Source organism: Thamnophis elegans, chromosome 3 (assembly GCF_009769535.1).
Source record: "Thamnophis elegans isolate rThaEle1 chromosome 3, rThaEle1.pri, whole genome shotgun sequence".
Taxonomy (NCBI): domain Eukaryota; kingdom Metazoa; phylum Chordata; class Lepidosauria; order Squamata; family Colubridae; genus Thamnophis; species Thamnophis elegans.
The window spans coordinates 17,698,476-17,820,371 of NC_045543.1; the positions used below are offsets into that span (position 1 = coordinate 17,698,476).

Here is a 121,896-nt window from a genome sequence, read left to right on the forward strand (position 1 = left end):
ATTTGAAGTTAAAATGTTAACTCCAAGATATTTGACTTTTTTAACTACCTCACATCCTAGCATCACTCCTAATTCTTCCTTTTGTTTAATATTCATATTTATAGCTAATATTTTGGTTTTTCCTAAGTTTATTTTAAAACCCGACACTTGACCATATTGATTAAGCGTATTCATTAAAACCATACTGGATTCCTGCGGTTGTTCCAATAATATGACCAAATCATCCGCAAAAGCGCGGACTCTATATTCTTGCTGCCTAATCTTGATCCCTTTTAAACCATCCAAGCCCCGTATTTTATTCAACAGTACTTCCAAAGTTATAATAAACAATAATGGGGACAAAGGACAGCCCTGTCTTGTACCTTTTCCAATTTGAAAAGAGTCTGTTAAATTTCCATTGACTATAATTTGTGCTGTTTGCTGTTGGTATATTGCTTTAATTGACTGTAAAAAATTATCTCCTATCTGCATTTTTTGCAGTATCTTCAGCAGAAATTGCCAGTTAACTCGATCAAAGGCCTTCTCAGCATCCAAAAATATAAACGCAGCAGGGATCTGGTTGTTCTTTCCCAAATATTCTAATGCATTAATAATTAATCTAACATTACTTTTCATCTGTCTCCCTTGTATAAAACCTGTTTGGTCCATATGTATCAATTGTTGAATGACCAACATTAACCTATTTGCTAATATTTTAGTAAAAATTTTATAATCTACATTCAGTAATGAAATAGGTCTATAATTTTTGGGTTGAGTAGTATCTTGATCTTCTTTGGGTATCAAAGATATAAACGCTGTCTTCCAAGATGGAGGGACTTTACCTTCCGTTTGAATCATATTAAATAATTCTCTAAGAGGTTCTACCATTTCTAACTATAAGTTTTTATAGTAAACCGCTGTCAAGCCATCTGTACCTGGTGCTTTCCCTGACTTTAATTGCTTAATTACCTGCAGGATTTCCCCCGAGGTTATTGGTTGATTCAATTTTTGCCTGTGTTCTTCTCTAACTGAAGGTATTTTCTCTTTGTCTAAATATTTGTCTATGTCTAAACCATTAATTTTATCCCCTTTATACAGTTCTGTAAAAAATTCCCAGAAAGCCTTTTGAATCTCTTCCTGTTGAAACACCTCCTTCCCTCTGTAAATCAGTTTAGATATATTTCGAGTTTTCCTTTTTTTTCCTAATCTGATAAGCTAACCATCTGCCAGGTTTGTTTGCATTACAAAAAGTATTGTGTTTTGCATATAATAAATTAGTAGCTACCTGGTCAGAGATCAACATGTCAAATTGAGATTTTAATATGTTAATAGCTTCCTTAACCTTTGTATCGTCTGGGTTCATTGTTAACTCCAGCTCTTTTCTCTTAATTTCCTCTTCCAGTTCTGTTCGTTTTAACCCTTGCTTATTTCTATGTGTTTTATTTATATTCATCAAAACTCCTCTCATATACGCTTTGCTTGCGTCCCATACAAATTCCATAGATGTACCCTTATTCATATTCAAAACAAAATATTCAGATAGTAATTTTTTACAATCATTAATATACTTTTCATATCTAAATAAGTTTTCATTCAATCTCCAAGACCTTCTTGCCTGCACTACCCTTCCCAACTCCATCCAAACTGGGTTATGGTCCAAAAGGACCCTAGCTGCAATCTTTGTTTTCTTGACCCTAGAAAGCAAATCATTAGTGGTTAGGATAAAATCAATCCTTGAAGGGGATTGATGCCTGTCCGAGAAGAAAGTGAAGTCATATTCCTCTGCATTTCTTTCTCGCCAAATATCTCTCAATTCAAAATCATCCATAATGTCAAAGAAAGATTTGGGTAACTTTGCTCGCATCTTGGTATTTAGGCGGGAAATCTTCTTATCTCTCTTAGTATCTATCACTCCATTCCAGTCACCCAATAGTATACAGGAACTATAGTCCCACTGTACTAATTTAGCATGAAGATTTCTATAGAATCTATCTTGCTGTTGATTGGGAGCATAAATTCCCAAAAGTAATGTCTTTTTCCCTTCTAAGATTAAGTCTAAAGCAATATATCTTCCGAAGGGATCTGCTTCTATTAATTCAGCTTTCATATCTTTTCTTAAGTATACAACTATACCATTCTTCTTTTCCATAGCAGAAGCTGCAAAATGTTGACCAAGTTTTGAGTTGATCAAATATTTTTGATCAGTTGACTTGATATGAGTTTCTTGCAAACAAATTACATCGTTCTTAAACTGTTTGAGATAATGAAATATTTTCTTCCTCTTCTGTGGAGAATTCAGTCCGTTGACATTCCATGTTAAAATCTTAGTTGTCATCTTTGGTTGGTTGAAGCATTTTTAGAGCTTCCTGCACGGCCTGTTTAACCTTAGGTCTAGCTCCTCCCACTGCTTCCAGATTTGTTATTGTAGTTCCTTGATCGATGGCCGATGATTGTTGATGCTGTTGCTCTTTAGCTTGTTTCTCCATACGTCTAGTAGTCATGCGGCTAGGTCTTAGTTCCATAGCACCTTGCACTTCTAGAGAAGAGAGATGCTCCATCTTGTCTGGTGGTTGTGTAGTTTGCTGTCTATCCTGTCCTTCTTGTGGTCTTTCTCTGGGTCCAGATGGTGCAGGGTGTCCGGCCTTCAATATATTATAATAAAAATCTCGGGCTTTCCATACAGAGTTGAGGCGGTACCTTTGCTTATCAAATGTAAATATGATGCCAAATGGCGCATCCCATCTATACTGTATCTGACGATTTCTGAGTTCTTCGACCAAAAAAGCGTAGTCTCTCCTGGCTCTTAACATTTGAGGTGGTATCTCTTTCAAAACAGCCAGGTCTTGACCGCCAATTTGAAGCTTAGTGTTATAAGACGCTTGCAGTACCATATTTCTAAGCTCTCTTGTAGTAAAATATATAACGATGTCTCGAGGAAGCTGCTTCTGCTTTGCCAGCCAGGAGTTAACGCGGTAAGCTTTGTCAATTTGCCAGTCTTGGTTGGTCCCCGGTCTTCCCATCAGGCGATCAAAAGCTTCCGATAGGATCTGTTTCAGGTTATCCTGTTTCTCCTCACGCAGCCCCCTTACTCTTAATGCGAACTCCATTTGTCGGTACTGTATCATAATAATTTCTTTTTCAGCATTTTCCACTTTTTGTTCCACCACCTCTGTTTTCAATGTCAAGTTAGCATTGGCATCATTAAGAACCTCTAGAGTATCTTCCATTCCAGAAATATGTTCTGTTAATACAGTTACAAGACTCAGCATGTCGTCTCTCTGATATATAAAGAAGATACAGAAGATATATTTATATATAAGATATATTTAGATATATTATAAGATATATTTCTTGTTTTGAAATTAAATATATGGTTTTTATAGTGGGGAAATGATCTACGGCTTTTGGTTTAAGGTTGAAACCCTCATTCTGGTTGCATAACTATATCAATAATGACTTAACAAGGTGTAATGCACATCTATTATAAAACCCTGAATTTCAGGAGGCATAGATGACAGCTATGCTCTATGCTGATGGTGTTATGCTTGCTTCCACCACCAGAGGCGAACTACAGCAGCAAGTTCAAACATGGAATGATTGCTTCAACCATTTTGGACTCTGTCTCAACATCAAGAAAACTAAGTACTTAGAGACTGTCACCACCCCTGGAATGCTTCAAATCAATGGAGAAAACCTAAAGAAGGTGGACATTTTTCGGTATCTAGGATCGCACCTCCAAGGCAATGGTGACATCAATGGTGAGGTGTGAGCAAGAGTGAATGTAGCCTGGATGCATTGGTGAGAACTCACTGGTGTGTTATGTGATAGACGAATGCCAACCTGTTGTGGCCCGGCAGGAGCCGTTGGAGCTGCCGCCAGACTCCGACAGTGAGGGGTCTTATGAGTCGGCCTTGGAGGAGGTGGAGGACCCTGGACAGGGTGTCGACTCCGAGCAGGGCGGGGAGAGACTGGTTGGCCATCAGGTGGCGGCAGAGCATTGGATCAAAGGGAATGTTCAGGAAAACATTTGGGAGTTGTTTCAGGATGCATGCAGATGAAGGGCTACTCGACAGAAGGAACAACTGCGTAATTGTAGGAGAAGATTGTGCTTAGCTGATGCTGATTAAGATCCTCTCCTGAGTATAAAAGAGACTGTTTGTGCCACGCCCTGGTTGCAGGAGTCAACATTCTCGTTCACGAATTAAGAGAAACCAACTTGGAGAAGTAGGTTTGCTGGAAGAAGCCTGTTTGCAGTGCTGTGTTTGTTTATAAGACTTTTTGCTAGAGTGATTATCTATTTGTTTATTTTGGGTTTGCAGCCAACGAGAGCTTGGACTAATTAAAACATTCTTTTGTATGTCTGTTTTGGCTTTCGTTCCTGAACGGAGAAGTGGGGGTCAGAACACCAACCCATCTTAAATCTAAGATTTACATGACAACCATCTGACCTGTATGGCACTAAATGCTGGACAGCAACAACAGGGACTGAAAACTATCTCCATGCAATGGAAATGCGAATGCTCCATTGGATATCAGGCATCTCCTTCTTAACCATATGACAAATGACACCATTTGACAACATTTTCATGTGGCACCAATTATAGAGAAGTTGAGAGAAGGCTAACACAGCTGGTATGGACATGTCCTGAGAGCAGCACCTTCCACCGTGGTCAAGACTGCCTACCAGCTAGAAGTCAATGGCCGGCAACCTCACAGGCGTCCAAAACAGAGAAGGCAACAACCCTCAACAAAGATATGCAAGCTGCAGGCCTGCACCCTGGAGACACAGCTGATTGTGCAAAGTGGCACTCAATGATCCAAAAAGTGGAGCCTGCACATGCGGGAATATGCTAGGAAGAAGAAGATAGATAACAACAATCCTCTGACCTCTAAATAAATCCAAAAATGTTTCAAGGCAGTCCAAGCCTTTCAGTCACATGGAAGAACATCTCTATCCACAGTATGAATTATATTTTATATTGTTCAGCTCCCAAGTGGTTTCCTCTCTGAAATATTTGGCATCTACGACTCTCTCTTTAATTTGCTGAAGCATTGCCCAAGTTGCTCTTGTACTCAGCTTCCTGTGCTGATATCCTGCCCATTATAAGCAGGCAAAAAAAAAAACCCTCTTGAATTCAGCTTCTCTTGAATATGCCTGTACTTGGGCCCAACTGTTCAGGTGGCACTATGCCCACTAGGGTAGAATGCCAGCTTTAACATAGTCCCAGTGCCAACAAATGCAAGCAACTAGCCTATAGGAGGGGAACAGCCTACACAGCTATGTAAATGAGAGAGCTCAGGCCAGAAGTTCCTCCTGTTTGCAAACAGAGCTAGTTTGGGGCGGGAAGATTCTTTTTTACATGGGAATTCATCTGTAGGTACTTACAAACATGCAATCTATGCCGTTTTCTTTGTCCCAACTGCCTCTCTTCTTCTGAATTTGGCAGACTGAGTCAAGACTGTTTTAGGATGAAATTTAAGTCCAGCTGTAGCAAAGATCTTCATTTCCCCAAGAAAACCGCCTGGGTGGATGACAGTACCTTCTTTTCTTCGTTTCCATCTCCATATTTTCCCAAATTGCTATTTCTAGAACTTCTCAAAACCTTTTGCAGTTCTCAAGAATCAGCAAGAGCTTTGCTTACTCCACGTTCTTGGTAAAAGGATTCTACTTAGAATTCTGCCAGCTCTTAGAAGTACACATCTGGGAGGTGTTGGTTCAGGAAAAACGGAGTAAGTCTTCATTAGATCTTCAGAAGGAGGATGTCAGGCCTACAGTCATGTCAGGTAGGTGGAAAGAAAGTGATGGACCCAAGAACAGAAATTTTATCCCAAGGAGGAATTGAATTTCAACTGTTCAAGGTTGTAGTCCGGGCCAAATTTTTCAGGCAGTACTTCCAATTGTGTCAACACACCATCCACTATATTTAGGATATAGTCAAAAATATATGCCAAATTGCAGATTTCATGGCTTTATTTACCCCCGTCATTGTGCATCTGGGTTCACTTATCTTTGTAAGCCAGCATTTAGCTGAAGGATGAATAAAGGGCTGTTCTGCACTGCCTCCTTAAGCCACTTGACTACCACTCCCATGTGTAAACCAGCTAGAAATGAAGTTGACATAAAAATCCCTTTCTGTATTTCAGTCCCCTCTTCCACTTTGCCCATGGCAATGGTTTGATGTTAAGCGTTTGCCATGGTCCTTAATTTGCAGGTTCTTCTGCGTCTTTGCTCTTTTCACTGCTGCCAAGATAGCAAACAGTGACTTTTTTTTAGGGGAAGAGGTCTTTATATATGAGTCCCTCTCCATTCACTCCCCTTTGTACTTAATATCCTCCATCTGGTATATCGAGAGATGGCCAGCTAGGTAGGCGAGGCTCAGTGGTCTTGTGACTGGGAGGGTGTGGCCAAATCAACATCACTCAGGTCAATGGGTGCTTCACCTTAGCTGTTACAATGTAATAAGGGTTAACTGGGGAGGCAGTTTCTGTAAGCAGGGCAATAAAGATTAGGCTAGAAACAACACCAGAATGTTTCCTTCCTGCCTTCCTTACAGGATTAGTCCTGTAAAGTGGAAAAAAACAAAAGGAGATTTCTTCCAACAACCGGTTCTCTGAACTGCTTAGAAAGTTAACAACCGGTTCTCCCAAATAGGTGCGAACCGGCTGAATCCCACCACTGATTACTGCACAATTTTACCATTTTTCCTTATTATTTTTCCATTAGTGTGTTTTTTTAAAAGACATCTTTTCACTATTCCAGTGATGAACTTGTAATGAAATGAAACTCAGAAGTGAACCAGATAGGACTGCATTCCCGGTATGTTGTCAGTGGGTAGAATATGACATCATATTATCCCATGCTTGAGAAGTGATCAGAAACCTTATTTGCATTGGGGCAAACGGTTCCACCACAAAACCGCGGACGACAAAATCGCGGTCGACGAAAGCGCGCATTTGACGTCATCACAGCGCGACAAAAACATCGCGCTGTGATGGAAAAATGTAAAAATAAAGCAAAAACCTTACCCTAACCCCCCCAAACCTAACCCTAAACCTAACCCTAAACCTAACCCTTAACCTAAGCCTAAATCTAACCCTAAACCTAACCCTTAACCTAACGCTAAACCTAACGCTAACCTTTAACGTAAAATTTAACGTAACCCTAACGCTCTAAACCTAACCCTAACCCTTAACCTAACCCTAACCCTAACCCTAAACCTAACCCTTACCTTTATGTGAATCGGCTTGCTTTAATTTTATTGTTATTTCAATTTTTAATTTTTTTCATCGCGCTGTGATGACGTCAAATGCGCGCTTTCGTCGATCGTGCTTTTGTGGACCACGGTTTTGACGGGTCACGGGGGCAAACTGGTCATAAATATCAGTAAGTCTCTAATTGGGACCTACAACATCCAAAGCCATAAGATATGATTAAGAACCAGAATTCTTGTGTTTAACCCAAACTTGAAGCCAAAGACAAATAACATGATAGCCTGATGTAAGGTATGAATTTACAGTTAAATTCATGTATCATGTTAACTCACCCATGTTACTTGTACTTCAGCAAATACACCCCATTCACAATACCACACCATCCCTGAGGGGTCTATTACTATGACATAATTAGAAAGTCCTTCTCCATGGTATTGTTTAGAATGATGACTCTCATGTGGTGGGAATTGTGGTTCAAAACATCTGGAGAACATTATGCTGGGGACGTTAAAAGAGAATAAATAATTAGTATTGGGCAACAATTGTCCTGCATTTTTAAAAAAAACCAGTTCTTTCTCAGACTGGAAACTTTGGAGAGTCAAAAATGCATTCTGGTCACTGGGATGCATAACAATAAATATCACCAATAGCCCCTCCTCCACTTATAGGAAGAAAGTAAGCTCGAAAATATCAAGAGAAAGAAATTCTCACGTTCTCAGAATTATAGAAAAGCAGGAGCCTCTTATACATTGAAAAAAAAAACCTTTGATTTTTTTTTTTAAAAAAAATCCTATACTTGGAGCAACATTGTCACTGAAATCTATTGAATGAAAAAAAAAACAGACTGAGAAATATTCACATTTTAAGAAAGCTACAAAACCATATCTGCTGTTTTAAATGGGAACTTTAGCTATTATTAAAGCTGGCAATGATCAGCTAAAGCAACATTCTAAAACAGTGGTCCAAACCTTTTGGACCTCAGGGATCACTAAACATAATTTTAAATCCCAAATGACTGGCCGGGTGGGTGTGGCTGGGTGGTCATGTTATTTGGTGGGCCTGGCCAACTTGATGTCACTCACATCAAAGGGCACCTTGCCGGCCTCTACTCGCCCCTCCCCTCCCCTCCCAGCCACTCCTCGCCTGCCCCCCCGGGCTCCTTAGGACCCCAATAGGGAGCAGTTGTTGGAGCTAAGCAGCCACCAAGAGAAAGAGTTGGCAAAATTGCTGGCTCAGTTTAAATTGGATTTGACCGAAAAGGAGGCTTAGTAGAAGCACCTCCCTGAGGACTATGAGCATAGGCTTTCCAAACAGAAGGAAGACCTGTAGGAGTGCAAGGCCAGGTATCTGCACCTGGATGCCCTGTGTGGGCTGAGATGGTCAGCCACTTCCAGGCCATGATGCAGTCCCATTAGAACAAGGCCCTCCGGTTCTTTGCCACCACCAGTGTTTGGACTCCCGGCCCCGTGGCACCATACCAGTTGCACCAGTATCCAGAACCCACCACTGCCGGGAAAGCCAAAAAACCCCATTGCCATGGTGCAAGAAGCTGACTAGGCCATGCCCACCATGCCCACCCCCACCCAGCAACCAGGCAGAGAACCCCTTGCTAACATTTTTGAAGCCCACCCCTGCACAATTCCATGAGTTGCACTGATTACCAGATGGCTTCTGAGTGTAATTCAAGGTGTTTCTTATCACCTACAACAGTGCCTTTTGGGCACCAGGGACCAGTTCCGTGGAGAGAGGTTTTTTGGGGGGACTGGAGGGGCATGGTTTTGTGTGCTGCCTGCACCTTGCAGATGGGGCTTTGCTTGTTTCCGCAGACTGGTTTCGCATGCCACAGCCTGGTGCTGGTCCGGGGGTTGAGGACCCCTGACCTACAAAGCCTTGCATGGCATATGGCCTAGTTGTCTGAGGGACCATCTATTTCCACCTAGTCTGTAAGACTGAACAGTGCGCTCCACTTTCCTTTGATTAAACAACGTCCATCTCTTGGGAGATACGAAGTTTGCCTTCTCTGTTGCAACATCTGCCTCTGTAAAAGGATCTCCCAAGAGATCCATACATTAAAAAAAAATATTGGAAGCTGGCTGTTCCCCTAAGGCTTTGGAAGGGGTAGTTTTGAGTCCCAGGAGAATTACACTCTATTAAGTATTTTTTTCTTCCAGATGCATATCATCTTTGTTCTTATTGTTTTACTATTTTCTTGCTTCTAGGTCAGTGATGGCTAACTTTTTCTGGACCAAGTGCCCAAAGTGCATGCATGCACATGAATGCATGCACACGAATGCATGGAACCCCAAAAAGGCAATGTGTGTGTGCCCCCTGTGCATGCTCCCTGCGCATGCACGTGTGGCCCCCTGCACACGTCCCGCTCCTTGCGCATGTGTGGCAGAGAGCCGAAGATGGGAGGTGTGCACGCATGCATGGCAAAGCTGAACTGACTCGTGTGCAATCAGAGAGGGCGGTGTGTGATATCCCTGGCACGCGTGCCATAAGTTCACCATCACGGTTCTAGGTTGTGACCTGCCCAGAGTCTTGTAGAGTTTGGTGACCTCAAAACTGAATTGAGCGTTGGGTGTTTCATTTCAGCCTGGCAGGCCTGCTTTACAATATTCCATTGAATTCCTCTTCCTAGCCAATTCATATATCTGAATTTGTTCTGATGTCATTGGGCTATTTGAAGTATACCTTTTTACATGTTTATCGATAATATTTCTGCTAATAATTTCCTGCCTGAAGAAGGTGCAGTTTTGGCCATGGAAGAATTGCACCATTGGAAACCAAACCCAAAAAAGTGCAGTTAAACACAAGAAAAGCAGCAGATCGAAAGAGTAAGAGCACATGAATGACAACAGCTTACTAAAAACCAGGAGCAGAAGGATGGAGCAAGTCTTGAAGAGTCCAGATGTTGGCTTTCCTCCTCCTTGTACTCTAGGAAGTATTATATTGAAAAGTTCAGACTGATTAATACAAGACTCCACTAATGGGGAAATATGGAAATACCATATTAGTGTAGATAATAAATTAGTGTACTTCAGTTTTCATTCCATTTTTAAAAACAAGGTGGTTATTTCTGTTGGTTTTTATTGTTGTTGTTGCCAGTGGTTCTTGGCTTACAACCATTTGTTTAGTGAGTGAAGTTGCACCGACACTGGAAAAAGTGAGCTACAACTGATCCTTGCTCTTGTTGGTTTGGTTTGGTTTGGTTTTATTTATATTCACCACATTTTACAAGTTGGCCACGCCCACCCAGTCACATGGCTGGCAAGCCACTCCCACCTGGTCACATGGCCAGCAAGCCACTCCCACAAAGCAGGCCACACCTACAGAAGAGGTTCTAAAAAAATTTGAAACCCACCACTGATGTATATGCAGGGGTGGAGCACATGTGCCGGGGGGGCGCTACTATTTCATTTTGGGTTTCACATGGGCACAGGCACATTTGCACACGCATGTGTGTGATTTGGGCACTCAGCACCCAAAAGATTAGCCATCACTGTCCTATACCATTCCAGACAAGTGGCTGTCCAGTCTCTTCTTAAAATCCTCCAGTGATGGAGCACCCACAACTTTTGAAGGCAAGCTGTTCCACTGATGAGATTCCAATATCTCAGGGGTTGCCACAAAGAAGAGGGAGTCAAACTATTCTCCAAGGCACCTGAGGGCAGAACAAGAAGCAATGGGTGGAAACTAATCAAGGAGAGAAGCAACTTAGAACTGAGGAGAAATTTCCTGACAGTTAGAACAATTAATCAGTGGAACAGCTTGCCTCCAGAAGTTGTGAATGCCCCAACACTGCAAGTCTTTAAGAAGATGTTAGATAGCCATTTGTCTGAAATGATATAGGGTTTCCTGCCTAAGCAGGGAGTTGGACTAGAAGATCTCCAAGATCCCTTCCAACTCTGCTATTGTATTTGTATTTGATTAGTTATTCTCCCTGACAGGAAAGTCTTCCTTAATTCTAGATTGGATCTTCCATCTGTTAATTCTTGTCCTGCCCTCAGTTGTTTTGGAGACCCCCATCTTCTCTGTGACAGCATCTCAAATATTGAAAGACTGTTATGTCACCCCTAGCCCTTCTCTTCATTAAACTAGACATCACCAGTTCCCACAACTGTTCATACTGTGCTTTAGCCTCTATTGGGTTTTAGCTTTTGGCTAGGTTTTTTATTAAAATAATCATTTAAGATTCTGCAGGTGCCATCTAGGGATGTTCTCTAGGTTTGGGATATGTATGCTTTCATGTGGCCAAATTTGGGTATAGGTTAAAGTAGCATTAAGGTAGAAGTTGTTACTTGTATATCTAAGTTGCCTTCCAGCCTTACCTTACAGGAACAAAAGTGATATTTATTTTTTTGCCATTGATTTGATAGTAGCAACACTATAAATTAGTGCAGGAAAACATTCTAACCCCAAACAGCTCAGGGTGGTTCTTGATCTTGGATAGGTATCTCAAAGAGCAGTGGTGTCATAAACCAGTCCAGATAACTGTCAGGTATTTCTCTAGCTTCTAAATCTGTGGTGGCCACCCGTAAACTCCTAAATCAGGATTGGCCCCCCAATCCAATTTTTGTAAACTTGGGACATCCCACAATCATCTTGACTGAGCACGGAGAAATGGCCTTCTTACCTTTCGGATGGAGAATGCACTAATACAGCAAAACGTATCAAGGGAGTTTCCTATGAACTGTGGGAAGGGAACTTCACCAAGACAGTGTTGTATTAGGAAGACCAGTACAGCCCATAACCAAACTGGAAGTCATTAGAATAACAAAGCCAGCATACATTCTAAAAGAAACCTCCTGAGAATAATTACCAGGATATCAGAACAATTAGAAATAGTTGCAGAGTAGAAAAATAATACAAAAGACCTAGGAAGTGCAGGAAGAAGTTACCCTTAAGAAAAGGAAAAGGTCAGAGTGGCAACAAATACTGATTAGCTCAGGGCCAAAATGTAAAAATAGGAAATACAGTAGAAGATACTTGGGCTCATCCCAGCTCCATGGGAAGTACTTTAGGGCAGAGGAATAACAAAACGCGAGACAGGATGAGAACCATTAGCAAAGGCACACACAAAAAGTGATAAAACAATAGTATAATGAAAACAAAAGGACTTCAAAGAGGAAAATGATATAAAAAATGTACACTTACTGTATGTCGGGGTCAGCTCACCCAGGAACGCTGATCTACATCACTGTTGGTCTTGCTTTCCTGAAATAATAAAGACAACTTGCTTTCAAACGCAGCTTGCTTCGATCCTAAATTCATTCACTCAGCTGGTGACGCTCTCCCAGCCGGGAAATCCGAAACCCGCAGAGGAAACCTTTTTCTGTTTAACAGAATCCATTTCCAAACTGTCCAGAAACCCAGAAAAACACCTGTCCTGGCCCACAGGCATGACCCAACCATGCCGTTGGCAAATATATTCAGGAAGGGTCCCAGACACAAAAGCTTGTGCACACTTTTCTAAAGCTATCTTGGAGAAGTTCAGGTATGTTTCTATATGTAAGATTTTCTCAAGGCCAAAAACTAGTGGCATCAAGTATAGATGTATTTACATGTGTATTAGATTTTTATTCCACCTTTATTACTTTATAGGTGACTCAAGGCAGCAAACATACTAATACCCCTTCCTCCTCAACAACCTGTGGGGTGGGGTGGGCAAAGAGAGAGTGACAGGCTCTATTGTGGCCACCAGCAGACAGCAGAGCTGGCAGCAGATTCAGACAGTGAGGAGGTTGGGGAGGAACATGGGCCAGTCCTGGAGTCTGAGGAAGGCTCGGACGAGGGCACTGTGTCGGAGGCAGAGAGGAGACCAAGGCCATCTGATAGTTATTTGCTGCCGCCAGAGTCTGACATCAGCAAGGCAGAAAACAATGGGAACCTGTTCCCCGTGTGCGCATGCACAGAGCTCCCAGAAGGCAAGAACAATTAAGAAAACAGAGTCGACTTGGGAGTAAGGCTTGGAGATGATTCGCCCCTCCCATAAGACATAAAAGAGGAGTAAATGGGACATAGGCTTTTGCAGGAAGGTTCATCTGAACGGTTCAAGCTTTGAAAAGTTCTGTTTGACTCCTGCTAAATTTAGCCTTGCTCTGTATTTGGCAGTTAGGTCTCTGGCAGCACTCCCAGGGAGATAAGGTGGGTGTTTATCAACATTCCCCTGAAAGTCTGTGGCAACTTAAGCAGACCTCTGTCGGAACCTCCACAGACTGTGAAGTCTTGCGGACGGTTAATGGCCATAATTTACAACCATATAAACAAAAGAAGGTTTTGGGTACTAAGATTGTGATTTATGCTTTCTCTGCCAGCCTAGGTCAGAACAGGCTCAGTCACTCAGCTGACTTCCATGCCTAAGATGAAACTAGAATTCAGTGGTGGGTTCCAGGTGGTAGCCGGGAGCAGCATTCACCATACCGGTATGGTGGTTCGTTTGGCCCACCTGCCTGCCCGCGTTCCTTGCCTGTGTTTGAAGCAACCGGGCCAATTGCGCATGTGCGCACAGCGTACAGCGCCTGCACAAACTCCGCTGAGCAGGTGGGTGTCGCAGGGCAATGGCGTGCACATGCGTGCACAGCGTGCATGCCCAATGAGGATGCCCGGCCCCATGCGCAGCATACCAATTGCGACAGGAGTCGGAACCCACCACTGGTTTCCTGGTTTCTAGGCCAGCACTTCCACCACTATTCCAAATAGGCTCTCTGTATTACATGTTAAATGCAAGAAGCACTGACCCTTAAGAGCCTGACAACGCAGACCATTTAGAAATCACTGCTTTGTTTCCTATTAAAGCAAAAATCCATGCTGCCAATGACAGCTAATAGCTATTCTCAATTTGAGGTTGTCCTCTCTCTGCAGTTCACTGAGTCAGAAGCAAGTAAAGCCCATCGCTCCGCAGCTGCAGCATAGTCTCATTTCTCTGCCAAGCAACCGCTCTGTGGCCATATTGATGCTCAGAGATCAATTAATTGCTCCGGGTGTAGAAAATGTTTCTTTCATTGTCACACTTGCGAGGGCCTCCAAAATGCCCTCATTCTTTATAGTCAATCCGGAAGAATGGGTGGCTGTAATGGGGAAATCAATCCATCCGAGGACGAGACAAAAAACAGTGTTCTTTTAAAAAGAATTATCTTTACCGGCAAGCATAGGCAGAATTTTAATGTGGAGATTTAATACACTGGGCCAGCTTAGTAGGAAATTCAGGATAAGCTCTCTTGCATTGGCTCAAGTAATGTTGAAAGCTCTTGGACAAGTCATTTCATGTTTTCTGCAAATAATAATAATAATAAAAAAACTCCCCAGTGTGTTTCTCTGGTGCAAAATGCTGCTGCTGAAGGATGCTTTCTATTTTAATTCATAATTTGTTCTTGTGTCTTGCTGTAAAAGAAATATGTAGCAATATGATCTGCAACCAAGTCTTGTAATATGGACTTGCTTGCATTTAGAGTCCCAGGATACTCCATTCCATTCTTCTTCCTTCTCTTCCTCTTAACGAGGAGCCAGAATTTTATTGCACAGCCTCAACAAGCTAAATTCTCTTTGGCTGCAATTACAAAAATAAGAGCAGACATGAGCAAAACATACTCATTTTTATTTTTAATCTTCCCCTATACGTGGGACGTGGTGGGTCAGTGGCTAAGACGCTGACCTTGTCGATCAGAAAGGTCGGCAGTTCGGCAGTTCGAATCCCGAGTGCCACGTAATGGAATGAGCTCCAATTTCTTGTCCCAGCTTCTGCAAACCTAGCAGTTCAAAAGCATGTAAAAAATGCAAGTAGAAAAATAAGAACTTTGGTGGGAAGGTAACAGCATTCCATGCGTCTTCAGCATTTAGTCATGCCGGCCACATGACCACGGAGACGTCTTTGGACAGCTTTGAAACGGAGATGAGCACCGCCCCCTAGAGTCAGGAATGACTAGCACGCATGTGTGAGGGGAACCTTTACCTTTATACACTCAAAAGAGGCATGAGCTTTATAATATTATATTGTAAAAGAAGGGTAAAACCCAGTCAAAAAATAAACAAATGAATATAAGATTAAAATATTTTTAAATTAATTTTTAATAATTAAATATAAAAATAAATTAAAATAATAATTTTAAAAAATAAAAATGAGCTGTCCACCTCTACCTTCTAGTTTTATTGTCATTTCACTCTATACCTCTCATGGCCCTCATGCTGAATAAAAAGTGCAGCCTACGAGCTAAAAGAGGTTGTCCATACCTCTCACTGGGCAAGCAAAAAATAGTAAAAGAACTTGAGTGATATGTCATCCTTCCCAACGTTTCCAGAATCTCACTTGCTTCATAAATCCAGAATGCAGTTTATGTAACAGGATATGTTTGCCTCACATTTTACAGTGCCTGTGATCCAAATATATGAGATTCTGCCTTCCTACATATTCTGTCTCTCTTTCTCTGATGTGTGTGTGTGTGTGTGTGTGTGTGTGTGTGTGTGAGAGAGAGAGAGAGAGAGAGAGAGAGAGGGAAGGAGGGAGGGAGGGAGAGAGAGAGAGAGAGAGATTTTAAGGAATAGCAGGTAAAATGGAGCAGTCTTTACAAGGGAGCACAAAAGAGCTACTCATGTTAAGGCCAGGTGCAATCCTAAATCTGTTTTCTCCACCAGCTGTTTTGACCAGCCACCTTCCACCAAAGACATTAAACTAAGTGGTATATAATTTCCTGGAGGTCTCCAAGATCTCTTCAAATTACTGCTATTATGTAGCCTATTCTCAGAGTTCTGCGTGGTACAAAACTTGGCAGAAAAGGCAAGTTAGATTTTTTGTTTTGTTAGATCACCAATTTCACTTATGAATTTTTAGAGACATGGTGATGAAATTGTATTAATGAAAGTTAGAAAGGTTTCTGTGATTCCCCTCAATTTGATTAGAACGTTCCTATTTTTTTAAAGTACAGAAGACAAACCCAAAGAATTCATTTATTTTTCTCCTGCAGCCTCTTTTTCTTCCTTCAGAAGGCCTTTTATTCCCTTACAACAGTGATCTAATTTTCTCTCCAAGCCTTTTTCAGAAGCAAATCACAGTTGGAATCACACAACCTTGATTTGTTGAATAAGCCACAATTAGTTGGGTTCATATATGCCATAAACCAGGTTTTATAAACAACAATGGCTGGGTTTACATAGCATCCTAAGCCAAAACTCTCATTAAGGCTTTGCCCAGTTTGTAAATCTATCATTTAAAAAAAAATGCTAATCAAACTGGCGGCATTGTATAAACAAGACTAATGTATTTCTCTGCAAATTGGGAGTTCACTGATTAAAAAATCATGGCATTAATAAAAGGAATTTTGCTAGAGAAACTGAGCATAATGTACTGAATTTTTTTTAAAAGCTTCCCTTCCTGTCTGTGGCTTCCTTTGGCTTAATTTAGCGTGGCAGCATCTGACAGGAATACAGTACATGCACTATTGTCTTTGGCAGATCACTTTTGAATATTTCCATATGACTTAGGACTCACTAACATGCCCTCCTAGCTGCTCTGTTCTCACGAAATTGCCTTTAAACAGAGGCACATTAAAATCATCCATAGTTTTAAAGCAGTGTTTTCCTTCTTTCTCCTGTCAAAGTTTTGGCCAATGGATATGATCTGGAACAGTGTATCAAGAAAATGGCTGGAAAAAAAAAAGTTTGAGATATGCCCAGCTCCTATTGGCTACTGTAGGTGGTTTCCAGCAGAGTCTGATTGATAGTGTTTCCCTCTGTGGCCATTTGGGCTCTAGTCTGCATGAAAAATGGGACATTCGGTGTTACATATTGAGACTGGAGCAATAGGCTCCACCAAAGTCCTCCATTCCGGCGGGAAAATACTCGACACCGATTGGCTGAGCCATCTGACAGCTCCTTATAAAAGGGCTAGCTGTCAGAGAGGCCAGCGCTGGATCCAGTGGTGGGTTTCAAAAATTGTTCGAACCTACTCTGTGGGTGTGGTGTCCTTTGTGGGAGTGGCTTGCCGCCCATGTGACCGGATGGGAGTGGCTTGCCGCCCATGTGACCGGATATGAAGATGCCGATGACACTTGTCAGAACCACCTTAAATTACCTCACACACAGCACTGGCATGCATAAGAATATGATGTAAACTTGTTTTTTAAAAGGCATCTTTGGTTTGCGTTAAAACAACTTCAACACACGCAATGTTCTGATTGCACCACAAATGCAGTAGTCATCCTTACCTTTCACAGAGGCACTGAGTTTTATAAATATGAGCATGATAGTGTAGAATAATCATATCCAAGGACCAGTGGTGGGTTTCAAAAAATTTTGGAACCTCTTCTGTAGGTGTGGCCTGCTTTCCGGGTCCACTGGTGGAACCTCTTCTAACCGGTTCGGTAGATTTGACGAACTGGTTCTACCGAATAGGTGTGAACTGGTAGGAACCCACCTCCGGCTGGATCTGTAGTTATTGAATAAACAGCTGTTTGTTGTCACTGAAGCCTGAGTCCTGTCTCACCCGTTCACCCTATCTAACACCCGGAACTTATAACGGCTGGACTCTACTTCCGAAACATTGTCAGGCCTTACAGGCTCTCCTTATAATCTAGCACTCTTTTGAAAGAGTGCAAGGCCTGTTTTGAAGCACAGATTTATTGTTATTTATTTAGATTGTCAAACATGTACAAGATAACAGGTGTAAGTATGAGCATGGACATCAATGAAGGAAACGAATATAAATAATGGGGACAGTAGGACAGGGACGGTAGGCACACTGGCACACTTATGCATGCCCCCTTTACAGACCTCTTAGGAATGGGGTGAGGTCCACAGTAGACAGTTTAATGTTTTTTTTCCAATATATTTTGTATTATTTTTACATTTAAAACAATGCAGTACCGCAGAGTCAAAGTGACCGTACATTCACATTATACACAATTAGTCTCAACCATTAACTATTAGCCTACTTAGTGCATTATCTATCCTTCTGTCCAATCACAATATATACAGTTTGTTCCAGTCTTGTCACCTTGTTTTATACCAATCATAAAATCTGTTCCAGACTTCAAAATATTCTGATTCCCCTTTATTTTTAAGTTCAAGAGTGAGCCTATCTGCTTCCACACAGGCCAACACATTTCTGATTAGATCTAGCTCTGATGGTGTATTTTCTTTTTTCCAATATCATGCATACGCTATGCGTGCCGCAGTTAGTACATGTATAATTAAATAAAGTGTATCTTTCTTAAACCCCTCCGGTATTATACCTAGGAGAAAAATTTCCGGTTTGAACAAGATTTGGTCTCCCACCATTTGTTCTAACCATGATTGAATCATTTTCCAATATTTTAAACAGTTTAATGTTGAAGCTGTGGTGGTTTGAGGATGTAACAACGGAGTCAGGTAGAGCATTCCAGGCATTGACCATTCATCAGCAAAACCTACCCATTTTTATTTTTAATCTTCCCCTATACGTGGGACATGGTGGCTCAGTGGCTAAGACGCTGAGCTTGTCGATCAGAAAGGTCAGCAGTTCGGCAGTTCGAATCCCTAGCGCCACGTAATGGAGTGAGCTCCTATTTCTTGTCCCAGCTTCGGCAAACCTAGAATTCAAAAACATGTAAAAAATGCAAGTAGAAAAATAAGAACCACCTTTGGTGGGAAGGTAACAGCATTCCGTGGGCATTTAGTCATGTCGGCCACATGATCATGGAGATGTCTTCGGACAGCTTTGAAACAGAGATGAGCACTGCCCCCTAGAGTCAGGAATGACTACCACACATGTGTGAGGGGAACCTTTACCTTTATACACTCAAAAGAGGCATGAGCTTTATAATATTATAAAAGAAGGGTAAAACCCAGTAAATAAATAAACAAATAAATATAAGATTAAAAAAGTCGTTTGACAGATAGGACGTTGTAGCAGACAATTTTGTGTATTATGCTTGTCAGATCGCAGGCGGCGTAGTTCCAGGTTGTCCAAGCCCAACATTTTGAGCCTGATGGCATAAGGGATTCTGTTGTGAGCAGAGGAGTTCTTTTTTGTGAAATTCCTCTGGACCCGCTCAATTGTAATAATGTCCAATATACAGTGTGGATTCCAGTTAGTACTCTCTTGAAAGAGTGCTCACCCTGTGCTGAACAGTCAGTTGATTTCATGTCACCTGCTGATTGGATATCACCATGATGGTTCCTGTTGGGGAGAAGAAGGGAAGGGGTCGATATCTCTGACAGTTTTTCAGGATCTTCCCCCTTCTTAAATTCTCCTGAAATCTGGGCAAGCCACCTGGGAGGATGAGGGAAAGAAAATTGGGATGCATTCTTGCAGAAAGTTGCTGCTCTGACTTAATTGCTGAGAAAGCAATGACTAGACCCTTGGAGCTCTACCCTCAAAGTCCATGTTTGTGGCCTTCCCTGCCCTTTCTGAGCAGCACTGGTTTTTTTTCAGTTCTCCGGGAGTTGCAGTTTTCTGCCCCATGTCTGGGTTGGAAGCTCTGGAGGAGGGAGCTCAGCAAAGGAATTTGGGTATCTGGAAGTGTGGAGGAGGTTGTGTTCTCAGGAAAGGAAAGGAAAAGGAAGTGAAGGAAAAGAAAAGAAAAGAAAGGGAAGGAAAAGAAAAGAAAAGAAAAGAAAGAGAAGGGAAGGAAAAGAAAAGAAGAGAAAGAGAAGGGAAGGGAAGGGAAGGAAAAGGAAGTGGAGGAAAGGAAAATAAAAGGAAGGAAGGAAAGAAAAGGAAAAGGAAGTGAAGGAAAGGAAAAGAAAAGGAAGGAAGGAAAGAAAAGGAAAAGGAAGTGAAGGAAAGGAAAAGACAAGAAAGGGAAGGAAAGGGAAGGAAAAAGAAGTGAAGGAAAGGAAAAGACAAGAAAGGGAAGGAAAGGAAAGGAAAAGAAAGTGAAGGAAAGGAAAAGACAAGAAAGGGAAGGAAAGGAAAGTGAAGGAAAGGAAAAGAAAAGAAAGAGAAGGGAAGGAAAAGAAAAGAAAAGAAAGAGAAGGGAAGGAAAAGAAAAGAAGAGAAAGAGAAGGGAAGGGAAGGGAAGGAAAAGGAAGTGGAGGAAAGGAAAATAAAAGGAAGGAAGGAAAGAAAAGGAAAAGGAAGTGAAGGAAAGGAAAAGAAAAGGAAGGAAGGAAAGAAAAGGAAAAGGAAGTGAAGGAAAGGAAAAGACAAGAAAGGGAAGGAAAGGGAAGGAAAAAGAAGTGAAGGAAAGGAAAAGACAAGAAAGGGAAGGAAAGGAAAGGAAAAGAAAGTGAAGGAAAGGAAAAGACAAGAAAGGGAAGGAAAGGAAAGTGAAGGAAAGGAAAAGAAAAGAAAGAGAAGGGAAGGAAAAGAAAAGAAAAGAAAGAGAAGGGAAGGAAAAGAAAAGAAAAGAAGAGAAAGATAAGGGAAGGGAAGGGAAGGAAAAGGAAGTGGAGGAAAGGAAAATAAAAGAAGAGAAAGAGAAGGGAAGGAAAGGAAAGGAAAGGGAAGTGAGGGAAAGGAAAAGAAAAGAAAAGGAAGGAAAGGGAAGGAAAAGGAAGAGAAGGAAAGGAAAAGAAAAGGAATTGAAGGAAAGGAAAAGAAAAGAAAGAGAAGTGAAGGAAAGGAAAGGAAAAGGAAGTGAAGGAAGGGAAAAGAAAAGAAAGGGAAGGAAAGGAAAGGAAAAAGAAGTGAAGGAAAGGAAAGGAAAGGAAAAGAAAGGAAAGGAAAGGAAAGAAGATGAAGGGGAGAAGCAGCTGTCAGGTGAGTGGCATCTGGGACCATACTGAATCCCTTTTATTTCCATAGGACTGGGTATAAGGGAAATGCTTGATCTGTAGCAGAGGTGGTATTCAGCAGGTTCTGACCAGTTCTGGAAAACCGGTAGCGGAAATTTTGAGTAGTTCGGAGAACTGGTAAATACCACCTCTGACTGGCCCTAGCCCCATCTCTTCTCTGCCTCCTGAGTCCCAGCTGATCAGGAAGGAATGGGAATTTTGCAGTAACCTTCCCCTGGAGTGGGGAGGGAATGGAGATTTTGCAGTATCCTTCCCCTGCCATGCCCACCAAGTCACGCCCACAGAACCCAATTTTGAATCCCACCACTGATCTGTAGGTGCACGATCTATTGGATTAACAGCACAGTGTCAAATCAAGCAACAAGACCAGGGGCAGGTGACTTGGTACCAGATTTTGAGAGATGACTAAGCCCCTATGTCCAAATATCTACCAAAATTTATCATCTCCCCCAGTTTCAACCCCACTCCCAGTTCGTGTGAAGGACAGTGACTTTCTGCTTGCTGCTGAAGCCTGGTGAAAAGGAAGGAAGAGCATTTATCAATTATTTTTCTTGACTTGCCCTGCTCACAACAAATAAGGATAGCGGCATTTGTGCGGTGTCACTGGGGTGACATGATAGAGGCAGCAATGTTATGCCAGTATAGTTGTCTGCCAGTTCCGTAATACTTTAACTCCGCTGTGAGAAATTGCTCATAGAATGACAGCACAGAATCCGAGCCAATGTAAATATCTAAGCCAGTGTAATGTCAGGGAGTATTTGAGCAGAGATATATAGGCCATCAATAGTTCTAGTCAGAAACTTCCAAAATAAGACATATCAGGAATTTCTGGTGAAAAATAGATGTAATTAGAAGAAAGTGATATGCTAGGTTCATGTATCATATGAAGGAATGCTTTGTTTCATCCATAGCCTGTTGAATAAAGCATACATCCTCCTAAATCATAATGTGGATTGTTTGGTTTTTAATTTGGAATGTGTGAATCATGCTACTGCAATTTGTGACTTAAAGTTATAAGTAGTTTTTGTCTTACAACCTGAACTGGGACCAGATTTCCAGTTGTAAGTTATTATAGTCATAAGTCAAGGTAGCGGTGTAACTGAACCCAATTTTACAACTTTTTTGCACTGGTTGTTAAGTGAAATCATGCCCATTCTCTCATGCCCATTCTCTCGAAAATGTTGCAAATCACAGCAGTCAGTCCGGTGGTGGGTTGCCAATTTTTTTACTACCAGTTCAGGCCCACTCGTGCACACGTGCAACACTTCTGTGCATGCGCAGAAGCGTTGAGGTGGGTGGGCGGAGCCTCCTGCCGCACCTACTACCAGTTCGCCCAATCTGGGCCGAACTGGGAGCAACCCACGTCTAAGTCAGTCATAAAAGCAAACCAGTTGCTAAGTGCCTGAATTATGGTCACATGACTGGGTGTGGTTGGCAGGACATTTTACAATAGCCAGACGTGTTTTAGAGGCCATAAAGCACCTGTTCCAGGCCCATCATAATTTTGAATGTTTTTTAAGTGGCAAGTCATAAGTCAAAGCATCTGCGCAATTGTTTACCAAAAAGACATGAAATCATGGTTTATGAATAACAGTGGCTGCATTCACACATTATACAAAACCACAATGTGGTTTGCTTCATTTGGTCCCAGTCCAATGTAGGAACCCAGTATTGAAATTATGTTATGTGCTGGGTCATGGTTTGTTTTAATTATGCTTTGTGGATAAAACCACAGTGGCACAATTCCTATATAAAACTATGGCACAAAGATGTTTACAAGCCATAGTTTTGTTGATTGTGTAGGCAACATTCAACACTAATATTGTTTGCCAAATCCAAACAAAGCATATTAGTACAACATCTGATCCAAGTATTAAGAGGTTAATTAAATTTGTTAAGGATAAAGTACGTCTATGTGAGAATTTTATTATAGAGGCAATATCAGTGGTGGGTTGCAGGTGGTACGCCATGGTACGGGCGTACCGCTGCCTGCCGGGACCACCGGGTACCGTTCCGGTACGGTGCTCGGGAGGGCTCGTCCTCCCGCTCTCCTTACCTGTATTTGAGCTCTTTGACACTTCCACACACGCAGCGTATGGCGCCTATGCGACGCTCCACCGACCAGCTGGAGTATCAAGGGGGCGTTGTGGAGCTATGCGCATGTGCGTGCATGCTGCACGCATTCATGTAGTGGACTCTGGGCCCCGTTGCACCGTACCTGTTGCAATGGGATCTGGAACCCACCACTGGGCAATATTCATAAAATCTCACTGGATGGAGGACTCAGGTGGTGACATCTGTTGATAAGTTTTTTATGTTTTTCTGCTTCTCCCTTTCTTTCTTACAAAGAAAATCTATTAAGAGGAAAGATTGAGGAGATAAACAATTGGTAAGTAGCAGCAAGAATGCTCTTTCTTCCAATCTATGCCAACTACATAGCAATAGCACTTAAACTTATATACTGCTCCATAATGCTTTATTCTCTAGGCAGTTTACAGAGTCATCATACTGTATTACCCCAACAATTTGAGTCTTCATTTTACTCATCTCAGAAGATAGAAGACTTAGTCAATCTTGAGCTGGTCAGGAACAAATTGCTGGCAGTAGCATTCTAACCACTGGGCCACCATGATTCAACTCCATCATCATCAGATAGGTTTTTCTGAATTATTTAAAATTATCTGATATATAGCAATAGCATTTAGACTTACTTTATATACCTCTTCATAGTGCTTTATTGCTCTCTCTAAGTAGTTTACCCCCCAATGATTGCCCCCAATGATCTAGGACCTCATTTTACAGATCTTGGAAGAATGGAAGGTTGAGTCAACCTTGAGCTGGTCAAGATAGAATTCCTGGTAGTCGGGAGAGTTAGCCTACAATACTGCACTCTAACCACTGTGCCACCAGGGCTCATATCAGAATGGAATGTACAATTCTTCTTTCCTTACATTCTAAAACCAGAGAGATACAGATATTAAATTAGCTCACATCCTCATGTATGAGTTTTTAAATGACTCTTACCACAAGAACCACAACCATCCTGGTTTGTTTTTTTTAAAAAAAACATTTTTTATTTCCATTTTCATAACATACAATCACATGTATACTATACATAGCCAGTATCATATAGTAATAAATAATGATTACATCAGTTCCTCTTGTCATCAATGCCCCCCCAAAATAAAAGCCCATTATTAGCTCTTCTGCTCTCCATACACCTCTTTCTTCTACCTCTCTCCTACTTCCTATCTTCCATCCATCATCCTTTCCTACTCTACTTCCCCTTCCCTTCTCCTCTCTCTACATTCCACTCCTCCTTATTCTCACCCTCCTAATCTTCCCCCCTTACCCTCTCTCCTATCCCTCTCTTCCCATCTTTCTCTCTACATTCCACTCCTCCTTATCCTCCTCATCTTCCCCCCTTACCCTCTCCTCTCCCTCTCTTCCAACCATCCTGGTTTGTTGTTGTTAGTTGCAAAGTCATGTCTGACCCATCGTGACCCCATGGATAATGTTCCTCCAGGCCTTCCTGTCCTCTACCATCTCACAGAGTCCATTCAAGATCAAGCCTACTGCTTCAGTGACTCCATCCAGCCACTTGAGTTTCATCTTCAGGATCTGGCCTTCTAAAGAGCAGTCAGGGTTGATCTCCTCTAGGACTGAGTGGTTTGATCGCCTTGCTGTCCAAGGGGCTCACAGGAATCTTCTCCAGCACCATCACTGAAAGGCCTCAATTCTCTGGAGCTCAGCCTTTCTTATGATCCACCTTCACAGCCATACATTGCAAGTGGGAAAACCATAGTCTTGACTATACACACTTTTGATGGCAGGGTGATGTCTCTGCTTTTTAGTATGATGTCTAGATTTGCCATAGCTTTCCTCCCTCTTTTAATTTCTTGGCTGTAGTCCCCATCTGCAGTGATCTTGGAGCACAGGAAAATAACATTCCTGGTTTAGAGCTATGCATTTCAGATGACTATTGTATATGCAGAGCATTAGATTTAGGATGTATCCAAGTCTGGTTGTCACTGAATATCTAGAAGGGATATCTAGAGACTATCAGAATGGTATACAGCCCATCTTCTCTTAAGTTGTCAAAATAGAAACAGAGATATTATGTCATGCCCCAGTGTATGTTTTGAATGTTTACTCTGAAGTTAAAATCTTACATCTGTCCTGTTTCTAGTTAGGTGGGCCTCATTTAATCCTTTAATCTATTTTTTTAAAATGAGAAACATCACACCATCAGTGACTAAAGAGTGTTATGCAGAGATGGGTTCCTACCAGTTCGCACCTATTCGGTAGAACCGGTCCGTCAAATCTACCGAACTGGTTAGAAGAGGTTCCACCAGTGGACCCGGAAAGCAGGCCACACCTACAGAAGAGGTTCCAAAATGTTTTGAAACCCACCACTGGTCCTTGGATATGATTATTCTACACTATCATGCTCATGTTTATAAAACTCAGTGCCTCTGTGAAAGGTAAGGATGACTATTGCGTTTGTGGTGCAATCAGAAAATTGTGTGTGTTGAAGTTGTTTTAACGCAAACCAAAGATGCCTTTTAAAAAACAAGTTTACATTGTATTCTTATGCATGCCAGTGCTGTGTGTGAGGTAATTTAAGGTAGTTCTGACAAGTGTCGTCGTCATCTTCATGTCCGGTCACATCTGCAGCAAGCCACTCCCATCCGGTCACATGGGTGGCAAGCCACTCCCACAAAGGAGACCACACCCACAGAGTAGGTTCAAACAGTTTTTGAAACCCACAACTGGTGTTATGCCACCAAAATGTTATAAATGCACAAATTCTAGCAATAGCAATAGCAATATAGCAGTAGACTTATATACCGCTTCATAGGCCTTTCAGGCCTCTCTAAGCGGTTTACAGAGAGTCAGCATATTGCCCCCAACAATCTGGGTCCTCATTTTACCCACCTCGAAAGGATGGAAGGCTGAGTCAACCCTGAGCCGGTGAGATTTGAACCGCTGAACTGCTGATCTAGCAGTAGCGTGCAGTGCTGCATTTAACCACTGCGCCACCTTGGCTCTAGCAAGATAAAAGACAGTGGGTGAGGGGGGTGGGAGCAGAAATGTCAGTAAAAAATTCCAGCATAATTTCATTAAAAATAATGTGAATGAAATCCCTGAAGATCAGTTGCCAAGGAAAATAAAGTCTTAGAGAACACCGGTGCAACATATGGAAACAAATAAAAAGAAAGAAAAAGCAATGCGAACAAAAAAAGATGGCTCAGGAGGAAGGAAGCCGTGACAGTTGTTGGAGGCAAAATAGTCATGAGTGCCATCCGTAAAGCCCATCCTGTAGGAGAGCAATTTGTCAGTTGGGGGGGGGGCAGGACAGGGGGCTTTAAATGATGAGCCTATCGTCACATTGAACTGGAAATGCCGCCAAGGGACGACAAACAAAACTGTTTTGAGAATAGCCGACGCCAAGCACCGAGAAGGCTTTGTTATGGGTAAGAGGCATGGCGCAGGCAGAGGCTGCAGAAACATTTGGCCGGATTGTGATGGTGTTGGAGCACCCTGACGTTGTGGAGCTGAGCCACCTGTCAGGTTTCAGCCAGATGGAGAGTTGGATTGGAAGGCCTGCAGGCGGAGACTTCAAGATGCTGCTCTTGATCAGCTACTCTTTTTACAGTTGTTAGACAAGCTGTCATGAGAAACAGAGCCTTTGGGGAGGGGGGAAAACGGATGATCCTCACTACTGCAAAAATGCTGCAATTGCTGGGGATTAACAGGAGATTATATTTCTCCCAATATATCTGCCAACAACAGGATAGCGTTTTGCACCCAAGCTCAGGCAGAGTTGGCTGATTGTTTTCTGTGATAGAGACCACAGGCTGTTGCCTTTCTGAACTTAAGAAATATGTGCATGTTGTTTCATCAGACTTTTGGCCCGAGTTGGCTGCAGGGGTCATCAGAAGAAAGAAGTGGTCCAGGGAGTCCTCAATTTACAACCACAATTTAACAGGTATGTTAAATTGGTTGAACAAATATTGTGGTTGCTGTTGTTATCATTATTACATACTTTATTCATTAAATATGAAACTCAGCAAACTTTACATTCAAAAATGCATTACAAATGCCAGTGACTGGTGCTAATGGTTGATAGGGGTTGCTGCCAGCATCCTAGGTACTATCAACCAAGTACCTTCTTAAAATATAAGATGTTCCGAGTAGCACAGTTTTTTGCAGTTCCACTGGTGTTATTGCAGGAAGCTGCAATTTTTTGATGTATCTTGTAAAATTCTTGGACATGGTGCCAAGTTCCGAGCATAACTTCCAAACTCCAAAACTCTGCTGCTGAGTCTTCCAGCATCGGCCGCTCTAGGAGTGCTCTCTATGATGGGTCAGCTACTGGAAGACTTTCTGTCCGGAAGACTCTCTGTCCGGAGGTTTCCTGAATGTGCCAAGGCACGGGAGCTGGGGGCCAGGCAGAACGCCACGTGGCTTGGCGCCTTAGTGACACCCCCTAGGTCAATGAATGGCTGTGCCCAGCTCTTCGGGAGTCTGCTCACAAGGGAGCAGCTGCCCAGCAACCCCAAAACAATAAGCCCTCACTGATAATAAGCCCAAGGCCATATTTCGTGGGGCAAAGGAAAATAAGACCCTGCCGTATTTTCGGGGAAACATGGTAGGTATCAACCAAGTACCTTCTTAAGATTTACAATGTTCTGAGTAGCGCAGTTTTTTGCAGTTCCGCCAGTGTTATTGCAGAAAGCTGCAATTTCTTGATGCGTTTTGTAAAATTCTTGGAGATGGTACCAAGTGCCCTGATAACAATAGGTATCACTGTTACATGTTTCATCCATAGCTGGGTATTATGATGATTATGATGATTATGATAATTATGATTATGATTACAATGGTTATGATTATGATGATGATTATTAATTGTGATTATTGTGATTATTGTGATTATTGTGATTATTGTGATTATTGTGATTATTGTGATTATTGTTAATGCAATGAATATTGTTGTAAACACTTTGATTATTATTTCCTAAAATGATTTGTACCCAGACCACACACTGTTCAACAAAATACAAAATGTCCCCCCCCCCCAAAAAAAAAATACGACCACAATCGAAGCTCAACATTGCTGTTGCTGAACGAGATTTGTTAAGTAAATTTTGTCCCATTTTTCAACCTTTCTTGCCACCGTTGTTAAGTGAATCACTGCAGTTGTTAAGCTAGCCACACGGTTGTGAAGTGAAGCTGGCTTCCTCAATGTCAGAAGGTTGAACCATAGGGATGAAGCAACAGTTGTAAGTGGGAAAAATGTAACTTTGAGCGTTGAACTAAATGAACTGTGATAAGTTGAGGACTGGCTGTGTTCATTTTACTTTTGTGGCGCTGGCTGACAGATTTTGTGGTTCTTCTTTGCAGTCCGGAGTCCATCAGGATAGGGAGAAGTTCTAAGTTGTGCTGAATACATCAAGAAAAGCCAGCAGATGATGGGTGAGCTCCCCATGTCTGTCCCGTAATTCTATTCCTTGGCAGCCAATGCCGTTCCATCAGCATATGCCCAGGGCATTCCAGCAGCCTAGCAGGCATGGAGGAAATATATCTGCCATTGCAGTCCTGCAGCCAAAGGATCAAAGACATCTTAAAGCTGTGACATCTGTTTCTGCACCCCCAATCTTGGAGTCTCTTTTTGCAATCCAGTTTTTGGGGAAGAGGGCTTTCAAATAGAAAGGAAAATCTGTTTCCATTCCCTCTTCTGCATGTGCAACACAGCTGTCTGCCCCCCTCCCCAAATGAACAGCCAAGGTGAACTCACAAACTCCATAGGCAGGGTCGTGAATTGGAGAATGACTGGCGGTGGTGGCACAGTGGTTAGAATGCAGTATTGCAGGCTAACCCGCTGCCAGCAGTTCGATTCTGACCAGCTCAAGGTTGACTCATCCTTCCATCCTCCTAAGGTTGGTAAAATGAGGATTTGGGGACGGCAGGGGGAATATGCTGATTCTGTAAACTGCTTAGAGAGAGCCGTAAAGCACTATGAAACGATATATAAGCATATTCCTAAGTGCTATTGCTATTCAAGACTGGCTGCTGTTTAACCTAGAACCTGTTTCTCCCTTGGGGAAGAGTTCGTGATCTTTCGGCAGTCTGTCAGCGTTGCAGCAAGAGGCAAGGAGAACAAAGGACACCCGTTTTTGACTTCTCCAAGAAGGCAAAAGGGACAGTCAGAGCCACATCTGCCTGATTCTTTCTCTCGGCTGCTCCAGTTCCTCCATCCCTCTTCAACCCACACACCCTCCTCCTCCTCACCAGTCTTTCTCATTATTTCTGATTACCATAAATCCAGCACCACCGAAACACAAGAGAATCGCTTGTTAATTTCATGCCACATGCCACAGAATAAATGGAACTGCCGAAGCCATGGCAAGGCTGCTGCGCTCTGCACATAAATAATGATCAGCTGTCTGCATCCGGAAAAGCAAAGTTGGGGGATTCACTGCTGAAGACTTCCATCCCCTCCTTTCGCTGTCATTGTTTTCCTGCGTTGGGTCATGCCAAAGAAGAATGAACGTACTGGCTGGGAACAGAATGAAGCTGATTTAATTTGGGCTTAATGTGTCATGGGAAGGAGGCCATCAGGATTAGTACATCTTCTAGCATACAATTCCTTGTGGCTAGTCCAGGAAACTATGGTTATACTATGCAAGAACCTTAGTAAGATGTGTGGCTGTCACACAGAGCTCTGGTGGGGAGGGGAGGGAGGATAGAGAACAAGGAGGGCAAATGAATACAGAAAAACAGAGTTGCAAGGGACCTTGGAGGTCTTCTAGTCCAATGCCCTGCTCAGGCTGGAAAGCATACAGCTGTGAGGGCCAACCTATGGCACGCGTGCCACAGTTGGCACACGGAGCCATTTGTTAGGGCATGTAAGGTGTTGGCCAGCTGACTTCGGCCTTCATTTTTGGCTGTTTTTCACCCTCCTAAGAGCAACCCAGAAGTTCAGGAGCGGACTTCCAAGTTGCCCATAGGGCCGTTTTTCGCCCTCTGAAAGTTTCAAGGAAGCCTCCTGAAGCCTCCAGAGGGCCTCGAGGGGAGAGGCCATTTTCACCCTCCTCAGGCTCCTAGAAAGCCTCTGCAGCCCAAGAAGGGCGAGAAATGGGTCCATCTCAGACAAAAAGCGGGGGTCGCACACACATGCGCGGCAGTGATGAGTTTCAAATTTTTTTAGAACCTCTTCTGTGGCCTGCTTTGTGGGAGTGGCTTTCCGGCCATGTGACTGGGTGGGAGTGGCTTTCCGGCCATGTGACCATGTGGGAGTGGCTTGTCAGCCTTGTGACTGAATAGGAGTGGCTTGGCAGTCATGTGACTAGGTGGGCATGGCCAACTTGTAAAATGTGATGAAAATCACTTAACAACGCTCTTGCTTAGCAACCAAAATGTTGGCTCAGAAACTCTGGCATTTGAAGCACGCAAGTCTTAAAGCTGTCAAGTTACAAGACCCTTGCACCCCTAACCCTTTAGGAAAAAAATCCCAGGGGTGTTCAAACTTGACAGCTTTAAGACTTGTGGACTTCAACTCCCAGAATTCCTCCTCTCACTCTTCATCTTGATGATGTGTGGACCGGCGGGGGGGAGGGAGCTGGAACTGGTTCTAAACGGCACTGTAGATTTGTGGAACCTCTTCTATAGAACAGGTTAGAACTGGCAGGAACCTACCCCTGATGCGTGGGTGTGTGGGTGTCATGCACATAGAATTATGGGTGTGGGCACGCCTGCCCACGACCCCCCTGCGCTCCCCCTGTTTTTTGCACGTGATGGCAAAATCGTTAGCCATCCCTGGCCTACAGTATCATTTCAGACAAATGGTTGTTCAATCTCTTCTTAAAAACTTCCAGTGTTGGGGCATTCACAACTTCTGGAGGCAAGTCATCCCAGTGATTAATTGTTCTAACTGTCAGGAAATTTCTCCTCAGTTCTCAGTTGCTTCTCTCCTTGATTAGTTTCCACCCATTGCTCCTTTTCCTGTCTTCAGGTGCTTTGGAAAATAGGTTGACCCCCCTCTTCTGTATGATAACAAAAGCAATATTGCAAGTCCCATCCTTTTTGGTCAAGAGAGCAGCTCTTCCATTACAATGGTACGATGATGTTATTGTTTTGATGGAAGGTTAAAATTTGGACGTGCCTCTGTTGTCAGCAGTAAATGCATATTGTTGCAAACGTGTGTGTGTGAATTGGCTGTCCCCCTTAAACACCATCCTCTTGAATTATTCCTAATGTTTGCAGTTCAGTTTATGAGAGTTGGCCTGTGAGATTTTGCTGCTTGAAATTAAAACAAGAGCACAGCTATTTTCATGCCATGATCAAAAGCAAAGGACTGACTCTATCATCAAACTAGCAATGGGTAGGTGTATTGAACTGTGTCAGAATATTCATGAACTGGAATAGGACATAGCAACAGGTCAGCCATTGGGGACTGGATGGAATAGAACATGGTAACAAAAGTCAGGCAATGTATAGGTATAGCAACTAAGTCAGCCAATGAGGGCTGTTTGGGAGCTGAGACAGCAAGGAGCCTGGGCGTGGCTTTGGCTTTGGCTTAGCTAAACTGCCCTGTATAGAGGAGGTTCTCTTTGTCTGTATTAAACTCTTAACTCTGAACTGAAACCAATATCTCCTCTGCCTGTGTTTTGCCTGTAGCTACTACCACATTGAAGAAACCACTATTGGTATATTGCACATTTACTCATGTGTTATTATGTATATAAGAAGTTATTGAATCCTGCTGAATCAGTTATCTGTGTGTGCATTCTGGATGTGATTTCTGCAACAAACTCTGACAAACCACCTTCATAGGCTAGCTTATGGTGCCCATTAAGGCATGATGGAAAGTGAATCCAGAGTTTGTTCTGGCAATCAGGTGCCTTCTGCTTAGCCACAGAATCATGAGGGCTAGTGCTCTGATAACAAACAAGCCCCTTTGCCCAGCAATCATTTTGTGAGTGTGCCCATCACATGCCCTGAAAATCCACCAACATGAAAATCCCCATAAAATCAGAGAATAGAGTTTGGATTGAACGCGGGTGAAACTGGCCCAGAATACATTTACCAAAATGTGCTTGGGCCCTTTAAAACTAGCAAACACCTCAAAGTTGCAATGATACAAGGCTAAATGAAGAACTTATCCTGCTCGCGGATGAGAGCGAAGGTGGCATTGAAGGTTCCAGCCAGGGAAGCACGATAAGACAAACATAACCACTGATCTGAAGGTGGCCATTGATTAACACCTAAGGTAAGTGAAGCACAAACCAGATAAAGCAACCTTGCCATTAACTTTTACTGCATTCAAGGTTAGAGACTCCAGGTGGGAGAATCTGCTCCGAGCACTGACTTTAAAGTAAGCTCCTGGGAACAAAATTGGGCTTATTTCAGAGAACACATGCATAGCTCATATCAACAGAGCCACGGTGACACAGTGGTTAGAATCAGAGGTGGTATTCAAACCAGTTCACCCGAAACGGTAGCTGAAATCACAAGTCCACCTGCCCTGGCACTATGCTATCTGATTTAGACACATTTTTGTCGGCGGGAGCATGCACGGAAGCCCAGGCGCATGCGCGGGTGCTTGTACCCACAAAGCAGGCAGGAGTGTGCAGGGCAAACTAGTGGTAACAAAATGAATGCAGTATTGCGGGCTAATTCTGCCAACTGCCAGCAGTTCGATTCTCACCGGCTCAAGGTTGACTCAGCCTTCCATCCTTGCGAGGTCGATAAAATGAGGACCCTGATTGTTGGCGGCTGACTCTGTAAACTGCTTAGAGAGGACTGTAAAGCACTATGAAGTGGTATATAAGTCTTAAGTGATCTTGCTGTTGCTCAGAGTGATACCTGTTCCTGTTTTGGGGTCCTTCTCTACACCAACTTTGTAGCAACAGCTTGACAGCAGCAACCTCTGCGATCTCATTATGTCAGTTGGGTTCAAAAACTGAGGCAGTTTCTTTGGAGCTGATCTGCTGCGTACAGGTAGTCGTCGACTTACAACAGTTCATTTAAGTGACTGTTCAAACTTACAATGGAACTAAAAAAGGGACTTGTGACCATTTTTCACACTTACGACCATTGTAGCATCCCCATGGTCAGCAATCAAAATTCTAATGCTTTGCAATTGACTCATATTTATGATGGTTGCAGTCAGTGACATGCAGTGAGGTTTATGGCTGGTGAGGCACTGACACAATTTTTTTGATTTCAACTCCCAGAATTCCACAGCTAAGCATGCTCAGTTCCAATTTAAAGCGACAGAATTTGTTTTTCTCCTTTGCAAAATAAGTTTCCTTCTTTCTTTTTCTTCTCCCTTCCCCTCCTTCCTCCCTCTCTCCCTCCCTCCCCCCTCTCAAACACACACACACACACAGTTGGATTGGAGGGAGTCAGGGAGACCACAGGAGGAGGCAGGAAGCCAGTCAAAGAGCCATACTGGAGCACACACACTTTCCCCCAGCCCCGGAAAGATCCAGCCCAGCTTCACTGATTACAGGTTTGAAAAGACAACGTGGCTCTGCCTGCATTCAAACTACACTTGGGGAGGGAGAACACTTCCCTCCAGCCTTTGCCCAAAGCCCCGCACCAGGAGGAGGAAGTTTGAATTCCTCCCCCTCCCTCCGACCCACATGTATCTTTTCCAGCTGTTTCAGAGAGGATTTCAACTCTGCTCTTGCCTGCCATCATGAAAAGAAAAAAAATGTAAAAGGAAAAAGGCAAGAGCTGAGGTCAGGCTGGGCTAGTTGCTGCCAGAGTCATTGTGGATGACTCTGCTTAACTGTTTAAAAAAGCCTCTAAAAAGCACCCCCTACAGGAGGCAGGAGAACAACATGCCTCATCTACGTCAGGACTTTTTTGGCTTTTAACCCTTGCTTAACTCTGCTCGAGTGATCATAAAAAGTCAGACTAGATGAGGCATGTCATTCTCCTGCCGCCTCCTGTAGAGGGCGCTTTTTTAAACAGTTAAGCACTAAGCAGAGTCATCCACGGTGACTCTGGCAGCAACTAGCTCAGCCTGACCTCAGCTCTTGCCTTTTTCCTTTTACATTTTTTTTCTTTTCATGATGACAGTGGTGAGGCTCTGCCTCCCCTGCCTCCCCTGCCTGCATGTCACTGGTTGCAGTACCCCAAGGTCACGTGATCCCCTTTTGCGACCTTCTGACAAGCAAAGTCAATGGGGAAGCCAGATTCACTTAATGACCATGTTACTAACTTAACAACTGGAGCGATTCAGCTAACAAATCTGGTAAGGTCATAAAATGGGGCAAAACTCACATGTGTCTCACTTAGCAACAGAAATGTTGAGTTCACTTGTGGTTGTAAGTCGAGGAGTACCTGTATTTAACGCCACAAACCAGGAACTATTGCAAGGTTAATGGAAGCTTGATACATTTAATCTATCCTTATAGGAACTATTGGGTCATATTTCTGAAATGTACAGCCAATCAAACACATCCACAAATATGCTAAGGATACCGATGGGGAAATAAAAGGCACAAGCAATTTATTTCCTTTCTCTTTTTTTCACTGTGTAGGGATGAGGAAATGTGTGTCTGCGGAACATGGCAGCCCCAAAATAGGGCTGGTATGTTTTTATCCCTCATTCTCTGTGTTTCAAGGTTGGCAGGTCAAAGATGATTTCCTTTGAGGAATGCGAAGAATGGAAGTGGTGCAGAAATTCCCTTATTTCTTTTTCAAAAAGGCAAGATTTATCACAGTTCTGCCCCTCTTCCTGTTAAAGAATTCCAGTCGTGCAATCGTCTTATGGTTGAGGCTGCTTTCCAAGGTGAAGGTTTGAGTTTGACAGCTGGTTAGAGCAGAATGCCAAAAGAAATTGGTCCAAGCCTACATATAATTGTGGCCGCAAGAATAACTTATGCACAATTTTGGAAATCCACTACCATACCGTCGGAAGATGCTATAATTAAAAAGATCTATGAATGTGCAGAAAAGGATAGAATGACGGGTTGGCTGAGGGGCAAAGGAGAAACGGAACATTATCTTAGCTGGAACTTATGGTATATGTGGGCGACAAGGAGAACAGCAGGGACTTAAAACGGGGAAAGTTAAAAGTGAACATGGGTATTGTAATAGATCCCTGAATTTTGTAATGAGAAGATGTGGCTTAGAGACCTAACAATGAGGAAGGAAAGAAAAAAGTTGGGCTGTGAATGACTGTCACCGCGGGGGGGAGGGGAGGGGGGGTTGTATGTTTAAAATTATATTTGTATTTGTATGTTTTACTCTTAAAAAAATGTATAACTAATAAAGATTACTTAAAAAAAAAAAAAGAAATTGGTCCAATTCATGGAGGGTGGGTTGCTAAACCAGAGCATTTCTCCAGTTTTAGGCTAACAAAAACCAGCCTGCTAGCGGCGAGTGCATTCCAAAATGCTCATATCTTCTATATATTCTATCTTGCTATATACCTGGAGAAACAAAGCTGGTCTTTATAACTTTCCGTAAGCCCTGGTTGTAACCAAATAAGCTGTGTGCTGTTAGATAACCCACCGTTTCCGTCTGGAATTGAAAGCTGAGACTTGTCATTCTTATCATCGCTGTGCTTTCATTTAAGGCACGGGAGAAAGTTCATTTATTTCTCAGCAGGCGTATATCTGAGAAAGGCTAGTGGGATGTCCTCCGCTAAATGCAAAAGCTTTCCCTTTCCCTTCCAAATCGTGTGTATAATGAAGCGCGTTTGGCAAATTAAAGCAAGGAGAAAAGGAATTAATAATAATCGAACCCCACAAGTGCCATTAAGATCCTCACAGCGGTTTGCTTTCATGAGGGTTTTCTTTTTGAGAAAAGCACGCTTCACTGCAACGGCAGGGGAAACGTGTACGGAGAAGAATGCATTCTTTTGTTCCGCCTTCCAATGACCATGTCACTAAGCAACCTCGCAGTGGTTTGGTAGCTGTTTTCATCCCCCAGCCCATCAAAAGCTCCTATTAGCGCCCTATGATTCATAGTCCAACTGAATGGCTGGTGAAATGTGTAAGAGGGGTGGGGTTTTTTTTAAAACTGGGGAGGGGGAAAATATTGTAATCAATGTAAATGACAGGCAAGAGTGTTGGCCCTAACTAATGACTTGAAGTGAGCCAATGTCACGAGAACAACAAGGTCAAAGCAATGTCAGAACAACATAGAATCACTATAGGAGTAAAGTCCAGAGGTGGGTTCCTACCAGTTCGCACCAGTTCGGTAGAACCAGTTCGTCAAATCTACCGAACCGGTTAGAAGAGCTTCCACCAGTGGACCTGGAAAGCAGGCCACACCCTACAGAAGAGGTTCCAAAAATTTTTGAAACCCACCACTGACACACACACAAACACAGACTCACACAGAGAGAGAAAAAGAAAGAGAAAGAAAGGAAGAAAGGAAGAAAGAGAGAGAGAGAGAGAGAGATGAAAGAAAAAAGGAAAAAGGGACAGAGAGATAAAAGGAAGGAAAGAGAGAGAGAGAGAGAGAGAGAGAGAGAGAGAGAGAAAGAAAGAAAGAAAGAAAGAAAGAAAGAAAGAAAGAAAGAAAGAAATAAAACACATGGCCAGCAAGCCACTCCCACCAGGTCGCATGGCCGGCAAGCCACTCCCACAAAGGAGGCCACACCCACAGAGTAGGTTCAAAAAAAAATTGAAACCCACCACTGGTAAAGTCCCAAATCCTGCTGGAGTTCTGGGTCAGAACAATGGGTTTATATGATGTGCCATGTGGAGTAGGGCTTCTGCTTTTCTGAATCCGGACCTAAAAGCAGGGGGATCTATGATAATTTGGGTTTTTGTTTTTCACTCACTGAATACTTTAGTGTTCTGATAGGATATTATGCAGCAGCAGCCAAAAGAAGCCAACGCAGTCCTAGACTGCCTTAATAGAGAGATAGAATCAAGATCATGTGAAGTTCTAGTACTGTTTTACAAAGCCTTAATAAGAGCACATTTGGAGCACTGTACCCAGTCCAGAGGTGGTATTCAGCAGGTTCTGACCAGTTCTGGAGAACCGGTAGCAGAAATTTTGAGTACTTCATAGAACCAGTAAATACTCTTTTGGACTGAATTCTATTAATAGATTCGTACATACTGGGCTGATAATTAACATCTGGTTGTTTTAGGATGATTTTATACCATCTCAGCAACTGGATATTCAGGGGCTAAGCCTGGCTCTTAAAATGTGATTGTCATGCTAAAATAGTTCTCCTTCCACTTAGCCCAAACATTGTCTAACTATTGGGCCAGCTCTGATCTTTTGAAGAAAGGAACTAATACGCTGCTAGAGCTGAATTTGTGAGAACAGGCGTCATCCCCACTGCTCAGAGGTTCACCAAAAAGAAGTAAAGACCGTGAGGACAGATGATGGGGAAAGCAGGGGGTGGGCCATTAGCTAAATATTGGGGCTGACACCTGGCATCTGAAGGCGACGATAGAGTCACCAATCATACATCTGTCTTCGTAGGTGCATGCAAGAAACAGCATAGTGAAATGCCTACTGTTGCTGTACTTCCTATCTCCCCATCTCCCCTCCAAGTGGGGAGAACCTCTTCTTTTGTGAATTTTACCAAAGAGTTTTTCAATAGGAGTAAGTACTTCAATAGTCTGTACCATTTCAGGAAGTGTGGAAGGGAGGTACTGTTTATGTTTGAATGTGAGTAAGGGAAGTACTGGTAGCATGAAGCCAACCTTGATTTCTCTCAAGAAAGCTAAGCAAGATCTTTACCTTTAACTTATAAAACGAATCTAAAGATAAAACCAGAAGCTTTTCTTATGGACTTCATGGAAAAAGACTTGAGAGAAAAAATTGGAATTTTAATGTTATATATGTTGACGGCAGCAAGGCTATTTCATGCACAAAAATGGAAGGACATTTTGATTCCTACAATAGCAATAGTACTTAGACATATATATATATTACAGCCTTCTCTAAGTAGTTTACAGAGTCAGCCTATTGCCCCCGACAATCTGGGTCCTCATTTTACCCACCTTGGAAGGATGGAAGGCTGAATCAACCTTGAGCTGGTCAGGATCGAACACTTGGCAGTGGGCAGAGTTAGCTTGCAATACTGCACTTTAACCACTGCACACCATGACTCATGGACAATGGAAGACACAATGGACAAATGGTTGCGAAAGCTGATGGAGTTAGCAGTGATAGCTAAATTGACTGCTTTGATTAAAGAAAAAAAAACCACACAATTACTTTTGTTTCTGCTTGGAAACCACTCCTGGACTTTGTGCTTGAGATGGGAAAAAATGAAGCTTTGATGTTGGGTTTTACTGATTAGATTGCTTTGTTATTATAGAAATGGCTAGTTGATACTATTATGGATTAGTAAAAAGTTGAGGCTTGATGTTAATGCTGTATGCTACTGCACCAGAGAGAATAAAAAATCAGCACCTTTTTTTTTATTTTGCCCCCTCTTTTCTAAACTTCTCTCTTCCCCTTTCCCTCCCTTTTGTTTCCTACTATTTGCTTTTGTATTTTTGTATTTTATATTATAAGCTAATAAAAAAAACGTAAAACTTGTAAGAAAGCTAAGCAAGATTAGTTCTTGTTAATTTTTGTGGGACTACCAGGGTGGAACTACTAGGGTTATAGATTAGACATTGAATATGTAAATGAATGAATGAATGAATGAATGAATGAATGAATGAATGAATCAATCAATCAATCAATCAATCAATCAATCAATCAAACAAACAAACAAACAAACAAACAAACAAAGAACCAAACAACCTAACAACCAAATAATCAATCAATGAAGTGTCAAACTACTTCAAAACTGTGGCAAAAAAAACCCCCATCTGTTTGTCTGGTCACTGGAGTTGAGCTTAAACTAGAGGAGAATTGTTTAAGAGGAAATTCCGGGGCATGGAAGTGATTCATTTTTCTGGCTCTTCTCTCTTCATATGTGCAGGGATTTGTTCAGCGTTCAAGCAATTACCCCTCATCCAGCGGTGCAATTCAACCGGTTCTATCCAGTTTGGGCGAACCGGCAGTAGTGGCAGCAGGAGGCTCTGCCCACCCGCCAGGACGTCATTACGTCCCGTTTTTGATGCTCTGCGCATGCGCGGAAGCTCCTGCACATGAACAGAGGTGGTGCGTCCGCTCACATTTGCGAGCCAGGAGCAAAAATAAGTTGATTTCAGCCCTGACCTCATCTTCAATCTTTTCTAGAGTGTAATTTAATAAAAGGTTGATCATTTGAATTTTATAAAGATGCCAGCTGTGGACTAGAGATACTAAAAAGCCTAATACCTCCTTTTTTTCTGAAAAGACAGAAATCACATTTAAAGGAGAAACTTCCTGATAGTGCAAACAATTAACGGCTTTCCTTCAGAAGTTGTGGGTGCTTCTTCCCTGGAGCATTTCAAGAAGAAACTGGATAGCCACTTGTCTGGGTCTCCTACCTGAGCAGAAAGTTGGACTAGATGACCTCCAAGGTCCCTCCCAAAATATTCTATGTCCTAAGTCTAGCCATGGTTCTGTATAAATTGTCCTTCAGTTATATTAGTGCCCGTATGCTAATTTCTCATCTCTGTCCACAAAACTTTGGATGTGAGAGAGATTCAGCATGGACTTTGCTCCCCCTGCTGGCCTGCCTGCAAATATTCTGTTATCTGCAAAAGTTGTTTAGATAACAAGTGGATCTGCTTTGCCTCCTTCCAAAATTTATACAGGTAGTTCTCGACTTACAACAGTTCATTTAGTGACCATTTGAAGTGATAGTGGCACTTGTTAAAAGTGGTTGATGACTATTTTTCACACTTAAAGACCACTGCACCATCCCCATGGTCACAGGATCAAAATTCAGATGCTTGGCAACTGACTCATATTTATGACTGTTACAGTGTCCCAAGTGCATGTGATCACCTTTTACGACCTTCTAACAAGCAAAGTCAACCAGACCCAGTTAACAACCATGCTACTAACTTAACAACTGCAACGATTCACTTATAAACTGTGGTTAGAACGATTGTAAAATGAGGCCAACATTAATAAATGCCTCACTTGCTAGCAGAAATATTGGGGGTCAATTGGGGTTATAAGTTGAGGACTACCTGTAACACAGAGTGAAATGGACTGAGAGACACAGGAAATAAGAGCTGACCCCCCCCCCATCAGTACAAAAGGACACGAGAGTTTGTTGATCTTACTACCCTGTTTCCCCCAAAATAAGATCTCCCCGGATAATAAGCCCAATCAGGCTTTTGAGCGCATAGCAATAGCAGTAATAGCAGTTAGACTTATATACCGCTTCATAGGGCTTTCAGCCCTCTCTAAGCGGTTTACAGAGTCAGCATATTGCCCCCAACAATCCAGGTCCTCATTTTACCCACCTTGGAAGGATGGAACGCTGAGTGAGCCGGTGAGATTTGAACAGCCGAACTGCAGAACTGCAGTCAGCTGAAGTAGCCTGCAGTGCTGCATTTAACCACTGCGCCACCTCGGCTCTCGGCATGCACAAAAATAACCCCTCCCCCCCAAAATAAGCCATCCCCAAAAATATTGCAACACAGCAGCAGCCATGAGGTGACCACACTTGCCACCTCCTGCACCTGAAAAATAATAAGACCTCCCCGAAAATAACGCCAAGCGCTTATTTTGGGGGTCAAGAGAAAATAAGACCCTGTCTTATTTTCAGGGAAACACGGTAGTATTATCCCAGAACTCAAATGATGAAGCAAAAAACTGAAGACTTAGAGCAGTGTTTCTCAACCTTGGCAACTTGAAGATGTCTGGACTTCAACTCCCAGAATTCCCCAGCCAGCGAACGCTGGCTGGGGAATTCTGGGAGTTGAAGTCCGGACATCTTCAAGTTGCCAAGGTTGAGAAACACTGACTTAGAGCAAGTTGCGTGTTTTCTCACCACATATGAAATATTGGTGTTGGAAACATTCCACTTGAAGCTGTGGATACTGCGTTGGAACAAAAAAATGTTCAATCAGGTAGAAAGGAGAAAGAGGTTGGTGGACTGGGGGGTAAATCAAAGGAAGGAGTTGCTGAAAAGGCTAGCTTTGAAAATTGCCTCTGTTGGCTGTTAAATATTCATTTTGATGTTACTGCTCAGCACAGCACTACTGGAGCTCATAAAGAGGTAGACTGTTTATGATGAAGCAGGTTATTTGCCAGTACTTTATTTCAGCCAGTTTTATCAGTGTCCAAACTTAATGTAACTCTGTTTGGATCTTTATGTGGGACTAGGAGGGCCATGTGTCAGAGTAAATGAGGGCAATTGTTTGTTGGAAATGCAGCCTCCCTGATTCATCTTGAGAAGCTGGTTAATGCTAGACTAGGAGCAGTGGTGGGTTTCAAAAATTGTTCGAAACTACTCTGTGGGTGTGGCCTCCTTTGTGGGAGTGGCTTGCTGCCCATGTGACCGGATGGGAGTGGCTTGCCGCCCATGTGACCGGATATGAAGATGCCGACGACACTTGTCAGAACCACCTTAAATTACCTCACACACAGCACTGGCATGCATAAGAATATGATGTAAACTTGTTTTTTAAAAGGCATCTTTGGTTTGCGTCAAAACAACTTCAACACACACAATGTTCTGATTGCACCACAAACGTAGTAGTCATCCTTACCTTTCACAGAGGCACTGAGTTTTATAAATATGAGCATGATAATGTAGAATAATCATATCCAAGGACCAGTGGTTGGACCCTGGTCCAGTGCACCGGACCAGTCCAAAATTGGATCCACCTCTGACTAGGAGGCAGCAGGGAATTTCACAGCTGCAGATAAGTAAGCCTGAATGTTTTTGATCTCAGATCAAGCTGGCTTGCCTGTCACCTGGCCACAATTCTTCCCCAGGTAGTGAGGCTCAATGAGTTTGTAAGATGCAGGTGAAATGCAAAGTTTCTGCCTTTGGGACAATGTGTGGGTGTGGGTGTGGTTGCAATAACTGGGCAACTCCAAACACAAAGAAAGACAGAAACTTCAGAATGCAAATCTGAATTTATTTCAATGTACTTCAAGCCTGAAGGGCATTCACCCACACTGATATTCTTTTCTCTTTTATAAGCACACATCACCACAATGCACTAATAGGTGGCATGTCTTTCTAATACCGGTAGGTGTGCTAGCCAAGAGAAGGTTTTGTCCTGCCTTTGTTTTGCTTGGGAAATTGTTCTTGACCCCAACGCCTCCCCTTTTCAAGCCTGATTTCAATTATTATCCAGATTTGAGAAGCACTTATCTTTTTCATCAGGTCTGTTTTAGATTCTTTGGCCTCCTAATTTTTCAGAGTGGTTAGTGATTTTGGCAGGATCATGAATGTAATTTCTCACCAATGGAGCAGGATTAAAGACAATGCCTTGCATTATATCAAGCTCCCCTATTGAAGGTTTTAGCCACTTTTCGGAGTGATAGAAGCAGAAGCAAATAAGTGGAAATTGCAGCCACGTATAGGTTGCACCCAGCTTCAGATTAACAGAGTTGGAAGGGACTTTGTAGGTCATCTAATCCAACTCCCACCCAAGCAGACTCTACACCATTTCTGACAGATGGCAATCCAGTCTCTTCTTGAAAGCTTCCAGTGATGAAGCTCCCACAACTTCTGAAGGCAAACTGTTCCATTGGTTGATTGCTTTCACTGTCAGAAAATTTCTCCTTATTTCCAGGTTGAATCTCTCCTTGTTCAGTTTCCATCCATTATTCCTTGTCTGGCCTCCTGTCTGTGGCAGCCCCTCAAAATTGGAACACTTGCTACATGGACTTTAGCTGAAACAAACTGGCCCACATTGGGCTTGACTTCCTGGAGCAAATGTTAAAAGAAACTTCCCATACTTTTCCACAGCTTGCTGGAGATGCAGTGGTTAGAATGCAGTTATTGATTTTATTTAGCACATGGCAGATCCATACACAGGCTAGCAGTATATATTAACCTAGAATGCAGTATTCAAGTAAACTCTGCTCACAGCCTGGAGTTTGATCCTGACAGGACTTAAGTTGAGCCAGCCTTCCAAGGTTGGTAAAATGAGGACCCAGATTTGGGGGTGGGGGGGCAGTGGTGGGTTTCAAAAAATTTTGGAACCTACTCTGTGGGTGTGGCCTCCTTTGTGGGAGTGGCTTGCCAGCCATGTGACCTGGTGGGAGTGGCTTGCCGGCCATGTGTGTTCTCTCTCTCTCTCTCTCTCTCTCTCTTTCCTTTTGTCTCTCTGTCCCTTTTTTCTTTTTTTCTTTCATCTCTGTCTCTCACTCTTTTTCTTTCTTTTTTCTTTTTTTATTTATCTATTTTTTCCTTTCTTTCTCTTTCTCTTTCTCTCTCTCTCTCTCTGTGCCAGTCTGTTTGTCTCTGTGTGCATGTGTTTGTGTCTGTGGCAGTGGTGGGTTTTAAAAATTTTTGGAACCTCTTCTGTAGGTGTGGCCTTGTCAAGCCCCACTCCATTACATAATTAGGAAAGAAGGCTAAGAGACTCCATGGGTTGGAAATCAAAAGTACTTTTACTAATTATAAATGGTAAGTGAGCAGTAGCAAAGCAAAGTCTGATTAATATGGCGCGAAAGCAATTGATATATAGAATAACCCGTTCCCCCCCCCTTAGGATCAAAGCTCCAGTCCAATCATAAGTCCTTCAAATGTCAGGTGTGAGATAACTTCAAAAAGACAGGCCGGACGATGGAATGTCGAGGCCGTTGATGCAGGCGGGAAACACATACGCATGCGCAATCCCAACGACTGGTACATCCTAAAACATTCCTCCAGCACATCAATTAACCCCTCCCAAATACAAGCCCCCCCCCTTCCCGTTTCATGGCAGCTGAAGCAACAGCAAGGCAGAAGCTGACATCCGGCCGTCCCCCGGAAAAAAGGCAGTCAGGCCTGGAAGAAAAACAAACAAAACAGACAAACGACAAAACACAAAAAGAAGAGGGAGGGGAGAAAAGTCAAGGCTTGTCGGGATACGAAGCATAAAATTTCTGTAGCAGGCGGGGAGCACGAACGTGGGATTTATCAACCCATTCCGTGTGGGATGGGGGGAAGTGTTTCCAAGCCACCAGATATTGGATGCGATTACGGTGCCTGCGGGAATCAAGAATTTCACGAACTTCAAAATGACGTTCCCCATCAATCAGCAACGGAGCAGGCGGAGGGTCATCCGGGGGCCGTAAGTGGGACACCCGAACCGGCTTGATGAGGTTGATGTGGAACACTGGGTGGATTCGGTTGAGATGTTTGAGCAATTGTAAACGAACAGAAACAGGATTGATGACTTTCACAATAGGGAAAGGGCCAACATACTTGGGTCCCAATTTCTTTGATTTCTGTGTAGTGTGCAAGAATTTTGTGGACAAATACACCAAATCCCCAATGTGGTATTCATAGGGCTGAGAGCGTTTCCTATCGGCTTGCTTCTTATGGGATTTATGGGCAGCGTCCAAAGTGGAAAGAGTCAGAGGCCAAATGCGACTGAGACGCTCACTCCAGTCCGCAACTGAAGGAACCTGAGGCTGGGCCGTAGGCAATTCGGGAATAGGAACAAAATCCTGGCCATAAACGACCCGAAAAGGAGTAAACCCCGTGCTGGAGTGAACCGAGTTGTTATAGGCCACCTCAGCATGTGGTAACAAGTCAACCCAATCGTCCTGTTGATAATTGATGAAACAACGTAAATATTGTTCAAGGACGGAATTAGTACGTTCACAGCCGCCATTAGTCTGAGGATGGTAGGCGGAGCTAAGGCCCTGGGCGGAGCCAATGCGTTTGAGAAACTCCTTCCAAAAAGTAGATGTGAATTGGACCCCACGATCGGAGATAATACGGTCGGGAACCCCATGTAAACGGTAGATGTGGGAAAGGAACAGTTTAGCCAATGCCTTGGCGGAAGGAATTTTGTGACAAGGAACGAAATGAACTTGCTTGGAAAACAAATCAGTGACCACCCAGATGACGGTATGTCCCTGGCTCTCGGGAAGCTCAACAATAAAGTCCATAGAAATCTCCCTCCAAGGGGCAACCGGGCGAGCGACGGACTGGAGAAGCCCCTGCGGTTTCCCCGGCGGTTTTTTGGCGGTAGCGCAAACAGGGCAACTGGCCACATAAAGTTCAATGTCCTTTTTTAAAGAGGGCCACCAGAACTGTCTCTTCACGAGGTGCAAAGTTTTTACGAAACCAAAATGACCCGCCAATCTGGAGTCATGAGCGCGACGAAGGACGACAAGTCGTAGGGAAGCGGGGACGTATAATTTAGCACCAATCCACGGTAGATCGTCCCTCATGGTTCAGAAACCAGTCGTCTTGAGGAAGAGCTTTTTTAAGGTCAGAAAGTAGATCTTGAGGCACTTCCTTCTGAGCGTGGGTCTGTTGACGTGTGAGTACCGGAGCTGCCAGGAGCGGTTGGACGATACTCAGTTTAGAGCAATTATATTGAGGTAATCGGGACAAAGCATCTGCCATGAAGTTCTTTCCACCCGGGATATACTTTAGAGTGAAATTGAAACGGTTGAAATATTGGGCCCATCGCATCTGTTTGGGGGAGAGACGACGAGGCGTTCGCAACGCTTCCAAGTTCTTGTGGTCAGTCCAAACCTCAAATGGGTGTTTAGCGCCTTCCAGGAAATGGCGCCAAGTCGCGAGGGCCCAACGGACCGCAAAAGCCTCCTTCTCCCAAACTGCCCAACGCCGCTCCGTGTCAGTGAGTTTACGGGAAGTGTATGCGCAAGGCTGCAAGTTACCTTGGTCGTTAGCTTGCAACAGAACGGCCCCTACGGCGACATCACTGGCATCAGCCTGGACGACGAAAGGCTGGTCGAGATCAGGGTGCTTAAGAACTGGTTCAGCGGCAAAAAGGCGTTTAAGCTTCTCGAATGCCGCCTGGCATTCCATGTTCCAGTCCAAAGGCTTATTGGGTTTAGGCTTCGGGTCGCCTTTCGTCTTGAGCAAATTAGTAATAGGGAGAGCAATGTTAGCAAAAGAGGGAATGAATTGACGGTAGAAATTGGCGAACCCCAAAAATTTTTGCAATTGCTTACGAGTTCTGGGCGCGTCCCATTCAGTGACCGCCTTCACCTTTTCAGGGTCCATTTCAATGCCATCAGGGGAGATGCGGTAGCCCAGATAGTCAATTTTAGTTTGGTGAAACTCACACTTAGACAATTTGGCATAAAGGTCAGCGGCACGGAGTTTTTTCAAAACAGTGCGTACCAGATTGACGTGGTGGTCGTAACTGCGGGTATAAATGAGGATATCGTCCAGGTATACGATAACGCCCTTGTACAGATGATCGTGCAAGACCTCATTAATAAATTGCATGAACACAGCAGGAGCCCCCTGGAGGCCAAAAGGCATAACCCGAAACTGGAAACAACCAAGAGGGCAGTTGAAAGCAGTCTTCCATTCGTCCCCTTCCTTAATGCGTATCCTATAGTAAGCTTCTCGCAGGTCCAATTTTGTGAAGATGCGGCCCTTCCCTAGTTGCGCCAACAAGTCTTTCATCAATGGGAGTGGGTAGAGGTTCTGAGAAGAGACCGCGTTAAGGTTTCTAAAGTCACAGCATAAGCGAAGAGAACCATCTTTCTTTTCATGAAACAGTACAGGGGCAGCCACTTTGGGTCGGGCTGGTTCAATGAAACCACGTTTCAAATTTTTGTCAATGAAAGAACGCATCTCCTCCATTTCCCTGGGCGACATGGAGTAAATCCGGGGTTTAGGGAGCTTAACCCCGGGTAAAATGTCTATGGAGCAATCAGTAGGCCTGTGGGGGGGCAGAATGTCCGAAGATTGTTCGCTGAAGACTTCCTTAAGATCCAGATATTCTTTCGGAATTTTCTCCTCTCCTGCAATCCTCTCCTGCCCTCTAGCGGCTACTTCAGGAACGTCAGTGATGGCAGGTTGGTCCGGAGAGCCCTCCCCCACTGGAGGCACCTTCGAGCGAACGCGTAAGCGGCCTGTCCGCCAATTTATGTGAGGGTTCCACTTTCGAAGCCATGGGATGCCCAAAATGAGTGGCCTGTCCATGCCCGGAGCGACCACAAAAGAGATTAATTCAGTATGGGTACCCATCCTCATTTCCAAAGGCTCCGTAAAAAAATGGGCGCCCCCCCCCCCGCAATGGAGCCGTCTATTTGGCAAAATACAATTGGGGTTTTCAAAGTGCGCAATTTGAGGCCTAATTTCTCCACCATGGCTGGATTGATCATGGACCGGGAACAGCCTGAATCAAGTAAAGCCAAGAGGGTGGCAGGTATCCCCTCAGGAGGAACTTTTAATTCAATAGGGATTAGCAGGGGCCCCTTGTTTGAACTCACCCAGTGAGGCGATGTGTCGTCATCGGAGTCCTCCGAAGAAGAGGAATTAGCGTCCGCGTCTCCCTCTAATGGCTGGGCAAACGGAGGGGGGTTGGATTCCCCAGCGAAAGCTGTCTCCTTCTTCTTCTTTTCAGGGCCTCTGGCAGACTTTTCCTCACGTTTGGGAGGGGGTTGGGCAGAGAGGGGTAATTTAGCACGACATTCGGGGGCGATGTGCCCGAGTTTGCCACAGCGAAAGCATGTTACAGGCCTGGAGAAGCCAGAAGGGGGCCCCCTTGCTTCACCTCGTCGTTTGAAGAGCGATTGAGTGGTTGGAGGGGGGAGGGATTTGGCAGCCCTCTCTTTCCGCTTCCTTCTTTCCTCTTTAGCATAACGGAGACGGGTTAAGTCGAGTTCAGCGTCCGCTGCATGCTCAAACCAAGTGATTAAACGTCTCGGTAGGTTACGATTGACACATTGCTGATAAATGTCTTCATTCAGTCCTTCAGCAAATCTGTCCAGAAGGGCGTCCTCCCCCCAACCTCTCATGTATTGGGAAAGACACTGAAATTCCTGGATGTATTGGGCGACAGGTTTATCGTCTTGTTCAAAGGTTAAAAACTTCAATTTGTTCCGCTTCTCAGTTAACGGGTCATCAAAACGTTGGCGGAAAGCCTCCATAAAGCGGTTGAAATTCCCCAAGAGGGGAGAGGCAGACATATGCAACGCAGTTGACCATGTAGCCACCTCACCATCTAAGGACAAAAGAATCATCCTGACTCTCATGGTGTCAGTTTCAAAGTCCCGGCCATAAATCTCCATGTAGTTAAACACCTGCATAAGAAACGAGGGCAGGCTAGCAGAACCACCATTATAACGTACAGGCAAGGGAGGGATTTTAGCCATCCGATGTCTTCGGGGGGGAGGGCCTCCTTGATCAGCAACACCTCTAGCCGCAGGGGGCGAAGCAGGCCGAGGGGGAGGGGGAGATGTCGGGCATGGGTAACGTTGCCAATTTCTCCAGTCTCTTTCCTCCTCCCCCCTTCTCTCCCCCAAATATGTTTGACCCCAATAATCAGGTAATTCACTCCGCTGGGGTTTTCTCATGGGCCCCTGGTGCTGGTAGCTTCTCCATTCTCCTTCATCGCCCCCCCTTCTTTCCTCAAAGTACCTTTGGCTCCAATAGTCAGGGAACTCACTCGTCTGGGGTTTTCTCACGGCCCCCGGCTCCAGCGAAGTTTGTCGGGGTGGTCTTTGGGTGAGTCCAGCATTCCAGCTTGTCTCTGTCTCTCTTTGTCCCACCGAAGTTGACCATCGGGGTGGGGGGGAAGGTTCAGGCTGGCTGGAAATTTGCAGTTGAAATAAATCTTCGTGCAAGGATCGGTCAGGCGGGCTGGGCTCGTGTAAAGAAAGGTCGGGAGGTCCTAGTTCACTGGAATCCGCCCCTCCAACGGCCCCCTCCTCCTCTCTGCTCGGAGAAGACATTATTTCCCTTCTCGGTAGATGTAAATCTCCTGGAAAGGGGTTTTATTTTGAGACTTTGCTTCTTGTCAAGCCCCACTCCATTACATAATTAGGAAAGAAGGCTAAGAGACTCCATGGGTTGGAAATCAAAAGTACTTTTACTAATTATAAATGGTAAGTGAGCAGTAGCAAAGCAAAGTCTGATTAATATGGCGCGAAAGCAATTGATATATAGAATAACCCGTTCCCCCCCCCTTAGGATCAAAGCTCCAGTCCAATCATAAGTCCTTCAAATGTCAGGTGTGAGATAACTTCAAAAAGACAGGCCGGACGATGGAATGTCGAGGCCGTTGATGCAGGCGGGAAACGCATACGCATGCGCAATCCCAACGACTGGTACATCCTAAAACATTCCTCCAGCACATCAATTAACCCCTCCCAAATACAAGCCCCCCCCCTTCCCGTTTCATGGCAGCTGAAGCAACAGCAAGGCAGAAGCTGACAGGCCTGCTTTCCGGGTCCACTGGTGGAACCTCTTCTAACCGGTTTGGTAGATTTGACGAACCGGTTCTGCCAAATAGGTGCGAACTGGTAGGAACCCACCTGGGGGGGGGGGGGGGAGGGCAATAAGCAAATAATGCTTCTACATTGTAAACCACCCACAAATTACTATAAAGTGATATGGGGTGATATATAATCCTAAATGATGTTGCTATTTATGATTTTATAAATATCCACAATACTGTTGCAGAAAATGACAGGCTTTAGACTTCTCAGGATATAGGAGAAGTTTATTTGGTAGCCAGGTTCAGAAAGCTAGCCCATGGCTTAGCATTGCAAGTTCTGAACAACCTTCATTATCGAAGCACGCATTCCTATACATTCTCAAAGGCAGCGTAACACGGAAACACTTAACTCATTTCTTAGTGGTTACCTTGAGGAGAAAGCCTTATAAGGAGATGGGGCATTACTTCTCCTTTTGTTACAGGTATGGATGACATGTCATTAATGAACTTTAATTGAACCTTGTGGTTTGGACTTTTGACATAGGTTTCGACATAGGGACGTTGGCTTAGAACATCTTGTGGTTAGGCATTTGCTTCCTGTTCTTTTGCAAGCTGCAACTCTGCCTATGTGGCTTTTTAATATAGAAGTAAAGGGTCCCCGAGAGGCTGTCCAGCCTGACCCAGTAGGTTTCACACTTAATGTCCAAATCTCACTTTACGTCCTACTTTAATACCTCTGCTAGGACATTGTGGGGACTCAAAACTGTTGATACCTTATAGCTGCACATCATCTGACCACTGATGGTTTAGCTCTGGAGGGGCTCTCTCATGTGAGAGAAGTCTTTTAAGATCTAGACCCATGATGGCAAACCTATGGCACACGTGCCCACAGGTGGCACACAGAGCCATTTCTGAGGGCACATGAGGCATTGCCCTGTCAGCTCCAGCGCGCATGCACGGGCTGGCTAGCTGATTTTGGGGCTTGATTTTTTTGCCATTTTTCGCCCTCTGGAGGCTTCCCTGAAAAACCGCAAAACGGGCAAACTGAAAGTTTGGGGATGGACTACCTTTTTGCATGTTAGGCTGTTTTTCTCCCTCCCCAGGCTCCGAGAAAGCCTCTGGAACCTGGGGAGGGCGAAAAAGGATCTACAGGGCCCACCAGAAGTAAGAAAACATGGATGCACAAGGCAGAGGGGGGGTCACAACGCAGGGGCTTCTTAAATTATGGGGGTGGGAATGTGAGCATGTGCGATAGCTCTAGACCTTCATCAGATAGTAAAAATACGGGGGAGGAGGACATGTACCTGCATGTTTTATTTATACACGCATGCTGGCTCCTTCACACAGCTGCTTAGCAGTATATCCAGGCAGGGAACCTGATCAATGGATCCAATCCTGTTTCTGATCACTTGAATATGTGAGGAAGTGGAACCCCACAAGTTCCCCATGGTACCAGAATTTAGAGTGGATATGTAGGAAGTTAGCACCCACCCCTCGCCTAGAAAAATGAAATGTTTTAGGAAATATTAAAAAGGCAGAATATTTTTCCCTAAAAAGAGAAGTAGGAACTCAGAGAGGCAGAAACTCAGCCCCCACTACCACCTTTGTGATTGGGCCATTAAGGCCTGGGTCAGTCTATTCTACATAACAAAGATCTACCCCCTTCAGGCAGAACCATTTCATTGCCCTTCATTGCACCACCCACCAAGTTTCAACCAAACTTAGCACACAGACAACCTACAAAGGTAGCTATGACATCTGACAGCAACCAATCAGAATACTACTCCTGTGCCCCAGGAAGTTCAAAGCCCAGAGAGGGCATAAAACCCAGGGACTCTCAGCATCTCTCCCTTTTTCTCCCAGGACCTGAAAACCATGTGATGCTGTCCACCATTAAACCATCTTTCCAAACAGCCTCCATGTTTCCAGTGTCTTTTTCCCCACTTGGAACTGAACCCAGATGGACATTTCTTCCAACAGATATATTCATAGGATTTTAAAAATATAATATGATTTCGGTGCCCGAGTTATGTGTAAACCTAGCATTCCTTGGAACTGCAGTTGCGATCTATCCTACAAACTAGAACACACTAAAATATAGCAGCTAAAAAATCTCCCTTGTTTCCAAGAGTAATTTAATCATTCCACAATCCTTTCAGTTATTTCGTTGGTAGCAATCACGCTTGCTCTGCAAAATAGCTCAGCTAGCCCAGATAGGTTTAAAATTAATTATTTTGCCACTGTGGCTGATACATTTGTTGTAAAGAGATAGGGTTGCTCATGTTCCTTCTGCCAATAGCTCCAGCTGTTTAATTTTGTTTTCAAGGGCAGTTGATTTATCCTCAAAGTTGGGTAAAGCTATTGCTTGGAGTTTCCAGAGAGAAGTTCCTATAGGGGGGCTGACAGGCACACCTGTTTTAAAACAGAATTCATGTAAGCAAATTCTCCCTGCTTCACAGGGCTCCTCTCGAGGCCTGTCTACCTCTTCCTTATTTATTGGTGTGAGCCAAAGTCTTGTCCAGCCTTCATGATGGGATTCTTCAGTGCCTCTATTTCAGTTTCTAAAAGTTGCTGTGCCATGTTGAAATATCTATGCTAGAGGCTGAGACTCTGGAATGAGTGCGGAGAGGAGAGCAACAAAAATGATTAGGGGGCTGGCGGCTAAAAAGTACGGAGGTTACAAGAATCTAGGAGGAGGACAGATCTTACTCTTGCCGTGCCACCGGTGTTTAGATGCCCTGCCTCCTGCCAGCCGGCTGGTCATCGGGTCTCGGCTGCGCATGTGTGCATGTCCTCACATGTGCACATTTGTGCATGTCCATGCATGTGCACATTTGTGCATGTCCATGCATGTGCACATTTGCGCATGTGCAGACCTTTCAGTTTGGATACCCATGCACAGCTTGGGCCTAAAAGGTTCACCATCACTGTTCTATGTTCTATCTTGGGATATATTGGATTTAGGAAAAGCTTTGGGTATGGTTCTCCAAAAGAGCTCCAAATATTCTGTAGAGATTCTCAATCATCCAGGTCCTGGTTGCCCCAAAGGTGCTTTTTCAGGAGGCAACTGGACTTTTCTTGGTTTTTTTCTTTTGAAGACATTCGCTTCCCGTCCAAGAAGCTTCTTCAGCTCTGACTTCTTCCCCAATATCCACTCAGAGCTGAAGAAGTTTCTTGGATGAGAAGCGAAACGTCTTCAAAAGAAAAGAAAAAAACCAAGAAAGTCCAGTTGCCTCCTGAAAAAGAACATTTAGGGCCTCCAAATATAGTTACCAATATTGCAATTTAACAGAGGAAAATAATGACTGGAAAGTGGCACTGTAATTACCTTTTGTTTTAATTCTGAACAAATGAAATGGAACCGAACGTCTTCTGAGGCTTCCTATGCCCCCAAGGGACATTTAGAGGCCATGTGCAAACCCTGCTCTAAATTACCTTGTTTGTGTTGGGCTTAATGTGATGTACAACCCCCAATTATGGTTTAGCGTGCTATGCAACCAGGCCACAGCAGCCTGTTCCACAAAGTATATGATTTTAAATCCTCTGTCCTAGTATTTTAAGGGAATGGGCTTACAATGAAGCAGTAGATTATTTCCATCCTACAGCTGGCAATGACATTTCTTGGACAGGAGAGACACAGGTCACCAGATAATCATCTCCCCTTCTGTGATGAGCTGCCTTGCATTTCTATTTACACTGCAGCAAGCCTTATCCAGTGTGCATTTATTCTCTGTGTGGCCTCCACTGATTACTGTCATCCAGATCCTCTGCTTCTTTTCCATCAGTTTTCTTTACTTTTACCTGAAGAATATACTGTAACCAGAGGTGGGTTGCTCCCAGTTTGTCCCTGGTCGGGTGAACCGGTAATAGTGGTGGTGGGAAGCTCCACCCACCCACCCACCCGCATGCTTATGCGCATGCGCAGAAGCATTGTGCACGTGGGAGCGCACGCAGAAGCGTGCCTAAACTGTAAATAGTAAAAAAAATTAGCAACCCAACAATAACTGTAACTGTACTGATCCAACCCCAAACCCTGAGATACTCCACCACCCACCCAAGGGAAGAAGATTCCAGGGCTACTGGGTTCCGTGACCCGTCAAAACCGCGGTAGACAAAACCGTGCTCGACGAAAGCACGTACCTGACGTCATCAGCAGCACGACGAAAAAAATTAAAAATAAATTAAATTGAAATTAAAATAAAATTAAAGCAAGCCGATTCACATAAAGGTAAGGGTTAGGTTTAGGGTTAGGGTTAGGTTAAGGGTTAGGGTTAGGTTTAGGGTTAGGTTAAGAGTTAGCGTTAGGTTTAGTGTTAGGTTAAGGGTTAGGTTTAGGGTTAGGTTTAGGGTTAGGTTAAGGGTTAGGTTTAGGGTTAGGTTTAGGGTTAGGTTTGGGGGGGTTAGGGTAAGGTTTTCGCTTTAATTTTAAATTTACCGCTCACAGCGCGATGTTTTCGTTGCGCTGTGATGATGTCACGTACGCGCTTTCGTCAAGCGCGCTTTTGTCTACCGCGGTTTTGTGGTGGAACCACTGGGTTCTGTCCCGAAATGCAAGTTGGGGAAGTACCTGTTGCAAGTGACATATATTTACCCAGGCAAGTGCCGTAACAAAAGGCCAAGGGAAAATACAGGTAGTCCTCGACTTATTACAGTTCGTTTAGTGACCGTTCAAAATTAGGCACTGAAAAAAGTGACTTATTATCAGGGTGGAATTTACTTCCCTACAGGTTTGCAAATATGAGCACGCGTGCATGTGCTAAGCCTTCTGCGCATGTGCCTTTTGCTTTAAAAGGGCCTAAATGGGATGCTGTAGAGGTGGGTGGGCGGGACCACCCATGATTTCTGCTATCGGTTCGGGCAAACTAGTCTGAACCGGTAGAATACCACCTCTGCTTATCATCATTTTTCACACTTATGACCATTGCAGCATCCCCATGGTCACGTGATCAAAATTCAAATCCTTGGCAACTGACTCATATTTATAACGGATGCAATTTCCCGAGGTCGCATGATCCCCTTTTTGCGACCTTCTGACAAGCAAAATCAATGGGGAAGCCAGATTCACTTAATGACCATGTTACTGACCTTAACAATTGAAGCGATTCCCTTAACAAATGTGGTAAGAAAGGTGGTAAAACAAGGCAAAATTCACTCAACAAATGTCTCACTTAAGCAACAGAAATGTTGGGCTCAATTGTGGTCAATTTTGGGCTCGATTACAGGTAGGTAATTACCTTTATAGGTTCTTGGTGAAAGATATGTTTTTACCAATTATCAGCCCCCTTTAAAAGCTCCTGACGCTTCCCTTACACCTTAGGGACATCTGGCACAGTTCCAGCAAGTATGCCATGAGATCATTTTTAATCACAGAGCAATATTTTTGCCTTGGCAGCAGTCCCATGCCACACTGGCATGCAGCAGATGGAAAGCAGTGTTGCTTTTGGAGGTAGCAAGAATAGCTAACCCACCTGGCCGTGCCTTGCCTCACAGTGTGATGTTGAAGCAAGGAGGAATGTCCCACCAAAAATAGGAATTAAAACAATCCCTTCCAAGTTACTATGAAGTTTTGGTGTTTTTAAGCGTCTTCTACCTGCCACCAGTAATCAGTGTATGTGAGGCTTTTGTATGTGAGAAATGGGCAACTCGCTCTGAGCATTTTTTGTGCACTTGGGATTACCCTGCACGGAGGGAAATTGACAGCAAAAGTCTCAAGTTTAGCACAATTTGGCAATTTTAAGATGAGAGTGGACTTCAACTTCCCGGATTCCCCAGCCAGCATGCTACTAAGTTTGAGTTTGAAAAACATTGGTTTAGCATTTTCAATGGGGAACTGTGAAAAGGGAAATACTTTTTTTTTTTTCCTGTGATGGAATGCCTGCTTTGCAAGCAAGTCTTTGATTCAGTCCCCAGCATTTCCAAGCAGAGGTAGAAAAACTCTGTGTGTACTTTTCAAGAGCCACCATCAGTCCTTGTTGACAGTATTGATGGACTAATGCTGGGCAGAAAAATTCTCCTGACAATTTAATTGGATGAGAGAGAAGTTGCTTTAGAATTATCTTTCAAAAAGGAGAGAATTTCAGGCAGATTTTCATGAGTTTCTTTAGCTTTAAAACAGCCAGGATATCCTTCATTGCACAAGTTGCTCTGTCTACAGCCTCCTTGGCTTCTTATATGATTTGATTGATTGACTGGTTGATTGATTGATTATGGTGTTGGGGCAGAGAAAATGCTCCTAGAACACTCTTTGCTGCTGCTGAAAACGTGATAAGACCTGGGACCAATAGCCCGTTTTGCATACCCAAAAGTATGCAAAGCTTTGTCTTAGACAAAGCTTATGACTCATCCCCATGCAGGATAAAATTGATTAAGGCGACAAAGTTCCCCTCCCTCCTGCAACTTTTTGAAACAAACTTCTTTAAACATTTCATTGTCTTTTATGACAAGCACCTAATCCAATCCAATCCAATAGCAGAGTTGGAAGGGACCTTGGAGTTTTTGCCCTCTCCAAGGCTCAAGGAAAACCTCCGGAGCCTGGGGAAGGCAAAAACAGCACCCCCGCCATGGTACAGGAGGCCGACTAGGCCACACCCACCCTGGCCATGCCCACCCAGCAACTGGGCAGAGAACCCGTTGCTGAAATTTTTGAAGGCCGCCCCTGATAAAGAGCCCTATCTTTCTATGGTCTTGTTCCTCTTCATCTGTAATCTGGATTGCACAAACCATTGTCTTAATAAAATGTGTATGTAATCTTCCTTTCCACAGGAGCCGAGGTGGCGCAGTGGTTAGGGTGCAGTACTGCAGGCCACTTCAGCTGACTGTTATCTGCAGTTCAGTGGTTCTAATCCCACCGGCTCAAGGTTGACTCAGCCTTCCATCCTTCCGAGGTGGGTGAAATGAGGACCCAGACTGTGGGGGCAAGTTGCTGACTCTGTAAACCGCTTAGAGAGGGCTGAAAGCCCTATGAAGCGGTATATAAGTCGAACTGTTATTGCTATTGCTAGCTGTATTCCATCTTTTGCATATATGACAATGGCCAGCTACGGGCTGTGTAACTCTGGAGGTAATCCCTCCCAGTGATTATTTTTTCAGTACAGTAACAATTACCTCTATGTGTGAGCCTTGCCCTTGCAAAATGGCAAATAAATTCAGCTTTCAACATCCATTTGTGCCTAGTTTATAAGATTGACGGGTGGTGTGTTTTTTTTAATCCTATAATACTCTTTGCTTTTCTTAGTAATATCAAGTTTTTCATCAGAACAAATAAAATCCTAGATATATATTTTTTTGTTCAGTATAGAAAATGGAAAAGTTTCCTCTGGCCAGCAAAAGTAACACAGCATAGAATTAGGCTTAGAAAACTTGAGAGAAGAAATCAAAGGAAAAAAGAGAGAGGTGATAGATTCTGTATTCAGCCAAGACTAGTGAGTGTCCCTTGGCATAATTCAAAAATAAGGCTACGTTTATATAAAAGTACAATAAAGGCATTACTTTTTATTGCAGAAAATACAATAAATTTTCTATCAATGCTGACAGCAGCCAAAGATAAAAAGCGAATTGTTCCCAGAAAAAATATATATATACTATTAGAGAAGCACAGCGTGCACATCTGCCAAGATCTCGGGCACCTTCTTCATATTTTGAAGGAACTGCTTTAAAACATTTAAATGGTCTGTAAAGAGTAAGCTATAAACCTCATTTTTCAATGTCTGCAGCGTCAAAGCTAAGGACTGATCTTAGCAGAGTGAAATACGGAGGAAAGAAGCCAACCACAATAGGAGGTTGTGCTTTGTTCCGCCTCTGCAAGATCAGTTCCTTACTGTAATGACTCTAAAAATCTTTACCAAAGTGGGGGGGGGGGGGGAAATCTGCCACAGATGGCTCCGCTTTAAACTATTGGAGGTTGAAATGTTCTCTGTGTGGGTGTCAGTGTTTCTGAAAGGAGGAATCTGACCTTCACCTGGTTAGTGAAGCAAGATTTACAACAGACTTATTTATAGGAAAAATATTATAGAAATAAGGAAGACTTCACCATGTTGGAAAAAATATCCTTCTGGGTGCAGTTCCAAGTGCGGGGGGGGGGGGAGGGGGGACACTGGATTCATGGAAGTTGCTTGGAAAAAAGGTTTATTGATGAGTGTTAAGTTTATCCCTGTTAGGAGACTAGAGTTGTGTAGCAGAAGGTAGTAATAAATGTGTCGCTGAACAGTCACTCACAGCCACCAAAGGTAAAACAAAGAATAGCTTTACTTGCGTAACAAAATAGGATGAATAGTCTCCAAAACAGACTATGTGGTCTTGTAGTAAAAAAACAGTCTATTTACAATATGTTGAAGTTACAGTTGCTCAACTCACAATTCACCATGTAGACAGCTAACCACTATACAGTTTGCCACCATCCAACACACAGTCTTCTCTCCCAATACTAAGCACATACAGTAAGAGTAACTATCAGGAACAACAGTAGGACCAGTAGAATCAGTAAAACTCAGGAAACATCAGGAGCATCAGGGAGAACTCCATACTAGTTCCTACTTCCTTATATGGCTGCTTAAAGTAATAGCATCCAATTACCTTTCTCTTACATTTAAAGTAACAGATACATTTGTTACAATCATGGCTTATATACATTGCCAAGACTAGGGTTACATCCCTAACAATGATGGACAGGACCACATAGTTTGAAGACCTAGGGGGAAAAGGAGGATCTCATGCCTTGAAGATCTTGAAGAAAGAGAAAAGGGGAGAGATGCTGAAAGAGCCTGAGTTTTATACCCTCTCTTGGGCTCCAACTTAGAGTTTCCTCTTCCTGTACAAGAAATGTATCCCATTGGCTGTCAGACTCCCAGGGGGCGGGGGTCTTAGCTAACTTTGTCGGCTGTCTGTCTTTTGAGTCCTAAACTTGGTTGAGCTGTTGCTGAGTGATGATGTAATGAAAGGGCTTTGGGATTCCTATTATGGCTTTGACCAGGAGGTAGATCTTTGTTATGTACAATAGACTGGCTCAGGCCTTAATGGGCCATTGACAAAGGTTGGAGGGGGGGGGGAGAGGCAGGGAGCTGCAGGAAACTGCTTTGTCTTTAAAACATGTTTCTCCTTTTCTCATCCAGGGAAATATAATATTCTGCCTTTTTTTAATATTTCATTTTTCTAGGAGAGGGGTGGGTGCTAACTTCCTTTAATCACATCCTTCCGGAGGCCAAGAGTGAGTGAGTATGTGTGTGTGTGTGTGGTGGGATTCAATTTTTTACTACCGGTTCTGTGGGTGTGGCTTGGTGGGCGTGGCTTGGTGGGCGTGTCAGGGGAAGGATACTGTAAAATCTCCATTCCCTCTCCACTCCAGGGGAAGGATACCGCATAATTCCCCGTTCCCTCCCGATCAGCTGGGACTCAGGAGGCGGAGAATAGATAGGGATGGGGCCAGTCAGAGGTGATATTTGCCAGTTCTCAGAACTACTCAAAATTTCCGCTACCGGTTCTCCAGAACTGGTGAGAACCTGCTGAATACCACCACTGGTATGTGTGTGAAGAAAAGCAGGAAGGACTGACTTCAGATTGGTAATCCTTCACCGAAGTGTTTCTCAAGCCTCAAAAACTTTGACTAGGGAATTCTGGGAGTTGTAGTCGACACATCTTAAAGTTGCCAAGGTTGAGCAATATGGCGTTTACCAAAAGAGTGGCAGGTAAAGAAGGATCAGGGTGTCAAACCATAATCCTCTTGTGGCAAATGAAAGGGGGAAGAGCTGGTATCTCTGGATTTGGACTGTCATCAAAATACTCCCGTAAAGCTGGGAGGGATCTTGCTCTAAAAAAGCAAATGAATCTTTTCCCCATCCTCCAAGGTTTCTGAACCTTGAATGTCATTGAATATTGAAACTGTAGAGTTGCCTGTCCTGCCGGTTTCCTGATTTATGGCCGGTTTCCTGCGACTTCTCTCTTAGTTTTCCAAAATGGTATTCAGTAGCTATTAGCTGTGACATACAGCACAGCAATGCATCAGTTGTGTCAATCACATGAGTGTGAAACACATACCTCCTACGTGACGCTAGAAAAGACTATGGGGTTTACTCTTTTTTTTTTTACCATTGCAAGTAATTATGTTGCTGCTGCTGTTCCTAGAATGTACATTAATGTATTGATCCAGTATTCTACCCATAGACACACCAGCTTGAATTCTCATTTCTTCTTTCCTATTCATTTTTGTTCAGTTTCATTGTGGGAAGTTATCATCCAGCCCTCTCCCAGAGAAGTAAAATATCCTGGGAAATATTGAAAAGGCAGAATATTTCTCTGGATATGAAAAGAAAGAAACATGCTTTAAAAGACAGAATAGTTGCCTGTAGCTTCCTGCCCATCCACACTTTGTCAATAGGCCATTGAGAAGGCCAGGCTAGCCCACTTTACATAATAAAGACTTCCCCACTGCAGCTGCAGGGGGAAGGGATATTACTTAACTCTCCACATGGCATCTGAGAACTCATCTATATCTGGATTCAAAACAGCCTAGAGAGTAGTCCCCTGCATGGCACCATGGGAGTCTGACAACCAATCAGAATACATTTCTTACACAGGAACAGGAAACAGAGAGGTGGGACTGAACAGGTTATAAAAAGCCTAGCAAGCCCCTCCCTCAACCCTTCTCTTCTTCTTCACCTACATTGAAACATGTGATCACCTTTTCTGTTCAGGGCTCAAGCCATGTGCCCCTGTCCAACAATAAACCATCTTTCCAAGCAGCCTCCATGTCTCCAGTGTCTTTTTCCCCACTTGGAGCTGAACCCAGAAGGACATTTCTTTCAACATCATGATGCCCATAGCATGTTCCCCCAAACTTGGTTTGTTTTTTTTCCCAGCTGAAATTAAGTTAGATAGAATATAATTCTTTATTGGCCAAGTATCATTGGACACACAAGGAATTTGTCTTTGGTGCATATCCTTTCAGTGTACATAGGGAGAATAAAATACATTCATCAAGAATAAAAAGCTACAACACTTAGTGATAGTCAAAATTACTAATAAGCTATCAAATCGTACTAGGAAACAAATAAAACAATATACATTGAAAAATACAAGCAACATGGTTATAGTCATAATTGGGAAGAGATAGATACTAGGAAGGAAAAGAAAAATAATAGTAATACAGTCTTAGTAAATAATTTGACAGTGTTGTGGGAATTAGTTGTTAAGCTGTGTGATGGCATTCAGGAAAAAAACCTGTTCTTGTGTCTAGTTGTCTTGGTGTGCTGTGCTCTATAGTGTGGTTTTGAGGGCAGAAGTTGAAACAATTTATGTCCAGGATGTGAGGGGCCTGTAGATATTTTCACAGCCCTCTTTTTGACTCATACAGTATACAGGTCTTCAATGAAAGGCAGGTTGGCAGTAATTGTTTTTTTTTTCCTGCAGATCTAATTATCCTCTGAAGTCTTGTTGGGTTGCAGAGCCAAACCAGACAGTTATGGACGTACAGATGACAGACTCAGTGATTCCTCTGTAAAACTGAACATTGCCTTAGCAACATCCCTCAAACATTAATTCTGTAGTTTTAAATGCTGGGTTCCCTAATTGTTTTCAAGCAATTAAGGAAACACCACAACATTATTTTTGAAGGAAAATAGCATGAGGACACAGTGCCACCACATATGTGTGGATAGCCACCTGGTTTAGATTTTTCTGCCGGGTATTTTGCATTCAAGAGAATGGCTCTCCACCAAATTACTGTTTGTGCTTAACATGGCTGCAGAATTTACTATGGAACTGGATTTGCTCTTACCTACTCAGAAGTAAATCCTGCTGTTTTCAAGAGCTTCTTTAAACATAAGCACAGATAATTGAGAGGGACAATCTCTTAGTGGCTAAAGGCTGCACATTTAAGTCCAGTGAGGTTGGACCATATCATACACCTGGGCAAATGTCAATCCTTTGAGGAAGGTCAAATTAAGCAACATCTACTGCAGGGATTCTAGAAATGCTACAGTATTGGTCTAGAACGGTATTGGTCAGAGGAACTCTGGGAGTTGAAGTCCACAGGTCTTACAGTTGCCAAGGTTGGAGACCACCGGTCTAGAGCAGGGCTATCCAACCTTGGCCATTTTAAGACTTGGGAACTTCAACTCCCAGAATCCCCTCATGCTGCTGAGGAACTCTAGGAATTGAAGTCCACAAGTCTTAAAGTTTCCAAGGTTGGACATCCCTGGCCTAAGGTAATATTAACAGGACCTTGAAAGCCCATCTAAAATCTTCCCTGCCCTCTTTTTAAGGATAACAAAATCAAGGCAGAGTTCTTCTGAATCTCTTCCTTACACTTCCTACTTTCCCAGAGCAGCCATTTTCCCTCTCCTTGTTCCATCTACAGCATTGGAAGATTTTGGAAGGGGGTAGAGGAGAATTTCTCCCCTTGTCTACAGGTTTCTCTCAAAATGGCAGGAGTGAACGATGTCTCTTTTCCAGGAATCATCAGAAGGCGCACCAAGGACCCTTGTAAAGAGACTTGCATTGTCTCTTTGCAAGTTAGGAGCCTGATCACTCGGGTAAATGGGGAGAGATGGATAAAAGCTATAGCAATAGCACCTAGATTTATATACTGCTTCACAGTGCTTTTACAGCCCTTTCTAAGAGGTTTATAGAGTCAGCATATTGCCCCCAACAACCTTGGTCCTCATTTTGCCGACCTCGGAAGGATGGAAGCATGGGCCAACCTCGAACTACAGACTGTGTACAGACTAAGCCTGTGATACAGCATTCTAACCAATATGCCACCATGGCTTCCCATGATGCCACTAACCCAGCATATTATATGTCAGGCAAGTTTCTATATTTAAGAGACTGGAGATTTTCCTGCCTCTCCTTCTTTTAAAGTTAGTGTGGGAAGTTATCATCCAGCCCTCTCCCAGAAAAATGAAATATCCTAGGAAATATTGAAAAGACAGAATATTTCTCTGGATGTGAAAAGAAAGAAACATGTTTTAAAAGATAGAATAGTTGCCTGTAGCTTCCTGCCCATCCCCACTGTTAATGGGGCATTAAGACAGCCAAGCTAGTCCACTTTACATAATAAAGACTTCACCAGCAGCTACAGAAAAGCATGATAATATTGGCCCTTTACTCAACTGACCACATGGCATCTGAGAACTCATCCATACCTGGATTCAAAACACAGCCTAGAGAGTAGCCCCTGCATGGCCCCATGGGAGTCTGACAACCAATCAGAATGCACTTCTTACACAGGAACAGGAAGCAGAGAGGTGGGACTAAACAGGTTATAAAAAGCCTAGCAAGCCCTTCCTTCAGCTCTTCTCTTCTTCTCCACCAACATTGAAGCACGTGATCACCTTTTCTGTTCAGGGCTCAAGCCATGTGGCCCTGTCCAACAATAAACCATCTTTCCAAGCAGCCTCCATGTCTCCAGTGTCTTTTTCCCCACTTGGAGCCGAACCCAGAAGGACATTTCTTTCGTCAGTAGTTTAGCTCCAATTGAGATCTACAGATAGGAAAGCATTATCTTTCTTAAGTTATCCCCTATGGATGGAGCTGGGATTGGATGTATAAAAGCCAGTAATGCATTGTATATAATAATTTAAAGATGACTGCTAGTCCTGGTGATATATCCACCTTAAAAGGATGAGAAATCATGTCTTCTGTTTTCAGCCAGAGGCATCTCTAGAGCTAGCAAAAAAGGGGGATTTGAGAGCCATGGGCTGCAGATCACCTCAGATTTAGTGCTATCTGTGAACCCCTCACTCCTGGTCCTAGTTTACTAGATAGGCTTTAATACCAAAAAAATATCCATAAAAGTGGCTTTCTGTGCAGTTTTGCTGGTTATCTGGATCCAAAGGGAAGAAAATGGATGATGATTTGCTTCTTACGCCCTCTGGCTATTGTATTGCTTGCTGCTCTATCTTAGAACAACAGCAATTCAATTAAGGGTGGGGGAATCCTGAACCTTTCAGAAATGTCAGCAATATATAAATGTTGGTATGTCAAAAATAAATCCTTCACTTTTAAATCACCTGCTTCAAGATGTATTGAGATGCTCAATTCGCATTAAAGAAGCGCTACAAATTTCATTTCGCCTCTCACATTTATATAGTTTATGTATTCAATAATGTATTCTCTGTTTGATTTTGGAATTTCGGTCTGCCTAAGCTTGGATAATTATGGACAATCAATTATAATTGATGACAATCATAAACCTAGGAATAACATATGCGTTTCTCTGCCACCCCCAAAAGTTGGTTTGCAGTATGAGTTGCATATTGTGAAGTTATATTTTTATACACATATTAAAATAAGGCACATTACACTTACTTATAAAGAGGCAGAAGTGTTGTTCAATGCAGGCATTATGTTGTTGTTGTTAGTTGCGAAGTCGTGTCCAACCCATCACGACCCCATGGACAACGTTCCTCCAGGCCTTCCTATATTCTACCATCCTCTGGAATCCATTTAAGCTCACGCCTATTGCTTCTGTAACTCCAGCCAGCCACCTCATTCTCCATCATCCCTTTCTTCTTTTGCCCTCAATCTTTCCCAGCATTAGGCTCTTCTCCAGTGAGTCCTTCCTTCTCATTAGGTGGCCAGAGTTTTTGAGTTTCATCTTCAGGATCTGGCCTTCTAAAGAGCAGTCAGGGTTGACTTGAGAGACCGTCTGCTGCCAATTACCTCCCAAAGACCCATTAGATCACACAGATTAGGCCTCCTCTGGGTTCCGTCTACTGGCCAATGTCATCTGGCTACTACCCGGGGGAGGGCCTTCTCTGTGGCGGCTCCGGCCCTTTGGAACGAGCTCCCTGCAGAGATTGGGACCCTCACCTCTCTCCAGGCCTTCCGAAAAGCCGTTAAAACCTGGCTGTGTCGGCAGGCCTGGGGTCGATGAGTTCTCTTTTGAGATACCGAGTCTTTTCACTTACATGTGTTATGCTGCATGACTGAGATTGTCACAATGAACTTCTACCCTTCAAACTTGACCATTGTATTGCTGGTATCAGATTGCATCTTTGGCTTCTTCAGCATATCTAATGTAACAATTGTCTTAATTTTATTCTCATCATGCCTTATGAAACAAGGCAATATAATTCATACCAAATATTATGGATTTGACAGCATGGCAAGAGCCAAACTGTGATCATTTAGAGGTTTGCTCTTTTATAAAATTAATCGTAATACATCTAAAAAGTGATACACATAGAATTTAAATCCTTCTAGTTTAATTTGTTCATTTGATCCAATTTATCCTTATGCAGCCAACTACTGTATAAGGCCTTTAGCAACTGCATGTAACCATAGCATAAGATCTTCATGATTATCTTTAAACAGATTTCTTGAAAGGGAAAATAAAGACTGAGTTGTTGAAAGTTTGGGAACTGGATACATTGCTATAGCATCCCACATATCTTTTAAATCAATACTATAGACATAATTTTCTTGATCTTTCTGCTGATCTTTTGTTGATGTACCTGATAAGTGGCTATTAATCAAGGAGGGATACAGTATGTAAGCACACTTGCAATATTATCGTACACTGCTTTTGTATTATCGCATTGTATTGTATTAAATACAATATTATTGTAAACAGTTTGGTTTAGTAGTTAAAGTGCCAGGCTAGAAAGCAAGGGGCCATGAGTTCAAGTCCCACCTTAGCCATGAAAACCAGATGGGTGACATTGGGCAAGTCACTCTCTCCAGCCCAACTCACTTCACTGGGTTGTTGTTGTGGGGAGAAAAGAAAGAGGAAAAAGTATTGGGTATGTTCCAGAGGTTGGTTCCTACCAGTTCGCTCTTATTCGGTAGAACCGGTTCATCAAATCTATTGAACCGGTTAGAAGAGGACCCAGAAAGCAGGCCACACCTACAGAAGAGGTTCCAAAATTTTTTGAAACCCACCACTGACACACACACAGACAGACTGACAGAGAGAGAGAGAGAAAGAGAAAGAAAGAGAGATGAAAGAAAAAAAGGAAAAAGGGACAGAGAGACAAAAAGAAGGAAAGAGATGGAGAGAGACAGACAGACAGACAGACAGACAGACAGAACACATGGCCGGTAAGCCACTCCCACCAGGCCACATGGCTGGCAAGCCACTCCCACAAAGGAGGCCACACCCACAGAGTAGGTTCCAAAAAAAATTGAAACCCACCACTGATATGTTCGCCACCTTGAGTTATTTGAAAAAATAATACAAGTAGGAAATAAATAAATCTGCTAACCTTTTCCCAGGTTCTAGGAAGCCCATAACACCAACTGCCTTCTAGAAAGGGTCTAAAAGTTATTTTAATAGTATATATTAGCAGTATTCTATATAAAAAAGTTTATTTACTGCTGTATTAATGACAGCTGCTTATAAGCCACTGAGTTACAAATGTGGTGGTAGTGAAAATGATGTCACTTCCCTATTTTCTCTTTTATTCCTACAGAAAATTCCCCTTTTTTAAAATTACCACCACCAATTTATGATTTGTCATTGAGGCATTTATAAAACCATCAGAAAAGCAGCTGTAGAATTGATTCATGGATACAACTGATTCATTCACAAGTTGAAGCCGGCAAAGCTCAGTTTAAAAACCACAGATGAAAAATCTTGACCTCTAATGATTTCTCTCCTTTTTGCCCTTCTGGTTTAGTACTAGTTCATCGTGGGCGATCTTAGTTCTGTACAGGGCAGGCAAAGGGTGATGTGGAGCACAAACTGAAAGCTTATTACAAGCTGGGCTTCACTAAAATTAAAATTTTCACTGAACTCACTGGAACAAAATTAAAGCACAAGGTTTTTGGAGAAGCAGTTATGGCTGCATTTTTGCAATCCGCTACTCAGGTAAAAGGACTACAAAGCCAGAATAAGATATCCAAATCAGACATACCTAAACACTGCTGTTTACAAAATTGTTTGCTCCCTTGCTTTATTTTTTTTTTGGGGGGGGGGGGGGGAGGAAGGAAGAATATAGCGTTTCTCTGTAAGCAAAAGAAATGGATTTTTGCCTGCTGCTCTGTTGATAGCACTCTTTGCTGTCCCTGTGACTGAGCCAAGAATTAAACCCTCCTTTTTTTCTGAAACATTTGACATCCATTCATTCTAGCATTGATTCTGTAAATGGAATGACAACAAAGGGGAGTTGTTATAAACAAAGATTTGGGATAGTTTCCCCCTGAGCATGCTTTTTCTTTAATTACAGTCTGCCAATATTTGCATGCCATTTGTCAGTGCCTTGAATTGAGCTGTTTTTCCCCCCCTTTCTTTCTCCACTTGCTCATTGTTCACAAGAACAGTCAGAAAAAGTCCTGGGTAGCTCTTTCACGCCACTCTCTGGTTCAAGAGCGTGTTTCATTTTACATCAGCCTTCAGTTGTGATTTAGCCTTCAATATGGAGCGTTGTATTATCTTAAACCCACCGCATCACAATTGTATTGTTCAGCTGTGACCCGATGGACATCACAGTTCTGAGGATTTGCCAGTATATCACAAATTCTGCATTTCATAGAAAGGTTCAAGTATTGTCTTTTCATTTTAGCAGCATGATAACAAAGTTGGCTACATTAACAAGAACCTTGTTTATAGAACCTTGAGGTCAAATGAATTCATACATATATACCCCTCATGCTACAGTAGTCCTTGACTTAAAGTTCATTTAGTGACCGTTCAAAGTTACACTGAAAAAAGAGACTTATGACTGGTTTTCACACTTATGACCATTGCAGCCTTCCCTTGGTCACATGGTCAAAATTTGGATGCTTGGCAACTGACTCATATGGTTGCAGTGGTCCAGGATCAGAAGGTCATGAAGGGGTCCGCTTTTGTGACCTTCTGACAAGCAAAATCAATGAGGAAATCAGATCCACTTAACCACCGTGTTAGTAACTTACCAACTGCAGTGATTCACTTAACTGAGGCATGAAAGGTCCTAAAATGGGACAAAATCCACTTAACAAATGTCTCACTTAGTAACAGAAATTTTGGGCTCAGTTGTGGTTGTAAGTCAAGGACTACCTATATTCCCTTTCAGAGTAAGCAACATTATGAAAGTGCAGATACAATAAAATTCTTGATTTGAAATAACTGGAGATCTTTACTTATAACTAATCCTACTAATCCTCCTACTAATCCCTAGGAGACTAAAGTCCTAAAATTAAGGACATCAGATAACAATTTCAGCTAATCTTGCCCCAGTTGATATCTTCCAAATGTGTTGGACTTCAGCTTCCCTAATTCCCCAGCTGACATGACAAATAGTTTGGGAATTATGGGAATTAATCCAATATATCAAGAAGATACCAATTTGAAAAAACCTCTTAAAATGTAAGTCACTATATTCAAAGATTTTTTAAGTAAAAAAAATGTTATTCTGCTGTGTAAAAAAACCAAATGCAACTATTACTACTACTATTATATGCCTCAGTATAGCCAGACTCTTCAGATTACAGGTATAATTTTACATATTTCAGAATTAAATCTCCTTATGTTTAACTATCTTCTTAGGCTTTCAGCCTAGTAGAGCTTAAAACAGAAACTCCTTAAATTCTAGGTCCAGAAATCAACAAACAAGCACAAAAATCAAAACTATATATACATCCCTCAAAAGAGCAGTCTCTTCTCCCCCATCAATCTCTATAACTAAAATACAAATAGAAAGGTGGGTTTTAACTTCCTACAGGTATTGTTTCAATTTTAGTTTAAGTGCTGCTGAAGCAAAAACAACCTACGGTATATTTGTTTTAAAAAATAGTGTCATTTGTGATGGACTGCTTGCATGATTAATGTCTTCCATTTTGATATTCAGAGGTGAAATGCTATTAATGTTTGCATGCGGAACAGTTAGCTCCCCTTAAAAAAAAAGAAAAGAAAAACTAAGCCTTCCACATGTAGGGTTATCACCCAGCCCTCTCCCATAAAAATGAAATATCTTAGGAAATATTGAAAAGGCAGAATATTTCTCTGGATGTGAAAAAGAAGAAACATGTTTTAAAAGACAGAATAGCTCCCTGTAGCTTCCTGCCCATCCCTACTTTGTCAATGGGCCATTAAGAAAGCCAAGCTAGTCCACTTTACATAATGATGAAAACCCGAATGATGAACGAATGTTGTTTACTATTTTACTTTTATGTACTGTTTTGTGTTTATTGTCTATACCCTCCCTTCCCCATTTTATGTAAGCCGCCCTGAGTCCCCTTAGGGAAAAGGGCGGCCTATAAATTCTAATAAAATCAAAATCAAATCAAATAATAAAGAGTTCTCCCCTTTATCTCCAGGGGAATGGGATTAAGGCATAATATTGGCCCTTTACCAAACTTACCACATGGCATTTGAGAACTCAACCAAACCTGGATTCAAAACACAGCCTAGAGAGTTGACCCTGCATGGCCCCATGGGAGTCTGACAACCAATCAGAATTCAAGATCAAAGGCCAGAGAGGGCACAAAACCAGGGTCTCAGCTTCTCTTCCTTCCTTCTCTTCTTCTCCCCAACATTGAAGCATGTGATCACCTTTTCTGTTCAGGACTCAAGCCATGTGGTCCTGTCCACTATTAAAACCATCTTTCCAAGCAGCCTCCATGTCTCCAGTGTCTTTTTCCCCACTTGGAGCCGAACCCAGAAAGACATTTCTTCCAACACATACATCCCAAACTATTAAGCTCAACCATCCCAAACGCAACTGATGCTCAAGAAAAATAGGACAAATTTTCCTAACCATATAGGCATCTGCAGAACAAGACAAGAGACAACGCATGTGTTCACAATGCGGAAACTGGTACTCACACTGAGAATACTATAAAACAAAATAAAGAAGTAACAGAATAAAGGAAAGACAACCAGATCCTTCTGAATCCATAAACTTTATGGATTCATAAAGTTTATGAACGCCACTTATCCGTGTCAGTTATCCATATATTATTTATTTAAGCCATCCTCTGGGTGTGTCATTTCTTTTCCCTGTATCAAATATTACTCTACCAGTTTTTTTTTAAGGCAGTTTGGAACAAAAACATTAACGAGCCGCAGCTCATTCAGTTTCGTTCATGTTTAAAGGTCCGATTGAGCAACTCCAAGGACTTCGGCTGAAAAGCTCATTGATCCTCCCACGCAGCATTGCAACCTATTTCACCAGCCTTCTATCGCCCAACCTCGGGTCTCTCTCGTCAAGGCTTCGCGCAAGTCATCTCCCCGCCTTCCGGTGAAAGGCATCTAAATCAATCCACCTCCGCTTTTCTGACCTTGAAGCTTGGGGACTTTTCCCGCCGACGGCCAGTAAAGCTGGCTTCGAAAAAAGCCTGTTGTGGGATCAGCGTTATTTGGGGTGCGGGGGTTAAGGTGAAGGATTATAGAGGGAGAGAGAGAGAAGGATACACCTCCCTAAAATCTCAAATCCCGGGAAATTTACTTTCCCCGAGTTTTCCCTGACGGCCTATTTTAATCGGGCGCCTGATACGGACAGCTATAGCTTCCGGAAGGGCCCTCCCGGTCACGCCTCTCTCTCGCGCTCTTACCCACGTGGGCTGGAGACTTCCAGAAAGCCGTAGTCGGCGGCGCGCGCGTGTTTCTTTTCCGCTGCTCGGCTCCTTCCGCGGCCTTCCTCTCTCTCTCTCTCTCGCTCGCTCGCTGCCACCATGTTGAGCGCTGCCCGCGTGCTCGTCCTGCGCCGTGGAGGGGGAGTCCCGGGGCCCGCTCAGGTAAGGCCCGCCGCAGGAGGGAAGGGGGGAAGAAGGCAGCGGCAGTGGCAGTTGCCGGTTCCTTTCCCGGCAGCAGAAGGGAGTCAAGGGCGTTCGGGGACAAGCCCCCCACCACCATTTTTTTTAAACGGGACCCTTTCTTGCGTGTCCTTTTAGCCTTGTGGGCAAACGCGGGGCCGCCGCCGCCTGGACCTGGTCTTGCGCCATGACCGTGCCGTGGTTTTTTACAGTCAGGAGGCCAGAATAATCTCCAGGGGGGGGGGCATCGATGCCAAGAAGAAAGGAAAGGAAATCCCCCCCGCCGCCGCCAGCAAATGGATCCGTCTCCTTTTACTAAGCGGGCTCGTTAAATTGCTCGTCATCGGGATGCCTCCGGGCAAAATAGGAAGGCGGCGGTTGTTTTTCTCAATATTTTGGAGGATTTCGATGGTCCCACATGGGGCGATTCCCCCCCCGCCGCCCCCCCCCAATCTTTTAGAGCAGGGGTCTCCAACCTTGGCAACTTGACAACGGTGTGGACTTCAACTCCCAGATTTCGTTGGCTGAGGGATTCTGGGAGTTGAAGTCCACAGTCGTAAAGTTGCCAAGGTTGGAGATCCCTGTTTTATAAAGAACAAAGATGTATTTGAATAAATTGTGGTTTAGAAACGTCGAGCCTCTCGGGGTTTTATTTTACTTCTTCCCTTATGCAACAAGAGAGGATCTTTGTGAGTCTGGAGGTGGTAGGCCTGACTGGCTTCTATCTAAAAGCCCTGCCAGTTCTTGGTGCTTTTTCACGGGAGAAAGCTGGGCTTCATCGTCTGTATAGCAGCCCCTGAATGCAATGACACGGAATGCAAGGCAGCATGGATGAAGAACCAGGGATTAGAAATAACACCCACCCACCCCCAGCGGTCCAGCCACCGCTTAATAAGGGAAAGAGCCACGTGCTCGGCTGCCACTTTCAACTGGTGAGAAGCAGCGCCTTGCATTCAGTAGGCTGGCAGAAGGCAGTTCTTCCTTGTTTTTCATTAATAGGGCATTGAACCATTTTGGTATTTAAGATCCACTGTAAAGGCAGCGAAGTTACATTAAGGCAGCACCCACCCCCCAGAAGAATGAAAAATATATTCCCCCCCCCTCCTCTCTCTATATAGAGAGAGACAGAGACCCAAAACAATTCCTCTTCCCTTAATTCAGCCCAGCTTGCCAAAAGGTTGGATACCCATGCATTAAGATATAATGGTTTATAGTATAATTTTATGATGCTATTGTTTAAACAAACGGTGAAAGGTTTTCTATGCCAAAACTAACGTATCTGAAATTATATCTGTGGGCTGTTTAAAATACAACAGTTAATGCAGAGTAGAAATTTCCTTGAAATGTAGCATTTCTTGGGGTGTGTTTCTTGGATGGAAGTTTTCAGATCTACTGATATAGTGGTTCTTTATGAATGAGTCATCTTGAATGTGCTCAGACTTGTTTATTTTTATTTAGTACTATTTAAAAGTACTATTTTAGTACTTTTTATTAGTAGTAGTAGTGCGTCTTTTACTATAAGCAATTTTACTGATACCCTTTCCAAGGGGTGAGGGAAGGGTCTTGCTTAACTGAATGCTTTTTTTGGATAGGATTCTGTCCTCAGGAGAGGTATGTTTTGCAGATAAAGCATGGGGAGTATATTGGAAGAAGACAACATTATCAGTGAAGAATGCAAGTGCTCTTTATAAATACATGGTTATTGGCTTTGTTGTTTTTATAGATCATCTGGAATGGTTTCAGTCAAGATATCCTCAGAACTGTAGCAAGCAGGAATTATGCGTAAGTAATGAAATTAAAGCTCAAAATGATTTTGTATATTAAAATGAAGAATGGTTGCTGTTCAGGAAAGTTTTGTAAACCTCATAGCTTTTAATTTTTTTCATATGTGGGTGAAAAAATCCTGTGAAAACCATGACATTTCTGAAAAAGTCAGAATTAGAGAAATGGACAGCAATAAAGGGAGGGGAGAGAAGTGCGAACTAGAAATCAGGGTAATGACTACATATTTGATAGAATCTAACCAAAACGTGCATCTGCATATTTTCTTACCATTTTCCACAATTTACAAGAAACAAGAGAATTAAAAAATCAGTTTCAGTTTCTGCTGATATTCAGATTTTTGAAATCTTTGGAGATAAATATAATGTAATATCAAAAGATGATGGCTCTTGAGCATAAATTACATCTAAAATGAGACTACAATTCTAATGACAAAGCATAAGACAGCACTGGGAATGTGTATTGCAATATAAATAGTTTTTGTAATTGAGATTATATGAAAGATGAATAAATGATTAAATGGAGCAAAAGAATAATAAAAATGGAAGTAATATCTGCAGTGGAGCGTAAAACCTTGCATTTTGCCAAAATCTGAAATTTGAATTTTCAGAAAGGATTTTAAATTACACAGGCTGCCTGGGAAGCAGTGACATTCATAAAAAAACAAAGAGAAAGGGTGGTGACATTGGTACCGCTGGGAATAATGACGTTTGGGCAATCAGAGGTCATTGGGGACAAACGGAAAAGGCAAGGTAATAGAGAAATTTAAAAGCAAAGCAATACAGGTAGTCTCCAACTTATTGCTAGTCATTTAATGCAGGGGTATCCAATGGGTTGTGGAAGTGGTGGGTGAGGGTGTGCACGTGCGAAGCTGCAGTTGTGAAAACGATACACATGTACAATCCCCCCCCCCCTTTGCCGGTCCATGGAACCAGAAAAGCTGGAGGCCACTGGTTTAATGTTCAAAGTTGTGAGCTTAGCAAGACTGTTCCAGCTTGCAAAACATTTCCAGCTGTTAAACACACACCCCCCCCCCCTTTATCACTGCATTTTGGGTGCAACTTGGTTATAGCATCTTGAGGTCACATGACCATTTATTTATTTAATCAGCTTAGGTTTAGGTTTTATTTGACTTGTATGCCGCCCTATTCCCGGAAGACTCAGGGCAGCTAACAATCAGAAGAGGAGGGGGTACAAAAATAAAAATAGAAAACAGAAATTTAAAATACAACAACAGTCTTAACTTCGAAGGGGGCTGGATAGTTCAACAGCCCCAGGCCTGCCGGAACAGCCAGGTCTTAGTTGCTTTACGGAAGGCCGAAAGAGTGATAAGGGTCCGGATCTCAAAGGGGAGATCGTTCCAGAGGGCTGGAGCAGCCACAGAGAAGGCCCTCCCCCGAGGAGTCGCCAGCTGACATTGGCCGGCAGATGGAATTCGGAGGAGGCCTAGTCTGTGGGATCTAATAGGTCTTTGGGAGGTGACTGGCAGGAGACGGTCTCTCTCTCTCTCTTTTGCTTCCAGCAAAAGATGCCCATTTGGGAGAATGGATTTGCTGGATGACTGCAGTGTTGCTTAACACTCATAAAAACAGTCAAAAAATCAGGTCTGGTCATGTGGGTGCCTCAATTTATGATCACAAGGCCAACACAAATTGCAGTCCCAATTCTGATCATAAGTTGAGGACCTGTTATGGTATGTTTATTTCTTTGTCAATTATATTAACTGTATACATTTTCAATGTAACAATGTTATTTTTGAAGTTCTTTTTTAAAAAGCCCTTTTGAATGTGTGTGTGTGCATATGATGTGTGCATATTATACTGTGTGTATACAATATGCTATGTATATTGCAGCTTCATATAGCAGTTGAGATCTTTGCTAGTACCAACTCCAGAGATTGGTGTACCAAGCTTTGTTCTATTCATAGCATATAAACAATCATTTTAAATTATTTTGCCTTATATTTTCTTTGAAAACATTTAAGCTGAACAGAGTATTTGGATAAACTAACAAAGAAAAATATATTCATGCAAATATATCCATATCCATGTATATGCAAATATATGCTAAATTTTATTTTGTTAGCAAAACTGGATGGTATATGGTATAGATATGATGCTGTTAATGGTATAGATTTGATGCTGTTATTGGTTGACATTAGATAGCTTTGGTATTGATATTTCATTTGGTATGACCAAGAGCTACATTGGCTGTAATTACTGGGAATTGTAGCCATAACCATCTGAGAGATTGCTGTGTTGGGGAAGGCAGTACTAATTGGTTAAGAGGGTTTTTTAAAAAAAATCTCAGTTGAATTTTTTAGAAGTAGAGAGTAAACACACCATTTACTCTGCAAGTCTAGGTGCTAAATTCCTTTTAAGCCTAATTTCCTTACATTTCCCTTTCAGCTCAGAAGCAATCAAAGGAGCAGTTATTGGGATTGATCTTGGCACAACCAACTCTTGTGTAGCAGTCATGGAAGGGAAGCAGGCAAAAGTGAGTCAAACCAGATTGCTGATCCAACTCAGGCTTTTTATAAATTTGATGATTGTTGCCCATATCAACTATTCTTTTTTTGTCTTGTGCAGGTGCTTGAGAATTCAGAAGGTGCCAGAACCACCCCTTCTGTTGTGGCATTTTCCAGTGAGGGAGAGCGATTGGTTGGCATGCCAGCTAAAAGACAGGCAGTAACAAATCCTAACAATACACTCTATGCAACCAAGCGTCTGATTGGGCGGCGATATGATGATCCAGAAGTGCAGAAAGATATGTGAGGAAACATTTTGAGGTTTTTTTAATTCTTAAAAAAATGAACTGCATGTATTTGCACCTATGATCCACATTTTTTAATGTTTGGAAGTTAAATAATTCCAGAGTTGTTCTCAAAGTAACTGAAGTATGTGAAGTTTCATCTACAATAGTGTTCTGATTTGTTGGGATGCTCGTAGGAAGTTGCTAGGAGATTTAAGATGATCTATTTTAGAACTATGGTTTTCATAAATAGTATTTGAGTTCTCTGAAAACCAGTCTCTGTTTTGATAAACTCACAAGCTTTCCAAATTTAACCCTAAGTATTGTGGATGGGAGATCAGAAAGTAACAGTTAACATAGATACATAATATTGGCTTGCTATTTTGGAAAATTTAATATTGGGTTTTAAGGGTAATATAAAAGTAATAGTAATATGTATATTAAGATATTAAAGTCTGCTAACTTTTATCTTTTAATAAAGGATTGTATTAGTCCAATTCTTTGAAAGTTGTGACAGTTTTAAATAGAAATATTCTTTTGACTCAAGCTTGATTTCTGGTGTCTTAACAGTTTTTTGCCATAAAAATATGTGAGGGATTCTGCAAGAGGCTAAAGGGAAAACATCTTAGTCTTTTTGAATACTTCCCCCTCCCTTCCTTAATCCCTTTTAAAACTTTATCTTAGTGATGGGGGAAGGACTTTACAGGGGATCACAGTAAAAAGGGCCTCTGGGACTAAAAGTTGGAATGCTTTGTGAAGAGGTTTCCCCTAAACCCTTATTGCTAAGGTGAGCATAAAGCTCCGGGCTTGTCATCTGGCATACAGAAGTCCCACCCCGTCTTGATCTGGGGTTCTGTGGCCTAGGAAAAACCTTGGCTTAGCCTATAGCTCTGGGATTTTTGCTAATATTCCAGTTAATTATTAACCTAAGTGCTTGTAATTATGCTTTTCAGATCAGAATTAACTAGGCGTTGCCACAAAGTGCTATGCTCTAACTTTCTGAAAACTTTTATTATTTCAGCAAGAATGTCCCTTTTAAAATTGTACGTGCTTCCAATGGTGATGCCTGGGTAGAATCTCACGGAAAGCTCTATTCTCCAAGCCAGATTGGTGCTTTTATTTTAATGAAGATGAAAGAGACTTCAGGTTTGTACATGCAGAATTTTGTAATTGATCTAAGGCAGCGGTTCTTAACCTGTGGGTCGCGACCCCTTTGGGGGTCAAATGACCCTTTCACAGGGGTCGCCCAAGAGTCTTGAGTGTGGCTCTTCCACAACCCGCGTGCCCTGACCCCGCGCTGGTGCCGGACGGGGAGCCGTGGCGCTTGACCGGCAGAGGCAGCAGTTGCGGCGCTTCTACTGGGCACGCTGCTTTCACTCTCGGGCACCTGCCTCTGCTACAGCCTGCTGCTTCTGTGCTGCGCCACCCAGCCACCACCTGTCGCTGCCTGCCGCCCACAAGAAACTTCTGCAGAAGTGGTGCGCCTGCCCCGTTGCTCTCCACCCATCACGTGCTCAGGCGGGGGGGGGTGCTCCTGCTCCTCCTTCCCCCCTTTACTGGCTGAGACTTCCTTTTGGTCGACTCCCTCCTCTCGCAACCCCCGGGCCAGCTGTGGTGGGGCCGGGAGGGTGCGCACACATGGGGAGACCACCCACAAGCGAGCAGCAAAGCGGGGTGGCTGACTGCTCGCTTAAGGAGGGTCTTAACAGGACACAAAGGGATGTGGCTTCTCCTCTACTAAGGCTCCAGTCATGACCTTGCTGTGTCCTCCATATCTTTGGCTAAGTGCGGAGGGCACAAGCTCAAACCTGAAGTGGCAGGAAGCGAAGTCTGCCTAATGGGCGAATGTGATGCAAAGGGAAGTACAGGGCTGCTTCGCTCCTGCACTAAGGCTCTGGCGACCCTTCTCCCTCTCCTTCTCCTCTCGTTTGAGTGGGAGGGATGACACAGTAAGGCCAGGGGATTGTGAGAGGGGGAGGAGGGTCACCTGAAGGGAGGCCTCCACCATGGCTAGCGATTGTTCCTTAGCAAAGAGAGAGAGAGAAGGGGGAGAGAGGGAGAAAGATGGGGAGGGAGGGAGATAAATGAGAGAGAAGGAGGAAGGGAGATAGGGAAAAAGAAATGGAGAGAGAGAGAGGAAAAAAAAAGATGAGAGGGAGGGAGAGATGGGAGAGGGAGAGAAAAAGATGGGAGAGAGAATGAGAGATGGAGAAGAGGGAGAGACAGATAAAGAGATTAGGGAGGGAGGGAGAGGGAGAAAGAGAAGGGGGAGGGAGAAATGTGTTTATGTGTGTGTGTGTGAATTTCCCATACAAAAGAAAACAGCCACAAAACCTGGGAAGCCGTGGCTAGCGGGGAGTCAAGTGACTCGGTGGGAGTGAGTAACATCGATTTGGCCATGCCCACTCAGGTTTTGTGGCTCCTGGTGTTTTGTTTTCTCTGGGAAACGGGCCTAAGTGGCTCTTTGTTTAAGATTGCAGACCCCTGGCCTAAGATCATCAGAAAACACATTTTCGATGGTCTTAGGAACCGAGATACTGGTTCCTTTGGTTGGGGGTCACCACAACATGAGGAACTGTATTAAAGGGTCACGGCATTGGGAAGGTTGAGAACCACTGATCTAAGGTTTCATTTCTAACTCAAATAACTTTCCAACTGGTAAAATATGATAGGTTTCTTTTATGCCGTTCAAAACTCACGCTTAGATTATTTGCGGTTTTGTTAGTTTGATTTGCAGCAGAAAACTGATATATGATTTGCCTGAAGGACTAAATGGAGATCTATAACCTTTTTATAAGGGGTATGGCATCTCTTTTGCCAATTAATCATCTCTATGCTTAAAACACATTGTGATTCTAATTGTTCTCCAATGGAGAAGCAAATACAGAAGTTGCACTGGCTAACTTTGACTGGTATCCTTCCTATATATTTTGCTTGTGGTAGTTTTTGAGGGCAACCTCAACATTGCAATTAGTATAAAATATTGTTGCCAGGATCCAGGAAGTCTGATATGCTGACTATTATGGTTGCCAGCAAGATTCCAGGCCCAATGCTTTTAAAGCTTAAACACTTAGTACTATGCTTGTGAAGGGCTGACTTTCCTCTACAATTTTACCATACTTTAGGGAATTTTCTCACACATACAAGACTCCCTAGGGCTAGCCTGAGAATTGGACCCTCTTCTTATTGGCTTGCATGTCTAAGACTTCTTTAAATACTATTTTTAACTGCTTTTGTAATTTAATAAGTTTCACAAAGTATTCTATTGATGCTCACTAATGTGGATGTCAGTATTGCCTTGTTTGCATCTTACTTTTGGAGTCCTACCCTAAAAAGCTATTATAATTACATTTAGTTTTAGTCAAATGAAATATTAAGCAGATCTGTAATACTTTTGCAAGTTCTATAGTATAGCTACACATATTTCTACCCAGATTAAAATGTTGAGAATATCTTAATAGTGACCTCTCTTAAAAGTATGCTTCCTCTTCCATAGAAAATTACCTGGGGCATTCTGCCAAAAATGCTGTCATCACAGTTCCTGCTTATTTCAATGATTCCCAGAGACAGGTATGGTTGCAGAAATTGGGGTTCCATTTCTCTTGATGGAAGGAAGAGAGATCAGGAGGATCTTCTCCACATATGTTCCCTTATGAAAATATTTTGTGGGATCTCAAGAATGTACTGCAGCTTGTTTATTTGACAGTAGATATTCATTTGTTTTCATTTACTCAATTCTTTCTACCCCACTTTTTCTTACCTAAAATTAGTATTCAAGGAAGATGTAACAAAAAAGGGATAAAATTAAAGCTCAGCCATTAAGAGCTCAAAACAGTGAAGTAAATACTGTATTTCTTCAAAGGAAAGGCGATAAAGCTTCCCACAAAAGAGGTTAAAAAAATTTGGGGGGGGGATTATGTTTCTAATGCTCTATTTGTAGCAAATCAAACTTAATATTCCCATTTTAGAAATACTGTATATTAAGTTGGTGGAAACCTAGCCTTCAGGCAAATATTGTGGGAACACAGATCAGATTACAACTTGCCCCTACACCAATTCAACTTAAGCTCTTAAAAACCTACTTTGCATCAGAAGTTTTTATCTAAAATAAACCATAAGTAAAAATAATCCGTAATTCTCCTTCCTCTTGTAGATCCTTGTATAGTTTTATAATCTGTTCTGGATAATTTTCTAAACTAGTTTGAGAATGCATGGGGCATGGGTGGAAGGTGACTGAAGAAAAGGTTCCTTTCCAGAAGCAAGCATAATTTGCACTCACCTCTTTCTGTTGGATTTTCCCTTGGTTGAACAAGCAGTACCTAATAGATTGCTGTTTTCTTCAAAGGCCACTAAAGATGCTGGGCAGATTGCTGGATTGAATGTTTTGAGAGTTATTAATGAGCCAACAGCTGCAGCCCTAGCTTATGGATTAGATAAGGTTGAAGACAAAGTGTAAGTATACAGTAGTCTCCTGCGTTTTGCAGTATTACTTCTTGGAGTGTGTGCTTTATTAGTTTATGTTACCTACTGGAGCACCAGATGTGCTAATTCCTTTAGCTGCCAGCTTCAGAATATAGCTTTATATAAAGAGCTCTGTTTAAGACCTATAATGAATTGGGAGGCTTTGGGGTAAAATTTCAGTTGAATGCCTAACAAACCGTGATATACTTTTATCAGAGATAGAAAGAAGTTGAACATTATTTTACAGAAAGACAGGAGTTGGATCTATTTGCATACCATTTTCTATGCAGAATGAAGGCCATTATGCCAAAAGAACATTATAATGGGATGTCATAAATAGACACTTCTAAGATCAGTTTATTAGATGCTGTGATAATGGATGAACTCTGAAAATCTAAGATTAACTATACCTCATGGTGCTATTTATATGGTGCTAATGTATGTCTTTCTCCTCTTCCCCCCCCCTTTAGTATCGCAGTTTATGATTTGGGTGGTGGTACGTTTGATGTTTCTATCTTGGAAATTCAGAAGGGGGTGTTTGAAGTCAAGTCCACAAATGGTGACACTTTCTTGGGTGGTGAAGATTTTGACCAGGCCCTCTTGCAGCATATAGTTAAAGAATTCAAAAGAGAAGTAAGCATTTTGTATATTTTAAACTGATTTTCAGGGAACTCTTTCAAGTGTAAATTGAATTTGAAAAAGAAAACTCTAGTGCTAATTTTTCAGAATTTGTGTTTTACTTAACCCAAGTATCTCACTGTTTTTAATCATACTATTGTATTCGATTTGTACCATTGTTTCCTACTTGTATAATTCAGTAGCTATTTTGCAAAGCTTATCTCTGCCTCATAAATATTACTTCGAGGTGGCGTAAGACATAAACACATTTAATCTTAAAATAAGCTGATTGCTTTAATAGCCATTCTGTTTCCCCTCCCCTCCCCTGTGACAGAATGAGTTTCACAAAGACATGCAACAAGTTTTTCTAATTTAGGTGTTTGGGAGTTTGGATAGTACAGTCTTATCAGTTTTATAAGCTTACTGGGAATGCTTCCTTCTATGGGTTCTTTTGAGGTCAGAACACTTCAGACAAGATCAAAACTGCCCATTTTGAAATTGGATTAAAACATTCCAGTTAAGCAGATAATGCATTTCCTTAGTATTTCATGCAGTTCCATTATGAAAGTACTGAAGAAGGTTATAGAGCAGCTGGTCCTGAAATTACTCTGTAGAAATGTGTAGCATGGATTTCCTTCATGCTATAAGCTTTGTGTCCTTCCCTAGGGGTGTTCAGACGATAATGAAGTGAAGTCAAGACACATCTCAGTATAATTTTTGAATCTACACTGTATATGTATATTGCAGTCCAGACTCATAGATCTCCACCATTGTGGATGTTATCTGCATATACTAATATGTTTATTTAATTATCCTTTTAAGAAAAAACTATGAGCCAAATCTAAACTTGGAGAGGTTGCTTGAAGGAAAAATGTATACATTGATACAGGGAGTTTATTGGATAATTAATAAGGGGGTTGCATATTGACTTTTACCAATTTGTATGAATTAATGCACTTATTTTTCAAAATATCCTTGCTACTATTAATACAGTAGCAAGGATAAATTTCCTCATCATTCTTGATCTAGCTTAGTTTGTATGTTTACAATTTAATAATTAGAATGCAAGTAGAATAGAACTGGAAATGGTTATCTAGCATTTTTGAGTGGGAATGTATATAGCTACTGGGAACCATAGTATGGGATTAGGAGCAGAGTATGGCTCAAATACTTTTCTTCAAATGGGAATTTTAAAAAGATTTCTAGCATCTGTAATATAAGATAATCTTCCATACTATATCACATTTGTTGTAAAGTCACTTAAACATTTGGCTGCCTAGTATTAAGGATTGATGTTACCTATCTTCCTTAGAATTCAGAAAGAATGAATTTGAATGTTGATTGTATGGCCAGTTGTGGATTCTCTGTATGAAGCTTTCATTCTAATAATTAGATTTATTTAGTGTTTAATGAAGACTACATAGAAGACAGTGAACTTCAACACTTGTCCTTTTCTTTTTAGACAGGGGTTGATCTGACTAAAGATAATATGGCTCTGCAAAGAGTGAGGGAAGCTTCCGAAAAAGCGAAATGTGAACTTTCTTCTTCGGTCCAGGTGAGGAACTGAAAATGAGCTACATTTGGTGGATCCTCAGTGGCAGGCCTTTTATGCTGTAGCGTCCACATTGTGGAATCTTCTCCTGGACCCAATAGATGCTTTGAGATTGCAACTATTTAACAGAAAGGCTTGCAATTTCCCACTTATTAAAATTGACTCCATTTTAACCATATATCAACCACTGAACTGATTGTTTTTGAATCTCAAGTATGTTGTAATACTATAGCCAAATACAAATCTTCAAAGTTAATAAAATACTGTTTGGAGATATATGGCAGAAAAAACAATCCCCTCATGGTTTTACTTACTATCTTGTACTCAAAGGAAAATTGAAAAACTGATGGAAGTCATGGGTGAGGTGGTATTGTAGTTTTCCAATAATAAATGCTGTGATTTTGAGTTCTGGAAAAAAATTGATAGCCATTCAGTAAAATGTACTGAATTAGGAATTATCCCCTTAGAGACTTACTTAAATGAACCACACCAAGAGGATACATTCTGGACAATTAATTGGCTTTCTAAGAAAACTTTCTACTTGGGTGCTGCCATATCCATTAAGGACAGTAATTATTTGCAAGATGTGACGGATCAATCTGGGAACGATGTATCCTGGAGAAAATCAAATAGTTGCATCACAGAATACTTTTCAACTAAGTATTGTTCTAATTCTAATTGTTCTTACTTATTTCTAATTATTATTAATCTTGTATTGCAGACCGACATTAACTTGCCATACCTTACAATGGATGCCTCAGGACCGAAACATTTGAATATTAAGTTGTCACGATCTCAGTTTGAGGGGATTGTGGCAGATCTGATTAAAAGGACAGTCGCACCTTGTCAGAAAGCCATGCAAGATGCTGAAGTTAGCAAGAGTGACATTGGAGAAGTTATCTTGGTTGGCGGCATGACTAGAATGCCAAAGGTACAATCATTCCCCTTTGACTTGATGTACTTGAAGATCCTGTCATTGCAGTCTGGCCAAGTGCCCTTTGGACTATGCGTTGCTTTTTTTTTTTTTTTTTTTTTAAATCAACAAAAATAAAGATGTGTTAATCAGTAGAGATGACTGTGTAGAAGTAACCTTAACCCTTTATATGGGGTATTCTGCTGTTTTTGCAGAATTACTGTTATCCTTTCTAAATCTGAAACCTGATAGCTTTGATGATGAGTCCAGAGGTAGTCTTCAAGATACAACAGGTCAGTTAACAAAGGCTCAGAGTTGCAACAGACAGCCCCAAATTTAGTAAGACTATGTTTCAAAGTTATATGAGTGCAGTGCCCCCAGGGTGGTCATTTGCCCTTACGACCGACCATAGGGATGCTGCAGCATCCCTGCACCTCTTCTATGAGTCCACTGTACTTTCCCACACCCATCAATCTTCACACTTAACCTTTTGGAGCTTTCTGGACCTCATGGAAAATGGAGGGAAAGCCACGTATCTGTGGGCTGTGTAGAGGCAACCATGATTTTGTTCCATCTCTTGAGTGCTGGGACAAAAATGCAACTGCCAGACAAATTGCTTCATTTTGCTGGCTAACAGGGTCTGCTGAACACTGCAGAAAGTTTCTGCAGGACTGCAGACATCAGTCAGGCATCAAAACTAAGCAGTTTGTCCCCAGCTGCATGACAGTGACCCAATGGCAGTGGCCATTTTGTGGACACGACAAAAATGGCTGCTTCCAGGACCATACCATGCAGCCACACGAAGCAATCCATTCCAGTGCTCTGGAAGGCCTCATAGCCCTTTAAAAATAAGTGAGGAGGAGAGTCTTTGACCTGGTGGGGTGGGGATCACTTTTAAGGTCTGGGGGACCCAGTGGCAGTGGGAAAAGGCCTGTGGGGAGTCAGGTGGTGGGAAGCAGAGCACAGGACATCTTGTGGGATGAGGAAGGGCCAGGGCAGGTGGGCCAGGGCCTGTGCTAGGCTTCCAAGGGCCATTGAGGCACCCCGTTCTCCCTTAACAACCTGGGCATTTAGCAATTCATTGGGGAGAGCAGCAACAGGAGAGGGGTTGTAAGTTGAGATGTTTTGCCTAGCAACTTTCACGACATGCATCTGTAATGGTTAGGTAGGTTCCATTACAGTTGTATCTTGAAGACTACCGTACTTTCCTTCAGATATTTTTTTAAAAAAAAATTTGTGGGGTTTTGTTTTTGTCATATCAGCATTCCATTCAGTGTATAAACGCTGGAAGATATTTAAAGCATTGAAAGTGATTTTTCAGCTTGAAGAAGTAGGTTATTTCTTGGGTTTGTGGGAAGTAGCAGTAATTTCACAGAAGAAATGTATGGTCTTCTTGTAGCTTCTTACGTGTAGCCATCTATTATACTTTTTTCATGTGGATTAATTTTGTGGACTGGACTCGTGTTATTCTGGGCATAGTTTACTGCAAAGTCAAAGAGTAAACGTTCCTCATCTATCCTGTTTCAGGGCAAATGGAACACTCATGTAGGATATTACAATGGTCTTGCATACTTTTATATCTGAGCTTCTAAATTCCATGCTCCTGTCAGGTGCTGAATCCACCTGCCACATTCTGTGGTATGTGACCATTTTTCTGGTGTGTTCCTGAGAAATATGAATGTATCCATACAGGTACAGCAAACTGTACAAGATGTATTTGGGCGTTCTCCAAGTAAAGCAGTCAATCCTGATGAAGCTGTTGCCATTGGCGCTGCCATCCAAGGAGGAGTGTTGGCTGGAGATGTCACTGATGTGCTGTTGTTGGATGTCACTCCACTTTCCCTGGGAATTGAGACTCTTGGTGGAGTTTTCACGAAGCTTATTAATAGGAATACAACTATCCCAACCAAGAAGAGTCAGGTGAGATGATGTGTTCTTAAATTTTTTCTCAATATTTGAAAGTCACCTAAATTTTGTCATTGTTGCCCCACTCTCTCTCTCTCTCTCACGAAACCTTCTCCCATTATAAATAGGCTTAAACATACAACCATAATTGAGTCCAGAATTTTGGTCAGAGTTGTTCAGTTAGTATGTTGAGTCACCACATGACCAAACTTGGTTTTACAATTGTTTTTACAAGAGTCACTGTGGCGATTAAGTGAATCACAGAGTAGATAATCAAACCACATGGTTGAGAGGCTGAATCTAGTTTATTCAATGGGCATGATTTGCCACAAATGATAAAACGATGTTGCAAAAGGAGGATTATATGACTACAGGAGGCTGCAACAGGTTGTCAGACTCCTGAAATGCATTTATGTGTCTGTGGGGGTGGTGCGGCACTTGTGACTTCGTCTTTCTGGCATTTCCTGTGCTTTCAAACAGTTATTGGAGCAGGTACTGAGGTTCTATTCTGTTCCTGGCAGGAAATTACCATATCACGTTACTTAGTTATATGATTGTGTTAAGTAGCATTAACAGAATGAAATGTGCTTTGCTTCCACAGGTATTTTCTACAGCTGCTGATGGGCAGACTCAAGTAGAGATCAAAGTTCATCAGGGTGAACGGGAAATGGCTGGTGACAATAAACTACTTGGCCAGTTCACATTGGTATGTTGGAATTCTGCTGAATGCATTTTAAATCTAAAATAATAGTCATGAATGAAAAAAAAGTAATATTTACTTTTCCTATTAAAACACAAAGCTTCCCTAGAACAGGACATAATATTTGATGAAAATTCTTCGTTTAAATACTTTTAAATGATTAGGTTTGGCAGATAAGTATGGAAACCGATTGCTATAACATTAAATTGGTTAAAGAAGAAACCTCTTCATGGTTATAGAATGTATACACCTCATGATGCTTTTCTAATGTAAATTATGGAATCTTGTGCTAGGAAGGCATCTATAGTAAAATTTCCTGAGCACAAATACTAGAATTGTAAGGAAATATGTAGTGATGTAGATAACCTTTCTTTTAGATTACTGTGGTTTCTCTTCAGATTTCATAAATCTTTTGCTTTAGTGAATAATAGATTGCACCAGTAAGTTCACTTTAGTTTGCTTGGAAAGACAGAGTTGATTACACTGATGAGTCTTCTCTAAGTCAACAGCAGTGTACCTTGTAATTCCAGGTTGGGATTCCACCAGCCCCAAGGGGAGTGCCCCAGATCGAGGTAACATTTGACATTGATGCAAATGGAATTGTTCATGTATCCGCAAAAGACAAAGGTACAGGACGAGAACAACAGAGTGAGTACTTGGATTGTTGCTGCTTTAAAGACTGAAGGGCATTGTTGAGAGCCTATTAGTGCAAAAGCCAGCTAGGGGGATAAATATAGAATGATTTGTTGCAGTATATTGCCAAAATTTAGTAATATTTTATCATTGCATTTCTGCCAAGTTTCCATTTTTCTAGAAATGCTTAATACAATCTTTGAGTTTTAGCGCTTGGCCAGAATCAACCTTTGTGTGCTATGATGCAATTATCAACACATCATTCTGAAAAGTATGTGGAAGATTTTTGACTGAGCACAGCATTGAGGTAGATAACTGGTGTAATTTTGAAATTATAGATAGTGCCCTTAAAGGTGGCAACCAAATAATACAGGTAGACCTTGCTTAACGATCATTCATTTAGTAACTGCTTGAAGTTATAGTGCTGAAGGAAGCAACTTACGATTAATGCTGGCACTTACGTTCATCACAGTGTTCCTGCAGTCACATATTTGTGATCTGGGTGCTTGGCAACCAGCTCACACGTATGACTGCCCTGCAATCATGTGATTGCCATTCATAACCTTCACAGCCATTCTAAAAAGCAAAGTCAATGGCAGGAGGTCACAAGTCATGGTCAACAACTGTGAGTTATTTGCTCAATGACTGGCAAAAAAATGGTTGCAAAATTGAGTGCAGCCCCATCTTGCCTCATTTAACAATCACACTTCTTAATGATGAATTTTATAGCCCTTATTGTCATCATAAGTCAAGGACTACTTGTACATGACATCTAGTATGAAAAGCCTATATCTATGCTAAAATGATAAAGGACATATGAAGTAGGAATTATTAGCAATATTTTACATAGTTTACATTCTACAGTCATAGGCAGGCAGGAATATTGTCTAGTACGGTGGTTCTTAACCTGTGGTTCACAGACCCCTAGGGGGCTGCGATGTCACAGTGGGCCTTCCAAGGCTTGAAGAAATTATGATTTAAATTTTGAGTTAAGTTTTGGGAAAAGCTACTTAAAAGGGTGAAGAAAGGTTGAGAATCACTGGTCTAGTAAAATAGATTAAAGTGGGAGACCACAATGGTGTTAATGTAGACTGGTTTAGTCAACCTAGAGTAGCATTCCCACATTTGATGTTTTCCTGACATAAAATCTTTGTCAAATGTGATTGTGATCCATTAATATGAAATATTGCAATCCTGCTGCGTGTTGCATGTTGAGTTTGTTCAATGATAGCATGCTGTAAAAAGAAAATTCTTTTACCTTCCTGTAGTTGTGATCCAATCTTCTGGTGGTCTTAGTAAAGATGATATTGAAAACATGGTAAAAAATGCAGAAAGATATGCAGAAGAAGACAGACGGAAAAAGGTAATGTTGCGAAGATAGTTTCCATCTTATTGGCCTGACATTTATTTGAAATAAAAGTCAGCTATGGAGAATAGTTTCTGTGGTAACATCAGTTGCATAGTATTTGTATGAATTAAGAACACCTTGGTTTCCATTAGCTTGACTTTTTTAGAATGTTCTTTTTAAAATAATGATTTTTTTTTTAAAAACCCACCCTACAACAATAACAAGGGAAAAACCCCAGTTATATAGGAAAGGAATCTGAATGATCTGAAAGTGACAAATAAAAAATGAAAACTTAACAAAAAAAGTCCATCAAATCAGGAAAATAAGATTCAATTTAAATAAAATTAATCTTGGTCATGTCTGGCATCACAGAGCCAGAATTCCTCATGGTATGGGAAATTCTATGCTTTAGGAATATACTTCGGTATTACATCAAACTTCATAGCTATAATATTTCTGGTTCACCGACAAAAGGGTGAACGACAAAACCGTGTCCGACTAAACCGCGGTGACAAAACTGCAAGTTCTAAAGCGCTCCGACGAATGAGCGCTGAATCACACCGACAACAGCGCGGCGACAGAAGCGTGCTGTAAAACTAAACCTAACCCTAAACGTAACTAAATCGGCTTTCTGTTGATGCGCTGTTGTAAAGTGCCCTTCTGTTGTTGGCGCGTTGATGATGTCGCGGTTTTAGTGACGCAGTTTTGTCGGCATGCTTTTGTCGTGCGCACTTTTGTCAGGTCACGAATATTTCTTCCCTAAATTGTATTGACATATATAATAATTTGAAACCAAAATAAAGCAATATGTAGAGAAAATCAAATCATGTGATTTAAACAGCCTTCAAATTTCTGATTATTACAATAGGAAAAAAATACTAAGGTCCATCCCTTCGAAATATTCTTTTGGGGGTCTGGAACTGCTTTCAGTTCATATATTTTAAACAGATGTGAATGCAACACAAATTATAAGTAGGTTGCTATAGTTACTGCTTTTAAAAAGAAAGGTGAATCTGTGAATAAGACAAGGAACTGAAGAAATTGGTGTTATTTTCCATGCAAGTTAGAATAGGTTTTCTCCTATATTTTTCTATATACTCCCAGATTTATTTATCCCTAATATTTACCTATACAAAACAAAAACCGTATGCCATCTTCCAAGTAACAATGTCTTAAATTATCCCAGGAATTTTTTTTAAAAATGGCCAAAATATCTCCTATACTGATCCAATTTTTTAATGCCTTCTATGGTCAGTCATAAAATATAAGAGTCAATTTGTAACAGCTAAGCATCTTGCCAACAAGACACTTATTTAATGTGCACAGTGAATGAACTCTTGAAAGGGAAAACAAAACTAGCTAAATATGGCAAAAACATTCCATTGATGGAAATGTTTGCATACTACCAACTTTACCATTAGTTTTTCTTTTCTGTAGTTATAGAATGGGGGGGAAATCTTCCATTTTGAAATTAAGGGCCACCAAGGAAAATATTTTTTCAAGAATTTCCTCTTGGAGAGCAAATATATTTCTTCTGTCTAACAAAGTTACTGTTTTCTTTAGGAACGTGTTGAAGCTGTAAACATGGCCGAAGGAATAATCCATGACACAGAAACCAAGATGGAAGAATTTAAAGATCAATTGCCTGTGGATGAAGTAGGTCTACCATGCTGCCTTTTTATAAAGGGTTATTTAAAATATAAAATGAACATGTGGATGTGTTGCGTTTCTTGGACATGTTTTAAGCAAGTCTACCTTTTGTAAATGCAACTTAGGATAGTGATAGTTTCCCATCACTAATTTGTTATTTTTTCCCCATAATGTCCACATTAACAACTTTTGCAATATTCCTCAATCACGTAATCACTATACATGTTGCCCTATGACTAATATGTTCCCCGCCCCCTGCAGAGCAGAGAGATTGAAAAGAAAGGATTACAAGGGAGTAAGCAAGTACAGTAGGGAATACACATCAAAAGCACTGGCAGTCACAGTTATGCTATCCAAACCGACCAGTGTATTCCCATTGTGTGCCTTCTTATTTTCTGATAATCTCTTCAATGAATGTAAATATAAACATTAATTTTATTCTTGTTAATTATTCTAGCATTAAGGGAAGCAGTCCAAAGAGCAGTGGTATGAATAGGAGGCAAATAAAAGCCAAAAATTTGGGACTGATTACTCTTTTCAGTTTCCAGCCACTCTTCTAGCATGGGGTGAACATCCCAAAGCGCAGGGGAGAGAAAAGCATAGTTTTAGTCACATTATTTCCTACTTAGTGACTGCTTTACTTAATCTCAATTGTGGTTGCTAGATGAAGACTACCTGTAATAAAGCTTAACTCACGAATTTAGTCTTACATTTCCTAGCTGTGGTTTTTAAAATTCTTTCCCAGGATGTTTCCTTCAAAGAATTGACTCCTGGAGATTACTATCCTCTATGACACTTGACCGTTCATTCATATACCATATTTTTCAGAGTATAAGACGCACCCTTTTTCCTAAAAAAAAAAAAAAAAGGCTGAAAATCTGGGTGCGTCTTATACATTGAATACAGCATTTTTTGCCTCCTGAAGCCCCGCCCCTTCACCAAAATGGCCGTGCATCTTTCAGAGAGCTCCTAGGGGCTGGGGAGGGCAAAAATGAGCAAAAAATGGACTGTTTTTTGCCCCCAGCAGCACTCTATAAGCCTCCATAAGACTAGGCATGCAATTGTATGACAAAAAAATGGGCCCGTTTTTGTAGAAAAAAACAGGCTGTTTTTTGCTCATTTTTGCCCCCACCTCCTAAGAAGCACTCTGCAACCCACCCACCCCTTTTTGAAAAGCTAAGTTAAAGGCTATTCATACCTTTTATTTGGAAAAAAAAAAAAAAACCCCGGCCTGTTTTTGGGAGGTTTGCAGAGTGCAACCCCCCCCCCCCTTTTTGGAAAGCTCTTTAACTGATTGATTAGAATTACATTGATCAAGTGCTGTGCCAGCAGAAACACCTACCTATCTACTGGATTTCTCTCTATTTCTCTCTATCCCTCTACCTACCAACCTACCTATTCTCTCTCTCCCTACCTACCTACCGTATTTTTCTCTATCTCTTTCTATTTCTCTATCCCTCTACCTACCTGTCTACCTACACACACACACTACCTACCTACCTACTGTATTTCTCTCTCTCCCTCTACCTACCAACCTACCTACTCTCCCTTCTTCCCTTTCTCCCTCCCTATCTACTGTATTTCTCTCCCTCTTTCTCTCTACCTCTCTACCTACCAACCTACCTACTCTCTCTCTCCCTACCTACCTGCTGTATTTCTCTTTCTCTCCCTCTCTCTCCCTCTTATCTACCTACCTACTTTTTTTTGAAAAATTCCTCTTCAAAACCTTGGTGCGTCTTATATTCCGAAAAATACGGCATGTAGAAAATCAAACAGATGTATTTGCACACTGTTGAAAAGTAGTACATTGAAAACATGTTCTAGAAGAATTCCCTGGTTAAGCTATTTTTTTGTGTGCAGCAATGTTTTGCATTAGCATTTTGTTGTAAGAATACCTCTTGTATTCTGTGTTGGCATGCAGCCCAAGCTGACCATCTTAATTAGATTAGGCAATATGCTTGCTGTAATTGATACTGCTTCTCCAAGAAAGCTAATTTTACAGCTTTCCTCTTTGTTAATCACTGAGTAAAAGGAAAATTGCATCTACACACTCTAGTGTAACAGATGGTCTGCATTAGGCATCTATGCTTTTTCTCTTCCGATTGAAACATCAGGGGCTTCCGTTGTATATTGCTCAAGATGGCTAGATATCCATCTGCTTAGATTTATGAAGGCAACTGTATTTTTCCAGCCTCTTACTTTGTACCCAAGATTTAGGATGAAGTTGGGAGGAGAGAGCTTCCATCCTGTAGGCTACATGTGATATACAAGTCTTCCTATTATAGTCAACAGGATTGCAAAAAAAGGTTGCCCTCTTTGAACCCATCCTCAGTTTTCTGCATATGCCGAAATTGGGATTGGGTGGCTTTATGCTTTCTCTTAAAACTTGAAGAATGGTGTTTCCTTTCTCTGCCTTGCAGTAGTTCTTATGTTTCTAGGAGATGGCTTTTCATGGTGGCACTTTGTAGGTCAAGAAAAGCTGTTCATGTGCTATAGGAGAAAATACTCCTAAAAGGCTCAGAGTTGACTTTGGTGAATAGGCAGCTATATAAAATTGAATAATAAAATTCCTTCAAGTCATGCATCCAAATACCATCTAATCTGCAAGATACATCCAAAACCCAACCCAACAATCTATTACAGATGTTACAGCTGTGGGATAATGAAAGTAATTAGGCTTACATCTTATGTTACATTTTCCCTTTCACAAACTTATTTTCCAACTGTTTGGGGCTGCAGTAATCAACAGGAAGAACTAAATGAGGACTAGCTTCATATCAGAATATTAATAGACATGGTTGGTAAAGAGTTCTTATTTCTGAAGTCTCCCATTGTGAATATATCTGACACCTGATCATCATTGTGTGGCCTTCTAAAGTGATATAAGTTGATTGTGTCTTGCTAATAGTATAGATTACCTGCTATTGTTGTATATTCCACTTAAAAGCTGCAATTTTTTTTGGGCAATTCTTTTACAGTGCAACAAACTGAGGGAAGAAATTGCAAAAATGCGGGAGTTACTGGCTCGTAAAGATAGTGAAACAGGCGAAAACATCCGGCAGGCAGCAATGTCCCTGCAACAAGCATCCCTGAAACTTTTTGAAATGGCCTACAAAAAGGTAGGAGGACAACATATAGAAGGATCTGTCTGGGCAGAGAAAGACCCAGCTTCACATCCCAGAAATATGTGCCAATGACCTTAAAAAGGAACAACTAAATGAAGGAATGAAATGTAACCACAGCCAATGCACTGCTAATCTTTATGGGCTAAACTACTGATAATTTAGTAACTATCTCATATTTTCTCTAAGAACCTAAGGTTGGGTTAATAAACTTTAATTCTTCTTCCTCTAACCCCATTATCTTGATCATTAGTTAACATGTCTGATTTTTGACTCAGCATGCTGTATAAGCCCATCTGCTGTGCAAACCCAGCCAGTAATTTATTCAGCAAATCACATGTAACTAATGATTCTTAGAATACATTTTTATTTTTTTGCTGTGTAAGATTCTGCACAGCATGACAGGACACATAAATCATACCACAGAATAGGCATTTTCGTTTTTGCACATTCTTTTGTATACATTCTGTTCAGTGAGTTATACATTTTCAACCCCTGCTGTCAGGTGGAGGCATTTAGAGAGCCTTTTGCTGGGAAAGTAAGAGCCATAGCAGTTCTCTATAACATTAATTGTGCTTAAAGATTAACTGACTTGTATATGTTCACAGATTTTAAAAATACCCTGAGTTTCATAAAAATTAATACCTCTCTTTTGGATGGTTGCATGTCATTCAGAGTAAAAACAACAGTTTATCTTTTTCAGCATGAGAGTTAAGTATGCAATACTGAACATTTCATATATTTGGTCCCTGTGGTCTTGAGGCATCTGTATCCCTACAGATGTTCCTGAAGTACAACTCCCAACATCCTTCTTAGACATTACTCTTCAGCTTGTATTTAAATCAGTGGTCAGATGTCTAACTAAAGTATTTAAACTCCCATTTATGTTCAAGTCTGAATTCTGTTTCAAGAGTGCGGAATGTTTCTGCAATAGTAGTACTACCATATCTAAATGCATATATCTTCATTCTGTTGTTAGAGGATCCCAAACATAATATTCTTCAGGACAGAATGTTGGTTGGGGTGATTCTTCCCACATTCTGAGTTGTTCCTTAGGGCAGGAGCACATGACCAAAACTGAACCAATACCGTGCTTTCTTCTCTTCACAGATGGCATCAGAGCGGGAGAGTTCTGGAAGTTCACATGGCTCTGGCTCACAAGAGTCAGGGAGCTCTGGGGATCAGAAGGAGGAAAAGCAGTAAATTGCAGCCTTGTGTAGACTGGAACAGAAAGAGGACACTATTCCACAGCTTCATAGCCAAAGGACTTTCCTGAGCAGCTGTGGACTGATTTATGTCTTACTGTGTTTTTGCAGTATTCTATACATACTTTCTGAAATGTATAAATTTAGTCAAATTGCTGTCTGATTTTAAAAAAATTTAATGCAAGGTAACTTTTAGAGGCCAGTGACAGTTTTCACTGGGAGTTCCTGGCAATCTTACTTTGGAGCAGAAGGAATTTGTTTAATTTGAAGGTCTAGAAACCATGTCTCAAATTCAGAGTGGGAGTAGGATTAATCGTTGCTGAATTGTGAATTCCATCCTTAATAACGGAGTCTCCTCTGGAAACAGGCTTCTGCTTCTGGGAAGAGATGATATTGGGACCTGTGGTTATCAGCTGACAATTTACTTGGGAAAGTATAAGCAGATCTACACCTTAGCTTTAATATAAAAAATGTGACTTATTTTAATATAGCATCAACCACAAAACAACGTGGATACTCCATGCATTGTTTTTGTGGACTTTCTGCTCTGTCTGATGTCTTTTTCCTTGCAGGAAACCTGATTCCCTATTAATAAATTGTTCTCAGTTGACCAAGTAGGCTGTAAAAATTCTGTTTTCCTTGCCCCGGTGGTATTCCTAGATACCATTCCTGCTGTAGACTCAAGTTGCATTTTTTTTTAAATTTTCACAGGTACATCCCACAAGCGGTAATGTATATGAATGTAATCTTGCAGAATCCAAATAAATAGTTATATTGCACTTTGTGCTTCTTTGGTACTCTACTTATCAAATGAGACACAAACGAGGGGTTTCTTTCACCTCAATGTGTGTCTCAAAAAGCATAATTCTTCATTGCTGATCTGCTATGCAATTTTGCAAATGTGCTAAACGAAAATTAAAGATTTTGAGCTAATGCAACCTGCTCTGATAAAAGTTGTATCTGACAACATTCTTTGTGCTGCATTTAAAAGTTTAAAAGTGCAAAACTGACAACCATGGAAAGGGTAGGGAAAACTGACTGCCAAGAAAGTTGGGCATCTTTATGGGGCAGATGCAGGTGTACAAGTGCACTTTCAAATCAATTGCCTGGACAAATCTCTGCTGTTTTCTTGGTAAGGTTTTAGGGAAGTAGTTTGCCATTGCCTGCTTTTATAGTTTTTAGAGTTGTAATATAGTTCTGCCCAGAGCTTATTATAGGATGGGCAGCTGTACAAATGTTTTAAATAAATAAGGTCCCCCAGCTGGCTTCATACTAAATCATGATTAGAACTCATACTCTCCCGGTTTCTAGCTTCATGCCTTAATCCCATGATGGCAAACCTATGGCACGCGTCACCCCTGGTCAGATCTCCGTTTCCCTGCAAACAACGAAAAAAGCTCATGAAAGAAAAATATCTTAACCTCTTGTCACGCTGCCAGCTGAGATGCCCTGCCTCCCACCGGCCAGCTAGTCTTTGGGTCTCTGCTGCACATGTACGCATATGCGCTTATTTGCGCATGTCAGCACATGTGTGTTTCCATGCACGCGCACCTTTCAGTTTGGGCATGTGCAAGTGTGCAGTTCGGGCACTGTCTAAAAGGTTCGCCATCACTGCACTACACCAAACCGGCTTTTCATTATACAGGTAGCCCTTGCTTAACAACTCCCTTGTTTAGAGACCGTTTGAAGTTATAATAGCACCGAGAAAATAACTTTACTACTGGCCCTTGGACTGTTGCACTGTCCCCACTATGATCAAGATTTGGACACCAACAGCAAGAAATAAACCTGTTGTAATATCACACAATTACTATTTGCATGCTTCATAACCAGCTTCTGGCAAGCAGAATGAACAGAGGTCAGAAATAAGATTGGAAGTCATGCATCAGTGATACCTTAACCCTCTCAGTGACCGCTGTCGGTCATCAAATAAAAACTGCTGCAGCCATGCAGTCCCTAGATGCTGCGTGAAATCTGTAGAATGTAATGATAAGTAGGGAGAAAAATCATGCGTAGATAAATGCTTAACTTTTGCTTACGTTGCAAGGACCTGTGACTTAAATGGGATCTGAAGCATACCTGACACTAGCCAATCTGTCAGACCTTCATAAACATGAGGTGAGCTCTGGTGGTGCAGTGGTTACACTGCAGTAGTGCAGACTAGCTGTCCACAGTCTGGAGTTTGACCCTGAAAGGGCTCAAAGGTTGACTCAGCCTTCCATCCTTCCAAGGTCGGTAAAATGAGGACCCAGTTTGTTGGAGGCAATATGTTGACTCTGTAAACCACTTAGTACTGGAAAAGGACTATGAAACGGTATATAAGTCTTAAGTGCTATTGCTATTATGTTGATTAGCAAATTAAAAGTTCCTGTTGTCTATGGAAATTCTTAATCACCCAGGTCATGGTTGTCCCAAAAGTGCTTTTCAAAAGACACCTGGACTGTCAATTCTGTCAGAACTGAAGAAGCTTCTTGGAAACGAGACATTAACAAGGAAAAAAACTCCAAGAAAGCCCAGTTATCTTTTGAAAAGGTACCATTAGGACAAAAATTCCCATCCTTAATTCTTCTTTGCAAAGGAAATTACATTTTTGATCGAATTCATTAACTCTTCCAGATTAAACTCTTATCTATTTAAAATCTATTTTCTTTGAATTTCTTGATTTTGTTATGGTAAATCTAATCTCTAGCTTAATTCTAGTTTATTGCATTGTATTGAACATACTTGTCCACAGATCTTTTATTTTAATAAATTTGACACATCTATTGTGGTACATGTGCGGGTGGATACATATACTTATTCTTCCATGTGCAACAAATGAAGTACATAATAGGCTTGTGCAAGGCAACTTGGATTCATTCAGAGAATGAATTTGCACCACAGAGATAAGGAATTCTTTTTTAATGAAGCAAAGAAGCAATGCAATGTTCCTTAATGAAGAACATTATTACCTCTGCTTTTGCTTTCATACAACACTAGGAAGGTTTCTTAGCAGCCTTTTATTGTTGTTGGTTCCCCTGGCAATGTTAAAAGGCAATCCAACCAGGGCTATTGTTATTTCAATTGCCTTTCTTCAGGGAAATCCATAATATTTGCAAATACGATGCAATCTAGTCACTCTTAAAAGCATACACTAGATATAGGATCTTGAGTGGAACCAAGGTAGAACATTGGGCTCTTCAGCTTCTCTTTTGGAAGCTCATCACTGCCCTATCATTCTGTCACACACTACTATAGAGACAGAAGAACAGGACTCCCCAATTTAACTCAAAATTCAGTCAGTATAAATGTACAGATGGCTACTGGAATAGTAAGCATCCTATTTTTTTAGTGCTTTGTTCAAAAATCTTGGTATAATATTTGGAAATACAAAACTGAGCAAGACACTAGCAAGAAATTGTTCTATTTATCATAAGTATTAATGGAACTGAGTAGCGCACCCTATAAGGAACTAGTTCTAGAGCCAAACACCTTAGACCCATGATAGTGAACCAATGGCATGCGTGCCTGAAGTGGCACACGGAACAATGTCTCCTGGCACGCGTGGCATCACTCGTTCCTCTTCTGGGTTTCTGGTGTGCATGCACATGCTCAGGTGGCCTTTGTGCGTGTGGCAGTGCTAGAAACCGAAAGAGCTGGTCTTCTGTTTTCTGGTATGAGCATGCACGCCGGCCAGATGATCGGCACATGCACATGTGTGGCAGTAACCAGAAGACTTGTTGGCCGGCGTGCATGCACATGCCAGAAACCGGAAGTTCATTTTCTGGCATGCACATACCCCTGGGCAGCTCCTCTTCCTGGTCATGGCCCAGACGAACGCGAAGTGCTTCCTTTTTGGCACTCAGTGCTGAAAAGGTTCACCATCATTGCTTTAGACTTTATCTTTCAGGGTAAAGTGTTGGAAAGCTGATGGTGGAAATCAGGATCCTGAATGAGCTTCAGGTGTGATCTGATACAGCAATAGCATTATACTGCTTCACAGTGCTTTACAGATCTAAGTGGTTTACAGAGTCAGCATATAGTTCTAATTTCACTAATTCGGTGACTTACTTCTCAACTTACATCCACAATTGAGCCCAAAATTTCTGTTGCTAAGCAAGACAGTTGTTAAGTAAGTTTTGCCCCATTTTAAGACCTTTCTTGCCACAGTTATTGCATTATTGCAGTTGTTAAGTTAGTAACACAGTTGTAAAGTGAATCTGGCTTCCCCATTGACTTTGGTTGTCAGAAGGTTGCAAAGGGTGATCGCATGACCCTGAGACACTGCAATTGTCATAAATATGAACCAGCTGCCAAGCAATTGAATTTGGATCATGTGACCCTGGGGATACTGTAATGGTCGTAATTGTGAAAAGCAGTCATAAGTCACTTTTTTCAACGCTGGTGTAACTTCATACACAAAAAGCTGTAAGTCGAGAACTAATAGTTTTCTCCAATCAAATCCTGTGTTTAATTATGTAATGAGAAGAAATATTCCAGAACGGCTGAAAATTCAATAATTGATCTTTCTAGCCATCACATCATAAAGTAATCATCTAGTTTGGGTTCTCATCATGTTCATGGCTAACATGGGATTGCCTGAATCAGCATCTCCATTACCTGGACATTCCTTCCCTGAATTGAAATGAGTAGCAGCTGTCCTTCCTTTAACTAAGGGCTAAGAGATCCGGGCGTCAAGCCTCCAATCACCAGGATTTTGCTGCTATGAAGTCCTAGTACATATTTTTATACCCTAAATCTGGTGTCCTGGATTAATTTCCTGTAAAACGTAGGAACGTGCCAACACCCAAGTTCTTATGTTTGCCTCCCTTCTTATGTTAAGCTAATTCAGAATGTCTACAGCTCCAAAGGCACTCTCAATTCTCCCCCCTCCCACCCGCGCTGTGGAAAGTTTTGACTCATAGCTTCGCACATTCCAAAAAAGGTGTGCGCGTTCCCTTTAAAGAACACGCACTCGGGCGCGAATAACGCCGCGGAGGTAGATCACGCGAGAACCGCTTAACCGCCCTGCCTGACCCTCCCAACAAAACTACGCTTCCCGGCATTCAGCCTAATATGAGGCGGGAGGGGGACTCCTTGCCGTCACGGGTATAATCCACCCAATGAAGAGAAACTTCGGAAGGCACGTAGCCAATGAGAGGCAGAGAAGTGGCGGAAAGCTGAAAATCCACCTCCTCTCAGGCCCTCGTTTCCTTTAAGTAAAATTAAAAAAAAAAAGGATTGGTGCGGGACCGGAAATTATGTCAGAAACCCCATGTGAGGCGATTGCAACACATGCAGCGCGGAGGAGAAGCGAGAGGGAGGGGGAAGAGCAGGAGAGGCGGAGGGGAAAGGAAAGGAAGGAAGAAGCCGGCGAACGACGTCACAAGCGCCGTCGCGAGGAGCCCTTCGTTGCAGTCCGGAGTAGGAAGCAGAGGAGGGGGCGGCGGCGAGGCCTGAGGTGAGCGCGCGCGTCCAGGCGGGAGAGTCGCCCCGCCAGTGGGAGCGAGGCGGGCGGGCCGTGGTGGTGGTCGCCGCCGCCGCCGCTCTCCTCGGCTGGTGGAACCGAAGGAGCCCGGCTGGCATCGGCTTTAGGATTTTAACGGCTTCTTGCTTCCTCCTCCCCCACCTCTCCCTCCCTTTCCAACACCCCCTCCCTCCCCCAATTTCTCAATCCTTTTTCCTCGTGGCGGCTCGGCGGCTCGATTCCACCCGCAGGAGGGGCGGTGGAGGAGGAGGAGGAAGAGGAGGAGGAGGAGGGAGAAGATGGCGGACGATCCCAGCGCTGCCGACAGGAACGTGGAGATCTGGAAGATCAAGAAGCTCATCAAGAGCCTCGAGGCGGCGCGCGGGTAAGGGGAGAAGGCCGAGGCCCTCGGGAGGCGGCCGGAGGGATTTGGCGCTCACGTGTGAGCCGTTGGGGGGTCGGGTGAAGGGGGGCTGAGGGTAAAGGAGGAGGAAGAGAAGCAACCTTCCGTGTTCGGCCGAAAAAAGGGGAGGAGGGTCGTTAATGTGTGGGATGCCTTCCCCCCCCCCAAAAAAAATCCCTCCTCGCAGGGAAAAAAAGTGTGAAAGGTGGGGGTACGTTTCTCGGGTCTCCGGGGTTCCGGCCCGGAGGAGATAACGCTAAGTTGAAACACGAGGCTTACTTTTGGGATGAGTTAGGCCTTAAGTTTCTGGGGAAGGAAGGTGCTTGGCGGCCGAGGCGTGTAGTAAGACCCCATGAGAGGCAGCCGAGAAGAAGTGTTGGGGGGGAGAGAGAGAGAAAGGCGGCGGTTCCTGCCTTTTTTTGATACTCGTCCTCGGGTTTGTGAGGGGATTTTCTTCCCTTCCGAAGGAGCCCCGCTCTCCATTTCGGGACGTGGCCCATTTGCTGCCTGAGGTTGGGACACCTGTGGGTGCAGTTTTGGACACTTTCAAGTCACAAAACTAGCTCAGGCTAGGTAAGTCTGTAAGTATCAGAGCCCTCCATTTCACTTTTTCACACATCTGCTCCGATAGCTTCATTGTGTTTTGTTTTTTCTCCCTATGATGGAGGACTACTACCAGGTCTTATACAGCAGTACTATTTTAAGTGTGAGAGACATTCGGGTCATTCATTCTGAATCCAGAAAAATGAATTTGATAAAAAGTCAGTGTACAGAAAATCATGTCTACTCCGTGTAAAATATTGTTTAATATTTGATAGTTTTTTTCCTCCTTATCTCACCTTGTTATTCCTTTGAACTTCCATTTTACTGTGCCCAAAAATTTTGTTGTTATACTCACAATTTATGGAGCAGCCCAATCTAATTTTTTATGTCTTGTTTGTCCTTAGCCTGGGATATTTTACTTTCAGTTGCATGCTTAGAACTTGCTGGACAGTCAGTCATTGATTAAAAGAAGGTGACTTAAAAATAATTACTTATGTTCATATAGATTAAGTACCATCTTTAGTTATAAAAGTTCCTTATTTTCAAAGTACAGAGGTTGTTTATCTTAAACTGTTGTAGGCACAACAGGTGCATGATGTTTTAGAGTTGGCTGACCATTTGTCTTAGTTACCTTCATTAGCTCCTCTGTTCCTAAGATTTTTCTCTGTAATTTTCCATCTATTGAAGCAAGTAAGGGAATGTTTCTGGCTTTGTGCTGGCTGAGAAAGATAGGTTTTGTTGCTTTCCTGCCCTGCATGCACAAAGAATTGAGTGTGACTGTTTTTACCTGTGGTTGTTGAACTAATACACATCCATTCCTTGCAGTTGTGTAGAAGGCCTGTTATAAAGGACAGTGACTTTCCTCATTTGAATGCTAGCTGTGTGAAGGACTTTGGGAAGGTATTAATTCAGTGAATAACTTGAAATAATGGCCCACTAGAAAAGATTTATGGGCCTCATCAAAAAAATAATGTATATATTAATTCAAGTGCCAAAGGGACATGTTAATGTTGCTAAATTACTATCTTTTCCAAGATATTTATGAAAGCTTAGCTGTGTTTTAAGTGATGGAATGAAACTGAACTTCTGATTAATCTGATTTGAGACTGGAACATTCCAGATTGTGCTGTTTTTTTGGAATGGGGTGGGGGGAAATTGCTCCAAAAATAAACCCCCCAAAGCAGAAGCTTTTTGGAGTACTCCAGCCCCAAAACAGTTCTGTTTTATCCAGAATAATCTTTTCAGGGCATTTCAACTCACTTCCTACATACATATAGGATTTATGTCCTGAACAACATAATCTGTAGATTGTATGGAACATTCTGGAATGTTCTGTTCCTCAGTTGGTGAGTTTTGCTTGCCACTAATATTTGTTTATGTCCCTTATAGATTTGTATATGATAGCCTTTGGGAAAAGATGCATGAAGAATTCTTGCCTCATTTTTTATTAATCTCTATTTTTTGATATGTGACTTTCTGGCTGATAGTTCAATTTAAAGACTGACAACTGAAAGTGACCAAAATTATCTCTGTATGTTCACTAGAAATTATCAGTATTATTGGTTTTTGGTTTATCTTTATTGCTTCTGAATTAAGTACGGTGAATACTCACAAAGAGTCTCTTTGCAGGGGTTCAGTTCCCAACTAATAAACTATATAATATGCATGATTTTCTTTTGTTTGCGTTAACTTACTGACTATGACTTCATGTTGGCACAAGAACTAGGCATCTATGGCTTGTTCAACAACCAGTTGAAAAAAAGTAGCTAAGTACAATATATTGCTGTTCAATCAGAACATTGTATTGATTATTGAGAGAGCAAATTTCCCTTACTTCTCTCTGAGCCTTCCCAAATCAAATCTAATAAGGTTTATGACTAATTGACATTTAGTTAAAATTTATTGTATTAGCAATTTGCCAGTAATGCTGAGAATGGAAAAAGCAGTTAATTTTTAATCCTTTTGTCCCTCATGAGCATGTAAATAAGAAATTTCCAGGTAGGAAAACATCTCCAGTTAACTTTCTACAGCCATATATGTTTACTATCCAATATATGGAAGAAGTGAACAATAACATTTGGATTCTTAATATATAAAGTTGGCATTCCAATTCAGGAGCAGTGAAAGAATGCTTTATATTGCACTTTTCAATGTTTTCTATCTAAAACAATTTCCAAAATTGAGTTTTGTGCAAATATTTCGAATCATTTGAATCCCATCATTCTATTTAATTTGCCAATATGAGAACTTAAGCGTTGGCAGTTTTGGAGTATATCTTTTAATCAGTAAAATAGACAGCAAACACAATACAATTCAAAAGCATGTTTATCATTGCTAATAATTATACAGTATTTCAGGTTGTTGAGGAACCTATTGACATTTCTTGAGCTAAATAATTTCACATTTAAATAAGATTGGCTAGTAGACAAGTAAACTAATTTTTAAAAACAGTACGTTCAGAATATTAATAGGAGTTACCATTTTTGTGAGCTAAATGCATTGAAGGACTTGAATTTGTGGCATAGCTGAGGAAACATATAAAGTGTTTTATTGATCTTTCTTGTCTAAACTCCATCATAAAATCATAGTGTTTTAAACTTTTCCTAAAGGTCTTGATAGTGTCATTTTTCATGAAAAGCATATTGATAAATTCTTTTTTAAATACTTCATTAATACAAATATTGAACAGTTGACATTTCATTAACACAGATTTAGCTTTCTCTGAAAAGGATGGGAAATAATAGTGTATTCCAGCTGATGGATATTTTGTGTTTGGGGTTTGCTACTGCTCTACTGCAAACCCTGTCTTCCTGAGGTGTTCACAAAATGTACAGAAAATGGAGCTTAGACATTGGTCAAGCTTTAAAGATAGTAACTGAATATGAAGTCTTCAGTCTATGTTATATGTTTGTGTGACTCCTTGGGAAAGCTAAAGGAGTCTTGTGTGGAGAGATCATGAAAGTTGTGCTTTTTAAATTGTGAATTTTTCATATAAAATTTGGTTTTAGGTGCACTGTTTTTAGATTTATGAGTGTTTCAGGCAACAGCATGATACACTTGCAACATCTTACACAAAGTCAAATATTCTGTCTTAGGAGGAATGCTTTTCTTTTGTTTCCTTACTTTACATTTTCTAGGATCTAGCAAGTTATTTTGGAATATAGATTACTGCACAATGATCTCATAACAGGCTGCATTCCTAAGTGGAGGGTTTTTTTTATTAAATGAGAGAGTATTATAACTGAGTAGAGATTCCTGCTAATCTGCTTTATAAAATCATTGACTCCAAATAGCTCAAAGCAGTTTTCAGTAATGCTTTAGCTTATATAAGGAAGAACTCCCCTGTCAACTATTTTCTGTTTCTGTATCCTGAATATCATATTTGAGACATAGTTGAGGATCTCCAAACCTAGGGATTGGAAGAAATGTTAGAAAGAAATGAGAAATAAGGTGAAAAGAGTAAAACAGGTCTACAAGCAAGTAGTACTTGTGAAAAATATTTAGGATGTGGGTTTCTGTGTGTGCACACATACCTGTAAGTTATGGCTCTAGGAGCCTACAGTGATAAGAATTTTGTGGAAAATTTTAAATTGGAAAATTCCCCAACTGCTTTATAATATTTGTATTTAGTACTTTCCTCTTCTTCCTCAGTGTTGTTTATAAATGAATAGGAAGCATATGTATGAAAGAGAACGACATAAATTATCTATATGGAATAATTAAAAGGAAATTACATTTGTGAAATTACCAGTATTTTTTTAACTATGCGTTATGAACAGCACTTTTTTCCGGTCAGTATGGAAACTTTCAATCCTACCTTGAGGCTGAAAAACGAGGAAAACAAGTTTAGATAACAATTTATTTTGTTATGGAATAATATAATAATAATATGGAATGGTTTTAAACTGCTTTGAATCCTAAATTCATCATTCTGGAGTTAAATTTGAGCAAAACTAGATGGAAAATTAAATGATTAAGTCTTAAATTTCTGATGTTAGCAATTTTAAAAAAATAATTTTTGCCCCCCTATTAGTTAACCATGAGGAAGCCTGGGACCTTTAAAACAGGAAACGCCTACAACTGTGGAGAACTGCAAAAGAGCAAATTATTGTTACAGGGATATCTTCTCTACTATGAGATGCTTATTTGCATTTCCAGATATCTAAAATGCTCCTCAAAATGTGTCACCATTCATTTTTAAGAGGATGTTTCATCTGCTTTATAATTTCCCACAAAACTTAATTATTTTGCAAAACATGCATTATACAGTAACTGTTTCCTCCAGCCAAGCTTGTTAATAATAAAACATCATCCCAACTCTAAAACCTATTTCCTAAACAGTGCAAAAAAAACTTCTCTGAAATATTCTGCATTCCTCCAAAATCTCTAAATTAAATTTATGCTACCATATCATGCATTCCTAGTGTCGATTTATGGTTATCCTTCTAAGCCTTGACTTGTTATTAACTATCATAATGCTTCATTTGCTGGTGTGAATAACATACAGTTATCAGTAAAACCCTTTGTATCTTAATGTCTTTAATTCTCTGATTTGGATTATTTTAGTCAAGTTATGTCAGTCTTTATCCTAAATAACCTGTTGGTGATCTCACTATTTTCTAGGGGCAGTAAAAAAAAGCTGTTTTAAATTCTTGGCAAGGTCTTTTCTACTTGTATTTTTTGCAAAGGAATATATGACAGGCTGTCAGATGTTAATTCTAAGTCTCCTCCTCATTTATAAGTTAAATAAAGCTACTTACTTAACTGACTCATCTCTAGGCCTTTGTTCATTATTTGTATTTCTGGGTTAATTAATCTAGGTATCTCATAGTCTATCAAAGAACCTAAATACAAAAAAATGTCTGCTGTTTTCATTTACCCAGAGTTGCTTGATATTAAGATGGCAGTATATAAATTTAGTAAGTAAATAAAAATGTATGATCAAGTCTACCCTCATATCTGTTTCATTAAATAGTACAAATGAATTTCCCTCAGTTTGAGGAAGAAGCTTTAGAAATAAATTACTGTTATTTCTGATGTAAGACCCAGTGGTAAAAGTGCTTGCTTTAGAAGTTAGTAAAATGCTTCACAAGGGAATGTTATTTCAGGTGGCGTAGTATAATTATAATAGAATATTTTGGTGCTGTACAAAAATGTGTTCGTTTATTTTGCCAACCTAGACTGGCATATCAACATCATGTACACTTGAAGGAGCAGGATTTAGCAGATGTAATAATTAGTAATTTGGGCAATTAGGGCAGTATGCTTTAGCTGGAGCTAAGCACAAAACTATCAAGATTCTGCTGAGGCAGAACAGGTCTGATCTCTAATGCTTATGTAGCTCTCTATGTACAGGTGTGACTTGCTATCAAAACTTGCTCTTAGGCCTGTGGCCATCATTGGTTTGCAACAACTCTTAGTATCACCCAACCAGTCCTGGCTAAGATCAAATTGCTTTTGCCTAGTTTTACCTTTCCTCTAGGACTGGGATGGCGAACCTATGGCACGCGTACCACAGGCGGCATGCAGAGCCATTTGTCAGGGCACACTGGGCAGCTGAGTTCAACCTTTTTTTAAAGCCATTTTTCACCCTCCCCAGGCTCCAGAGGCTTTATAGGAGACTGGGGAGGGCGAAAACACCCACCCCCGGAGGCCCTCCAGAGGCTTCAGGAGCTTCCCTGAAGCCTCCGGAGTGCAAAAAACTGGCCCTATGGGCAAACTGGAGGTTTGGGAATGGACTTCTGGTTTGCTTGTAGGGCCGGTTTAAGCCCTCCGCAGCTTTTGGGGAAGCCGCCTGAAGTATCCTGAAGGCTTCGGAGGACTAAAAATGACCCTACAAGCAAACCAGAAGTCACTTTCCCCCAAAATAAGACCTTCCCCCAAAATAAGCCCTAGTGAAGGGTTGGGCGTGGCCAGCATTGGAGGCAGTGAGGGTGTGGGACTGATGGAGATTGGCCGCAGCCTGTGAAGTGCAGGTGAGTTGATTATGTGTCCAGGCAGAGGCAGGGGAGGCACTCAATTGGGATGGGCTGCGGGAAAGCTGAGAGATGGTGGGATGGAGCAGGTGGCCGCAAGGCAGAAGTTAAGTGGAATTAGCCTGGTAGTATTGGGGTGGGAGATTCACAGGTAATTCTAAGGCAATGACCTGTATTGGAAATTAACAAACAATTTCAGAATTTCAGTACTGTGGCCAAGGAAACTGCATTTTAGATCATTCTTGTCACTGATAGTTGAACTTGATCTGAAGGCATTTTAAACAAGCTCCGTTAGGATTAATTCTATTCAAATCTATTTTAGCTACCCATATAACTTTTTCTATGGTCTGTAGCAGTAGTACATTGCAGTTTTGTGATTTGCTCTGTACATATTGGTATGCTGTGCAAAAACAGTTACTGAAATGGATGTACAGACAGCTCTTTTAAATCACTTCCTTTTACCCATATAATTTTCTTTAAATTTTCTACAATTTAATTGGTTGCCTGAATCTAAGATCTATTTGTATTGTAAAGTTGACATGTCTCAAACATCTGAGTAGATTTGAGCATCAAACCAAAGGTTTTGGCAAATAGGAAATGCTGCTCCAATAGTACTACATTTTACTTTGAAAACGTTCCAGAAGGTAGAATTTATTGCTTAGGGACACTATTACTACCAATAGGTAGCTGAGTGCTGCGAGATGACATTGGCAAGGTCAATATGACAAAAATTTTCACTGGTTATGGAAGGTTTCTGTGACCATTTCGAGAAGTTAGAGGGGGAACTGCTAGTGAATTTCCATCAAAGCATATTTTTGCCACACTAATTTTACCTTTACTGTTTTCTGTAGAGAATTAGATTAAATAAATAAATACCACTCATGTTTGATCTCATGACAACTAAGTGCAAAACACCGGTAACAGGGAATTTGAAGTATTTTTAACACATTGTGTATGTGTTTACATACACCCCCCCCACACACACACCTTACATATGAAGGGATGAAGATAAGTAATTTTTTTAATTGTGATTTAAGTGTGATTCAGGTAGATAGGAAAACTGGATATTTATTAAATAGAATATGAAATGCAAAACTGGATATTTATTAAATAGAATATATTTAAAAAAGAATAGGGAGAGATGTTTCCACTTAAGATCAAATTTTAAAGGATGTGAAACCATTATTTCTTTAACTGTATTAAGTACGCCAAAATAAAAAGCCACCCTTGCAATATCATGTCAAAAGTTGTTAGGGGCACAAACCATTGTACCTTTGCAGTAATTTATACGGTTGCCCATCCCATCCACGTTTAGTTTGGAAATCTTATCCCTTAAATATTTACATTGCTTGTTTGAATCTTTATCCTTGTTCCTTTGTTTATTTTAGTAATGGCACCAGCATGATATCCTTGATCATTCCCCCCAAAGACCAGATTTCCCGAGTGGCAAAAATGTTAGCTGATGAGTTTGGCACAGCATCAAATATTAAGTCTCGAGTGAATCGTCTTTCGGTCCTTGGCGCCATTACTTCTGTACAGCAACGGCTAAAACTATATAACAAAGGTAAAATATCCTGCTAATTCCATTATAGATAAAATGATTCAAGCTTTAGTACTTAAGATTATTATTATTTTTTTACAGTACCTCCGAATGGTCTGGTTGTTTACTGTGGAACAATTGTGACAGAAGAAGGAAAAGAGAAGAAAGTGAACATTGATTTTGAACCTTTCAAACCAATAAATACATCATTGTATTTGTGTGATAATAAATTTCATACAGAGGTAAGTTAACTTTTTTATCTTTCTCTAAAGTGAACTATACAATCTACTGTTTATTTAATAGCAAGAAAAGCTACTGAGCGTTGGGAAGTCTAGTCATGTATGAGAACATGACCATTTTCCTCAACATCATTTCCACAACTTCCAGATGAAAATGTGTGGACAATTGCATTGTTCAAGGAGATGGGAGATTAAAAAAAAATAGAATGTGAACATAAATATAATCTGAGAACTGAATTGCGCTGCATTTTGTTTTGCAAAGCATTACATAATCACATATCACCCAAGTGATTTAATTGGACTATCTTAGTGAAATTTAGAAATCAGATTGTGGATTTGCTAATAGCAATAGCATTTAGACTTATGTACCACTTCACAGTGCTTCGCAACCTTCTCTTAAGTGGTTCACAAAGTCAGCCTATTGCTCCCAACAATCTCGGTCCTCATTTTACTGACCTTGGAAGGATGGAAAGCTGACTCAACCTTGAGCAGGTCAGTATTGAAATGCTGGCAGTCAGCAGAATTAGCCTACACTATTGCATTCTAATCACTATGCCACCACAGCTAATCTTAGCCTTGCAGCGTGTTACCTTCATTTTGTATATCAGGTGCTTATGTGATGCTTGCACACTCTTATTACTGAGCCTAGTAAAAATCACTAACAGCTCCCTAGTCTTTTATCTTGGTAAACAATGTGAGCCAAAAATTGCACAAGTGCATACATTCATTTGAGGGTGTTGCTTTATGTGCCCATTTTGGCATTCTAAGATTGACACTTTACTGATATTAATAAAGCTGTAGTATCAGACAGCTCAAATTATTTGAGCTTCATCCATCTTGGAATATCTGTTTCTTGTTCACAAAATGATATATGAATTATATTTGAACATTGCTTGTGTTTTTTATTTAAGTGCAAAAGTGTACAATGATGGTAGTGCTCACATGAATCTTAATTTGTTAGTTTAAAGACCTTGGAGTAATTATGAGTGCAAAGTATACTGCAAAAGTAAGTTTATAAAAATGATAAAAACATTCAGGAGAATATCTCCCTTGTCTGATTTGTTGTACATCAGCTTGTTCAAACTCAATTTCTGTCATGTTGACTTTTAGGCTCTTACAGCACTATTGTCAGATGATAGCAAATTCGGTTTCATTGTAATAGATGGTAGTGGTGCACTTTTTGGAACGCTTCAAGGAAACACCAGAGAGGTGCTGCACAAATTCACGGTGGATCTTCCAAAGAAGCATGGTATTGTATTAAAAATAAGAAAGATTGATGTGTTTTTAGAAAGAATGATTTTGGGGGAATAAGAGTTGAAAGCAGTTCAGTGATATATGAGAGGTTGTATCCTGAATAGTTTGTTTTTCTCAATGTGTTTGGGTAATTTCAGTACAGTAATCCAGAGGGGTAAAGTTAAGACATTAAATTAACATCAATTGATATTCTGTGCAGCTGACAAAGTAATCACTGAGTACGCTTAGTTTCATGAAATGGCTCCACACAATGCTCCAATTGCATCTGAATCATTCATTAAAACAGATGCTTAAACATTGGATACGAGAGATTTTTGTTTTGTTTTTACATATGGACTTAGTACAGAACAGAAACTACATATATGGAAATAGATGTTCCAAATTTGCTGACTTGCTAACTATCTCATTGAAAATATTTCTGTACTCCTAGTTAAAATTAATCTAAGTGGATTACAGTTAAAATTTTAAACAATGTATTAACTAAATTTGAAACATTAAGATGTTTTATAAAAACAGTACAAAAATACACAATAAAAAACAAAACACAGACATTTGACTCATAAGGACAAACCCCAAGGATGTTTCACTGAGGGCATTCCAGCACTGAAAATCCCCACTGCTGGATTGCTGCTTGCCACTCCTAAGTTGACCTTAAATGACTACTTTGAATAGAGACCGCAAACGGTTGCACTATTTTGCATTAATTGAACTGTCCAAGGACTACCCTACTTTTCATTACCGTAATCTAAATGTGAAGTTGCTAGTGCATGGTATAATGTAGAAAGCCATCTCTAAGTAGAGGTGAACTAGTATACTAGCCTGACCTCATGAAAAATGCTTTGTGCTACTTGAGCCTTTAATGTAAAAGATGGATCTAGAAACTCCCCTACCTAGCTAAGAACTTGATCCTTTAGAGCAGTGGTCTCCAACCTTGGCAACTTTAAGTCCACAAGTCTTAAAGTTGCCAAGGTTGGAGACCACTGCTTTAGAGAATATAACCACATGAAGAATAAGTTGATTTCCCCTCACTTGGCAAATAAATTAGCCACTAACAGCACTTCTGACTTGTTTTGATGGCACTTCAGTACAACGATCCTTGTTCAGTATATACCTAATGGTCAATATTTTTACATACATGTTGATCAACAAGGTTCGTGGTATTAAAATTCATCAAGAGTTTCAGGGAAGCAACAGAGTTGTACTGTCCCAGTAAATATAAATCTAACAGGACAATTATAACTGTTTTTCCACCAAAACAAGCTTAAACCCATTGAAATGGATCTAGAAAATCTGTTTCATAGGATATTTGGATGTGATCAGTCATCGTGTACTTAAGCATCTTGTCCAGGAAGAAATTTTATTCACTGGCCTATAATTACTTAAATTTTCTGAATCCATTTTTCCAGAATAGGCCTCATTGCAACTTCCTTTTATGAAGCTGGAGTCACTTCTATTCATGTGGAGGGATTTATAAATCTCCTAAATCCAGCTGAACATTAAATAAAATTGGTGAGGAAAAAGAAGCTAGTAATTACTATATACAGTTCTTTGACACTACCAGGCCTCTTATCTGCATCACCAGACCTTAAAAAGTGAAGCGCAAGCGCGCGCACACACACACACACACACACACCTTGACCAGACAGCTTTTGTCTGTAGATTGAACTGTTGAACATGTAGATTCTTAAGTTATTGCCAGCTTGATTTAGTACAAAGTCTAGCAAAGAGCTACAGGGTTCTGAATGATTTCCAGCTGGGCCAGATCCCAAAAGTTTCTGAATAACATAAGAAGGTTCTGCTGACACAGTGATACAGAAAATTTGTTTTGGGGTGGTATTCCATCACTGTCAATTGCATGACTTCCTATGTGCCATGGGCAGGTGAAATTTGAGGTAGATTCAAGTTTGTCATGATAGTCATAAAACCCTGACCAGGCCAATCAAGGCTGTTGCAATTTGAATGTTGAAAGGTACCAGAGCTGATGTTATATATTTATATCTCTTGCCTTTTAAAGGGAGAGGAGGCCAATCTGCCTTGCGTTTTGCTCGTTTGAGAATGGAAAAACGTCACAACTATGTAAGGAAAGTAGCAGAAACTGCTGTGCAGCTGTTTATTTCTGGTGACAAGGTGAACGTGGCTGGTCTTGTGTTAGCAGGGTCAGCTGATTTCAAAACTGAATTAAGTCAATCAGATATGTTTGATCAGGTAAATAGAAGTAATTTACTGATGGCTGTTAATTTTACTAGCAGTTATAAATGTATTATTAATAGTTGTATGGATTATTAGGATACATCTATTTCCAATAGTAAGCTGCTAATAGCAACTGAAGGGTTAGCAACTGGCTACGGCACTGAGCTTGTCAATCAAAAGGTTAGCAGTTTGGCAGATCGAATCCCTAGCACCACAGTTTTTTTAAATCTTGCCCATTGGAATTGTTATGTTTTTCTGCATAGTCAGCCAGATGTTTAGACTGCATTTGGCACTTTCATCTACCTATCAAGTCCTTCCCAAGAACCTGGGATAGGCAAATGCTTGATGATGTTAAAACTATCGTTTGCAGGAGGGGTCAATATGTTATTAATATCTGGCATAGCTCTCATCATCTTCAGAGCACATAAGCACCACAATCACATCAAGGTTATAGTGCCTCACAGGGGTTTATTATTTTTAATAATAGTAACAAAACTGAGTGGCTCATGACAAAAGGAAATTATTATAAAATCACTAAATGATGATAAACGCAGAGTAGAATTTAGTTCATGAAATGTTGCACATCTTTTGCACAATAAAGCTTCACATTTAAGCATTGCATGATACAAATGGTTTAGAGGTTGGAATTATTTTTTAAAAGTTCATGCTGGTTATTATTTATTTCATCTTGTTGGGTAATACTTTTAGATTTTTAATTGTTCATGTATCTGACTTTCCTAATATTAATCTGCTCTTTTTGCAGAGGTTGCAATCCAAAGTATTAAAGCTAGTTGACATCTCATATGGTGGTGAAAATGGATTCAATCAAGCAATTGAATTGTCCACTGAGGTCCTGTCTAATGTGAAATTCATTCAAGAAAAGAAGCTAATAGGTATGAAGAAATCCGTTTATTCATTGTTGCATGCAACATAAATGTATTGTCAAATATACAAAAATTGTCACTTAAGTTATGCAAGAAAAAGAAAATAAAGATCCAGTATCCCTATTATTATGTTAGTTTCTATAGGAATTATCTTGATCTTAAGGTATAGTGGTAACAGTTTTCCACCAAACTTTTTTTGCTGTTAGTTGCAGTTATAAAAATTCTGCATTGAAAATATTTTTAACACAATGTAATATTTGATTAAATTTTTAACATCTGTTGCATATGCATATTGGTTTTTTGTGTTGGTGTTTCATACTCCTTGAGCTTACCAGAAGAAAATGCTATTGCTTCCGTGTTGGTGACTGTATGAGTGGTTGCTACTTGCTACTGAGTCAGAACTCTGCAAAGAGAAACCTCCGTGCTGGTCACAAAGTAAAAGTTTGTTTTCCCATCTGGGTTTTTCAAGTCACGTATAGAACCTTTCGTTCAAACAGTACACATAAATGTGTGTTTTACCAAATTTATACCTGCTGCAGTTATGAGACAGTAGAAAGTAATGAAGCATATATAATAAAACAACTGTAGTACAATTAAAATAAAATTCAAAACATCAAAGCAAAGGGGCTTACTACTTACCACAATCCCTGTGGAATAACTCAATTTTCAAAAGTTAAAAACAGTAGGACACATCTGATTTTTGAGGGAAGGCTATTCAAGAGTAGATGCTAATACTGAAAAGTGGCACCTATTTTCTCAAAATGAGGTGGATGAAATCCCATTGAATTATTGCCAAGCCATATAGAACATTGTGGATGACAACCAGTATTTTGAATTGTACTTAGAAGCAGATAGGAAGCTAAAGTAGTGCTTGGAACAAAGATGTAATATGCTATTGGGGATGAATGCTAATACAAACCAGATCTTCGCAGTCTGGAGTATTATGCTTTCTGAGTGGGCTTTATGGGTAGTTTTCTATAGAGCATAAGGCAGTGGTAAAGACAAGTAGTGATAAGTTAGTATTAGTAGGTCTTCCTTCTGCAGAAAAGGTTATAACTGGCATAGCAATCAGAGTTAGAGCCTCTCCTGCCCACTATTTCAATCTCCCCATCAATAAATAGCTCTTATTTACCACATCTTGTTTGACCCTAGAGGTAAGCTACTGTTGGGAAACATCAGCGTACTCCAAACCAGACCTGGGTATTTAACGGTCCCTGGGCCAGCTCTTTAGTTGTCCCTGTCTGGCCCATATGAGGTCAATCCAGAATTAGACATCAAATATAAATAAGTGTATGCCATGCACACAATACAACTGCATTGCTTTTATTTTGAAGGTGATGGTTATTTGTTTTTCAATTTATGTGTGTGTGTATGCATGCCTGAGTAATTTGACAACCGTATTAGTTCAACCCTTTGCTACAGTCACAGTCCCATGTGGCTCTTTGGGGAAATTAATTACACACCCCTGCTCCAAATAGAGGGATGACTTTACACAGTCACCTCATGTACACATTAAAAAGCAAGGAGCAAGTGCAGCAGTTCTTATGGACCTAACTTCTTGCTTATTTCTCTTCCCTACAATCGTGTAAGGCATTGCCTCTAGTCCCCAATCCTTTTGATAGTCCAGAAAGTTTCTACGGTTATGCTATCAAAGATCACCAGAAGAATGAATTGCTTCAATCCAAATCATCTGTAACATCTGTGACCAGTGCTGCCTGAACCTTGACTGAAATATAAGACTACACTGTACCTAATCATCCCCACCTACCCAAAAGACCCCATTTTGGCCAAATTAATTTGTTTTGTGCACTGAGTTAAAATAATCATATTTTATAACATCTCTCTCTGGTTTGTACTAAACGTAGGCCGATACTTTGATGAAATCAGTCAGGACACAGGAAAATATTGTTTTGGGGTTGAAGATACTCTAAAAGCCTTAGAAATGGGAGCAGTAGAAATCCTGATAGTTTATGAGAACCTGGATATAATGAGATATGTACTTCATTGCCAAGGCACGGAAGGTATGTGATACCTATCACTTTGCTCTTATGATTTCAGGAATTATTTGTATAGGTTACTATAAATGTTTGCATTCTTGCTGCTTTTATTAATAGAAATCCATAGATTTTGACAGAAATAATTCATGTGACATTAATTTTACAAATACATACCTAAATACCAGTGTCTCAAAAAGCTGATAAATGAAAATAAAATAATATTAAATAGATTCAGATACCTAAAATCCTTTATGTAAAGTGGCAACAAATGTGCTTAAACATTCTTAAGAAATGTTCATATTTGAATTTACTTGTATGGGCAGTCCTTGACTTACAACCATAATTCAGTCCCAAATTTCTGTTGCTAAGCAGAACAGTTACTAAGTGAGTTTTGCCTCATTTTATGACTTTTCTTGCAATAGTAAAAAGAATCACTGCAGTGCAGTTGTTATAGGTTAGTAACATTTGTTAAGTGAATCTGGTTTCCCCATTGACTTTGTCTGTTAGAAGGTCACAAAGGGAATCACATAAGCCCGGGACACTGCAACCGTCATACATATGTACCAGTTGCCAAGCAGTCAAATTTTGATCATGGGGATCTAAATCAGTCACAAGTGTGAAGAACAATCATGTCACCTTTTCAGTGCTGTTGTAACCTTGAACGGTCACTAAACAGATGGTTGTAAGTGAAGGACTACTTGTATGTGTACTCATTGGATATAATCCATGCAGGAGGCTCTGATTTTTTACAGTGATTATGATCAGAATCTGTCTGGTTGAGTTGAGGTAACTACAGTTATCCTAATAGTTGTGGCTTTCATTCTTTTCTTCTATTGTGTTACCTTCATGCAAATGTATCTGTTATATGAGTGCATAGGAGTGCATAGGAAAAACAGGACAATTAATATTTGCCTTCATCTATATTAGATCTAGAAAGGAAAAAAAACTATTTTCCAGTAACAAACTATATATGGTAGCAGATGAAAGTTCTGGAACAAATTACTCTGTTCTTTCATGCTTTCTATTGGGGAACTCCTCTATAGTCATCCAGTAGTATCAGTTTGTTTGTTTTTTAATTTCAGTGTTTTTCCTTATGCTTATGCCATGTATACTAGTCATCATATGTGACATCCCTCTGCATTTGCATAACTATCTTTTAGAATATTTCATACTCCTCTAAAGGGGTTGCAATTTCTACTTGAGTATCCTAGGGCAGTGATGGCTAACCTTTTTTTCCTTGGGTGCCAAAAGCACAGGGGCACACACATGCAATACCCCGCCTATGCGCCCCAACCCCTTGCACATCCTTGTGTGACCCCCTCCGTTCCCCTCACCCCATGTGCATGTACACATGACCTCCTCCCATGGGCGCTCACCCTGCACATGCACGCGCGCACATCCCAAAACAGCGCTGAGAGGGTGGGGGAAGCCTTGCAATTCAAAATAGCGCTGGAGGGGAATCTCCCGAGATCTGGGAAGGCACGAGCTGCAGAAAGGAGAAAGATATGCATGTGTGTCTCCCACCTGCAGGGCAAATCCGAAAATCAGCTGGAGGCTTGCCACAGTTTCGCCAACATGGAGCTAGGGGAAAAAACTTGGAATTTGCGATCCAATTTAGTCAGTAGTGATGTTCTGCTTTTCCTTCTAGGAAAATAAAAGGGTATCCCTGTCTTCTGTATTAGCCATTGTTTACAAATATATTGGTTTCTCTTAAACTGTTGAAAACAAAGCTGAATGCTTGCTTCTTTCTTCAAGAGGATAGCCGGTAGCTAGTAATTTTCTCCTGCATCTTCTTTCTTACTTAACAAACAATATTTAAGTATCTTTTCTATGTCAAAGAAGCATGTGAGATGTGGTAAAGGACTACAACTGCTCCCCAAAATGAATAGATTCTTTAATCTGTATTGGTGATATTTTGTGTAATGCTAATTGGATAATCTGATTTCACTTTAGGAAATTGTGCTATTAATGCATATTATGCTTTTTCCTCCCTCCTTCAGAAGAGAAGATTCTTTATTTGACACCAGAACAAGAAAAAGATAAATCCCACTTCACAGATAAAGAGGTATTTATTAAAAGCCAGGGTTTATTCCCCCCCCCCACCTGAGGCATTTTGATGATCATCATTTCAGTGGAGACATCACAGATAAATCACAAGAGAAGAGAATGGAATAGTTCATATAATTGTATTCTAACTCCTTTGAGTTTGTGCTGGAATGGAAATTCATGTAGTAAAGAATTGTGTTTAGAATTCAACAATACAGGTAATACCAATCCTCTCTCCTAGATACTCAAATTAATTGTATTAATAAGCCACCTAGCATCATTGAGATGGTGGCTATGGGAATTAAATAAATGAATAAAAAATAATTATCTTCCTTTCTTCAATCGAGTCTTCAGGAAAGGACTGAAGCACTCCTGCCCAAGCACATTGTTTCTAATAGCCATCCTGTCATGTGGTCCCACCAGTGGTATGAAGCAGTGGGGGCCCCTGTGCTCCTCCTCCTTGCCTTAGTAGGCAAGAGCAAGGACATGAAGCAATGCCCTTGGAATAAATTGTTTTAGAAAACAATTGCCATCAGAAAACCAGACCAACGGCTGTAACAGCTGTATTTCTGTTATATGCCTTTTAAGAATTATTGAGTCCCTGCTATTATCTTTTATGAAACCCTATTTTTTGACATCACTTTTAGATGCTGCTGGATTTAAGGGTTTTGCAGAATCCAAGGAAAAAAATGAAAAGGTTTTATAATAGAGCCTATGAAGTCTGTGTGCCTACAAACAAGAGTGTGGCAAAAAACAGTCATACATCTAGAATTATTTAAAACATTTACCAAGATAATGGAGACTTTAAGAGAAGGGGAGTTGCTTTGGGTTCCCAATACTCAGCAAAATAGCCTTTTTTGTTCTTTTGTTCTTTCCTTTGACAATAATACAGCACAGTGGAATTAGCAAGCAGATAATTCTGTAAAGGTGATAGTTTTTAAATCCTATTGTTTCAGACTAGGATTCTAAAGGGGATAAGTAATATCCAAATGAGGCCCTGATATGGAGATGTTCATATAACAATGAGATAATTGACATACACTTGCTAACAATTAATTTTGGTGTGAGGATGCTAGGTTTATACACTACAGAAAGTGAATAAAAGGCATTATTCTGGTTATTTTCTATTGCATGCTTCTGTATTTTGGCAACACAATGTTCTGCATCTAATGACGCAAATACTGATTGTACATTGCCTACTGATTTGAAACAACATTGCTAATAGGTACACTTCAAATGTCATCTCTTTTAGACGGGACAGGAGCATGAACTCATAGAAAGCATGCCTCTGCTTGAGTGGTTTGCAAACAACTACAAGAAATTTGGGGCCACGTTGGAAATTGTGACAGATAAGTCGCAGGAAGGATCCCAGTTTGTGAAAGGATTTGGAGGGATTGGAGGTAAATGGAAAATGAAAACAATAGAATGCATGACGACTGTGTGCCCTTCATTGTTGTGTCCCAATTGGCAAGATTGTCAAAATTTCACACAATTTCAATGGAGGATGCTAAAATCCTGTGAAATATTATTTCAACAAATGATTGTTTATTTTGGCATTGGTGCTAAATACTCTTTGCAGTACTCTCCCAGACCACTAGTCCTCTCCTATTTTTTGGCATAAATTGTGTTTTATATTGATAGCATTTAAGGTTCTATCAATATTTCTTCATTTGGCAGATAGTTACACTTTTTAATATATAACATAAATAACTTGAAATTTATATTCAAGGGATGCTTTATGTAGACATTATTGTTTGGAAGTTGCATCGACATGCTTTAACTTTTTGGAGGATTACTGCTCACAAATATGCTTGTCCACAAGGGGAAGAAAAACTGGTGTTATATGACTCACAGCTTTTTCAAGATCGAGTCCTTGATTTATGTAGTGATTAAAGATGATAATATAAATATGCCTACTGTAAACAATGCAATAAGAATTTAAAGCAAATTACCATATGGAGAATATATGTTTATAATAGTTCTATAATTGATAATTTTGTTGGATGATTTAGGCTTCCTTTACGTCTGATAGCTGGTAGGCTTCCTTGACAATCTGCTTGGAAATACATTTTTTGAACTTAATGAGATTTGCACTGCAGTAAGAATAGTTATCTCTGAGTGCTGGAATTGTTCAGATGTAAATGCTGCCTTTCTCATTAAAGAAAGCATCTTCAGTTGATATTAAGATGCACTGATCAATCTGGTAAAGAGATTGAGCGAAATACATTAACAGTATATAGTTAGTCCTTGACTTATGATCATAATTGAACCCAAAATATTTATTGTCAAGTGAGACAGCGAGTTTTGCCTCATTTATGACTTTTCTTGTGACAGTTGTTAATGACTGCAGTTAAGTTGGTAATATAGTTGTTAAGTGAGTCTTGTTTCCCCATTGACTTTACTTGACAGAAGGTCTCAAAAGGTGGTTACATGACCCTAGGACATCTGAATTTGATTCTGAATTTTGATCATGTGACCATGGGGTTGCTGCAATGGTCTTAAGTATGAAAAAGGGCCACAAGTCACTTTTTCAGTACTGTTTGTAACTTCGAACGATTACTAAAAGAACTGTTGTAAGTTGAGGACTACCTATACTAAAAATAAATGGTGAGAAAAATGGTTGGCATTAGGTGAGACATCAGTGTGCTGAATGCACGTGTATTCTGATATAAAAATAACATTGGGTTTGAAAGCTTACCTTTATATATGAATTAGACTGTTTTGTTTTAGCATAACGCTGCCGCATTAACCAGGATGAAGATTGCCTGCTCTTCCTGATTGTGATAATGCTATTCTTCCTTCTTCCATCATGCAGTGTAGATATCAGATATTCTCTGAATTTGGGATGATGGCTAGAAATAGTTGATGGATTGAAGAAAAATCCAAATGTTTCCTTATCTTCTGTAAAGAGAGATTTGAAAATGTTATGGGTGGATATCTCCAGGAATAGTATTTAACATAGGAGATAATTTCACAGCAAATAGTTGGCACACTATTTGTTTACAGCAAGATCGCAGTAAGAATTTAAAAATGGTTTCAATTATTTTCTACTTTTATGGCAATTGTTATCTATTCTACTTTTTTGGACAAATATATGCTATTCAAACTGCAACCCAGATACCAGTCACTTTAGACTTATGCTTTAATCCAAAAGTAGTTTGCCTTTGATTTCTTGCTTTCCTGTTTTGGACATTCTTTGTCAGTTCCATCCCATCATAGTGAACTGATTATTTCAGCAGTTTTCCCAGATGTAGTAAAGTTTGCACATACACTGTTGTTGATTTTTTTTAAATATAATTGACATAGAAGTGGATGAGAAATTTGGTTAAAACTGAACTGAAATATTATCATGTGCTGCAAATCAACACGTTTTTAGAAGTCAAATTTGTGGCACTGCTCTAACATGAATTCTTAGTGGCAAACTTGTTTGAAGCCAACAATTTAAATTGAGATTTTCTAAATAAGTTTTAAAACAGTATGTTCTAACATTAATAAAAATGTTCAACACTAGAGGGAAGGAAAGATAGTCTAGTTTGGTATCAGAAAGCAGGTTTTGTGCTGAATGTTCTACATAAATAGAAAGCATTTGTAATATCTTCCCTTTAACATTTCTTTCCAAAGGTATCTTGCGGTACCGAGTGGACTTCCAGGGAATGGAATACCAAGGAGGAGATGATGAATTTTTTGACCTTGATGACTACTAGGTAGTCGGCCTGGGTCTGGCAAATGTGCCTCACCCCTCCAGCATCCAACCCAAGGAGAAAACTCATGATGGAAAACAAAACAGATCCCTGCCTTAGAATTGGAGTATTTCCAGAACTTTATCCAGAACATCGGGTTTCAAAAAAAGAAAGAGAAAGAAAGCAAACCCTACTGATTTGTCATAGTGTCAGTACAGCCGCACTCTACTAGATTTCTATAATGCCATTTGGACTAATTAAAAAAAAATCCCAGTTTTTACTTTTACTTAATGGTGAAATTGGTTGCTCTTGTATTTTATGAAAATGATTTTTTTAACCTTCAGCTACATTAACTGCTCTCAACCTTCATTTGAAACAAAGTAATTATACTGGTTTGTTTCTTACTTTGATAGGAGGAAATTTATTGCTGCTTTTTGCAGTGATATGACCCATTTACATGGCGTTCTTGGCTTAGACTGCAGAAGAACCATTTTAGGGAGACCTTGTTCCTATTGTTCCCAGTCTATAGTGGTGGAAGTAAAAGGAATTAAACACTCTGTTGTGCCAGCTTTGAAAGGTGTGACTTTAAAATTGGGAGGTCCACCTATTTCATTCTTAGACTGCAAAAACACTGTTTGTATAAATCAGGAAGTGTGTTTCATTAAAGAAAATTGAAGTGCCAGGGTCTCAGCAGGCTTAACCGGGATTATGAGTTGTGTGGCCTTCACTTTTCCCTTTTGTCAGTCAATAAACAGTTTCCACAAGCAAGCTAATACTGCTTACGCTTGGTTCTGTACTTTACTAGGTTTTTGTTTTTTTAATGTTTTGCTTTGGGACTGCATAAGCTGCCTTGGTGAATCAACAGCCAACATTCACAAACTGCTTTAAAATGCAATTATCTAGCAAAATGTGACCGACATAAGCCTTGGAACTGGTGGCTATGGAGCTTCTGTAGAAATAAGAAACTTTTTTTAAAGAAGTTAGGCACCAAAGATTCACATTCAACACTATGGCATAGTTCATGCAAGGCAGTTAGCTCACTTTCCTGCATTCCTTTAGGACTGGCTGATTTTCGAAAGGTACCGATTATTTTTTTAATGCCTGGCTCTGTTCTCATTTTCCTTATCTTTCTTGTGTTGGTCAAAGACTCCCAACCTGCGAACATTGTATATCGTTCCAAATCCTGCCTCACTTGAATTGAAGGGAGAGTTGTCTTAACTAAGCCTTCTCATCACAGTATATACTTAAAAAGGTCCAAAATGACTTACTGTCAATGTGAGCAATAGAATTTGTATCTTTTTATAACTTGGCAAGCAGGCAATGCATGTGTTTGCCCACAGGAAGTTTTCACATTGGGTGGAATCTCTTAGGGAAGCTCTTTATGATTATGAATATTCAGACTGATTTGCCGAAATTGTGATCACAAGCATCCTTAAGCTCTTCAAAGCAGCATACTTTGATTTTGCCATTGTAAATGGGTCTGCTATATGACAAGACAAGAGCAGAAAAATTGGGTGTAAATTTACAGTTTTGAATATACTGCTTGTTTCACATTTAGGGTATGCAGCTCCTCTTTTTTTTTGGTAGTTTTATTTTTATTTAAGTTTGGAAATGATGCCAAAATTTTGTATCTCTTTAATCAATGTGTGATCTCTGGTGGTATATATTGCATTATATATTGATGTAGATATCAATATATACTGATATGTATTACACTTAACACAAACACATTAAAAGGATGAGAATCCTAGCCTTTTGCATACTACGTAGCCTCTTCAGAGAGCTCCCAAGCAGTGATATCTTGGTGTTGTGATGTACAGAAATGGAGAAGAGTATTAAACCATATTTAAGAATATATGCTGGATCCTTGACTTTATTTTACTTGGGGAGGGTTGCAGCATTACCTGCTGCTGATCAAATTGCTTTGATTTTGAATAGAATACTTACTGTTTTCCAATACATAGTTAGCACCTTATCCTAAACACTGACAATAGTGGAGGTGCTTTAAATCACCATTTTATTTTTTGCAACATAGTTCAGATCGCATAAAATTTAGACTTTATCTCAGGAGTAAAGTGTTTAATTTTCCAATCTTAACCATTTTTAATGTCCCACTGGGGTCTTAAAGTTACTATGTAATAGCACAACCCTTTTTGAGAACTAAAAGTATACTTTTAGCAAAACTAAAACCTACAGCTATGAGATTTTCCATCATTGCTATGGTTTCTTGATGAGGGTTAACATATTTCTAATCTCTTGCTTTTTAGGAAAGGAATTACTGTAGTGTTAATGCAAAAGCGTGAAAATTAAAATACAATGATGGCCTTTTCAACTTGCTTTGTCTGAGCATTCCTGCATGGTTAGGAATTTGCACTATTCATATTTACAACTAGGAAGCTGTATTATATCCACAGCTGTAACAGCATGTTTAAGTTAGCTAGATATCTTTAGTCACCGATATGGTTAGTCATAAATGAAGTATTTCTCCCAGATTCCCCACCTCATGTCTGCTTGTGGACAAGTGCTAGCAACACTGTTCGGGGGGAAGGTACCTGCATAGGAAAACTGGATGAAAAATACTCCAAAAGATGGTAGGAGATAAGACTGTGGGCTTTAAAAATTAGGAAACAAGACAGCTATAAAAATGATCTTTGGATTTGAATGGATGAATGTTTAATAAATTTATAGGCCGCCCAATCCCAGAGGACTCCAGGCGGCATACAACAATACAATTAAAATAGCAGTTAAAAAACACAGAAAAAAACATAGTTAAAAAGGTCACAACATACACCCAGTCTAATTGGAGCTGGAACTCAGAAATGAGTTCAACAGCCCGGGGCCTGACGGAATAGCCAGGTCTTAAGAGCCTTACGGAAGGCCATGAGAGTGGGTAGGGTCCAGATCTTGGGGGGCAGTTTATTCCAGAGGGTTGGAGCGGCAACAGAGAAGGCCCTCCCCTGGGTAGTTGCCAGCTGACATTGTCTGGCTGACGGCACCCAGAGCAGGCCCTCCCTGTGTGATCTTATCGGTCGTTGGGAAGTATGTGGCAGAAGACGGTCCCGCAGGTATCCGGGTCCTACGCCATGTAGGGCTTTAAAAGTGATAACCAGCACCTTGAATTGCGTCCGGAGACCAATGGGAAGCCAGTGCAGCTCACGGAGGATAGGTGTGTACCAAGGTACACCCAATATCGCTCGTGCGGCTGCATTCTGGACTAATTGTAGTCTCCGAACACTTTTCAGGGGCAGCCCCATGTAGAGCGCATCAC

General features: G+C 41.2%; 2 protein-coding genes and 1 non-coding gene across 3 annotated transcripts; all 3 read left to right on the plus strand.

The window, feature by feature from the left end:
* Positions 1-69,577: 69,577 nt before the first annotated feature.
* HSPA9 (heat shock protein family A (Hsp70) member 9) lies at positions 69,578-93,210 on the plus strand. Its single transcript, XM_032212963.1, has 17 exons — positions 69,578-69,773; positions 71,515-71,573; positions 73,982-74,069; positions 74,162-74,343; positions 75,346-75,470; positions 77,821-77,894; positions 78,670-78,776; positions 79,256-79,418; positions 80,866-80,958; positions 81,677-81,886; positions 83,561-83,788; positions 84,375-84,479; positions 85,004-85,121; positions 86,375-86,469; positions 88,018-88,110; positions 91,083-91,223; positions 92,337-93,210. Exons 1-17 carry the CDS (start codon positions 69,711-69,713, stop codon positions 92,427-92,429), a joined length of 2,037 nt encoding a protein of 678 aa, XP_032068854.1. The 5' UTR covers positions 69,578-69,710; the 3' UTR covers positions 92,430-93,210.
* Positions 85,341-85,405, plus strand: LOC116506891. Its single transcript, XR_004255099.1, has one exon. It is a non-coding gene; the product is annotated as a small nucleolar RNA SNORD63 (small nucleolar RNA).
* Positions 93,211-97,706: 4,496 nt separating the features above from the next.
* On the plus strand, positions 97,707-120,483 carry ETF1 (eukaryotic translation termination factor 1). The gene is made up of 11 exons (XM_032213061.1): positions 97,707-97,871; positions 98,129-98,262; positions 106,187-106,362; positions 106,441-106,580; positions 107,688-107,826; positions 109,846-110,036; positions 110,785-110,914; positions 112,771-112,926; positions 114,903-114,967; positions 116,201-116,348; positions 118,570-120,483. The coding sequence occupies exons 2-11, from the start codon at positions 98,177-98,179 to the stop codon at positions 118,650-118,652; spliced, it is 1,314 nt and encodes a 437-aa protein (XP_032068952.1). The 5' UTR covers positions 97,707-97,871; positions 98,129-98,176; the 3' UTR covers positions 118,653-120,483.
* Positions 120,484-121,896: the final 1,413 nt, after the last annotated feature.

Excerpts from the sequence above, each read along its gene's own strand:
- HSPA9 (XM_032212963.1), top strand. The coding sequence starts at position 69,711 with ATGTTGAGCGCTGCCCGCGTGCTCGTCCTGCGCCGTGGAGGGGGAGTC. Across the intron at positions 71,574-73,981 it reads GTAGCAAGCAGGAATTATGC|CTCAGAAGCAATCAAAGGAG; the intron begins GTAAGTAATGAA and ends TTTCCCTTTCAG. Across the intron at positions 91,224-92,336 it reads TTGAAATGGCCTACAAAAAG|ATGGCATCAGAGCGGGAGAG; the intron begins GTAGGAGGACAA and ends TTCTCTTCACAG.
- ETF1 (XM_032213061.1), top strand. The coding sequence starts at position 98,177 with ATGGCGGACGATCCCAGCGCTGCCGACAGGAACGTGGAGATCTGGAAG. Across the intron at positions 106,363-106,440 it reads GCTAAAACTATATAACAAAG|TACCTCCGAATGGTCTGGTT; the intron begins GTAAAATATCCT and ends ATTTTTTTACAG. Across the intron at positions 106,581-107,687 it reads ATAATAAATTTCATACAGAG|GCTCTTACAGCACTATTGTC; the intron begins GTAAGTTAACTT and ends GTTGACTTTTAG.